Raw genomic sequence first — 144,179 nt, forward strand, 5'->3', positions numbered from 1 at the left:
TGAAAGAAAATGTACCTAATTTGGTGAAGGAAGTAGACATGTAAGTCCAGGAAGCACAGAGTTTCAAACTATATGGATACAAAAAGGCCCACTCCAAGACACATCATAATTAAAATGCCAAAGGTTAAAGATAAAGAGGCAATCTTAAAAGAAGCAAGAGAAAAGCACTTAGCTACCTACAGAAGAGTTCCCTTAACTCTTTCAGCTGATTTCTCAAGGAAACTTTGCAGGCTAGAAGGAATTGGCAAGAAATATCCAAAGTCATGAAAAGCAGGAACCTACAACCAAGATTGCTCTACCCAGCAAAGTTATCATTTAAAATCAAAGGGCAGTTAAAGAGCTTCCCAGACAAGAAAAAGCTAAAGGAGTTCATCATCACCAAACCATTGTTAAATGAAATGTTAAAGGGACTTATTTAAGAAAAAGAAGATTAAAACTATGAACAATAAAATGGCAATAAATACATATTTATCAATAACTGAATCTAAAAAACAAAGTAAGTAAACAAGCAGAACAAAGACAGAATCATGGATAAGGACAGCATCTTGATGGTTGCCAGATGGGAGGGGAGTGTGGGGAATGGGTGAATAGGTAAGGGGATTAAGAAGTACAAATAGATAGTTAACAGAGTAGCCATGGGGATATAAACTACTGTACAGGAAATAGAGTAGCCAAAGAACTTATATGCATAACCCATAGAAATGAACTAAGGTGTGGGGATTGCCTGAGGGAGTGAGGGGTGCTCCGTGGAGTGGGGCAAAGGGGGAAAAATTGGGACAACTGTTATAGCACAATAAACAAAATATAATTTTTTAAAAAATACAATTATTGGTCTTGCTTGATAATTGTTGGAAGACTGGCAGTCATCTTGAGCCTGTCTTAGAAAGAAGAGAAGAGTGTCTCTCTGGTGACTCACTGGCTTCCTCAGCTCCTTGATTCCTTTCCCCTTCCTCTTCCTCTCATCACATATGTTTTGAGCATTTCTCTTCTCTTTAGTATTTCCAAAATGGGGATGAGTACATGAAACTGTATGTGAGGAAGTACTAAGTAGTCAGTGCTCCTTAGGATGAGGGGAAAGCCACTTGCAAAAGGAAGCCACTTCCTTTATTATCTAATTTCAGTTTTCCAAATTCCCCTTACATTGTTATATGTTGACCAAAAGCACTAAAAATAACTGGTTACATACACACTCTGCATCATGACAAGAATCTGAATATCCAATGACCAGTGAAAATACAACCCTTCTAGATTAGGGTCCTTGAAAGCCCCTGAAAGGTAAAATAAAATACAAATTTTCTGGTATGAAATACATTAGCTGAATCAACCATAATCAGTTATCTCATGCTGGTCAGAACTTTTGAGTATGTCTTACTGTTGTATATATTATTTAAAATAATGGAAAAACAAATTACCTTAGCAACAACTAAGGACAATGTTTCAAAATAAGGGATCTGTGATGGAAAAAATAAAACCCATTATTGAGAGGGCCAAATTTTGAAAGACATGTATCTTCTTTATTTATCCAGCAGTAAGAATTTTATTAAACTACCCTGACTGTGGTTTGGGCATCATCCTGCAAACCCAAGGGTCATTCCCGATCAGAGCACATGCCTATCAGAGGCCTCCAACCAAATGATGTTTTCTCTCTCATATACATTGATGTTTCTCTCCCTCTCTTTCTCCCTCCCTTCCCCCATCTCTAAAAAATAAATAAATAAAATATTTTTTTAAAAGAATTTTGTTAAACCATAACCTTTTCTTAGCCAACAGCACAGTATATGAAGGGAGGATCCTGTGGCCGGTAATTTCTGGCTGAGCTCTTATCCATTCTTGGTAACATCAGACAGCATCTATGCCTCTCATCAGCCACCATTGCTGAACAAATTATCAATAACCAGAAATAAAATAATTAATGTATTTTGTAAATTAAATGCATTCTTGGGTTTTCCAGAACTGCATAATTTATAACAAAAAATCAATCAGTAAAACTGATTCATTATAATATATTCACAGAATACCTCAAGAGTAGAAATAGAAAATATTGCCCTAAAGCATTCAAAGACCTGTTAACATCCAAATACTCTATTGTAAACCAAACTAATTATCACAACAAACATGTTTTAATTAACTTTACTTATTTATGTGCCTCTCTTAATTGCATTTCCCTTATAAGACTCACACCTTTCTAACACTGTACGGTGAGATAAAATATAAATCTGTCTGCCAAAATGAATTCTTACTGGACAATGGCTAAGGAATCTCTTCTACCAAGATCAACACTGGAAGCTCTTTCTTGTTGGTAAAATGAATTCTTGACTTGTGCAGCCAATCATTTCATCTCTCTGGGGGAAGGAATGAAGAAAGAGACCCAGAAACACTGAGGATAATTGTGTTTAAGAAGTGAAGCTGGCTGGGAATCACACCCATAAGTCATTTTATTTAAGGGTATGTTATAGCCAGTGATGGGAAGACCAGTACTCTAAAAAAATAGATTTCAAAATGATGAGTTGGGTAGGATTCCTTGGACAGAAATCCTAAAAAGGGAGGTGGCTCAAGAAAGAAGGAAGCCTCACACACATAAAATTCTGACAACACAATGTCAGATAATCCTGCTGAGGAAGAGAAAAGAGAAGACATGGCAACCAAATGTAGGTGAACCACAGGCAAGTGTCATGAATTGAAACAACAGTGTGTCAGGCGGGCTAAAAGCTGAGAACAGGAAAAAGCTTTCAAAAATGCTAACAATCAACAAAAAGGGCTTTTTTTCTTTGGAGCAGATGAAGAAACTTAAAAAGAAAGAGATACAAGGCTTGGGGACACTGAAAGTGAAGAAATGACAGAAAATCCAGGATATCAATTCCTGTTTTGAGTGTATCTTCTGTCAAGGGAAATGCTAGTAAGCCCAAAAAAGCAAGAGAGCATCTCAGAAAGTAGAATTAAAGACCAAGATTGAGCAGAATCATATTCAAAATGCTAGGCAGTTTTATAAGATGAGCTAAGTGCTTCTGACTAGATGAATTTCATCTCAGGATACTGAAGACAATCACCAAATGAAATGGCTGGACTGCTTTGGAATTTGCACAGAGGTAACTTAGAGAAAAGGAATGTTACCAGCAGATAGAAATGAGCTACTATTGACTTAACATACTTAAAAAATGAGGAACGAGAGAGAGTGTGTTTCATTAATTGAACTCTTAATTCTAAACTGAATTCTTAAATTTTGTGTTGATTCTGGGCAAGGCAGGAATTGAGAAAACCAAAAAGGATCAATATGGAGCCAACGTAGATTTGTGATGAACAATTCAAGCCAGGCCTAGCTCATTTTCTGTTTTGATAAAATTACTAAAGCAGGAAACAAGGAAAATTCTGGGGACCTATATGTCTGAATTTCAGCAAGTCATTTGACAGGCTCTCTCATTTTACCCTTGAGGGGAGTATTTTCCAAATGTGTGTCTGCAAAGAACAGACTTCTACACAATATTCTTAGGTATGTAGGCAGCAGGGTTCATATACATGTATATTCAGAACACATGAGTTAAACAAAATATAAATTTTGAAGTGTAATCTATATAATGTGCATTGTGGCTCTCCAGGAAGAAAACGTAGTGTGCAGCATCTCCTAAACATTTTTTAATATGGCACCCAATTTTGATTAGGTACATTTTCTTGGAACAAAATTTGGAAACTGCTTTATTGACACAAAAAAAAATATGTATGAATAAAGTCCATAATTAGAAAGTGTCCTAATTATTTGATCAACAATACCCATAAACAGAGTACTGATCTCTCAAAAAAAAGAGCTTCCCAGTGGGAAAATACAAACATCTGTCCTTAACGTTTCTCTTATTGTCATCATTGACTTGTTTGAAGAATTGGGTAGCACTTTTTCAAAACTGTCAATGCTATAGGATAGGAAGAGATAACCAAAATCTCCTTACATAATCAAAAGAAAAAAAATTCAAGTGAATGCAACTACCAGTTGATTTTAGTAAGATGAAGTTGAATAGTAAAATCTTACAAGTGGTATGTAAAAAAAAAGTACAAATGCAAAATGGGGGTAGACTGAAGAAGGAGAAAAGTTAACAGCTGTATATATTAAAAAAACCAGTTTCCTGCTCTAGTAATTTTATCAAAACAGATTTTTACAAAAAGGTCATTATAAATCAACAATGTGATGTAGCTGACCAGAAAAGAAAAAATCCTAATATGCTCTTAGACATTAATAGAATTATAGAACTCAGCTAAGATATGGAAGTATCCTTAGCGTCCATTGACAGACAAATGGATAAAGAAGATACACACACACACACACACACGAGTATTAGTTGGCCATAAAAAAGAATGAAATTTTGCCATTTGCAACAACATGGATAGACCTAGAGAGTATTATACATAAGTGAAATAAGTCATACAGAGAAAAACAAATACCGTATGATTTCACTTATGTGGAATCTAAAAAACAAAACACAACTGAAACAGATTCATAGATACAGAAAATAAACTGATATTTGGGGATAGAGAATAGGTAAAAAAGGTGAAGATGAATAGGAGGTACAAACCTCCAGTTCTTAAAAAAATAAGAGTAAGTCATGAAGATGTAATGTACAACAGAGGAAAAATAGTTAGTATTATAGTAATGACTCTGTATGGGGACAGTAGTTATTAGACTTACGTGGTGTTTAAATTATAAGGAATATAAATGTTGAATCACCATGTTGTACATGTGAAACTAACATAATAATGTACGTCATCTATACCTTAATGTTTTTAAAAAAAGAATTATAGAACCAAGGCCAATGGAAGCAGTAGGCTACATCTTCTCTGCTCTGGCCCCACGATATCAGCGCATTCCGTTATGCTTTAGGAGGCATGCTTTGAAGACAAATTCCCAAGATGAATGGGGACCAAAGGAGTTACCAGTAGGGTAACTGGGCACAAAATCATTCCACAAAACTTTAAGAAATAAGGCAGAAGCTAGGACTGACTGCTTTGTCTATAGGAGGAGGACTGAGGGGACCGCAATAATTATCTCCAAGTATTTGTAGATCTGTCCAAATATGTGAATGGAACAATAAATGTCTACAGGACAGGGCTGTGTTGAGTGAAGGCTTCAGGAAGTACAGTTGCCTGAACCTATCCTCAGAGTTAGAGCTGTTTAAAGATGAGCTGACTCATTCAAAGACTCGACAAATAGTTAATGGAAATATGGTAGGAGGAATTCATTTGGGAGTGAAATAGACTATATGGTTTTTAGGATTTTTTTTTTAATCTTACATTTCATACTTTGGGCTAGGGACACAGTATCATAGTCCTCACCTGATGACCTAGAGTTGTAGATAATAAAGAAGTCAGAAATATTAGGACAAAACTAAAGGAGACCTTAAGTTCTAAGGTCTTAATCTTTTGGTCTTCATCTTGGCCTTGAGGATAGCTAGGACACTTTTGAATGAACATGAAGCCTCAGCCTTTATGACAATGTCACCAGATCTTAAACCTTATCAAAAAGTTTGAGTCAGCTGGCCTTGAGAAATCTATTCCCACCACCAGAACTAGCCCAGCAACTGAAACAAAACTGAGCCTCTTGGGTGGTATGCGGGGGGAGGCTGGAATAACAGATCCTTCCAACCATGAGAAGGAAGAGCAGCAGGTGCTGGATAATAAGTCAATTACTTTATAACTAGTAGACCTATTTGTAAAGAATATTATCTCTAATGTTACAATATTAGATTAAACAATGGTAGACATTTTTTATTTCAACTTTAGACTTAAGATTTAAAAAAATGATTTCCTATTTAGGTACAAAAATGAATTTGCATATGAATTATTTGAAAAAATTCATGGAATATCTAACTACAAAAAAGAATAAATGGATTGATGATATGGCTACATCATGGAGGACACATTAAAATTCAAAATAACCAAGAAAAGCCATGTTATCTAACACATAAAAATAAGAAAAAATAGAAAAAGTAATAAATAATAATGATAGCAAACAGTGTGTCAAGCACTTTTCTATGAAGTATATATGTGAAAAACTAAAGTATATACATGTGAAAGTATATATTCTTACAACCATGATGTAGTTACAATTATAATGTCATTTTTACAGAGCTAAACTGAAGCATAGAGAGATAAAGTAATCAATATAAATACAACAGAAGGGTAATATATTTAAGCAGAAAACAAAAAGAGCACAAACTCAAATCAGGGCACAGAAAAAGAAAATGAAGAAAATGCTGAAACCCCGTGATGCTCAGGGTACAAGAAAGCAGACATCTCATATTCTAATGGAGGAAGCATAAATTGAGATAGCATTTCTGGAAGGGAATTTGGCAATGGATATAAGAAGCCTTCAAAATATACATTTTCTTGTTCAGTCCAGTAATTCCACTTCTGGAACTTTTCCTAAAGAAAAATAAATATGTGAACAAAAGTTTCTCCACAAGATTATTCATCATGTCATTGTTTATAATAGGAAACAAATTGTTTCAGTAAATATGATAGCTCAAAATACTAAAATGTAATGATATCTCTAAAAATGATATAGTAACTATATTTATACTCATGTAAAGGTACTCCTAATATTTTCTGAGTGAAACAAATGGCAACTTTGTCCAAGAATCTGTAAATGTATGCATCAAAATAAAAATGATAGTTTAACTGAATAATGGGATAGTCAGTCAATATTATTTTCTTTCTTTGTAGCTTTCTGTACTTTTAAACATTGTGACCAGAAACCCATTACATGAGAAGTAGTTAAGAGCGTAGTTAAAAGTGGTCTCTGGAGCCAAAATACCAGCCTTCGAATCCCAGCTCTACTGTTACTCACTGTGTGACCTTGGGTATGTTATTTAATTTCTTCATTTGTAAAATGGGAATAAAAATGACACCTATCTCATAAGGTTAATATTAAATTAAATTAGTTAAATTCATTTTGAGAATTTAATTTAATGAGAATTAAATGAACTAATATATGTAATACACTTAGAATAGTGCCTGCACTCTGGTAAACATCAAAAGAATTAGTAACTATTATTATTATTTCTTATAATATTAAATTAGTTTTCAACAACAAAAATAATATCACCAACCAAACAGTAAGATCAGAATAGAAAGTCCTCAACTTTCAACCAATACATTTACAAATTTTCATAGATAAGAACAAAGCAACACTCCACTTTAAACAAGAAAATAACAGTTGACTTTGTATCAAGAGATGGCATAGGTGGCACACAATCATTTTAGTCTCAACAAACACTTGTTCAATTGTGTCTGGGTCTGGGTTTTAGGGTATTTTATAGTTTTAAAACTATTATTAACCACACCATGGCCAGTTAAAAGGCAGTAAGTTTAAAGTACAGCATAGTAACAAGAGGCATACAATTATTATAGAAACAAAAAGAGAAAAAAATTAACTGAAAGTAGTGGGAAGATGATGCAATGTTATACATACAGGTGAGATAAATCACTGGACCATAAGAAAAATTCATTAGCAGAAAAAAGTACATGTGACATTTGAAAAATGCCAGGCCTATTTGATCTGCGGTAATCAGCAGCAGATGAGGAAAAGTAAATAGGACAATAAACATTTTTGAAGATATGGCCAGATGATGAGCATAAAAACTGAACATCTGGCAACCTAAAAGTAATTCATTATAACTGATTATTTGTTTGAGAACATAAATGCCAAGCATGGTCTATATGCTACAAATGAAACCTTTGTTACAAACCATAGAGGGGTCCCTTGGTCAAGGCCTTGTTTGAATCTGCCAATATCCTTACTAGGTCAGGAGGTGGTAAGAAATCCACCTGAAGCACTAAGGAGTCTCCCCAGCTAGGTATGAAGAGAATCAGGCAGGCAGCTCTCAAAGGCCTCAGTAGATATGCAGTATAGACAAAAACCAACATTGTAGGAAAAGATGTCTGATAGGCTACATACTAACTGGGAGAAAAGCATAACTAATTTCAACTTTTCAAACTTACATTTTGTGGGAATGCTCTTGAAAAATACAAGCTTAAGCTCTTCTTAGGAATATTGCTGTGGCCTTATTATTCATTTCATACCTAATCCTAAAGCTTATATTATTATTCTCATGGTTAAAGTCATGTAGTGTTATTTTGACTTATGTGCAAATGGACTTAGAAACAATTTTTTTAAAAAGTGGAGGGACTTCTATACTTAGCCTCACTGAGGTATCCAGAAAACTTGGAAATTAAAAAATACATAATAAGACCAGCTGATGCAGAGATATGCAAAGTCACCTGAAGGAATCAGAACGGCTCTCAGGCAAACACTCAGTTATAACTATAACAATTATTTTAACATATTAAAAAAAGAACAAATTAGGCAAAAAGCAGGTTAAGCCTAGAAATAAAAGAATAGCTGATGCCAAGTCTATCAGAGTCCACTCTGGCATTGTCCAGGAAAGAGGAGATGAGACTGATGGGTTTTGAGTATTCTAGTGTTGTTGATAACACCAATGCTGATAGAGAGATGGCAAGTTGGCAAGTAACCGATAACAATATTTATATTAGGTTGATTCCATTAAACATGAGATTTATCTAACTCTTCTACTATGTTTACTTGATCAACAAGCAACCATCAAATTATGACCCGTCTTCCTATGTAGAAATCCCTACAGAGACATAATAGTGTGTTGATGAAGCTCAGGATAAACACAGTCCTTCTGACTATAACTCATATTATATATTTTAAATTGGCTAATTACTATTTTGCTTTCTGTCTAGCTAGACAACAGAGAAAATCCATATTAATCCTGTGTCCATATATATGAAGTCACTTCTCACTGAATTTTTTTGAACTGAAATTCTTATTTTATAAATCAATCTTCCTAAACTTGGTTAATGTGAGTCCGTCCTGAAGAACTGGATCCACTCTTATCATGTACAATGCAAGATTAAGGAGTCTGACTTTGGGCATAGGTAAATGAGGCTATCTTGTACAATCACTGTTAATATTCCCTGGTAGCAATACTACCCTGATATTACTGTTAGCTGCAAGCAAACACCACCCTACATTTCTACAAGGTAAAAATCAAGAATTCTCTCTGTCCAAAGAGGACATACAGATGGACAATAGACATGAAAACATGCTCAATGTAACTAATCATTGGAGAAATGCAATTAAAACCACAGTAGAATATCACCTCACATGAGGCAGAATGTCTATCATCAATAAATCAATAAACAAGTGGAGAAGGTGAAACACTCGTGTACTGTTGATGGGACTGTAGATTGGTGCAGCCGCTGTGGAAAGCAGTATGCAGTTACCTCAAAAAATTAAAAATGGAACTGCCTTATGGCCCAGCGATTCCACTTCTGAGACTTTATCTGAAGAAACCCAAACATTAATTAGAAAGAATATATGTGCCACTATGTTCATTGCAGCATTATTTACAATAGCCAAGATTTGGATGCACCCAAAGTGTCCATCAGTAGATGAGTGGATAAAACAACTATGGGACATTTACACTATGGAATACTATTTGGCCATTAAAAAAGAAGAAAATTTTAACCTTTGTGACAACATGGATGGACCTGGAAAACATTATGCTAACTGAAATAAACCAGTCAGAGAAAGACAAGTACCTTATGATTTCATTTCTATGTGTAATCTAACGAACAAACTAAGCTAACAAGCAAAACAGAGACAGACTTATAAAGAGCAGGCTGACAGCTCTGGGGTTGTTTGGAGAGGTGGAGGGATCAAAAAAAGAAAAAAAGAGAACTCACGGGCACATGGACATGGACAATAGTGCGGTGATTGTGGCGTGGGGGGGAGAAGGAGGACAGGTGGAGTAGAAGAGGATATGGGGAGATAAAAGGTAATGGAAAAAATACAATACAATAAAATTAAATAAATAAGAATTTTCTCTGTGTTCAATGGTGTTCGTATCAGGCTGCAATGAGACTCATAAATTGGAAAGGAACCAGGATAAAGCAACATTCATGGTGTTTTGATTAACTATGAGTTTTAATCCTGGAAAATACAAAGCTTAGGGAAAGAGAAGTGGTCAGAGTTGTATAACTTCACAAAAGAATTGACCCTCTCCATAGCTAAGCAGACTCAGAATCCAACTACTATAAAAAGGACTACCACTTTTTAAACGTGGTGCACCCCTTGGCACTGGTTTAGGAACACTGAAAATCTGACTAAATTTATTTTGATTCCCTGCCTAATATATATTGATAATGACACTGCTGTTATCAATATATGTTACTGATCACAGGAAAACAACTGAGCCAAGTTGTAAAATGCTATCTATCGTTCACTTTGAATTCGAAGCAGTGCCTGTCCCACAGTAATTTGAATGACAATCTACCCACAGAGATCTTTTATCCTTTCCTCTGCCTCCTTGAGATGCTATTTCTGATATGTTAACTACCAAGAACAACTGACCCTCTCATTAAGTCAGTTGTTTTTTTTTTCACTACAAGAATGCAAGTAACCAACAAGAGCTCCTCAAGAGGTTCACAGAAAGGAAGTAGTTAAATGATAAAAATGTGAAATGTTATGCAGCAAGCTGTGTACAATTAACTAGAATTCAAATATACACCTTGTTCCAATCCAAGCCATTTATCAGATAAAAATAGTCTGCTACAAGAATGTCATGATTAATGAGGTGAGACTCCAGCTAATTACTGTTTCCTCCAGAAGTAATTAGGTTGGCATTGCTAATCAAGATGAATGAATACTCTGACCCGCTTTTTTAAATGTAAAACTATGAGCCGCGACTGCAATAACATCATTTAGTTCAGGCAATGTAGTCTTTATTAGGCTTGTAGTTTGATTAAATTCTTTTGTTACACCAGGCATTCCACACATGAACCGATGAATGCTGTGATGTTCAAAGAGTTTTTCACCCTTAATTAAAGACTGAAAAGGCTTGTTCAATTCACAGGGCAATACACAGGACAGCTCTAAATTGATAGCTTTTAAGTAAGAATAAGGGAAAGAGTCTTAGTGCTTGTCCAGCTGTGAGAGGTTTCCTCCTCCCACTGTAATTCCACTTATTACAGCTGAGAAATGAATGTGAAATACTTTTATTACATTTTATTAAACAGCTTTTTTCATTTCATCCTAGCGTCTTTTAAGGAACACAATGCACATATCTGTACTTAGTTTTTTAATGTAATTTATATAAGAGGAAAGGAGTATAGCTGTCAATACCATTAACTGAACAAACCGTAGCGCGGAACACAGGTCTGTGAAAGCAGGCAGGGTCTGTACTGCTTATTTCTGTGGGTTACATTAGAGTGACTAACACTTCATACTAATGGTGATGGTGACGTGAAACACTATTTTCTCAAGATGTGAGCATATTTCATTTTCTTTCAAGCACAGGGGTGAGCTCCTTGATTAGCAGCTAAATTTATATCACGTAAACTCTGAATATGAATGATCTCTTATTCATCTTCTACCAAAAACGTCAGTACCTTTGCCCCCAAATTAGTTTGCTGAAGGTTCATCTCAGATCTTGGGAACTTTGCCCTTCCACACACTTAATAGTGTTTCTTCATCTGCCTCCCTGATCTTTACTTCACAAATTTTCATTTTCTGATTCCTAATGTTTCTCTATAGTTACTCCAAAAGGGTGGGAATATCCTCTGCACTCTTCCTCTGCCAGTTGGTTTGTATTTCCACTTGCCAGGTTGGGAAATCCTATTTTTATATCTTCTACTTAATTATATTCCCAGTCTAGAATGTGCTGTCTCCTCTTTGATTGACATGTTTGGACCTCCTGCTGCTTTGTTTTTCTCTGTAATTTTGTATACAGGAGGATAAAATAATCTTAAATTTTGACACCTTGTCTAGGCCTAGGAGTCAGTTTCCTTTTTGGGATTTTTTTTTTCCTTGTAGAGTTTCATAAACGGCTTTCAGTATTAGTAATTTCCATTTTTAAAAAAGTCTGTCTTCATTTAGAAAGATACGAATGCAGCTGACCTGCAGGTCCTGCAGTGTCTGTTCTCCTAAACGCCTTTTGACAAGTAACAGAAGCCAGCCATTCTAAGCCTCATGCCTGACAGAGACAGAGACGGGAAATGGGCCACAGGGGTGCACAAAGGCTCATTGTGCAGACAGAAAGCCTAGACACCAGTGCCTGCAGCACCAGGATAGGTAAATGTGTCAGGACATGCCCCGCTGCTTGAGGGTAATTGTCAGGGTGTCATTATACACGACACTTCATTCTCTTTCCTAATTTTCCAGTTGGGTTTTGAATTTGTCATAGTTCCGTGTCATTTACTTTACTCCATCATTATTCTACACCAGGCTGCCTCTCTCAAATGTGGCTCCCCTCACATCTACGGGTAGCGTTAGATTTCATCCTAAGATGTTGTATTAAATAGCTCCCAAGCTTTTTTAGACTTGTCTCTCGGGTTCTCTCTTTTCCTTGGTGCCTGTCTGTTTAGCACAAGGATAGCTCCTGTTCTGCCTGATAAACCCAAGCTGGTATCTTGTGCTTTCTGCCATGTGTTATTTAATTAAAACATGTAGTTCTTTCTTGGTCTTCTAAATAGTTCTGGCACCATAGTAGTTGCTGAGACTCGGGGCAGAAGTAAGACTTAACATAGGGCTCTTGACTTTGATCTCGCCTTTTAGTTTCATAAATTTTTTTGTTTGTTTTATTATACAGTCTCCATTCCCTGGTAAGAATTAAGGATAAAACTCTTTGAATACAGGTCATGCCAGGGACTTCTAACATATTCCTCGGGTTACAATATATACAACAAATTCTTACTGGTCTTAATTATACATTAAAAAAATGCCTCAGAAGAAGTTTTATATGAAAATATAATGTCTGCTGGGGTCTATCACTGATCTATTGGTTAAATTTATATTGCAAAAATGAAGTTAAATATTAAACACATAGCAGAATATCCATCAATAAAGTAATTTACAACACTGAATTATTCAGATTTTTCCCAACTCTGTACTTCACCAGTTTGTTTTGAAGATATTGCATTGAAAATAAAAGTTAATCTAATCTTTTTCAGGCTCCCTGTTCATTTTTTTCCAGTTAGAGTTCCTGCATTTCTAACCTAAGACTGTAAGTTTTGTGATTTAATTTCTTAATTATAAGACAGGGTTTTTTTAACTGACTTTTATTGAATTCATAAGAAGTGTATAAATGTTCAGTAAATAATGGTAGTTAAATGCGAGAACCACAACCTCTAGGAGTTAGCAAGAAAGAAAATTCAATTAAGGCAGCCGTGATAAGTTTATAAAGTCTGAATCTCTTTTCTCATACTATTATTTTAGGGATGGACTAAGAATAGACAAACAGTGGTTTCTTGAGTAAAACAAGAGAGTGAAAAAGCCAGGAGTTTGTATTGTACAATACCAACTTACGAAGGCCAAGACGTGAACCTAGCCAACAGCAGGGGTTCCAGCAGTCAAGCAAGGCAAACATCCAGGAAGAGTGGCAAATTCTATCTTATTTTAGCCAACTGTCAGCTGTAGGGTTGCAACAGATGGTACAAGGTCCTAGTACAGTAAATGGAATCCAGGGGACCAATTTGAAAGTTTTAAGATCAATCATTTCTAATCTCAGACCATCTATCCATTTAATTACAGCCTCTGGGAAACAGGGAAGAGGACCAAGAACAGTAGGCACAGCAAGGGCCTTATCTCCTTGCTGAGGCTCAAGAGCAGAGCCCCAGAACCTCGGGAAGAAACTATAAGACAAAATGAAAGACACTGCAGCATTAGCCCAGCGCTGGGCACTGGAGCACCCAGAAGAAAAGGTGTGACTTGTAGAACAACCCAGAGGCCCACAGGCCTGCAGAGGCATCACATTCAACAATCATTTAAAAAGTGACTGCAATGTGTACTGCAAAAATGAGCCTCCTAACTCTCATGGAGTTCACAAATGAGTGGAGAGATCAATAAAAGTCACTTGCAATAATGAAGTATGAAAACACTATACTGGCATAGCAGGAGTCCCTAACGGGCTCTGAGATAGGGAAAAAAGGGTGTCAGGAAAACCTCCCCAGAGGACCTTGTGGTTGAGCTGGAGCCAGATCCAGAGTCTGATGATCTACTGCAAAGGAGAACCTGCGGGCAATTCGGAGACCCAGTTCAACCACACCCACTAGACCTTTGAAAGAGATTAGGATAGAAGAAGATAAGAAATTACACCTTGTTTATTACCAGCTAGAGATTTGACCCTAAACAATTATATGGAAATCTTGATCTTAGTGAACTCAAATAAACAGAGAATAATACTTTCTTCTCAGATGTTAAGCAGTTTTAGCAATCTATATTTGAATTTACCAAGGTATGTTCCATGGATTACCAGCCCCAAAGAATAATCCATGTCAAAATGATTATATGGTCAAGAACCTTTGGAAAATTTTGAATACCATCTCTTTGATAATCACAGATCACACTATGGCTTAAATATATTTTATCTAATGTATTAAATTACTAATTACATAGTTATATTTATATAGTTATACTTAAATTAATTATTCTAAATATATAAACAAGGACATTAAATATATATTTAAGGCACTAAAAAAATTTATAATTGAAAAATGTGCTAAAATTGTATAACCATGGTAATTCACATATTTATTTAACCATGGAGTTCATTTTTATGTAAAAACTATTACTATTTCCTGGAAGTAGTATCCTATAAATCATACTTCAGGAAACAGTGCTCTAAACTGGGCATCCAAAAGCTCTTTCTATAAAGAGCCAGGCAGTAAATATTTTAGACTTTGAGGGCTGTACAATCTCCATCACAACTAACCAGTTTTATCACTGTAGTGAAAAATTAGTTCTGGAAAATATGTAAATGAATGGGTGTGGCTGTTTTCTAATAAAACTTTAGTTACAAAAACTGGCATCAGGCCAGGTTGGGTTCACAGGTCACAGTTTGCTGCACCCTATTCTTCACAAGGACCTTACTGTAGGCCCCACCCCAGAGTTTTTCCTTAGCCATCCAGTGGCTCGTGTACTGGTGAGGGGAGAGTGATAGCTAAAGTAAGTAGAGACAATCTTCAGTCTCTATTACCCAAAGGGGAAAATCTGAAAAGAAGAAGTCAATGAGTAGGAGAAAGTCCATTAATGTATTTGTTGAACACATGATAGCTCCATCTCTTAGTACCACGGACTAATCACATCCTTGGCCAAATCCCTTACCAGCATTTTTCTGGGTAGTGTGAGTGGGCAAGAAAGCAGAGACTGGGGAGTAAGAGCGAAGTATATTGAAATTCATACAGTCAAGATACAGATCATTTCCACTAGCACAAGAATCCCTCTTGTTGCCCACTTAAAATCACACCCAGTTCTCTCCTAACCACACCTTCTCCTGAAGGCCTGGCAACCATTAACACTGTGTTCTCCATTTTCATCATTTTGTCATTTAAAGAATGTCTTATAAATGGAATCATGCAGTATGTAATCCTTTACATACTGGTTGTTTTCACTCATCATAACTCTGAAGGTTTATCCAAGTTGTTGGTATCAATTATTTGTTCCTTTTCATCACTGAATGATATTCCATGGTGTAAATGCACCACAGTTTGTTTAACCACTCACAGTATGGTTATTTCAGTTCCTGTGTACTACAAATAAAGCTTCTGTGGACATTTATGTAGAGGTTTTGGTGTGAATATAAGTCACATGGTCTAACTTAAAGCTAAGAGAGAAGTCCTCCCAGTCCACCTTGAGCTCTGGCAAAGGGGTAAATCCATTACATTGCTACAGAAGAATGAAGTTTAGGTACCACTAATTCAATCCACCACAGAGGCGGTACTGCCAGATCTCAGCAACAAAAAAGTAATGGAGCAAAAACCTTTCCTCAATGTGTCCCTCTATAATTTTGTGTAGAGTTCCCAAAGGACATGTACCCAAGAGTAGGACACTAGATCATAGGACAGAGGCATGTTTTCCCAAACACTGATAGACTGCTGTCCGCAATGACTGTGCAGGTAACACTCCCATTAGCATTATAAGGAAGCTCCTGTCTCTTCACGTTCTTGTCAACCTTCAATATTTACACAACCTTTTTACTTTTATTTTCTGATATGTGAAAAGTACATTTTATTGTTGTTTTAATTTGAACATCTTATAGATGAGTTCACGAACTTGCTACCATTGAAATTCTATATTCTGTAAATTGTCTACTCATATGTATTGCTCATATTTGTTCTCAGTTTGCTGTTAACTTTTTGTTGATTCTCAGGAATTCTTTCTATATTTGTATATTAAACCTTCATCAGCTTGAGATGCTCTCACCAGGAGTATCCAACCTTTAGGGGTCTCTGGGCCACACTGCAGGCAGAAGAGTTGTCTCAGGCCACACATTAAATACACAAACACTAACGAAAACTGATGAGCAAGAAAAAAAGTTTTAAGTAAATTTACAATTTTATGTTGGGCCACACTCATAGCCATCCTGGGCCACACGTGGGTTGTCAGCGCTGGGTTGGACAACTCTTCTTAAACTTTTTTTCTTCCATTCCATTATATGTCTGTTAATATTGTCTGCAATGTCCTTTACTGAACAGGAATGCCTAATTTTTTTATTCCCTATACTTTACGTCCCCATGACTATTTTGCAACCACCAATTTGTACTTCTTACCCTTCACCTCTTTCAACCAGGCCCCCAAATCCCCTCCTCTTTAACAACCACCAGTTTGCTTTCTGTGTCTATAAACATGTTTCAGTTTTGTTTGTCCATTTATTTTGTTCTTTAGATTCCACACTTAAGGGAAATCATACAGTATTTGTCTTTTTTGACTAACTGATTTCACTGAGCATAGTACCCTCTAGGTCTATCCATGCTGTTGCAAATGGCAAGATTTTATTCTTTTTAATGGTCTAGTAATATTCCCTTGTATATAGGTACCACCACTTTTGTTATCCACTCGTCTACTTTTGGGCACTTAGGTTGCTTCCATACCTTGGCTATTATAAATAATGCTGCAATCAACATAGAGGAGCATAAATTCTTTCAAATTAGCATTTTAGATTTCTTTGGATAGATTCCCAGAAGTGGAATCACTGGGTCATAAGGCAATTACATTTTTAATTTTTTGAGATAACTCCATACTATTTTCCACAGTGGCTGCATCAGTCTGCATTCCCACCAATGGTACATGAAGGTTCCCTTTTCTCTACATCCTCACCAAAATTCATCATTTGTGGATTTATTGATGATAGCGATTATGACAGGTGTAAGGTATATCTCAGTGTGATTTTAATTTGCATTTCTCTGATGGTTAGTGACATTGATCATCTTTTTATATGTCTTCTGGCCATCTGTATGTCCTCTTTGGGGAAGTGTCTCTTCAGGTCCTTTGCCCATTTTTTATTTGGATTGTTTGTTTGTTTGTTTGTTGGTTGGTGTTTAGTGAAATGAGTCTTTATAAATTTTGGATATTAACCCCTCACTAGATATACTATTGGCAAACCTGTTCTCCAATTCAGTAGGCTGTCCTTTTTTTGCTGTTAATGGTTTCCTTTGAGGTGTAAAAATGTTCTAGTTTGAAGTAGTCACATTTATTTTCAGAAATCCATAATTCTGTGTAGTCAAGTTTATTAAATTTTACTTAAATTCATCCAGAACACTCTTTTATAAGTGGTGTAAGAGATGAATTTAGCAATATATTTTTTCCATTTATACTCCGTTGGTCAATCTGCTTATTCATGAGTCAGACTAAACTATTTTATCTTCAAAAGCTACGTTGTATGATTTAATACCTTGTAGGACAAGAATCCCCATTTTGTTCTTTTTCAAGTTTGATGTAGCTATTTATTAATTTTACTATATATTTTAGAATGTGCTTGGCAAGTTCCTCAATATTCTATTGGAATTCAGCATTGTTTGCAGATTAATTGGGGAATTAACATCTTTACTTAGATAAATCCTCTCATCTATCCACAAGGAATATTGTTTCATTTATTGTAATCTTTTATGTCCTTTAATAGGATTACAAATTACCTTACTAAGTTTTTATGCATTACTTGATAGTTTGATTCAGAGATATGGTAAGGTATTTATTGTGATGTATATGTTATTTCATACTTTATTAAAATTTTAGTTGATTATTGTTGATTTAAGGAACACTGATTTTTGTTAAATCTTTAATCAAGAAAATTTGTCAACTCTTATTAACATTAATTCCAATAGTTTTGTTGTTGTTGTTGATCCTGTTGTTTTCTAAATCATTATATCATTTGCAAATAATAATTTTCTTTTAAACCTTGTTCACATGTATATATATTATTTTGACTTATAGAATGGAACATGACTTTCAAAGTCATATTAAACAGTTATATTGACAGTGGTTACCTTATCTTGTTCTTAACCATAATGGATGTGTAGCTGAATTACTCCAGAATGTATAATATTTTCTAAACATTTTCAATATATATAGCTCAGGAAGGTTGGCCCCAAGCAAAACAACAGGTAGGGGCTGACCTTGGCCTTCACTACCCAGGAAACCCCAGAACCTATCCACCCATGGACAGCTACAAATTACATGGAAGGGCCACCACCTTGCTCCTGCACAGCTGATCCTCCGTGGAAGGTGGAGGCTGGTGGTCAGTGATCACAGCCAGTCCTTGCAGCTGGCTAGCTTAAGTAAATCCCTCCCATTGACCTGCCAACAGAAATCAAGGCTCAACTATAAGAGGAGGGTGTTCTCAGGCCACCTGGAGGGTGCATCTCGAGTACCCAGCTTGGGTGATAGCAGAGGCCATACCATTGGACCTTACAGGATACCTACTACATTAGGCCACACTACCAAGACAGGAAGTCCTAGCAGCTCTACCTAATACATAGAAACAAATATAGGTAGGCTGCCAAAATGAGGAGACAAAGAAACATGCCCAAAGTGAAAGAGCAGATCAAAACTCCAGAAAAAGAACTAAACAAAACATATATAAGCAATCCATCAAGATGCACAGTTGAAAACACTGGTTATAAGGATGCTCAAGGAACTTAGTGAGGACCTCAACAGCATAAAGAAGATCCAGTCAGCAACAAAGGATACACTGATTGAAATAAAGAACAATCTGCAGGGAAACAGCAGTAGAGAGGATGAAGCTGAGATTAAGTCAATGATTTGGAATATAGGGAAGCAAAAAAACCCCAATCAGAACAAGAAGAAAAAAGAGTCCAAAAAGAGAGAGGATAGTGTAAGCAGCCTCTGGGAAAACTATAAGCTTTCCAACATTTGCATCACAGAGGTGCCAGAAGGAGAAGATAAAGAGCAAGAAATTGGAAATCCTTTTTAAAAAATAATGAAAGAAAACTTCCTTAATTTGGTGAAGGAAATAGATGTGTAAGTCCAGGAAGCACAAAGAATCCCAAACAAGATGGACAAAAAGAGGCCCTCCCCAAGATATATCGTAATTAAAATGCCAAAGGTTAAAGATGAAGAGAGAATCTTTTTAAAAAAAAATATTTTATTTACTTACTTTTAAAGAAAGGGGAAAGGAAAGAGAGGGAGAGAAACATCAATGTGTGTCTGCCTCTTGCGCACACCCTGTACTAAGGACCTGATCCACAACCAAGGTTTGTACCCTGATGGGAATTGAACTGGTGACACTTTGGTTCACACAGATTGGTGCTTAATCCACTGAATCATACCTGCCAGGGCTAAAGAGAGAATCTTAAAAGTAGCAAGAGAAAAGCAGCTAGTTACTCTCTGCAGGGGAGGTCCCATAAGACTTTCAGCTGATTTCTCCAAAGAAACTTTGCAGGCTAGAAGGGATTAGCAAGAAATATTTAAAGTCATGAAAAGCAAGGACCCACAGCCAAAGTTGCTGTACCCAGCAAACCTATCATTTAGAATCAAAAGGGCAGATAAAAAGCTTCCCAGATAAGAAAAAACTAAAGGAGCTCATCATCACCAAACCATTATATGAAATGTTAAAGGGACTTACTTAAGAAAAAGATGATCAAAACTATGAATAATAAAATGGCAATAAATACGTATCTATCAACAGTTGAATCTAAAAAACAAAGTAAGCAAACAAGAACAGAGACAGAGTCACAGATACAGAGAGTGTTTTAATGGTTGCCAGATGGGAGAGGCCCATGGGGGAATGGGTAAAGAGGTGAGGAAATTAAGAAGCAAAGATTGGTAGTCACAGAATAGCCATGGGGATGTAAAGTACAGTCTAGGAAATGGAGTAGCCAAAGAACTTATACACATGGCCAAAGGACATGAACAAGGGTGGAGGGATTGCCTGAGGGAGTGGGGGTGCTGGGTGAAGGGGGCAAAGAGGGAAAAATTGGGACAACTCTAACAGCATAATCAATAAAATATAGCTTTTTAAAAAAAAAAAAAGCTGTGGTACATTTACACAATGAAATACTATTCAGCCTTAAAAAGAAGAAAATCTTAACCTTTGAGACACCATGGATGAACCTGGAGAATGGTATGCTAAGTGAAATAAGCCAATCACAGAAAGGAAAATATATGATTTCACTTATTTGTGGAATCTAAGGAACTAAACTAACAAACAAAATAAAAAGACTCATACATATAGAGAACAGACTGACAGCTATCAGAGAGGAGGATGGGGGGCTGGGTAAAAAAGGTGAAGAGATTAAGCAAAAACAAACAATAGTATGATGATTAGCAGAGGGAAGGAGACAACTGACAAGACGATGTATTATAGAATTATACCCCTGAAATCTATATAATTTTATTAACCAATATCATTCAATAAATTCAATGTTAAAAAATAAGTACTGCCACGGGGACAGGGTGATGTGGGTGCCAACTGCCTCTGGGACAGATTGCTTTGTGGGGACCTTGAGGCTCCTGGATCTGAGGGTTACTATCCTGGGCCAGGTGAGGAGGGAATGGGGCTTGAGTCCCACAGAGCCCCTCCCGGGGGTGTCACGGATGGGGAAATAAACACGAGTCTTCGCAAACATGTCTCTGTTTGCCAGGAGAGGGGACACGGCTCTTCCCTCTAGTGGGGAAGGTCCTGAGCATCTTTGTCCAAAGGCTTTTATTGAAAGGGTTACCACTGGGGCTAGGTAATAGGAATGTGCAGGTTATCTCATTACATCAGTAGATTAATGTTTACAGAGATAGATGATGTTTTGAAGAAAACAAATGGCAGGAACATACCAATTTACCTGGGTCCAAGAGGAGACTAGAAAACATGAGAGCGTAAACATGAGAGCACCAAAGGGTATAGGGTTTGGGTCTGTGAATAATGCAAATTTCCTTCCCAGCAGGAGCTGGCTATCACAGCTCTTAAGTGAAAAACAAAGCATGCTTTAAAGAATTTACTTCTAGGTCTGATTTCTCCTGGGAACCGCCAGATCCAGTTTAGGATTGTCTCCAGTATTGTTTCGAGCCTGAGCCAGGCAGGGAGAGGGAGCCGCCAAGAGACAAGGAGACTGCTTTCAGCTAGAATGAAGACTCTGGCCAAAAAGCTAAGCTGAGGGGTGCAGGCCTTTTTGCCCTTTCTCCATGTCCCCAAAGTCCTTGTCTGCTGCCCATGCTGGCTGTGTCTGTCTTAGATCTTCTCTCCTCATGAGAGCTCTTATCCGTCATCAGCTACCAGCCATCACAGGGCCAAGCAGGGGGATGTGAGGGAGGCAGGGGCTGTGCTCCTGACAGGGAGACAGGTTTTTTTCTCCTCAGTGGCCTGTTTTCCCAAGGCCTCCTTCATTATTTCCAGCCTTGGGGCCCTCTCTCCTGTTAGTGGGGCTACAATTCCTGAAACCAGACAGGGTGTTTCCCAACAAAATATTAATTGGTGGTTACAGAATAGTCATGGAAGTGTAAAGCACAGTGTAGGGAATATAGTCAATAGTATTATCGTAACTATGTATGGTACCAGATGGATACTAGATTTATTGGGGGGATCACTTCATAAGTTATATAAATATCTAATCACTGGGTTGTACACCTGAAATTAATATAATCCTGTACATAAACTGTAATTAAAAAATTCAAAAAAATATTTAAAAATGAAAAACACCAAGCTCTGGGAAAGATGTGTGGGAAAGGGTGGAATAGGGTATTCTAACCCTGGTGGAATAGAGAGGGTGAAATGAAGAGTTTGAAAACTGCAGCCTGAGCCCTGGCTGGTGTGGCTCCGTGGATTGGGTGCCAGCCTGTGAACCAAAGGGTTCACAGTCAGGGCACAGGCCTGGGTTGCACTCCAGGTCCCCAGTAGCGGGCACATGAGAGGCAACTACACATTGCTATTTCTCTCCCTCTCTTTCTCCCTCCCTTCCCCTCTCTCTAAAAATAAATAAAATCTTTAAAAAAGAAAAGAGAACCACCATCTAAGCTTGAATCAGCTCAGCCTTGTAACACCAGCATTGAAGAGTTTTGAATAAACCAAAATGGTGCTAAAAAAATTAAAGTTAGAGTACCATATAATTCAGCAATCTCAGTTCTGGGTTTATATCTGAAGGTAATGAAATCACTGTCTCTAGGAGATATCTGCACCTCCATGTTTATTGCATCATTATTTACAATAACCAAGAAGTGGAAACAACCTAAGTGACCATCAACGGATGAATGGATCAAGAAGTTGTAATATATATGCACAATGGCATATTATTCAGCCATAAAAAAGAGGGAACCCTGCCTTTTGTGACAACATGGATGGACCTTGAGGGTATTATACTTAGTGAAATAAGTCAGACAGAAATGTACTATATGATTGGTTATCAGAAGCAGGGGGCCAGAGGAAATGGGTGAAGGGGGTCAAAGGGTGCAAACTCTCAGTTATGAGATGAATAAGTCATGGGAAGCTAATGTACAGCCTGGGGCCGCTGCATTGTGTAATTGTGAGTTGCTAAAAGAATAAATCTTAGAAGTTCTCACCATAAAAGTAAAAAGATGGCCACTAAGTAAGGTGATGGGTGTGTTAAGTAACCTCTAGTGGTAACCATTTTACAATGTATTGAATATGTATATTATTTTTTAAATATTTCATTTATTTTTTTAGAGCGGGGGAGGGAGGGAGAGAGCGAGAGAGAAATATTGATGTGTGAGAGAAATATCGATTGGTTACCTCTCACAGGCCCTGCAACCAGGAACCTGGCCCACAACCCAGGCATGTGCCCTGACTGGGATTGAACCAGAGACCTTTTGATTTGTGGGATGATGCCCAACCCACTAAGCTACATCAGTCAGGGCTCTATATGTAAATAAAATCATCACACTATACACCATAAAGTTATACAATATTATATATCAACTATATCTCAATAGAGCTGGGGTGGGAGGAGAATATTTTCCCAAAAATTGAAAAAGTATTTTACTATATTCTTCTTCAGGTTTCTGTATCCTACCTATCCATCACTGGCCATGTTGATATACCCTAGAATTTAGTTCTGATTTAAAATGAAATACTTTTGTTTCTTTATTAGGAGATTTTTCTTATTTGGATCATAATAAACTTTCCTAGGTTATTTAATAACTCATACTAGCTATATCAGTCAAAGCATCCTCCTGGACTTATTTATTTCCTTCTTATAGCATTTCTTCCAAAAAACTTTAAAATATGGTCTTTACGTGTCAAAATTTCTAAGGCCATGTCATGATTAAAACTATCTTTATTGTGATCTTCCATTTAAAAGATAGGTTAGTGGAATATAAAATCATAGTTTGAACAGACTTTGGAATTAGACAAATCCAGGCTTAAATCTCATTCAGCCACTATCTTTGTTACCACAAACAAACTGCTAAACATCTGTGAGCCTCATTTTCCTCATTTATAATGAAAGAATGCTAATATCTAATGTATAGCATTATCAGAACAATTGATGATACCTGCAAAGTAAATAAAATGTTATATTAACCAGGGACTTAATAAATGGCATTTGCTTATTTAAAAACACCATGGTTTTAGGTATTTATTTTTTTTAACATGTTGACACTATTATTTCATTGTCCTGTAGCCTCCAGTTTTGCTACTGAGAAGTCTTATTTCAGTCTGATATTTTAAATTTTGTGGATTATCTTTATATTTAGAAACTCTTAGAGTTTAACATTTTTCTCTTTGAATTTAATGTTCTTAGATTTTGCACCTCTAGGCAAAGGGTATTCCTTATATATCTTATTTAGTACTCCATAAACTCTTTCATATAGCTATTGTTTATCCTTTCTTAATTCTGGAAAATTGTCATTATTTCTCCATTGTTTCTTCACATCTCTTGTCTTTCTGAGGCTCCACCACCACAGTATATTGGCATTTCTCATTTATCCCCCTTATATATATAACTGTATATATATACATATATACATATATATATAACTTTTCTTTTATATTTTTTATTTTTGCTTGTTTATTCTGGGAGATATACTTAGATGGATTTTCCAGTTTATTGATTTATTCTTTGCCCATAATCTTCATGCTATTTCTCCCTTCTTGAAATTCTTTATTGCAATTGTTATAGGTTTCATATCTAGTATTTCTACTTGGCTCTCCATTATAACTGCTTCTTCATGCTTCATGCAAACAATATTCTTTCAATTTTGAGAACACTTATTTATTTTAAATTATTGATCTGCTTCATTAATTCTGATTTGCCCACAATAGATAGTCCAGTTTGAATCCCTCATTAGTGAGTTAAATAAATCTTCGACATGTTCTTACTTTATATTGGTATGAGAGTCATGTTTTTAAATTTTTTAAAAGTATTCTTTAACAATCTGTGAAGTTTTTCCACTGAGACAGACTCACCTGCTGGAGTCTCTTATACTGTATTGTCTAAGAAGCCCAACTTGTGAGCTTTTTTCTCCCAGAAACATCTCTTCTTGAGTCCTGACGTGTATCCCAAAGACAATATTTTTCCTTCATTGACTCTCTGTTTTTTGTTCTTTTGATTTTGTTTTTATTTTTGTTTCTGATTGTCATTATTTCTGTATTTTGCCCACCTTGTAGTTTTGGTCATGTCTTCTTCCCACCATCTAACCCAGGGAAGAGTAAATAATGGGCCAATAGGCCAATCCCAACTAGGGTAGTCTAGAGGTTATCCTGCATATCCATATGTAGAATCCACATATATTATATCCACTGTATCTCTATATAAATGGCTTCTTTAACACATGTTCACTTTATATTTATGCAGTTCATACTTTTAAATTTTTGAAATATTTAATTTGATAGAATGATATCACTGGAATTCAATTTTTGAAAAGTCAAATGATTACATAAAAATGATGGTGGTAAGCAGAGATCGACACAGAATCTTCTCCAAAGAGTTACTGTGTGTTTATTTTTAGAGGATGACTGATGTAGCCTTAGACAACTTCATGTAGTAGTTGATTTCATGAGGCAAATAAAACCTAGATGTATAGGATTAAATGCTGCTTTATAAGTCATTAAAACCATTCGAAAAATCAATTAAAAATGGACTAGAAGCCACCGCACTTTGCTCCAAATAGAAATAACATGCTGAATAAGCAAAACAAATGCTACTCACTCTCCAAACTGAAGTAACCTGCTGGGTCAGCACCATGACAACTAAAACTCTAGTAGACAAAGGCAGTAAAAGTTGAAACCAGCAAAACCTACTGAATAAAAGCTGAAATATTGGAAATTTTCTCTCTTGCTGGTAAATGTATTAATATGTTTCTAAGTTTCTAGAAAAAGCATAAAACATCATGTGATATAAAATCATATAAAAAAATTGTTTCTAAATATGAACTAGAAAACTACCTCAAAGATAAGAGAAATGCCCTCCTAATATTGATCAAGAGACCTAAACTCAAATTGATTAGAGATTTTGACTTCAAAGGATGGCAGTAGCTCCGGCAACAGAAGCAGCAGCTGTTTTCCTGCAGATGATGGCTTCTCTGCACTGCTCTTCCCAAGTCTCTTCCTGAAGTCACCAAAATTAGTTATTATAAGTTCACATAAACTCACTAAGGTTTTGCTCTCATGATTCCTTGCGGCCTTTACCTGGGTGTTATTGTAGATAATATATTTTGAAGTATTCTTCTGATATCTCCAAAAATTAAACAGGCTTAGCTGGGTCCAATAAATAAGTACAATCATTTCCTGCCCTTCTCCCTCCAAAATAAACAAACAAACAAACTGAAACAAGTAAAATTCTAGAATATGCCATGTCATGATGGGTGAACCATTGGTAATTGAAGATGAGATGCATATAAAAAATATAATCTGAAAACAAGGAACTTTTTTTCCTTTAATGCTTACTTTTTTACTTGGGTCTGAGATCACTACTTCTGGCAGCTTATACTGGCAATGCAGTAAAGGTTATGAAGTGGAAAAGAAATGAAACAACAGTAACATATTAAGTTAAATTTTTTTCCTTACAAAGTCCATGGATTGTGAGAGAAAAGTATAAGAAATAAAGAGAAAAATATAGTATTAATTATAAAAATATAGTATACTATACATTATAGTATAGTATGGTAAAATATATATATAATATAGTATTAATACTATTAATATAGTATAGTATTAATTTGAACACACTTTGAAAAAATTATGTGATTTTTATTTTGGTGTTTTGTTTTGTTTTTATAAGCCTATTATGCTGTGAGTTCTGAGGTGTGGGGACTATTCTTATCCCCAATTCCTAGCACATGTAGTGATGGAAATATAGCAGGCACTGGATAATACTTGTTGAACACATGAAAAAATTAACTAATTAATAAACGATTTAAAAATTCTGTTATGGTACCACTATTTACAAATCATATTTCAGTTAAGGTTGGATATAAAGATATGTTCCAGGACAGAACCTCTCAAACTTTAATGTTCATACAAATCACCTAGATGTCTTATAGAAATGTAGATTCTAACTCAGTAGTCTATGGTGGGGCTGAAAAGTCTATATTTTTAACAAATTTGTAGGCAATGCTAATGCTGTTGATTCACGGACCGCATTGTGAGAACTGGATTCTGGGCAATCTAATGCTTTGTGTCAATAAGGATGTTCCAGAGTGGGCATCAATGAGAAGCGCTGGGGCCCGTGACTAGCAAGGAAAGAGGAAGGCTTAGGCTAAATAGGCCTGGCAATAAAGGCAGGGTAGGTAGCCACCCAAGAAGTATGTCCACTGCTTCTTTCCTTTTGCTCTGTTAAATGAAAACTTTTAAGTCCTGCTTTTTAAAAAAAACAAAACAAAACAAAACAAAACAAAAAACAAAAAAAAAACCTCTTTCAAGAATCAGTGAGCAAGTGGGAGGTAGAAACAGACCTTCTCTTCACGCTTGAAATGATATTACGGCCATTCACATAGCTTTACGAGGCTGGGTAAGAAGGGTTATAAAAGGCCAGTCTCCTCCCCTGTGACACTTTCTCAAGGGTCCTCATTTCCGGGAGGAGAGACCTCAGCTACAACCACAGAAGGCCTATTCCCCAAGAACTTTGCAGTTTGAAGGAGAATGTTCTGGCACGAGCAGCCTCTCAAGCAGATTTTATCAGCTAGCTGCCCCTTCCCATCTCTCTCTCTCTATTCACTCTTTAACTGTAATCCCTCCCCCTCTGCTCCAAGACTTGAAAATACCAACAATGCCAACATGATTCACACCATGCCTGCCCTCTCACCTATACCTGGTCAGCCATCATTCTCCCTTGTGGCCTTCATACTCACGGAGACCACAATGCATTCAAAGAGATTGTCCCTTTTCTGGAAATATTGTTTAAGGGTAAGGGTGACTCTGTTCACTTAAGCTACTGGCCCAAAGGTTCCATGAATCTCTCATTTTAGCCCCTAAAGTTAGCTTTTGAGCTCAAATTTTGTACAAACACACACATACACGTACACAAAACTTAAAGAGAATAGAATTCAAGGTATGGGGGAAACCATGGTTATTTCTTGTTTCTTACTCTTTGCCAGAGGTATGAAGTGTAAAATTTTCCTACCTCCCCAATAATTACAGTACCAGCCCTGGGATTAGTGCCACAGCCTCCCAGGGCCAATCCAGAGGCAGGTAAGACAATAAGAAATAGAAAGCTGGGTACTGCTGTGCTGCCACTCTCATGGCAACCACATGGTACAACCCCAGGGACATAAGGAACATAGCACAGATGTGACTCTGCAGCTCTGGAAGGGACTCTTGAGAGAAGATGACCTATAGGAAAGAACTGGCAGAAAAGGAATACATGAGGGCCAGCCAAGGCAGGTAAATGAATTGCAGAATTTTTTTTCTTTTTCTTGTCTGATTGCTGTAGCTAGGACTTCCAATATTATGCTAAATAGAAGTGATGAAAGTAAATATTCTTGTCTTCTTCCTGATCTTAAAGAAAAATCTTTCAGCTTTTCACCGTTGAATATGTTGTTAGCTAAGGGTTTGCCTTATATGGCCTTTATTATATTAAGGTATGCTTTCTCTATCCCCAGTGTGCTGAGAGTATTTATCCTAGTGGATGTTGGATTTTGTCAAATGTTCTTTTGCATCTATTGATGTAATCATGTGATTTTTATTTTTCATTTCATTTATGTGGTGTATCACATTAATTGATCTGTAAATATTGAACCAGCCTTACATCTGGGAATAAATGCCAGTTGATCATGGTATATGATCTTTTTAATGTACTGTTGAATTTGGTTTGCTAATATTTTGTTGAAGATTTTTGCACCTATGTCCTTAACAGATATTGGTATATAATTTTCTTTGTGTGTATGTGGTGTCTTTGTCTGGTTTTGGTATCATGGTAATGCTGGACTTATAAAATGAGTTGAGATCTTTTCATCCTCTTAAATTTTTTTGGAATAGCTTGAGCAGGGTAAGTAATTCTTCTTTGAATGTTTCGTAAAACTCAACCGTGAAGATATCTGGTCCAGGGTTTGTTGGGAGTTCTTTGATTACTGATTTGACTTTTTAGCAGTTATTGGTCTATTCAGATTTTTTTTTTCTTCCTGAAATGTCTGGGACCTCAGAAGTCCGTTGCCTCCCTCAGCCATAGCCTTTGCTTTTTTCACAGCCAAATATTATAGGAATTTCTCTTTCCAGTGGTGGAGCCCTGAGCTAGGGAGCCCAGGGTGTAGCTGGGATCCCTCACTCCTCAGGGTGGACCTCCATGGCCAAGATATCCTCTCTCCTGTTTCTTATCCACCACACATGGCTATAAAACCTACTCATTCCACATCTCTACTCCTCTGACTAGCCTCAACTCGGCTTCTTTTTTGTATCTTTAGTTACTAGAATTCTGTTCAGCTAATCTTCAGGTAATTCTCAATAATGGTTGTTCTATAATTTTGTTGTCATTTTGATGTGGTTGTGGGAGAAAGTGAAACTAGCGTTTACCTACTCCGCCATCTTGAGCAGGAATAATCATTGATTAATAACAAGTAGTAGTACTATTTGGGAAGAACAACTTCGAGCAAAAATTATTCATGTTCCCAGTAGAAAAGGTTGAGTAGAAATATGAATAAAAGTCTCACAAAGCCAAGGCTAAATGAAAGCCTTAGAGAAAGTCAGAGTTCTCTGGTCTATTTCTAATTTCCTGAAAATGCTTTTGCAAATGGTCAGGCAGCTGAACATCTGAGATCTAATTGTGTCATGTCTAACAAACTGATTCAATGTTCTCCTTTTAGAAGAGCAGATGGAGTAGGCTGAAGACTATGAGAAACCCCTGAAGAAAGATGTGACAGTCTGAGGGACAGACTGAAACTAATGTTTAAAAAATAAATGCCTTCATGAATTAGCAAGGATTTTGCAACTCAGATCTAAATGAGATTTTCATCATTCTTTAAACAATGCCAAAGAAATTTTCTTTTTTTAAAGAAGAAAAAATGACAAAAATTTAAGAAGTTAAATAACAAACAATGGATGAGAAAGAATTCAGTGTGAATGCAACATCAAGAAAGCTGGCTTTAGATAGTTTTTTTCTATTAAAAATTTATTCAAAAATACAGGGAAGTGCAAAGAATAATAAAATAAGCCCATATGTAGCTACTACACAGTTTTAATATATGCTAATATTTTGTCAGAGTTGTCTCTTGTAACTTTTAAAAGAAATAAACTTCTACATACGCAGTTGAAGGCGCCTATACTCTTCATTCCAGTTGCATTCTTCTCCCTTTCTCCCCAGGAGCGAACATTATTATGAATGTTGATGAGTGTTACCATATTTTTCTGTGTACAATGTGTTCCCATATATAATGTGTACCCACATTTTAGGCCCAAAATTTCAGGAAAAAAATCTTTCATTTTAATTTTTTAATTCAACTTTTGATTTATTTATGTTTAGAAACAAAATCCATTATCATATTCCAAGGTATTATTTTGCATACAGATATCATTATTGTTTTCTACAGTTTTAATGCATAAGCATAAATAAAATAATTAAAAACACTTATGTAGATACAAAATTAGTACTACCCATGTAAAATGTTTTTTCCTCAAAAATCTGGGCAAAAACATGCACATTATATGCAGCAAAATATGGTATATCTAGTATATATGTATGTCACATAAAAACAGTACTATATATAGTATGTGTATATATATATATAAAGTATGTGTAATATTAAAATATAAACTGGAAAACACCACACTCATACATCTCATATAACTAGTATATCTCATATATCTTTTAAGATATTTTTTTAAATTGCTTGTAGTCTGAGAAATTTTAGAGAATAAATATCAGAGTTAGTTGACATGGCTAAAAACCAGTGGCTATTTCTTCTTGGAAAATAATAATAATAGAAGCAAAATTTAGAGCAAGGCCTTTGTTATAGCAAATTCTGAAAGCTATTTTATAAACTTTGAGAAGACACCTTCCCGTAAAGGGATGCTGGTGATGTGATCAAAAATGCTACCAAGAAGCTCACGTGTTATAAATTTCAAATTAGAAATGAAACAAGCCCAAAACAGATTTCAAAGGTGAAACCAGGTACTATAAAAAATAATGGTGGTTCACTGAACTCTCTTCTACGCATGCTAAGCTGCTCTCTGGGAGTAACTTATACAGCTTCAGAAATTACATTAACTCTTCAAACCTCCAGGGTACTGTTTAGTAAATTATTATGTGATGTACTAAATTTTCTTAGCACCTAAATTATTCTCCAACATCAGCTCTTCCCTGGAATTGAGTTATGGCCTCCATAAGCCATATAGTTGTCTGATTATTTAAAGAGTTCCTCTGACTCCCAAATGTGCTCCACGTGTTCGCCGAGGTATGTAAGCCACCTAGAAAATTCAACTAAACAAATGAAATTCACTTCGATGTCACTGTGTCCAGATGCTTAAAGACAACAGAGTGGAAAAGGTCAGTCTGATATATGCAAACCTATTAAACATAGAATCTATTGACTGCACAGTCAATCTAAATGGCCATTATGATTGGCAAGCAAAGCCAATTAAATAAAGAATGCTTCAATTATTGGTTTTAGGTAGTCAGAGCTTTAGTGAGTTATAAATGCTCCATAAGCCTGGCTCTCTGTCAGACTTCCTGGGATCATTAGCAGTCCCTTGGTAATTTTATCAGAGAGAGGGGCATCAATTCCAGTATTTCAGCCAAGTTCTAATTTATAGAATTATAGTCTACCCTCCCCCTAAATTTCCTCAGATTAAGTGCTATGTTCTGAGAGGACAACAACCCCCATCTTTTAATGCACATCTTCCAACACCAAGCCTCTCTCTGGAGGCCAAAATAAATTCTCTTTGGCCCAACTTTGTATCACAGAAGTTTTGATGGGGTCACAGAAGCCTCCTCTCCTATCACACACTTAACACAAAAATATTTAATTATTTTAGCAAATTGAGAAATATGTTTCCTCTTTCCTTCAGAACAATAAGGGCAGATAATCTTTGAAAGGATGTAAATGAAATAAAGTGTCTGGGCAAATGAGTATGGTGGTCTACCAGCCTTCAATATAGTTCCGGCTATGTAACCACAGACTAGATGATTTTTTAAATCATCATCAATATTACAATTTTGTCAACAGAAAACTAACTTATAGGTATTTATTTGTTTGATTTCATTTGAAAAAGTAGTTGATTCAGTGAGAAAAAAGAATTACTATTATTTGGTATCGCATAGGCATTAACAGGTTGACAGAGTTTTAGTTTTCATATGGGTGTTCTTATATCATGTGTAGATAGCTCAAGCTACCAATAACCTCTAGGGATAGATTTCCTTGGTAATAAGGCTTAGAGGCATAGTTATCATGGAAAATAATAAAAATGACCATATCTCAGAAAGCACTTATACTATTTCCATGAATTTAAACTAGAGCATAGTTGGCTGTGAAACATAAATACATTAACATATAAGTACATACTGAGGTTCTAAAAAATCATCTTTCCTCTTTTTAAGCAATAGTGACATTCATTAGCATCTTTGAATACAACTTCACGCAAGTTAATTTTTTTATTTATAAAGCTGTTTCCAGGTGTGATCATTATTATTCCTCCATCACAATATATTTTTAAAAATAGAAACTGACAGCACTCATTTTCAAAATTTATGTATGCTGGCAGAATATTCTAATTATACAACAAAGTAATTTTGTTAATATAATTTTTTGGTATTAGGTTATATAGTCTCTAAAGATGTTTACAAAGTTAGAAAAAAATTAACTCCAAAATCCAGGTACTTTACATTAATATTCTTCACTACCTCCTTGTGGATTATAACTATGTAAACCAAAGTGATGTCTGGTCATTTTTTCTCAAGTTGGGACAGAGAGAAATAGCATCTTTGATGTAATTGTGGGCTTATTGTTACCAAAGCAAACTGTGACAGCAGAGCACAAAAGGATTACTTCAGAAGGAAGGACCTAAAACACTCACTCAATATTTACTGAGCACCTACTAGATAGCAGGTAATGTACTAGATGGTGAGGATCCAAGGATGAAAAGGATGGGTCTCTACTCCAGACTAGAGGGAGACAGATACACAAAAGACTTGCCTGTGGTGACTAAGGTTGAGTGTGGGAAGATGGGCTTCTCCTGGGAACAAGGGTTATTCAGGAGAAACATCAATCTGGCCTGCTCTGTAGAAAGACAGTCATGTTAAAGAACAAAAAGCAGAAGGTGCTGGCCACAGGGTTCCTCCTGACTGGGTATTAGAATCTGCCAACAGAGACCCTGTGGTCTCCAGCTTAGAAGGTCCTCCTTGCATTATGAGAGCCCACAGATAATATATCCTACAGGGCACTCCCCGACAGTGGGACATAGTAGGACTTTCTGCCTCCTGCATTGTTTATTTTTCCTTTCTCATAATTAAATCTTCTCCTAATCCTACAAGGTAATAATATTTGCAAATGGAGAACACCTGGCCTTCTAACATGATGAATTTTCTAGACTTCTGGGGAAAGAGTTGTTCAAGCCAAAAGAAATCTAACACACCCCCAGAAAGTAACCTGAGCGCTTCATAATATGAATACATAGGCACAGGGTTAAATGTCTATTAAGCCTAGAGAAATAATGAGTATTTTGCCTCTGCGTGTGTGAGTGTGTGAGTGTGTGTAACCAGAGAATTCTAAGTTTGTAGGGTGTGCTTTACATCTATATCATATGTTATCCATATACCAGTTGTATATTATAAGCTACATATGCAATACCATATGGACACCATAAAATATCACATGTGTTTTCAGGATAATTTTACATTTAGTGCATAATTAAAATGTCTTATATTACATACCTATCTTTTCTGTGTGTACATGGATTTGTCTAACAAATTGCTTTCATTATCAAATTCAGATATAAATCAAAGTTAAAGTCTCTTTACTTAAATTTAATAAAAAGCAATATGGAAACATGAATGCAGTTTGTTTTCTTTCACTAGATCTTTCTGCCATGCAGCATTTAACACTGTGCAGCTGTCAATACCCATTCATCTGCTATCAGGCAGTTTTTTCCTTTCACTCACTATGACATTTTTAAAGTGGCAAAAAAAAAAAGCTTAAAACAGCATATTTGTCACTTTTTTCTTTCTAGTGACCTTTTAAGCAGCAGGGAAAATTATATGTACTAAACCTTTTAATCATTACACATACATTTCACAATAGTGCTTATATAGAGATATCATTTAATTAAACTTAAGAAACTTACAATGTATCTGTTGCTGTTCATTTAATTATTCAAAAATTTAAACATAAAAAACTTCATAGCTCTTAGCTATGGCAACCATGTAATGCATCTTATATTTATATAAAGAATCATTTTTATACGTAGAATTTCAGAAATAACTTGTACACACCCTCAGTTTCCAGCTTTTAAGTTCTAACAAATAGCTACATGAAAAACTTTTCTCCAGTAAATTAAGAAAAGGATATGGGGATGGTAAGGCATGACAGGGAATGTTTTGAGAAGGAAGGTATGAGATTGAGTCTCAACCCTATTTAGGATCAGCTGTGTGGCTTTGAGAGAGTCACTGTGTATCTCTGATTAGCACCTTGTATCTTATCATGTGCAAAATAGGATACTGGTAGCCACTTCTCTCTATTACCGTTGATTATGAGAAGCAAACTGGCAAATACTTGTGAGTATGCTCTGAAGTCAATAAAAATAAAGAGTAATATGACTTTTATTTCAAAAACAAATATTCTCTGTTTTCTAGAAGTGGTAGAAAAATTTAAAATTCTTAGAACACACCAGAAAGATATCAGATGCTTAAAATAAGCTAAAATATCAACATTAGCAATACATTTTTTTAAAGGCTGGTGTCTCTTCTAAAAATAGAAACAGAAATGCTGCTGCATCTGCTATAAAACGACATTAAAATTATTTTTTTTTAAATTCAGGCCATTTAATGTCACTTTCATTCTTATCATTTTTAACTAAAATTGACATATCTTTAAAAGTAACCAGATCATTTTCCTGCTACCCTTTCTACTGTGGGCCTCCAATAATGACAAGTGAATTGACTTCACATCCTAGGACAGAAATCTACTTCACCATCTAAGAATTAGTCACTAAGAGTAACTTAGCTTCTCAAAGTATCAGCTTCCTTCTCTCTACAAAAGAGAACACAATACCCATCACATAAGATTGTTTGGTGAGTCATAACTTGTATATGTTCAGGGCCTGGTACATAAGCTGTCTATAAATGGTATTAATCAATGTTGTTCTGGCAATAAATCTCTTACCACACTTTAACAACAATGGGAAGGACTTACTGATTCTGCAGTTCAGCAAGAATCCAACCAGGAATGAAGAAGCAGGTCTCCCCATCCTCCAAGGAGCCCTCTTGGATTCTCCCCATTTGGCTCTGGCATCCTGTTGAGACAGGAGCTGGGGAGACAGTCCTCCCCTCAACTCCAAGGATCATTGTTGGTTTGCAATATCAGGAGTTTGATTTGTAACCTGGGTAAAATTTGAAATGGGCATCCATGCTCAGAGAGCAAAAAAAGAGTGCAAAGAAAGGAACAGTCCACTCCAGGCTGACAGGCATCAAGTTTACTAAGCAAGGTTACTTGCAGAGAAGGCTTAACTTAGAGCTGCAAGAAAAAAATAGATGTCCACACCTGATCACCAAAATCTTCAAAGTTTACATAGTAGCCCTAACTTGGTTGAGTCCCGTAGTCCCGATGGTCTCAACAACAAATACCATACTCTCTCAAGACTGTGTCCTTGAAATACAGTAAATAATACACTGCATAATGAAATTTCAACCAACAACAGACTACATATTCTAAAGCGGTCCCATAAGATAATAATGGAGTTGAAAATTCCAATCACCTATTTATACCGTGACGTCTAGCCATCATGACGTTACATGATGACATCATGACATCCAGCCATCTTGACATCTAGCAGTCCTGATATGGAGCAGTTCTGATGCCCAGCTGTCCTGAAGTCATAGCAAAATGTTTTATTCATGTGTTTGTGGTGATGCTGATGTAGACAAACCTACTGTGCTTCCAGTCATAGAAAAGTATAGCACATACAATTATGTATGTAATACTTGATAATGCTAATAAATGACTATGTTGCCCTGGTTGGGTGGCTCAGTTTGTTGGAGCATCATCCTGTAAACCAAAAGGTTGTCGGTTCAGTCTCTGGTCAGGGCACATACCTAGGTTGTGGATTTGATACCCGATTGGGACATGTTCTGGAGGCAACTAATGGATATCTCTCTCTCTCTCCCTCTCCCTTCCCCATCCACTTCTTTCCTCTCTAAAATTAATAAACATATCTTCAGGTGAAAATTTTAAAGAATTACTATGGCCCTGGCTGATATGGCTCAGTGGATTGAGTGCTGACTTGTGAACCGTAAGGTCACTGGTTTGATTCCCAGTCAGGACACGTGCCTGGGTTGCAGGTCAGGTTCCCAGTTAGTAGCATCCAGGAGGCAACTGATTCATGTTTCTCTCACACATCAGTGTTTCTCTCCCTTTTTCTCCCTCCCTCCCCCACATAAATAAATAAATAAAATCTTTATTTAAAAAAGACTATGTTATACTTTTTATCACTTCAAAATGTATTCCTTCTACTTATTAAAAAAGTTTGCAGCTGATGTGGCTCAGTGGAGTGAGTGCTGGCCTGCAAGCCAAAAAAGTTTGCTGTAAGACACTATGCCACGTTATGCTGTTTCATTCATCTTGTGTTTCCTGCATCTCTTTATTGCACCATTGTCTCTTGTGCTTGATTTAATCTTGTGTTGTTTTGTACAGTGACATACTGTACAGACTTGAAGACTAGGAGCAGTAGGCTGTACCATATAGCCAAGGTGTGTGGTAGGCGATACCCTCTAGGTTGGTGTAAGTGCACTCTGTGATGTTCACACGATGATGAAATTACCTAAGGGTGCATTTCTCAGAACATAACCCTATCCTTAAGCTCCACATGACTGTAGCTCTTAGTGAGGGAACGGTAAGCAGAACGTACATTCGAAGGAGAGGGGTGAGGGCGAGGAGTTTCCCATTGCCTACATCTATATTGCAAGTCAACCAGCAGTCACGTCCTCTCGATGACTTCCTCCAGCAATCATGGTGTCTTTCGCCCCTCCCCACGAGTCTTCCACTAAAAATGGGGATATGCTTGGTGATAATGCTAATGTTGTTACTCATACCTCAATGCTTTTCTCTGAAGGATCTATTCACGGGGTCTCACAGGTGTGCAGCCTCTGTGCTGGACACTGATAGTCAGAGAAAATGTCTCGCCCTAAGCAGACACTCCTGAGAAATCCTGGCACTTCTATGTCAAGGCATGCATTCCAGTCCTCCTCTAATTCTCTTACAACAGCTAAGTTTTGCTCAATGCACTGTGAGTATAAAAACAGACTCCTTCATTCTTCACTGAGTCTGCTGCGCCTCCAAGGCCAAGCTTGAAGAAGAGTCACAACAGCCTCAAAAGCACTTAAAGCTGACAAATCCCTGAGCTTCAGTTTCTGGGCCAAAAAGAGTTGAGTTTTGTCGGCTTCAGAGTCACTAGAGGCTTCAGAAGTCAGTCAAATCTGCCGACTCAACACATTTTGCTCTAAAAAGAAAAGATGCCAACTGAAGTTGAATGGCAAAAGAGATTTCCAGAGAGTGGTAAAACTAAGAAGAAAGCAGGAGAAGGGAATATATAGTAATAGTAATGATTCCTACTTCAAACACCCTGACAGCACTTCACTAGCTAGCTATTCTGTCTTTTCTCACTAAGCCCTCTGAGTTAAGTATTACTTTGGACATTTTACAAGTGGCAAAATAAGAATGCCTAGATAAACAAGCCAGTTCCAGTATATTTGGAAAAAATTGACATTAATCCTGGTCTTCTGGTATCTTCCTCTCAACTATTCTGACTCTAGCTACTGTTGTCCATTTGGTAACATGAAGAAAACTAAAATAGCCTTGGAACCACATCTATGCTTAAGCTTTTATGCACATGTACCTCTTTTAAAATAGTTGAAAAGAGTCAAACACCCACTCAATTCAATGAAATTCTAACTTTTTTTAAAAAATTAATATAAGCTACAAATAACTCTATATGCTGTTTGCTCCTTATATCTTTTCTCTTTCCTTTTTAAAAACAGTTTTACAGTATCACAAAGTATACAATGTGATAAGTCTTGATATATGCATAAACCCATGAGACAATTACCACATTCAAGGTAGTCAATGTTCCATCACCCCCAAAACCTCCACATGCCTTTTGTAATCTACCCATTCTACTCCCAGGCAACACAAGATTTGTTTTATCAATATCGATAAATTTTCATTTTCAAAGTTTTATAAAATGGACTCATAATATATACTCTATACCTGACCTCTTTCACTTAGCATAATAATTTTGAGATATATCCATGGTGTTGTATATATCAATATCTTTTCACTTTATTACTTAGTGGTATCCCATATGCCACAATTTGTTCATTCATTCACTTATTACAAATAAAGGTGCTACAAACGAACATTCATAAAAAAGTCTTTGTAATAGACATTACTTATTTTCTCTTATGTTAATACCTTAAAGTGAATAGCTGGGTCATATATAAGTGTATGCTTAACCTTGTAAGTAATTTTCAAATTTTCCAAAGTGACTGTATCATTTTATATTTCCAACAGCACAGTTTAAGAATTTCAGTTCCTCCAAATACTGGTCAATATTTGGTTAATCTCTTTAATTTTACTCATTCTAGTAGGTGAGTAGAGGTATCTCATTATGGTTTTAATTTGCATTTCCCTAATAAATAATAACATTAAGCATATGCTCATGTGTTTATCTGCCATCCATATAGCTTCTTTGGTGAAGGTGTTGCCCATTTTTAATTGGGTTGTTTTCATATTATTGAGTTTTGAGAGTTGTATTTATATTGAGGGTACAATCTTTTAGCAGATATATGTGCTTTGCAAATATTTTCTCCCAGTCTGTGGCTTGTCTTTTCATATCTTTAATAGCATCCTTTGGAGAAGAAAAGTTTTAAATTTTGATAAGGTCCAATTTACCAATATTTTATTTTATAGATCATGTTTTTGGTATCATATCTAAAAAATCTTTATCTTAACCCAAGTTTACAAAGATGTGTATTTATGTTTCCTTCTAGACATTTTATAGTCTGAGGTTTCACATTTAGATCTATGATATATTTTGAGATTTTGAATTAATTTTTGTATATGATGGTAGATATAAAGTTTTTCTTGTTTTATTTTGTTTTGCTTTTTTTTATGTAAAGATATTCATTTATTCCAACATTGTTTATTAAAAGACTATTTTTTCTCCACTAAATTGTCTCTATGCCTTTGTCAAAAATAGGTTGTCCATATATGTGTAGGCATTTTTCTATATTGTTTCATTGATCTATTAGTCTATTCTTATGCCATAGCTTATATTGATTACCATATCTTCATAATAAGTCTTGAAATCAGGTAGTATCAGCCTTCTAATTTTGTTCTTAATTTTCAAAATCATTGAGCTATTTTAAGTCATTGGCATTTTTGTGTGAATTTTAGAATCAGATTATCAATATCACACATATACACTCTCTCACACACACACCTGATAGGATTTTAATCAGATATGTATCGAATCTATAAATTAATTTGGGGAGAACTGATAATTATATTTCTATACACACACAACAAGCAAAAACTAAAAATAATGCCACTTACAGGAGTATCAAAATATGATATAATTAAAAATAAGTCTGATAAAAGATGTGAAAGACCCATTCACTAAAAACTATAAAACATTGCTGAGAGAATAAAGAGGACCTAAATAACAGAGGCAATATACCCTGTTCATATGTCAGAAGAACCAATATTGGAATGATTTCCTCTTCCTTTTAATAATAGAAGCCACTGTAGTTTAGCTTTTCTTGGTAGTATGTGTGGTTGCTTACCTATGCCCTGTCTAAAAAAACCTAAGCAGAGGAAATTTGTGTAACCTCTGGATTATATCTTTTTTACTTTCTGTTTTTCCCTTCCCCTGGGCTGGTGAGGATGATGAGGTTAGGGGGTGGAGGGATTGAGCAAGAAGGACAAAGCACTCACAGACACGGACAGCGGTGTGGGGATCGCTGAGGGGAGGGGAGGTAAGAGGACTAAATGGCAATGGAGAAAAATCATAAAGATGGAATAAAAATATAGAGAGAAAGAAAAAGAATGAAATAGATTACCTTTTAGTTTAGAAATACATATAGCTGATGAGTTTAGAAAAATAGGTGTCCATGTAAGAATTATAAAATATATTTTTATTTTTAAAATTGCTAAACTAACATTCCAGAGAGGAAAGAAATTCTGAGAACACTAGAAGATAAAATACTTTGCAGAAGTGGTCTGGGGCTCTTTAGCTAAGTATGCTGCCGAAGGTGGCACAGTACCTGAAGGTCACACGGGGGATCACTTGGCGGATACAGCGGTGGCCAAGATTGCAAACAGGATCACCAGGAGCCAAAGCTGGCCCACAGACATTTTGTCTCTAGTTGCACAGTTTTAAACATGCTGAGTCAACATTTTAATACGGAGAGATTTCTAGCTTCTCCTGAAAATTTGAAGGACAGCACCACGTGGACGCACACCACACACTGAGCCTCGCGACAGCCCTGATGATGCCAAGCAGCGGCTGTCCCCGCTCAGATAGGGCTTTAAAAAAAAAAAAAAAAAAAAAAAAAGGCTGGCAAAAATCGGCAAGAGGCAAATTAGGAAGAAACTTGTACAGCATGGTAAGGAGTTTAGACTTTATTTCCCCAGGCAAAGGGGAATCAGGAAAGAATGTTAAGCAAAAGAGTAACAGATAGCTTTCTGATTTGAACAATTACTCTAATGCATAGAGAATGAATCAGAGAAAGGAAAAAGCATAAGAAGGAATAGAGAGGAGACCTGTAAACGGTTTATAAGTTCCTTCTCCTTTCTTCTCCTAACCTCTCTCTGTTTCTTCTTCCTGAAACAGGAAATATGTCTAAACCAAGGTAGTAGAAGTAAGGATACAAGTGAATCAACAAATCTGAGATAAGGAGATAAGATCATCATCAGTCCTTAATGACCAATTTGATATGGGGATTGAGGAAGGGGACTCTAATTATACCCCCTGACGCATGACGATATTCTTCCCTAGGGTAGCTCTTCCATCATTTGAGAATAATTATCACATTGTTTCCCTCACCATTCAAAGAAACTAATCTTCCTCACTTCAATTTACAAGTAATAAAATGCCATTCCCCAACCCGACTGTCCTTCACTGTTCAATTAGGTAAAAAGGGTGCCTTATCTAAAATTTTTCATCTCAACAATATACTGAAATCTCAGGAAGTAGATAAATGCATTTCTCTTCAGTCTATAGGTATTTAGATCAGCTGAAACACCTCCCTCACTGTGAAGTTGTCAAGAAAATATATTAATGCTTCTAAATCAAGAACAAAAATAAAATCACTCAGAAATAAACTTTAACATTTCATGTTTCTGGCACTTAAAATAGTCTTCTATTTGTGCAATCCTAACATGAACATATGACTTGCAAAGTGAAGTAGCCATAAATCAGGCTACTATAACACCCCTCCTCGCAGACATTTGTCAGGAAAAATAATTAGTATACTGGCTAAGAGAACACTAATAAAGCAATGCATTGCATTTCATTTGGTTCTTATTCAACATCGGCAACGAATTCCAAAGCAAAAGACAAAGAAAATTAAAATGATCATTATTCTATACCCAGCCACACTGATGAAGCATATTCCTTGATGCTGGCAAAACTCCTGGATCTAATCTTTGTTTTTTAACCTATTGATACTTTTCCATCAGTGACAGACTTGTTCTGCCACAAGAGATGAGTTTCCAAATTGGCCTGAGGGAGGCATGTGGGTTAGAAACAATATTGTCATTGGCCTAGTTTTGGCAGCACTGGTGGAAAATCAGACAACTGTTATGTTTTGGAGTTGTGGGCTAATAGTGCCCTCTGTTTTCCACTTTTGCTCCCATCAACAGAATTACCAGATGGCCAAGAAGCCACTAGAATAGAAGTAATGTTCCTGTATAGTGGAAAAAGACCAATCCAGCAAACATTCTAACTTCTATCTGGTGGCTTAAAATAGCAACCTAAATGTTTAAAGATAAAGAAAACAAAAAGAATACATAGCAGAAACTCTCAGAGCCTCACTCTGGCCACCAGCACACCTGATCTTTTTAGAGCAATAAATTCATTGTAGATTCCAGCACCCTCAAAATCTCTCACCCATCTTCACAAATGCCAGGCCGCACAGCCTGATGGACTACACATTTGTAAGGCTCTTCCTAAACCTCCCAGAGATTCTGAGTCAGTCGGTCCACAGTGAAGCAAAAAAAAAAAAGTCCAGATGATTCTGATAGTTACTCACAAAACCATCTAGAGAAGTCTGAGGTCTTCCCGTGGGAGGAATTTTTAAATAAGGGTGCTAGACAGGGGAGTCATCGATCAGGTAGCTTTTCAGTTTATATTCATCCTTTGACCCCACCCCCAAGTGTCTTCCGCGCCTTCTAGTGGATAAAGGGTGTAAAACCCAGTATATAGCAAGTATGATCCCCAGTTTGAGAACCAACACTCTAGAATGAAAAACCAAGGAACTGCTTCAAGAAAATAAAAAACTTCCTCTCTGAAAGTGTGAACATGTAGAACTAATAGGGTGCATTATAAAACCCGTGTCCTTCTTCACCAATGTTGGTTCATTCTTCAGGGCTAGTCCTTCCTCTGCTACCAAAAAAAATTCTGGGAAGATAGAAATGGTTTTTCCAGGCTTTATCTGATAATAAACCATTTTTTTCTGAAAGTGTCTCATTTTATAATTGTAAGTAAAGTCAAAACTACAAAGTTTAAAATTAAAATTCCTCTCCTCCCTCATTTGGACCTGCACTCCCAGTTTGAGTCCACACATTCAAACTTTTTCCAATTTCCTCTCTTGTCTGTCCCTGTACTCCACCTCACTCAGCCAGTTTCCTCTCCTTCATGCAAGATCAAAGGTGGGACTGGGGTCAGGAGAGGTCAAGAGAAGAGGTAAAGCAGAGAAAAAGGTCCAGCTGGAGCAAAAATTGATGCAAACTGACACTGGTTTCCACCGGCTAGCTGGTGTATAAAGCTGATTCACATTCATGAGGTGCATTAAGAGTTCTTTGAAGATCTCCTGTCCTCATTGAAACTTCTCACCTGCAGAACTAGGAGGATCCATTTGCTTTGGCTAATGGCTCACAATTCCTGTCAGCTGCTGATTTCTACCATACGCATGCAGCCTTTCTCTAATGAGCTCTCCTTGCCCTTCCTACCCCAGGTACTCACGTAGAATTTAAGGCAGTTCGAGGCTAGCTTTCTTTCTCACGTGTGGCTCACATTTGATCCATGAAAAAGACTCATGCCATTCCCTGTCTCCCTGTCAAGGCAGGAAGCTCTAGGCAGAGCATCGTGCTTCCAGGTGCATAAAGCCTGTCTCAGACACCAGTCAGCTGTGTCCTCCAAAATGCAGAGAACTGCATGGGAGTTTCCATTTCATCCCATCGAAGCCCATTTTGTTTGATTTGAGGTCAAGAAGAAGACTCTCCTCTATTCCATCCCCATGAGGAAAAGGAATGAGCAGCATACTAAAAACTCTATCTTAAAAAATCCTCTCATATCTCCAATCCACTCTTCTAGATCTCTCCAACTTCTTTCATAGATTGGAGGTGGGTCATCTGCAAAATCAGTTTATACCTACCATTTTCTCAAAATGTATTTTAAATGATCTTGCATCTTCTTTGTCATGCTTCTATTGACTTTAGGCCTTAGATGAAACAGGAATAGAAAGAGTCCCATTTTGCAACTGGGTGGCTAAAATCCTAGTCCCTGAAACCGCCAAACTGAGAAGGGCAATGGATTTCCATTAGAGGATCTGAATATGCCCTGCATTCAGTTGGCTCTTTGACATTTGAAATCTGGGCAGATTGGCAGGTCCCATTTGCCAAAGAGCAATTACTTCTGTAGTAATTAGGTCTGAAATCATGTTGCCTCTTTGCATCAAAAGCAGTTCTCTGCGCAAGACAGCATTCAGCCACTGCAGGCCCGGGAGAGTAAATAAACAACCAACGTTTCTTCAACCAGGCACAAAACTGAATTTCATAACCAATAAACATCCTGAGATTATTAAACATTACAAGACTATAATCATAAGGATACCAAAGAAATTTATTACATAAAGCCAAAACCTGGAAAAATAAACTGAAGTTATTATTTATATTATAATAAAAAAGGAACAGAGAGACAAAGAGGGGAAAAAGAACAATCTTAAATGGTCAGCTGGAAAGTAAGATCATAAAAATTTAGGTATACCAAGCAAGGATTCTAAAGATCAATCAGTTTAATGTTTTAATAACAATTTTATTAATAATAAAAATAGCAATAGGAATAGGAAACCCTATTGACCATTTACTCTGTTTTAAGCACTATATATATATAAAATTTCATTTAATCATCACATAGGAAAGCCCTCTCTCTGTTGTATAACTTTACAGTGCACCCTATTGGGCAGAGCATGTTCGTCCACTGCACTGATATTGGATTTGGCCATATGACTTGCTTTGACTAATGAGTTTTTAGCACACATAACCCAAGTAGAAGAACTTGCGTCACTTGTGTTTGTGTCATTTGACTTGTCGTCTCTTATTTTTGAGAATGCTGCACGTCCAAAGGAAATGAAGAAAGAAAATCATAAAGAGCCCTGAACTCAACCTGAAGCCTAGAGCCAAGGTCAACCAAGGAACGTCTTGAAGTAAATGTGTCCCAAGAGACTTGCAGACCAAGGGCTGGGAAAATCAATGGTGTGGTAAAACCACTGAGTGTAGGGCAGATTGGAACGTGGCATTATTTTGGCAACAGATGACTAATTTGGAGAGGCTTATAAACTGACATTAATCAATGGGTGTTTATTAAGTGCTCATGCAGCATTACACTGAGAGCAAATATGGGCAGTTGGGTGTAGGTGCTTGGGGAGTGGCTAAAAATAAACACATGAGAAAGAGAGGTCTTCCCTTGAGAAATTTTATCATAATTAAAAAGAAACTCTTAGAGGTTAAAATCCATGCTTCAAACCCTAAAACATTCAGAACTACATGGAAAGTCATAATTTGCTTTAAAAGTAAATTTCAAATTTGCTAACAAACTAAAACATTTACTCACCCCCACCACCACATAAAGCTTACAGCAAACATCAACACAAAATGGTGAAAAATTTAAACTAATAACTTTAAAATTAGCAATAAGATAAAAATGGCTGATATCACAACTTCTATTCATATTATACAGGATATCTGAAATAAAAAAATAAAAAGAAATTGAAGTATGAAATTGGAAAGGAAAAATTAACAACCATAATTATTTATGGAATATATGATTGTATATATAGAAAATTCAAAAGAATATATAGGTAAAGCATTAGAACTATCAAAAGATTTTAACAAGGTACCTGGATATAAGATTATTAGTTTCAAAATCAATGTTAAAAAGTCAAGTGAGCTTTTATATACCATTAAGAGACATTTAGAATATATAACTTTTAAAAATACCACATAAAAATCAACAATAAAAATGTGTGAATAGATGTAACAAAAGTTTTGCAAGAACCCTAAGGAAAAAAGACATGTATATATATTTATGTACATATATGTATATAGACACATAAAATATATGTGCATGTATGTGTATATATATATATAATACTTCACTGGAAGGCATGAAAGCTGACAAATAAATGACTGATATAACATTTTTATGAGTTATGAACATGTATGTATTATAATCATGTCAGTTATCAGTAATGTGTTGTATATATTCAATTTAGTTCCAATAGCAATCCAGTAAGGTTTATGGGACATTAAAAGTTAATTTTTAAAAATCATATGTATATTAATGGGTGATGGTTAAAAAGATGGATAATTATGTGACAAAGCCATAAAATACAATGTTAATTGTGGAAACTGGGAAGTGGGTTCAAGGTGTTTGCTATGAAATTCTTTCAACTTCTTTTCATTTTGAAACTTTTCATAATAAAATTTTGAGAGGAAATCATATGGAAAGGTCAAGAGCCAAGAATAGCCCAGACACTTCTAAAAATGAAGGACCAGGTGCTTTACTACACAGGAAAAATTTGAATAAAAGTAATAAGAATTATGAGAGTATGGTGGTAGTGGGAGACCAGAAAAATGAGTCGGTGGAATATAATGGAAAGCAAGTATTTGTAAAAACCTAATTTATATCATTACTGACATTATAGATCCTACGTGAAGGATGGGCAATTAAATAAATGGTGCTAGGAAAATTGGTTGTGCATATGGAAAATAAAAATATTGAAGGCAAAACTTTAAAAGTCTTAGAAAAAAGTGAAAAAATATGTTCTCAATATTTTTACCAAGAGGAAGGTTTTTAATGATAACAAGGAATAACCAATAAAGGGAAAGGCTAATAATTTCATTACATTGCACTTAAAAACTGCTGGTCAACAAAAGAAGGCATAAAAAGAATAAAAGACCATTCTATAATCTAAAAACAGTTATTTTTAACTCATTAAAGAGATTAATATCCATATTTTATGAAAAACTTTTATAAATCTTTGAAAAAAAGACAAACTTAATGGACAAAAAGACACAAAAATCTCATAGAAGATGAAACAAAAATAGACCACACATATATTAAAACATGTTCAAATCATTAGTTACAGGGGAAATATAAGTTAAACCAAAATGAATTTTTTGTAACTGGGTGATTGTATATAAATGTTCATTTTATTAATATTTTAACTAGATACATATACACTATTTTATATATTATGTAATTTATTTTACAAGGTCTGTCCAGAAACAGTCCAGCCATTGTTAACATAACAAGAACTGTTTACACGATATCGATGTAACCTAACAGCCAAGGAGAGTGGCCTGGAATGTGCATGCATGAACAATAACAATTTCACTGTACTAATGAGTGGGGGCAGTGGACACCATTGAGTGGGCACATGCACCATGTGGCTGTGGCATTCAGAATGGCTGAGCAAGTAGAGCAACGAATCTTCATCAAATTTTGTGTTAAGCTTGCACATTGCTCCTCAGAAACTATCTGGGTGATTCAGAAGGCCACAGCTATGGGCAACTAATGATTGGTAGGTTCATCACAACAATGTGTCCACTTACGCATCACATCTTGTGGAGTTTTTTGGCAAAACATCAAAGCACCCAGGTGACTCAGCCCCCTACAGCCCAAATTTGGAGCCCTGTGACTTCTGGCTTTTCCCAAAACTAAAATCACTTTGGAAAGGGAAGAGATTTTAGACCATCTATGAGATTCAGGATAACACGACGGGACAGTTGATGGTGACTGGGAGAACTGTGTGAGGCCCCAAGGTGCCTACTTTGAAGGGGACTGAGATGTCATTGGCCTATGTATAATGTTTCTTGTTTCTTGTATCTTCTTCAATAAATGTTTCTATTTTTTATATTGCATGGCTGGATACCTTCTGGACAGCCCTCATATGTCTTCTAAAAATGTATATTAAATACAAACATAAAAATTTAAGTCCAGTTCAGAAGTATGCTGAAAAACCTAATTAGGAAGTAAAATTCTAAAAGCTCTCCAAGGTGGAAAGAGATAAGCAAACCTCCTTATATATGTTAATATTTTAGTGTCCCTCAACTTTAAAAGTAATAAGCCACACCCTGGCTGGTGTGACTCAGTTGGTTGGAACACCATTCCATGAACTAAAAGTTCACATGTTAATTTCCGGTCAGGGCACATGCCTAGGTTGTCAGATCAGTCACCAGTTGGGGTGTGTAAGAGAGGCCCCTCTCTAAATAAAAAAATAAATAAATGTGGAGATAAATGAGCATGTCGTTGGGTGAGGGTAAAAGTGAAATGAAATGAAATGAAAGCAATAAGCCAAAATAGAGGTGGCAATAGCTTATAGTGTACTTTAGTAAACTTGCTAAGCCTTCCATAATTTAATTTAGAAGATAAAAACAAGACTTCATGAAGACTCACTATTCTCCTCAAAATTTATGAATTGTGGCTAAGTCTATCTTTCTGTCCTAGGAAAGAGAGCAAGGGAGTGGAAATTATGAACAAATATTCTTTTTTTCCTTCCTTCGTTTCTTCATTCCTTTATTTGTTCCTTCCTTCCTTCCTCCCTTCTTTCCTTTACTTCCTCCTTCTTTTTTCTTCCCTCCCCTCATCCTCCCATCCTTTCTCCTTCTGTACCTCAGCTCCTACAGGCTGCTCTCAGGTCCTAGCTACGTGTCGCTCCTACAACGTTCAGTGAACTTCTTCAAAGCCACCAGGAGAATCTCTCATGCTTCAAATCTCTCTAACCTCTTTTAAGCGTTCACCTGTTAAGTCAGGTTCTCCTAAAATAATCCCTCTTTCAATTAACACAAATTCAACTGACTAGAGACCTTAATTGCAGCTGGAACCCATAAATTATTTAAGATGTTGGAAACATAGAGTGACAGGTGGCGCTGAGTGGGAAAAAGCTAAAGAAATAAAGGCTAAGTCACATAGGACTTTGCAAGCCATATGTGGAATGTAACCATTGTCCTAACAGAAAACACGGGCGGAGTGAAAGTTTGTAAGAAAAACCCTAGAATGAAATGATCAGATTTTCCTTTTAAAAAGATGGCTCTAGGCGGGGCAGTGAGAAAGATAAAGAGGGCAATTCATTTGAGAAAAATATTTGTAAGATGAAAGTGGCAAAAATTCTAGATACTACCCCCAAAATGCTATGGCCTACTCTTGAAATTCTTTAATTAGAAAAACAATTACTGAGCATCTATTCTCTGCCCAGGAACAAAGCTTATAACCAGAAAAAGGGTCCGATTCCCTCCTCCTCCAGTCTACCACGAATACACACACATGGCCTTTCATAAAATAGTTGGATTAAGTACTTGCTAAATTCATTTATCAAAATTAAAACTAGGTTTTCAGAACACTGCCCTTCAAATCCCAAGAAACCATGGAAGATTAACCTTTTGCAGAGCCTTCCAGGCTGAACGCCAGTGGGTGACATCAATGCAAGTGATTAATAGGCACTATCTGAGGCCTGCGGGAGGCGCTGACAGACATTTCCCCCATGTGCTAGCGCCAGTCATCCAATCAACCTGAGAAAACACACACCCTGGTACTCTCTCCATGTTAATGGCACACTCCCAATTCATATTTAGAAGATGCGTGTGAATTCTCTTTTTGCGCTAGTACCAGAGCTTTTTACAAGTGTATCAGACCTCCTCAATGTTATAAAACAGAATTCAGTAATTCAGGCTTTTTAAATAATTCTAGGAGCATCAGTAGCAGCAGCACAAAGGAACGTCAAATCCAGAATGATTAGTCATAGCTTTTCTGTGATGCTCTTTTGAAAAAAGGACATGAGCTAATTTCTTTTTTTAAGTCTCCACCCAAGGATATGTTCATTGATGAGAGAGAGAGAGAAAGAGAGAGAAATTGATGTGCAAGAGAAACATGGATTGGTTGCCTCCCATATGCACCCCGACCAGGGACTGAACCCACAACCTAGGTATGTGCACTGACCAGGGATCAAACCCACAACTTTTTCTGAGCAACCCAGCAAGGGCTGAGTTAACATTTTTATGTCACTGAGCCCTGCATCTTTCAAGTGGTATGCAGCCTATATCCTCACCATTGAGAAGCACATTCCTCTTCTCTTCTTTCTCCCTTGTCTATTTTAGCCTTGTCTATTTTGTCTATTTTTAGCAAAATAGCCTGTGGTGCTATTTTGGGGCCTTAGAGGCATTTCATCCAAATACCCCCATCGCACAAAGTGTTCCAGCACCTTCCCAGTACAATCTTTGACATTTTCTCCTCCCTCCCTGAGAGGCCTGTGCTGTGAACCTGCTCCTTCTCGCCTCCTTGTGAAATGGCAGCTTGGTTCCTTAATGGTTCCTTCAGATCCCCTACCTCCTTTATTCCTCACAACAAACTCTTTGCCTCAGTTGATAACAGGTCTGATGACATCCTAAATAAAATGCCACTAAGACTATGCTTCCCACTAACAGGTACAGGGTAGCCCAGATCGAGGTATAAAATGGCATGCACTCCATCAAAGTATTCTAAGTATTCTCAAATTCCCTTAATTACGCTTTATTGAATTGTTCCCCTTTGAATATTCTGAAGCAATGATGAGTGATCTTTTTCCCACAGGGGCCATTAGCTTACAATATAATCATTTAACTAGGGATCAGACAGGTTATGCTAATTCCACTTGTTTTATAAGCTCTGGTAAAGCTAGCATTACTCAGCATGTTTGGCCACCATGCACTGTGTAAAGCAATTTATATGCATTATTTCCACTAATCTTTACAACAATTCTGTGAGATATGTTAAATTACCAATATCCCTTAAGACATGAGGAGACTGAGGCACAGAGAGTACACGTGACTTGTCCAGAGTCACTCCGCTGACAGTCAGCAGACCCTTGGTCTGCCTGGCCCCAGAGCCTGGCGCCTGCTCTCTAATGGCTGGCTGCCTTCTCCTTCACCCTGGGTGCAGCTCTACGGGAGGTCCTAAGGTCCTGTGGATGGATGAGTCACATGGATGCAGAAGACAAAATTCCGCCCCTCCTCCACCTAGAGCTTAAAGTCCAAGAAAACCACATTAAAGCTATTACAGAGCTCAGAACAGTGTGGGTGGCACAGAACGGTGAATGAAGAAGCTCACAGCCTAGAGAACTGAAGAAAGCTTCCCGAGAGGAGCGACATTAAAGCCGTAAACATGATGAAGAACATTCTAGAGAGAAGAACAGGCAATGTACCAGGAAACGTAAGAAGGTGGACATGATGACAATACATATGGTGAGCGTGGAGAGAGGTGGGAGACTAGCAAGGTTAAGTTGGGCCTTCATTGCGATGCTAAAACGTCTGAAATTGTTTTTCAGGTAACGGAGGCATTTGCTCTTAAGCAAAAGGGTTGCAGCATTAAGGCTGACATTTGGTTTCTGTGTGTTCGTTGGTTCACTTGCTTGCTTATTTATGGAATACGAGCCACGTGGAAATACGGATCATGGGGCGCAGTACAGAGGACCAGGAGGAGCCCAGGGCCACAGTAACAGCAAGATGTGGAGAAGGCCTGAGCCAGGCCCGTGGCAACTCAAGTGGAAAGGAAAGGCCAGAACAAGATACCTTTTAAAATCTCTCCACAGGACTTAGCACCATCTTTTATACCACCTAATGATTTGTTCATCGTCCCTCTCCCACTAGATTGTACATTCCAGGAGAGCAGGGCTTTCTGCTGAGTCCCTCATGCCTTGTACACTGTCCACAGAACTCCGTATGAATATTTAGGATAAATGAAGTTAAAATCAAAGGAATTTAGGGATTGGTTAGATTGAACAGATGAGAGTATTAGATAATTAAAATTTCCAGCTTGGAAAATAGAATGGACGGTGACAGAGATCAAGAATTCACATGACAGAACAGCGTTAAGTGTCTACAGAATTCCAGACTGATAGATGTTGGAGACTGTGTCCAGTTTGGGAATGGAATGCAAGAGAAGAGTTGAGACTGGTTTTAGAGATTTGGAAACAATGAGGAGTTGGAAATGGTGCGGAAGCCATGGAAATACCAGAAGATAAAAGCAGGCAGAGCCAAGGAGGACGAGAGGGGACAAGAGCAGGGGATCCATACGCAACCACAAAATCTAAGAGGTCGGAGAAGCCAAAAACAACAACAACAACTACAACAACAACAACCAAGAAGACACTTTGAGAAACTAAGAGGAGAATGAGGAAAGAAGGGTGTTCCTGAAAAGGCCAGAAGGGAGAGTCTTGTAGAGCAGAGCCTGGCACAGCTGGGGGTGATCAGTTGTGCTATCAGCTATACCCAGGTAAAAGAGAAGATAGAAGCTAGGACATTTGTAACAGGAAACTAGACAATTAGTAGCATCTTTAGAGAGAACACCTTGGGGCATGGAGGTGAAGGCTGACTGCAAACTACTGAAACTGATGGAGGAGGAAGGAATAGGCACCCCCTAGCTCACAGCCTAGAAGGCTAAAGCTAACGGTCTATTCTGCAAATCATAGAAAGGCAATTTCTTGGGCAGAGGCGACCTTACACCAGAGCACATGGCTGGCAAGCAGAGCATCTCCTCCCCTTGAGCTGAGTATCTTTGTGCAGGGCCAAACCTTCCCAACACCATGAGGTAGCCTTTGCTAGGAATTATTTTAGGAATATGAGATCAGAGTACAAAGACCAATGCAGAAGTTAGTCTAAGATAAAGGAAAAACGGAACAAATAAATACAGTTCAGGAGATGGAAGGAATACACTTTAGGGTTTTAAAAGCAGGGTAAACATTTGGAACAGAGGAAAATAAAGCTTATTAGAGGCGAGAAAAGTGATAATCTAACCCCTACTGATAGATCACCTGAGCTTGGATGTGTAATTTTTTTCCGGTAGTGTTCAGAAGCTCAGCAACAAAAACAAAGGAAGTAGTTACCTTATTCTTAAAAAATTTGTTTTTGAAAATTACAAAATGTTTCACTATCCATTTTAAAAATTGACAGCAGTCACAAAAATCTAGACCATAGGAAACCACAGGGATAATAAGTTCCCTCGACACATAAATTGCAAGTTGAAAAAGAGTAAAAAATGTGAAGAGAAAATTCAAGTAATCACAATGTGTGGGTTTTATTTTAATTCTGATTATAAAACAATTTAAATTGTTATTAAGGGGCAATTGGAAATTTGAACATTAAGCAGATTATCTAATATTAAGGAATTGTTAACATTTTAAAAGTAATACTAGATCATGGTTACCTGTAAGAGTCCTCACATATGAGATACACAGAGACATATTTACACACGAACTTGTTGCAAAACTGGAACTTGCTTCAAAATAAAATGGGAAGCAAGGAAGTAGGTGGAGAGAGAGTCAAAATAAAATTGACTGTGAATTGATAACTGCAGTGGATGATGTGAGGGAGGACCCAAAGAAAAACGGAACTATTTTCTGGAGCACAGGCCCCTTGTCATAAAGACTTCCCTCACTAGATGTGTGTCCTAGAAACCCATCTGTATCAGTGTACCAGCTGGTGCTGTTGCAAGAGGCTACATTCAGCTTCACCGAATTTTTTCTGAAGACTCAGCACATTTGCCCATTTCATCGTGAGTGATTTATGAGCCAACCTGCTCATACCGAGCTGAGTGTTTAGCAGTTTTTGACCAAAAATGGCATGATCCCCATGCCCCACCCTCCCTATTTACCTGATCTAGATGAGCGACTTTTTTTGTTTCCCTAGATGAAAAAAAGTCCTAAAGGAAATCGTTTTGCAATGTGAAGTAAGTGAAACAAAAAAAAAGTCACAAGCACTGCAAGACATCAAAATAGACGAGTTCAGAGATCGTTCTGAGCAGTGGAAAAAACATTTGATAAGGTGTATGGTATCAAACAGAGTACTTTGAAGATGACTGACGTTTACCTGTAAGAATAAACAAACAATTTTTTATAAATAAATTCCCAGTTTTTTGGGTCCCCTCTTGTAGGTACATAGGGATTCATTATACTATTTTTTGTATTTTCATATAGAGTTCAATTTTTCTTTCATAAATTTTGTTTAGCAACAGAATTACATGCAGTGAATAATGGAAAAAATTGCATTCGTTCTAATGATCGCCAGTTAAGGAGGTAAGAAATGAAAGAGAGGAAAAAACCTGAAGGGAAGACACATAAGACAGAAAAGAAAGAAAAACTAAAAGGACTGAAATGCAGAGAAATAAACCATAAATACAAACAGAAAAAGAGGAAGCAACCAGAGTGAAAGACAGACTTGTGAAATGACATTACCACCTTGTGGCCTTTTAGGATATTGCCCCTGAATACTCAAACCGTGATGTTTTTTAACACCTATAGGCATTTGTGGGAATCACGTGCCTACACTTGCACCAGGTGTATCTGAGTTAAAGGCCACACCTAAACTTCAGTCTGGAAGTTTCTTATTTGTGACTTAAACTTTGACTCTCCTAATATTGTCAGTGTACCTCCACTCGTTGTCACAAGGTACACTTTCTAAGCTTTATTGTCCCAAATTTCCCATTTTATATATTCATGATTAGCTTCTTAATTTGGTATTTCAGGACTTGTTCACTTTATCCAAACCCTTAATGGTTTATTTTGTAAAACAGCTTTATTGAGGTATAACTGATATACTAAACTCTGAACATATCTAATGTATATACTTTGCTAATTATGGAAATATGCATATGCCCATGAAACCATTGCCACAATCAAGGGAATAAACATATCCATTACCTCCATTTATTGTATCCCTTTTTTCACCATTTAACACCAGCCTGCCGAAGCACAGTCTCTAACTCTTCCACCTCCTTGAGCAGTCTACTCACATTCCTCTCATCTTCTCCAACTCCATGGAAGTTATTTCTCTTGCCATAGGTGACAAAGCAGCCATAATGTATTCATAAAGCATGAGAGACAAAGGATAGGCTTGAGAATGCAGATCCAAAGATTCTATAGCTAAAATGGCCCCGCTATTCAGCCAGATGACCCAAGCCAGAACATTCCATCTCTCTCATAGTGGACAAGCCAAATAGCCTAAATGCCATCTATTACTGTCACTGGCACTATCATGGAAAGTCATGCCCTCTCCATCCGCAGTCCTCCTGTGGGAGCTCTTGCTGTCTGAGCTCGCTGGTAGACTAACGCCCTAGACTCCTGGCCAGCCCTCCAACTGACCCTCCCCGCACAGCGTCTAGTTGCTCTGCTCAAAACCTTCCAGTACTCTCACCACCCACAAGAGAAGGATCCTAAATGCTGACAGCCAATCTCTTCATGACACAATTCTGCAGCTTTCTGCTCCCATTCACTGCAGAAATTTCCCCCGCCTTATATAACATTATACTCTTTGCCCTAACCATACAAGGCTTCTTACCGCTTCAACAAGGCCACGGCACAGTTCAGACTTTTTGCCTTGGCAGATGGTTATCCATGCCTGAAAACTCATGTTTATGCCTGGTTAACTCCTAATCCTGCTTGGTTTAACTCAGTTAACACTCAGACATAACCATCATGTCTGCTGGCTTCACTTCCCCATATTCCCTTAGCACTTTCTCACCCTGAATGCACTCGATTGTAATAAAGTGTTTACTGGTTTCTCTAAACTCCTTCCTCCAGTCCCCTTAAAAACAAAGGTAAGGTAACTGGAACTGTGCTGTATTTATTTAAGTGTCCCTAGAACTTGGCACAATGCCCAGCGTGGCATGGATGGGCAACAAAGGTTGGCTGCCTTCTATTCTGTAGCTGTTTGTGAGCATCTGATCTCCAGAAGGTAAGTGGATGGCCAGAGCTTTAGTAAAAAAAATCAGATTTGGTATCTTTTCATGGTAACTTCGTAGTGGTAGCAAGTATTCTCCAAACTTCGGGTAGGAGAATTTTGTTCACGTCTTCTGGAAGTAAATACAACAATATATATCAAAAATATGCGTATTATTAGACCCAGGATTTCACCTGTAGGAACTAAAATTGATAATATGCACAAAGATTTCACAGGTGCCACCTCGTTTATCAGACTGTCTCAGGATCGCACTTATGTTCATTTTGCTTAATAATGGCCCCAGAGCACAAGCGCAGTGACGCTGGCAATTCGGATACTCCAAAGAGAAGCTGTAGAGTGCTTCCTTTAGGCGAAAAGGCCACAGTTCATGACTTAATAAGAAAAGAAAAAAATCATATGCTGAGGTTGCTAAATTGACAGTAAGAATGAATCTCTGTCCCTGAAATTGTGAAGGAAAAAGAAATTTGTGCTAGTTTGTTGACAGACCAAATTCACATAACTTTTATTACAGTATATTGTTATACAATTTTTCTATTTTGTTATTATTGTTAATCTCTTACTCTGCCTAGTTTGTAAATTAAACTTTATCATAGATATGTAGTTAGGGATAGGAAAAATCATGCTTTACATAGGGTTTGATATTAATTCACAGCTTCTGGCATCCACTGGGATCATGGAATGTGGACCCTGTGGTAACTAACTGTTTAATGGAATTCTAGGCAGCTGTTAAAAATGACATAATATGAAATTGAAAATTATCCTTTTAAAAAGCAAAGAAACAAATGCTGGTCACAAAACAACTGTGGTCAATTTTATTGTATGTGTATGTTCATTTCTACCATGAACTAATGCAATAGACTATGTACATACACTCACTTACACACAAACATAAGATACTCATAATAATGAAAACTTCGAAAACATATATACCAAAATGAAAACAGATTTATAAATTAACTAAATATTGGTATCTCTATATTTTCTGATTTTTCTCCAATGAACAGATATCTGTATAATGACAGGGAAAAAATAAAGGTTATTTTTTAAGAGAAAAAGAAGAAAAGGAGGCTGAGTCGCTGGGGCCATTAAAAGAAAAATAGCTGGCCTGAACTAAAACGATCATCTGATTATTAATAACTGGAAGACCTATAGAATTTTACAGAAAGTTAAGCCGATTTGGTCATATGTGCCTTCGTGTCGAGTACTTTGGTTGCCCCCCGTCCCCTCGCCCCTTCACTACACCTCCGTCCTTACTGCAGGAACTTGAGGAACACTAGACACTTCCTCCATTCATGGAGAACAAGAAGGATGTCTGTGGATGTTGTACACAAAGAATATCTAGGTCATATGCCTTCCCGGTCTATCCGTATCTGCTTCATTAAATTTGGACTTCCCTCCACTAACCAGAGCTCTGTGGACAGATATTCCGGAGCTATCTGTTCTTGGAAATTTATTTAAGTTTAGGTCTCATCAAAAATTACCCTGATTGATTTACAAAGAAAACCAATCTTTAAAAAATCTATGCTCTCACTAGAACAGATACCACATTTTTGTTTTGAAAACTCTTTTGTTACAACAGAAGACACTGAAACCATAGCAGATGAAAGAAATTATTGAAGGTTGTGCTGGTTAACCGTCTCTACCGAGGCCATTCCTTCGGTATGTGGGGCTCTGAGCAAATGTCTTGGGGCATCTGGTTGACTCACACAGGGTAAAGGCCTAAAGGGCTCTTAAAGGGGAGAAACGGGAATGGGAGCCCAGGCGGTCCTGGTCTAGTCGTGGGGTCTTGGAGTATCCTGGCTGCATGGCAGTCGCAGTCGGGCTAGTACCACAAGGGCGCTCTACAAGCTTGGAGCCCACAGTAAGGCCTCTGCTCGCTCGGCCCCAATGGTGATAAGGCTCTCCATCATTCTGAACTGGCCAGGTTCCCTCGGCTGCTACCCCCTGCTTTTTCGTTACTTTAATAATTATGACCTCCTGGTTTCTGGCAGTTACGCACTACCATTTGGCCTCTACACCTCCAAGTGCTAGATCATCCTTGCAATCACTGTGACAAGTGCCGTGATAGCTTCTTCTACTGTCACCCATGGCTTCCGGAGGAAAGCCAGCACTGAACTTCTTGGTGACGCTGCTTCACTTGCTCATTCCCGATGGTCATGGTAAATGATGTGTCTCCTGAGCCTACCTTTGAAACAGGATCTTCTGATCAATCTCCTGGCCTCAAATATCCAATTTTGTATACGTCCCTGATCCTTTAGTACCTTTTTCCCAATGCTTGTCATGGCAATATAGGCATAGCAGCCTCAACCATGGGGGCCACCACTTTTGCCAGCTTCTGGGAAGCATCCTAGTAGCAAGTTTGCATCACCTGGAGCCCTGACTAGGATGTTAGGCTGCATATCCCAAGAGAGTGCCCCCAAGTCAAAAAACAAGTAAGCTACCAAAGAGACTAGCTCTATTACTCAGTTTTCAGCTGTCTGTTAATTGATCTGTTTTTCATTATTCAACTGCAGGGTGTCAATACAATTTACTAATAAAAATCCAATTGTTCTATTTATCATTCCTCCTGTTATTTTAAACCCCTGAATAATCACACAGACCAATGCATTCCATCCATCAGCACACTATCCCAGGTCACCAGCAGTGAAAGTATTATCAGTTAGTTAGCCGTGTAGTGCCAGGATCTGCCTGTGCACCACCTACTAGAGTGGTGAGGGAACCAGATCCAAATCTAATGTTCCTGTATCACTGCTGCTTTCTTGGACCAATTTCGTCATCAATTGTTGCACATTGGGTTTTCCGGGAAACAGATGCCAAGATAAGAGTTTGAAATGTAAAAGGCTATACAAGAAAAGGTGAAGAAGCAGTATTTTTCAGCGGGAAATCCCAGACCATGAGGCTGACCTGACCAAGTCTCTGCCAGATAAATGAGGAGCTCCAAGGCAAGGACTCCCAACTAGGGGACTCCCAAATAGGGCAGAAATGGCTAGGTCTTTGTGCAGCTGGAAGGGGAGCACCCCTGAAAAGAGTGTGATGTCAGTTTGAATGATGAGGCAGAGCCTGAAGAAGCTAACAGCTGTGCCGCTAATCACACTCTGCACAAAGCAAGTTCTTTCTTGGAGATCTAAGCAGCACATTTCCAAATCTGCCTTAGATATTGAGATATATACAATATCGCTAAGTTCAGTAAGTTAAGATAAATAAATATGAATGGTTTGTAAATTAAGGTCAACCACTAAAATAATAAAAATATATAACTTTTAACTCAGCAATGGTGTATTTTATGTCTACAGTAGAAAATAGCGAGTAAAAGGGAACAGAGAGTACACTACAATGTAATACTGAGATCAAACACATTTTAATATAATTTCACTAAATGTTTTAACTCACCAATTCAAGAATTCTCATATTGAATTTAAAAATAAAGAATGTTGTTTGCTTTTGCTCAGAGCAAAAAGACACAAGGTTGAACATAAACAGTGGGAAAAAGATATACTAGGCAAATATGAACCAAAATAGTTAGAAAACCTACAGTAGCATATTTAATATCTGACAGTATATATGTTTCTTATAAGATAGATGATATAAATATCATAGAAACATTATTCATTGATAAAGGAACATTAGAGCAATCCAGAGAGCAATCTGGCACAACTTAGTCAAAATAAATAAATGACCCAGCAATTTTTCTAGTAACATAATATCAGTTGTGTGAATTGAAAACAAATAGTCACAAAAATATATACATGTTGTAAAATTAGATTTAAATAAAGTATACAGTAAAAATGTTTGCTTATGAGTAGGAGTGGAGGATATAAAAAGGGAATTGACCAATAATCAAACTAACTAGAGGAGCTTTGCTAGGACCAACAATGATAACAGAGTTGAGTATGATTGACTTAACCCTCTGCTGTACGGGTCAACTGCTCTTGAAGGCCCAGGCTACATTGGCAACTTTGGAACTGTGAGAGCATCAACTAGCAAAACTGTGTCACTCAGCAAGGCCAGTCCCTAGGGCATGAGTGAATGAAGCACTTGGTTGGATACATCCAGGCCTAAGGATTAGCTGGACAGTGGAAGGAGAAAAATGGAGGCGGCCAGTAGTTGAGGATACTGGCAGGGGGGTCTAAGGTAACACACTGGAGTCCAGGCTAGATAACAATAGGCCAGAGGAGGGATGTTTGGACAGAAAGAAATTAAAGTTCTGGAGTTTTGTGGGTTGTTTTGTTTTGAATATTTACTCATTTTCCTGGCTGATGTGGCTCAGTGGATTCAGTGCCGACCTGCAGACTCAAGGGTCATGGGTTCAATTCCCAGTCGGGGCACATGCCTGGGTTGTTGGCAAGGTCCCTGGTGGGGGTATGTGAGAGGCAACCACACATTGATGTTTTTTACCCCCTCTTTCTCCCTCCCTTCCCTTCACCCTAAAAATAAGTAAAATCTTTTTAAAAAGTTAAGTAAATGGATATTGATTTTGAGAGAGAGAGAGAAATATCGATGTGAGAGACAAACATCTACCATGTCCTGACCAGGGATCAAATTGCAACCCAGGCATGTGCCCTGACCAGAGATCAAACCCACCACCTTTTGGTACATGGCATGATGCTCCAACCAACTGAGCCACATCGGCCAGGCAAGTTCTGGAGGTTTTAATGAATTAAAAGTTGTGGTGGAAGGAAATTAAAAACAAACAAAAAAAAACTGGATGCAGAAATGTAGCCCAAGATGATATAATAAAGTTTTACATTTCTATGGTTCATTTCAGGTGATGAATTAGGCACAGACCATGATCATGCAGATAAAATGTTGATATGAAATGAACAGTACTAAAAGTTGAAGAGGCCAACGAACTTTCAGCCTGAGTTGCTGGAAGGGACATTCAGTGTACATTCATTCGTACAGTTATCAGTGGTGGTGGAGATGACAGAGAATACTATGACAAATACTAATGCCCTTCATGTATAAGGGGGTGTAACCAAATAGGAAATGACAATACAGACAGTTTAGGTGTGGCATAGCATGTTTCAGGAATTTCACAAAGGGCAAGTGTTTGTTGGAAAGAGCAGTGGGAAACTAAAACTGTATCCATAGTGCTCTGAGCTCTAGACATGTAAATTAATGAAAGAATGAGCAGCCTCCGGTTTGGGAACTGTGACTACATGGTATCCTAATGAGGAAGGCTATTTTTGTCCAAGGCAAGAAAAAATAAACTTGAGTTATCAATTGCCTTCCTTAAACGCCACCCCCAACACACGTCCCTGACATACTTATAAAAGTCCTAACGGCCCACAGTCCTACCAGCTGCATTAGTGGGCTAAGACTGGCATATCAAAATACTATGGACTTGGTTACTTAAATAGAAATTTATTTTCTCACAGTTCCAGAGGCTTAGAAGGCCATGATCAAGGTGTCAGTTAATTTGGTTTTTGATGAGAGCTCTCTTCGTGGATAGTAAGTGCTGTGTGCTCACATGGCCTTTACTCAGTGTTCAAAGAAAGCTCTTTAGCATCTCTTTTTATAAGGACACTAATTCTATGGAAGCAGGGCCCCACCCTTATGTATTCATTTAACCTTAATTACTTCCTTGGAAGTCCCATTTCCAAATATAGCCACAATGGAGGTTAGGTCTACAATACAATGAATTTGGAACGCGGTCTGTACCACCACCCAAAAAACCTAGGTGAAAATGACCCCCACTCAGGGAAAAGCCACATAACATTTCAGAGAAAGACAGAAGTGAAACTCAAAGCCTGAGACATCCAAACACAAGGTAGTTGGCATTCAAATAAGGGATTGTCAGCTCATGTACCTTCTGAGCAAGTTGGAATTTTAAGGAGCACAACAAATAAAAAGTGATCTGCCAAAGTGAGAAAATAATGCGAGTCCCAATTTTCACATGAAATCTTTCCAACAGTATTTTGGTTACTGTAATCTAGCATTTTATAAAACTAGAGGAAACTAGATGTAATCTTACTTATTCTGATCAATTTACATGCGGGGGGGGGGGGGGAAGCCCACAAAACCCATGGCCATCATTGGAACACCTCTAGTTTATAGTGTCTCCAGAAAGATATTCTGAGCTGACAAGAGCAGAAACTCAACTACATTCAACCTTTCAAACACTAGTGCTATTGACGTCCCCCTCCCCATTAGTTTTCCTTTTATTGCAAAAGGTAAATGAGCTCATGTTGTCTATACAGTATCAGGTAACCTTAAGACAAAGAACTTCACTCACTGGCAAATGTGGTCAAATGGTTACATTTCTTTCTTGTTGATTTTTCTTTTTTAGAATTATTTTGAAGTTGGAGCTCAGAAATCATTTTTAGCAGGACTGCTTTAGGTTCTCGTTAGGGATGTCACCAAGACAGCCTTTTACAAGGCACCTACACAGCCTTCTGCTTACATGTGAAAAAAGAAAAAAACTGCAAGTACAATACAATTTAAAATTTTTTTCCAAGTGTTATAAAACTGGGGAAAAAAGAACAGTTCAAGAGTCTTAAAATGTTGTGGGATTAAAATGACAATCCTTTATCAGCTAATTACTAAATATACAGTTTTTATGAGACTAAATGTTTCAACTATTTGAAATTTTTATTTATTTTTAGAAGGGAAAGGTGAGACGGAGAGCAGAATCGATGCACAAGCGGTGCATTGATCAGTTGCCTCTCGTAAGCCCCCAGCTGGCGACCTATGCCACAACCCAGGCCGTGCACCCTGACTGGGAACTGAAGTGGTGACCTTTCAGTCCACAAGCTGGCACTCCACTGAACCACACCAGCCAGGGAAGTTTCCACCATTAAGATTTGCAATATAGTTGAGAAAACCACCTAGAGAAATTGCAATGCAGTAGAAATTAGTATGTTTGACTCATGACCTTGTATTGAATTAAAATAGTGAAAAACATGATGTATCCAGGAGTTTTAGACTGATTTTTTTCCTTTGTGATATTCTGGTTGGGTTAAGGGAGCAGAGCAGCTAATCCAATGGAACTTACAAATTTTTAGATAAAAGTTGTTTCCTGAATAGTATAAATGATGGTCACTTCTAAATACTAATTTCTGGTGTAAGTCAATGATGCTTAGCTTGGGTTTTATTGATATTTATGCAACACTATGAGAAAAACAATTAGATTTTGACTGAAACTCATCTAGAGATGAAAAACTTACTGCTGGTTCAATGTTATGGACATACTTTTTAAAAAATATTTTAGAGAAAGAGACAGAGAAACATCCGTGTGGTTGCCTCTCGAGCACCCCCAGTTGGGGTCCTGGCCCACAATCCAAGCATGTGCCCTGACTGGGAATCAAACTGGCGACCCTTTGGTTCACAGGCCAGCACTCAATCCACTGAGACACACCAGCAAGGGCTGGACATACATTTTAAAAATATATTTTTTAAATGGTTGGAGCCTGAAAAGCTGCTGAGAAGATTCTAAGAATACTAATCCCTGGTCACCCCTAGGAAATCAGTGGCAGTTACCAAAGTATCTACATACCTCTCTAAATTGAGACTCAACTAAATAAAAATCAAATTATACAGAAATATGTGGTAAAAAATAAAATGAATTTCTAACTTCCAAAACCTTTAAACACTGTATTGTAAAACCAGAGAATTAGAAATTAAACAATCATTTCAAATATACAAAGTTATACACTAAATTTAAAAAGTCTTGTTTTTCCACAAAAGAGAAACTACAAAAATTAGTTGAAGTGACAAGATTTATGGATACACTGCAACCAGAACTCAACTTTAATGTTACAACCAATTTTTTATTTACAGAATATAAATCTCTTCAAAAGATACATTCCTTCATTTAATCAATGGTGAAAGGCCTTATTAAACAGAAATAAAGCCTAAAGATCACTTATATTTAAACAAAAATACAAACAGCTTCATTAAAAGTTTATGAACATAGAGCAAAAACATTTTTACTTAATCAGTTACATGAATGAGGCTGTTTTTCATTTTCTTCACTGGCAACCCCATTTTATCCACAGAACAAATTTTACTTAAATTAGCAGTAGTAAAAATGTAAAAATCAAATTTTAAATATGAAAATATGCAACAGAAAACAGGAAGTATCTTCATTTCCAAACAGATGAACAAGTTCTCAGACGCTCAGACACTTTCTGAGGCATGTCAAAACACCTACATCAAAAGTTGCATTCATTTGAGAGGTATCAATACATTTTCAGTGCTGAGACTATTTGTAGCACTTACAGTATATACAAAGCAGCATTATACTACTATGGTTCACATCTGATAAACACAAATTTAAGCTTTATGCCAATTTCCCAATTTGACATACAACTAATGCAATGACAATTATTTTTTCCTTCTGAAACTGAAAAATTATAATTTAAGGACATAGAATAATGCCATGTCTTCTTCCTTATAATAGTATATTTTAAAATTCAAATATTTCATTATAATGGAAACTTCAAGCTGTACAAAGGCTCTAAATACAATACAGTTAAAAGGTTTCCTCTTTGCAAATTCCGCCAATTTATAGTTAGTTTAGTACAAATAGCAGGAAACTTCTTCAGATTATTGGACAATAAAAATTTCAATGTGTCACTACCAAAAATTTGAAGTAGCAGCACACCACAACAATGGCAGGTAAATACTTTGGTCTCCTCCACTGCCTTCTGGGGCTCTTTGCCAGGTCACAAGAGCAAGTTGACATGGGTATCATCAGATCTTCACTTAGCTTTGAAAGTTCCTTTGTTAAGAGTTTTAAAATTTACCTAATGTAACAATTTAAATCAGTCACTTTTTCTTATTCATCACTAACTAGTTTAAATACAGTATGTAATCTTTTTAATTTTTGTAATTATCTTGTTTTGTTAAAATGATTAATGGGTATTTCTACCATTAATGGGTAAGATATAAACAAAAATGTCTACATTAAATTTTACACGTTTTTTTCCCACAACAAAAAAACACTATAGGACTCATAATGAACACATTTTATTTTAACCTGTTGTTTAATAACATCAGTAGCATAGTAAATGCACAGGAAAAAAAGAAAAAAGCAGATTTCAGGAAAGAAACCTAAGAGAAACTTTAATTTTGCATGCCCAACAGAAATGGGTATTCTAAGTTATTTTTTTCCATTGATATACTTGAAATCTTCTGTCCATTTCAAATTATGATCCAGAAATAAAATTTTAGTGTAAAAATCTATTTCATTATGTAATATATCTTACTAATTTCAGTTTTCAAAATTTCAAGTTTTCAAAATTTCAAGTAATACAAACCCAAGCATTTCCTTTTACAGTAACATTTTATTGACTAAACTTCAAAGATGGGGGAAAAATTCATTTAAAGTAATTGATACGCTTTTCTGTCCAAAGACATCAACCCCCAAATATAACACTATAATCACCTAGGTGGTACACTGGGAAAAAGGATGGGGGGCAGAAAACAAAACAGATTGCGTTATATAACTAAGTTTCCAGTCAAAGGACATTCTAAAATCTAACTAAAGAAAAATCATTGCAAGTCAATTTTGAAATAAAGATAAAGCTGCTTTACCATTTTCCTCTGTGCATAATAATTACTAACATTTGCCTTTTTTGTAAAGTAGTGCAAGTTGCTGCCAATAACAAAATTCTCCTAGCATAAAGCATTGCAACTTTATCTATCAACTGACTGACTGTATCACTTTGGAATGCAGTATAAAATGCTTACTGAAGGCAATTTACAGGAGAAAATCAAACTGGTAGTATTCTCATTTATATTACAAAGGAATTAAAAAGTGGTATAGAAGGCTATGTGTAATGTAAAAACAAATACCTATATACTTTTTAAAGTGGAGGTTTTACCTTGTAACAGTGTCTGGGGGACTTTTTTCTTTTACTTTGTAAGCTTTAGTAACATTTATGAAGTTAAAATAAATATAGTCCAGCAAAATGAAAATATGAGTCATTAAGATATTATTTTTGCCTTTTGGTTTTTTTTAATTCCATAAGAAACAACTTTATATTTAGAAAGGCCAATGGAGATATACTTAGGTTGAACCTAGAGCCACTATCGTCTCTCTTGTATACATAGGATTTAGATTCACATTGAGAGATCAAAAATTTCATCGGTGTTTTTTGTAGAAAAAGGTTAACAACCTTGAAAACAGGAAAGGGTAACACTTCTGTGTACAATTTTTAAGTTATATTTTTAATTTGCTTTAGCTTAGAATTATGGAATGGAGCTCTAACAGTGTATAATTGACCACTTGCAGGAATCTAACCTCACAAAAACTAATGAACTAAAGAATGAAGAGAAGTATTATTAGGCACTGAGAGGCTAAATAAATAAGTACTAACATTAACAAAACTGATAAACCCTATTTCAAGTTCCTATTGTTATCCCACTGTGTAGCCAGAACTGCTGGCTATTTCCAGTCTAAAACCAAAGAACTGGATCAGTTCCTTACAGAAAAATTTCTACAAAAGGGAAAAGAATGCAAAACAATACACAATCTCATATGCAAGATACAATTCACACTAATTTACAAATTTTTATTTACACTGTTTTATGTACATTCCAGGCAGACCTAGTTCTTGAGTTTTGTGCTCATATTGATCTCAAATGACCACGTGAACAGTATGATTTACTACCACATCTCTTTGATTTCCAGAAAATGGTGGTAGTATGGGGTCAGAAGACGACAAAAAAAAAAAAAAAAGTTACTGGTCAGTAAGATCTAACAAGTATGTAAGGAACAAAGAAGAAAAAATTGTGGAATTTTGCTTGTTAAAGCATCCAGGCCACTATGGTCTATTGACTAACATGAATGCCACTTTTCTAACAACCATTTCATATTTACAAAATGAGCTTACAAGTTGAGTTATTAGGTAAGGCATTCAAGTTCCTTAGCTAAACATAAAAAGGCAACAGATATCTCAAGAAGCCACGGGATAAATTTTAAAGGGATGTTTTCCCTTTAGAATCTCTTAAATGGTCAAAAAAAAAAAGGGGGGAAGCAATTTTAAACCCTCTTTAATAGCCTGCAGCATGATCCCCCAAACACCTGTACCAAAGTGGGAGCATCACAACATCCAAAACCTAACCAAAGAGTGGGGGGAGTATCTTAAATATCTGATTATGTTCCCAAGATCCAGTGGATACTCTCCTAGCAATAAAGGTAGAGCTTTTATTCCCCTTTACATTAACTTCTATATGAATCTTTCTGAAATGCTTATAATAGTGTCACAGCTAGCAGCTATGCAGTCTACCAGCAACGGCTCAGTGAATCTCTATTCAAAATAGTTTGAAGAATATCGAGTAAGACAGAAAAATGATCTTCTCTCCTCCCATAGTAGATATATACTGTTGCACTTTTAAGAAGTTGGAAAGCAAAAAAAAAACCAAAAAAACAAAAAAAAATCAAGAGTATTACATAGGTTTCATAGTTCTAAGAAAATATTCCAACCACAGATAAAAATTCCACCAGAAACAATTTTTCAAGTATATTCTAACATTATATAAACAGTTATTAATTGTTTAATTGATTCCATTTCATTTAGTCAATTAGGTAAAATTCTATTGATTCTACAATAATGTGGTTTATAAAAACAGAAGTGAACATTTTTAACATTGGGGAGGTAGAAAACAAACCTTGGTCTAACACTGTTATATATACAAACAGATTTTAAGATTCTATTTATGTAACTAGAATTTACCATTTAAAATGGCGTTTAAGTGTTTCTACTTTATTACCTTTAAACATCTTGAGATAATCCAAGTATTTTAAAGCACTTATTTGAGAATAAGTCATTTGGAATAATACATCAGACTCCCCAGAAGATTTCTCAGAGGATAAATTTGTAGTTGCATATTCTGAATATGCAGATCCATTAAGCCAACTTTGTACATGGGCACTTATGTGACCAAAGTGAAAAGCTTGTCAGACTAATTTTCTAAGTAAAAAACAACCATGACTATTCAACTCCACACAGCAGTATTCAAAACTTGACCCCTACTTATCCCAAAGATCTAACTTCCTTCCACATAATTACCATCCTCTCACTAGAAAGCAAAATAAAAAATACACAAAGAGAAATAAAAACTAACAGAGAAGTATTTCTGCTTAATTCACATTTTGTTATATCAGCTATTAAGTGTACAATATCAATGCCTTAAATGTTCCTTATTCTATTATCCACGTCAACTTATTTCTCCAAACCTACATGTATCAAGCAACCATTTCCTATCATTATAAAGACATGGAGCCAAACTAAAACATGAAACCAAAATGTATGAAATGAATCTACAGTGGTAAAAAATAATTAATCTCAATGACATTTTCTTGTTCCCAAGTATGACAAACATTGTTTCAAAAATTAGCAACTTTTCTCTGCCTATTATTTAATAACAAATACATAGACCATCTCAATAAGTAAAACAAAACTTTTGGTTAGAAACAATTTGATATACACTAAAATCTTAAAAATAAACTGGTAAATGACCACATTGAGTACATGAGAACATTAATGAATCCAGATTTTTGGTAACAAAAGTCATTATATCTATTTCAGGATTACATAGTAAATATTAATATTTATACTGCCAGACTATGTAGGGAGATGAGAATCTAATTCTAAGGTATATTCCCCCAAAAGAAAGTTTCCAATATCCAATTCAAAAAGATGTACCACTACCCTAGTAGTGAATGTATTTCACCCTCCTAAACAGATGTTTTTCAATGAACTGCTCTAAATTATCTATACCAGTGTCTGGCATTTCAAGATTAAATGATCCATTTTACTTACAGTGCATCAAGATCAAAAAGTTACAATGAACACCTAGAACATTTAACTAAAATTAAAAACAAAATTTACTCTGGAACATTTTCACTGCTTACATTTAACAGATGAAATACATGAAAGCAATCACAGAATCATGTTACATTTATAATAAATAATTCACACATAACAGATTACCAAAAAGACTGAACTGACACCTTATACCTTTTTGCAGATTTAATAAATTTCTAATCTACCGCATACTGATAGCAGTAGGTATATTTTTTGATACCAGTCTATTTAAAAAAATAGATTGGTAGACAGAGGCATAATTTGTAAAGCAAAATAACCAAATTAAATTACAGAATTTTAACAAATAATTGGCTTTACAGAATCTCTTAAGAAAAAATTCACAAGCATTGTTCAGCTAGTTGAGTGTAATTACATCTTTACTCAGGCATTTTTAATGCAGTAACCTCCGGCTTCATTTTAAAGTATTGGTTAAATCGAACAATTGCATACCTAGTGAGAAAAGAGAATGACAGAATTAGTCAAAGCTGGAAACTTAATCCTCCCTTTATTTCCACTCACCCATCTAAACTAATTTCTTTCAAGTTTTAAAAAAAATTTCAAAGAATATATCTTTAGTTTATTGCACCACCTACTGGACACTTTTCTAATATTAAGCATATTTAACAGATTATACCAGATTTCCTCTCTGACTAGTTATTAAATGTATGGAACCTTTATAACATTTGATTGAAAATAATAACTACAATGTCTCCTATGAGTTCTAAATGTTACTTCAAAGAAAGCAGAAACAAATACAGAGTCTGGCACAAATAACACCCCTTTTTTATTATAAAACCTTTTATTACAAAAATCATGAGCATGTAACATAACAATATCACAATCAAGCATACCATATGACATTTTAGCTGAAATATTCAAATTAAAACTATAAATTATTCCACCCACATTATTACTCTACCAACTACACTCAAGCAGGCCTTATTTTGGCCAGGCCCTGTATAATGCATACAGTAAAATTAAACTTACCCAAGGAAATCAAACTCAATAGTGGAATATTTGGCTTGAATCAAAGCCCACAGTCCCCAAAAAAAATGAGAAGCCTAAGGAGAAAGGCAGAGAAATCAAGAATTGTAATAATGCATTTCTTTGTAAAACAAATACACTGTTAATTTTTTCCTTTGTCATCAATTCCATAAACAATACTTTCTTGATGCTTTCTTATGTAAAATATCTAAAGGTAATATTTAAATGTACAGTTACCTAAGTGGCTATAAATCACTTTTGTCTACACCAAAAGATGCTATAATAAACTGTTGTCATTTAAAAACTAGAACCCAGTTTCTGTAACCTGCTTGTGTAGGCTGAGTTCAGCATCAACATTGACAGATGTTGGTTAAGTAGTGTTTTTTTTCCAAGTACCTTTTTTCTGTCTTTTTTTGGCCAAATATTTTTAATGTTATTAATTGCTAATAGGCTCTCTTAAAAATACATTATCAAACGAATTGGTTACTTGACATAAAAATATAAACAAATGAAAACATAAATCTCAAAACCAAAATATATGTATACATATTTTTTGAAGCACAGCAAAACTTTATTAGGTGAAACTCTGGCATTCCTTATAGCCCACTTGCACATATATATATTTTTATTACAGCAGTCAAAAGGTATGCTACCAATTATATGCAAAACAAGATTGCAAAGTACATTTTTTACTAGGTGGTAGTAGGAACTCCAAATAGTAATAGGTGGTGTCAAAGAATGCAGCCCAGTGTTTGCATAATTCACAGGCCCTACGGTGTGAACTTCTTCATTGCACCTCCTTTTACCAGACCCCATTATTAGTCTTAAAGAATGGTTTTTACCCTAATTTCTTGCTCACTAAAAACTATCAACTGTACCACATTTCATAGGATGATGACAGATGTTTATAATGTTCATTTATGAGAAACAGACATGAACATTCTCAAGTTACTGATGATCTAAAAAGGATTAAAATTTAAGCTTCAAAGGCCTACTACTGTTCATGCTCTAACTTGTACCTTTAGTCAGTTTCAAATCCCACATTAGGAAAGTTTAGTCTTCTGTGAAATCTTAGAAAGTTTTTATTTTCAAGACTAATATATATTTATCTTTAAATATGTTAATTGGTCATCAAAGGTATACTTTCTGGTATGCCTTCAAAAAGAACATTTAAATATAAAAACTGTTCTAGAGGTCACAAACATCTGAAAACAACTTTTATTGACCCAACAATTCTGCATAACTGACCACAACATACAACTTGAAGTAACACAACTTTATGTCAGAAAAAAATGGGTCTTAGGATTTAATGGAGAAAACAGATGACTGTGTAAATTGGGAACTGTAAAATAAGTGTGTGTGTGCTTTACAATCATTTTAAGTTAAATGACATGGTATTTTAAGATTCTGATAATACTAATAAGGCTTTACTTACAAAGAAATACTCTAACTAGAAATACTACTTTAAAAAACTTTTACCCTAAAAATATCTCTATTTAAAAATGTTGCTGAAAAGTATTTGCCCACTCTCCCGACTCTCGATTCTGTTCCATTGGTCTTTCTTCAATGCCATGTTGTTTTGATTACTGTCACTTTGTAGTATAATTTGAAGTCAGGGAGTGTGATACCTATGGCTTTGTTCATTTTTTTCTAAGGACTGCTTTGGCTATTGAAGGTCTTTTATGGTTCCATACAAATCTGATTCATTTTTTATTCCATTTCTTTTAAAAAACTTAATCGGGCCCTGGCCAAGTGACTTGGCTGGAGCATCGTACCACACAACAAAAGGTTGCAGGTTCAATCGCTGCTCAGGGCATAGGTTGTGGGTTCCATCCTGGGTTAGAGCACATATGGGAGGCAACAAGTTACTGTTTCCTTCTCTCTCTCTTCCTTCCTCTCTCTCTAAAATCAGTAAACATATCTTTGAGATTTTTTTTTTAAATTGCCACTGGGATTTTGATGGGGGGCTTGTGTTAAATCTGTGTATTGCTTTGGGTAATAAGGCCATTTTAACTATGCTGATCCTTCCAATTCATGTACACAAAACATCTTCCCATTTCATTTTGTCTTTTTCAATCTCTTTTAATAATGCTTTGTAGTTTAAGAAGCCAAAAATATAATGGAGGAAAAAATCTCTTCAATAAACGGTGCTGGAAAAAGCCACATGCAAAAGAATGAAACTAGAATAGTTTGTCCCCATATACAGAAATGAACTCAAAACAGATCAAAGACTTAAATATAAGACGTAAAACAAACTACATAGAAAAAAACACAGGTACCAACTTATGGGCCTTGGTCTTGGAGATTTTACGAATTTGACCCCAAGGGCAAGAAGGGTGGGCAAAAATAAATGAATGGGACTAAATCAAACTAAAAAGCTTCTGCACAGTCTATGGCCACACCACTCTGAACACACCCGAACTCGTCTAAAAAGCTTCTGCACAGCACACGAAACACCCAGTGAAACAAAAAAGCAACCTACTGATTGAGACAACATATTTCCAAACAGCTCTGAGAAGGGGTTAGTAACCAAAATATATCAAAAACTCATACAACTCAACACTAACCAAACAACCCAATTAAAAAATGGGCAGAGGACCTGAACAGACACTTCTCCCAAAAAAGACATTAAGTGTATGGGGGGTGGGAGCAGGGGATGGCCCCAAAATACCCGGGATTATCTTCTAGAGTGCAGGTCTCTTGTAGTACAGGCTTCCCCCATTAGGGGAGTGTTCTGAAAAACCATCTGTATGTGTACCAGCTGGCATTGTTGTGAGAAACTGAGTTCGACTTCAGTGAATTTTTTTTGAGGACTCTTTCAATGTCTTTGCCCATTTCATGACGGGTGACTTACGAGCGCACCTGCCCACACCACACTGGGTGTTCAGCAGTTTTTGACCAGAAACATCATGACCCCCATACCCACCCACCCTATTCACCCAATCTGGCCCTGAGCAACTATTTTTTGTTTCCCTGGATGAAAAAAGTCCTCAAAGTGAAATGTTTTGCCAATGTGGAAGAGGTGAAGCAAAAAACAACAGAAGCACTAAAAGGCATCAAAACCGATGAGTTCAAAAACTGTTTTGAGCAGTAAAAAAAAGTCTCAATAGGTGTACTGCATCAAATAGAGAGTGCTTTGAAGGGGATGGCACTTTAAGCATGTAAGAGTAAGTACACAATTTTTTATAAATAAATTGTGGGTTTTTTCGGGTCCCCCCTCACACAATGTCCAACAGATATATGAAAAGATGCTCCATTTCACTAGCTGTTAGGGAAATGCAAACCAAGACTACAATGAGCTACCACCTCACACCTGTCAGAATGGCGATCATCAACCAGACAATTAATACTAAGTGTTGGGGAGGTTGTGGAGAAAAAGGAACCCTCATCACCGATCGTGGGAATATAAACTGGTACAGCCACTATGGAAAACAAGATGGAGCTTCCTCAAAAAATTAAGAATAAAGTTACCATATGACCCCAGCAATCCATCTTAGGGTACTAACCCCAAAAATTTGAAAACATTTATTTGCAAAGATATATGCACCCCTATGTTCACAGCAGCATTTTTCATGGTGGCCAAGACACAGAAACAACCAAAGTGTCCTTCGATAGATGACTGGATAAAAAAGATGTGGTACATATATACAATGGAATGCTACTCAGCCATAAGAAAAGATGAAATACTGCCATTGCAATAGCATGGGTAAACTTTGAGATTATCATGCTAAGTAGTACAAGTCAGAGAGAAGTTAAGAACTATGATTTCGTTCATATGTGGCATATAAAACTGAAACAAATGAACAAACAAAAACTCATAGACACAGACAACAGTATGGTGGTTACCAGAGGGAAGGGACTCAGGGGTAGTAAAGGGTAAAAGGGGTCAAATATATAGTGATAAAAGATCACTTGACTTTGGATGCTGGGCATACAATGCAATATACAGAGCATGTATCGCAGAACTATACACTTGACACCTAGATAATATTATTAACCAATGTCATCCCAATGAATTTAATAAAAAGTATGCTGTTAATAAAAATCTTTATTTAAAGTATACTATTGTACTTCATTATAGTGTATCACAGGATGTAGAACTTCCCATCAAATATGAGTATAAAAAAGATAAACAATGTACTAAAGAGTAAAATAGGTAAAGTCATATGCATGGAAAACATACTGGTTTAAAAGAAAAGAGCTGGGCTCTGGAGTCAAACTGCAAAAGTGACTAGCTGTGTGGCTTTGAACAATTTAACTCCTTTGTACCTTTGTTTCCTCATGTATAAAATGCAACTGTGATATGCTTTATAAGAACTATATAGTCAGTCTTCATCCACTGTTCCTATCTCATAGCTCCCCAAAATCCTTAGAATTTCCTGAACATAAGTGAAATGGGAACATCTTCTGTTATATTTGGTATTTTGTCACAGGTTCCTGAATAATTCTGGAGCCACAGAAGTGAAAGGAATACCCTGTAACTCTTAACCAGCCCTTTACACCATGAGGTGACTTCTGGGAAGCCCGTAAGGGTAAGGGCTGGTTGCCAGGGAAACCTACCAACGTATTAGAGGGTTGAAACTTTCAGCCCCACCACCTTCCAACCTTCAGAAGAGAGAAAAAGGGACTACAGATTGGGTTCAATCATCAATGACCAGTAACTTAATGTCGCCTATGTAATGGAGCCTTTGTAGAAACCCCAAAGGAGGGGATTGGAAGAGCTTCCAGGTTGGTGAACAGACACACTGGGAGGTTGGTGCATCTCAAGCTCCAGGGAAACAGAAGTTCCTGCATTCAGGACCCCTCTGGACTTTGCCCCATGTACCTCATAATCTGGTTATTCTTATATATCCTTTACATCACTCTTCATAATAAACTGGTAAGCATATGTAAATGTTTCTGAGTTCTGTTAAGTACTTCAATAAATTAATCAAACCCAAGGAGGGAGATGTGGAGGTTCCAGACAATAGGTAAGAAGCACAGGTGGTAACAACCTAAACTCGCCACTGGCATCTAAGGGAGGAAGTGGAGCAGGAGCAAACAGTCTCGTGGGACTGAACACTTAACCTGGGGGATCTGACACTATCTCTGGGTAGATATGGTCAGAATTGAGTTAAATTTGTAGGACACCCAGCCAGTCACTGTCTGCTGAGAATCGGAAAACTGCTTGATGGTATGGAAAAACATTTAGAGTCAAAATGTCAATATTATCTACACCTGACATATAACAAACATTCAATAAAATGTTAATTATTGTATGAAATTTGAGCGAAGAAAATGATAAAGATCAAAAACGGCCTTCTTTTTACCTAAAGAAGTATGTTAGATATATAAAGAATAGAATTATGATGAGAGGCTTTATTTTTTTTTTTAATCTAAACAAACCAGTGGTTCTCAAAGTGGTCCATGAATTCACAAAAGGTTCCTGAGGTCCAAACCTATTTTCATAGTAACATTAACGTGTTACACTTGTCTTTTTGACTACGTCAGCATTTGCACTGATGGTTCAAAAACAATGGTAGAAAAAGCTACTGGTACCTTAACGTAAGTCAAGGCAGTGGTACCAAACTAGTATCCTATTCTTCCTCACCACATACTGAAGAGCAAAAGCCAGTCTCACTAAAGAATGTCCTTTATGAAGCCTTTAAAATTATTACTTTTATTAAATCTCTACTCTTGTGTACATGTTATTCTAATACTCTGTGAAATAACATAGAAAGTACATACAAAGCACAACTACGAAAACTCAAAACTTGAAGATTATCTCAAGGAAAAGCACCTAAATGACCTGAGCTGCAGGCTCAACTTGCACATATTTTTACCTAAAAGGACAACTGACGAACTAGAGTTATTAGACTTGGGTATATTTGGCATGGATTTCTCAAATACTAAAAAAGAAAAACTTCCAAATACAAAAAAGAAAACTTGTTATTCAATAAAAATAACCGAGGATATTTATTGCCAATGACAGACTTCAAGTATTCAACCTACATACAATACAAAGTTTGGAAGATTTGTATTTTTCTGTGAGTTTTTAGGCTTATTGATATAGTTTGGAAGACCAATATAATTCAATGAGAATCAATGTTTCCTGAATAACTAATAAACAATGTTAAAATTACAAAATCATGAACTGGTAAAAAAGCCACTTGAAGTGCAAGATAAACCAATTAATTTTAATGTAATAAAGTACAAAAAGTCAACTGACATATTCAGATTGCACATTGCAACTAACCTTTAAGAAACAATCACTTGTTGAGTTTGGGTGAAGTTACAAAAAGAACATCCACAACTATCTGAAAAGGCAGAATACTCTTCTCTTTCGAACATGTGTGTTAAACAGGACTTCCTTTACATACTTTAACCAAAACAAATATTGTAACACATAAAATACATGAGAATATATGAAATTTCAGTGTTTATTTAACCAAACATTAGAGATTTGCAAAAGTGTAAAGTAATGCCATTCTTATCACTAAATTTTTTTGTTTTAGAAAATTTAATTTTTCATTTAAAAAGTGCTGTTTATGTTAACATGTTTATTTTTTTAATATGTATTTAATAAATATTTTGAGAGTGTTTTAATTCCCAATATGGTAAATAATAATTAACCTATATAATCAAAAGCTCACAGAGGTCTTCAAATATTTTTTGAAATATGAACGGGGGCTTTGAACCAAAAAGTTTGAGAAACACTAGTCTAAATCACCTTTGCATATTTTAAGTGATATAAAAATCAATCTCTGGATGGTATCATAATCTCTTCCTAGCAGGTTGCTCCTTAGTGAAAAAGACTGAAATCAACATTCTACACCTGAAAATAACATCAAATAAGCTCTTCCCACCATTTAAAGCAGCACTGGTAATTGCGTTTCTGAATTAACTCTCATTCATATAGTAAATATATACAGTATAAATGTAGGAAATGGCCCATTCATTTGCTTTCCCAAAAATGGCAAAGAGAGAACACTAACATCCAAGTAAAATAATATTCTGTGATTTTCTTATACCATTTCTCTCAGATTTGGAAGTTATGATTATGTAAGTCTATCAAAGGAGGTTTTAATCTGTAGGCTATCTACCTCTGTTGCAAAGAAAAATTCAAAGCTTTGTATATTGAACAAATAATTAAAATGAATTCTCAAACTGTTTTCTGAAAACTCCTATATAACTCTGTTTTACTTAGAAATAATCCAAAGTCTGTCTGTAAACAAAGTACCTAAACGCCTTAAACCTTAAAAAAAAAAAAAAAACCCCTATGCGGTCTCTATTTGGTTTTATAATGCAAATGTTCCTTTTTGTTTGCCATGTCTTTAACACTAATCACAGTAAACAATAAAAAGTGAAGTCATTTTAATTTTTTAGAAGTCTGATCATGTCCTATGAGCAAAAATCGTTTACCAAGCATGTATTTAAAAACATCTGGTAATAATGTATGTATATCCTGTCTTATTTGGGACAAGTGACCAAGGAAGGAAGAGCCCCAGTGGAAGAAAGAATATTTAAGACATGTCTGTAAAATCAAGAGGAAGTGCCGGAAGATTCAGGAAAAGGGTATTTTAGGTAGGAAGGAATAGCCTAAACAAAAGCATACACGCTTGAAATATCATGGAGTATGCAGAGATCATTCTGCTAGAGCAGAAGTGGAATGTGGGGAAATAGGGGGTAAAATGACAAATTTGTAGTTGCTATATGGATTTCATTCTATAGGTAAAGAGCTCCCAACTTCGGGCCACCGATGGTAACGGTCCGGGCCTGTTAGGAACAGGGCCACGCAACCAGAGGTGAGCTTGAATGTAAGGCACTTGAATCATCCCCACACCGTTCCCCCTGCCCTATCCTGCGGAAAAACTGTCTTCTGCAAAGCCAGTCACTGGTGCCAAAAAGGTGAGGGACCACTGCTGTAGGTCACAAGAAACCATAAATTATTGGGTTGGCCAGTAAGTCTGTATGTTTTTTTCTGTAAAATATAAGACACATTTTTCATTTTCACCAATAACTTACTTGATTTGGATACTTTGAGTATGTTGGTTATCTCCTGCATGGCATAACACTGATTGCTCTCAATGTATTGATTTGATCATTATCAATTTCAACTGGTCTACCCGACCACAGAGCATCATCCAGCAAGAAATCTCCAGCACAAAACTTCACAAACCACTTTTGGCACATTCAATCAGTCACAGCATCTTCTCCACACACTGCACAAATCTTTGTGTGTGTTTCACTTGTTTTTACCTTTCTTAAAATAATAAAGCATAATATGCTGAAAATGTTGAGTATTTCCTTCCATCTTCAGTATTAAAATAGCTACACAAAAATTCACCAAGTTTTATGTTTTTAAAAAAATGCACACTGCTATAACAACTGTCACAATACAATCTGAAATCATTTCAAATGAAGTTAAAGACAGTTACACTACTAGAGCCATCTTACAGAAAAAAAGAAACATTCTGGCCAACCCAAGAGGAAAGTGACACATCAGATTAATTAGAATCTAGTTATTACAAGGATCACTTTTTAAATATACAGGATGAATTACAGAGAAAAAAAACCCGGAGGAAAAGATACCAATAAAGACTAACATAAGTGAGGAATTAAGGCCTTAAGCAAAGGCCATAAAATTAAAGAAAAAGGGTTAAAGTTGAGGGAATTTTAAGAACCAAGGATAACAGAACTTAAAACGAGAAAAAATTTGAGAATGCAGAAGAGGAGCACGTGACTTTCTTCCCTGGCTCGGACAGCAACTGAATGGATGGTATTTTAATTAAATCAAGATAATAGATGAATTATGGAACAGAAGACAAAACATGAAATAAAATACAAGTTTAGACATACTATGGTCAAATATTCACGGGGTCTGGGATAGAGAACGGTGGTCCTGATCTGGACAGAGGGGACAAACTCAACTTGAGATCATTAACAAAAAGTTATAAATGCCATGGGACTAGATCACCTAATGAAAGGAGGAGAGAGCACAAAATCAGAAACTCAGGAACACTAACATGTAAGAAGGTTGAGAGAAGAGGAGAATTAAAAAAAGCAAGGGAGGGACAACAGGAAAGCACAAAGGAGAACCAAGAAAGAATGGTGTCATAAAAGTTAATAACGACAAAATTGTAAAATCAATGTAAATACTGTCAAATACTATGAACAGATCGAGTTTAACCTGGACTTATCAGTTATATCATTATTGTGAACACTGACCTGATTTTATTTTTACTAAGAGTAAGGGAGGAGACAGACTGAAGTAGTCTGAGGAGCGCATGAAAGACGATAAAGAAGAAAGATTAGGGTTTACTTTTAATCTGCCCTGCCTTTCCAATTATCCACTCAAAACACTTGAGATTGTGACAGGCATTGACTTAATGACTGATGTGATGAAATTAAGAGTTGGTAAGAGTTAAACTGGCTAGTTTAAAATAAAAAAAAGTCCTTGAAAAAGAAAGGAAGATGCTTCAAAAGAACAGTTCGTAACCTCACTGAAAGAGGTTGGGGAAAGCCAAGCGTGAGTATTTGCTGTATTCTTTCTACTCTGAAGTAACCCACATCAGAAGAAAAAGGTCAAAAAAAAGGGGCAAGAGAAACAGGTGAGAGAGGATCAGTAGAATTTAGATAATATAAGATGAACTAAACCCAAACTGGCTTGATAAATGAATTTCTGAGTTCTTAATGAGAAAGAACTAAGAGCATAACAGACTCATTCTGTAAAACTTATATGAAAACTAAGAATATGTAAATTCTGAGGACATATTAAATGAAAAATAAATATTGTTTAAAAGGTATTAAAGTTTTATGTCTCTAAAAGTGTTCTTTATCCTTTTTCTTAAGATCTTCTGGACATATTACATTTCATGAATGTCTGCTGCACATTTCATAAATATATTCTTTTATTTTTTTTTTAAAGAATCAAGTATTCTTCCAATTCTAATTTGCTAAGAATTTCAAATGGGGATGTGTATTAATTTAAAAAGAGGCATTTTGTTCATTTTATCTGTCCTTCTAAATGATAAGCACTTCGAAGTAATAAACTTTTATTCCTTTTTTAAGCCTCCCATCTATTAGATCTAGAGTAACAATAAGTACTGGAAATCTGGTTAATGAAAATCTATGAACAACTTGGTACTCAAAAAGAAGTCACTGTTTTTCTCATACACACACACACACACACGCGCGTATGCGTATCTCCCCACAGTATGCAAACAAAGATGTTAAATATCATCAAAAGTGTACAAGGGAATACAAGTTAGCACTCTAAAAGTAAACAGTGGGACTGCTGACTAAGATTTTATAAGCTCTGTAAACTTTATGTGAAAATTAATAAACTCAATGCTTTAGGAATAATTTAAATTCTTCAAACAGGCCTATGTAAAAAAAATACAGACTATAGTAATAATATTCCTCATGTTAATACAGAAGTTGGCTAAATAAAAGTACTAGGTTGATTCTGAAGTTCATTAAATGACCTCATGAAAAACACTATATTCTCTACTTTGAGACTATGCTTAAATAGAATAAACAGCAGGCATACTAGGACCAGCTGAAAAGCGTACCATTAATTTAACAAACAGTTCTACTGAAAACAGATTCAGAGCAGCAGGCTAAGTCCCATTTCAGCACACTCGCTTAACAGAGATGTATTCTGAATGGCTCTAGGGAAGTGCTACTCTTAAGACTATCAAAACAATACATGTGTGAGACACCGATAGCATTTATTTGTAGAGAATACACAGAAAAATTCCCCATGTCAACTGTACAGAATTACATTAAAACTAAAAAAACTTTGACCTGGTATTCAATTTAGTTGGGTAACATCATATCTGGATGCTCTTTCTTATGGGTTACATAATTCTAAAGAAAATTTAAATCACATAGTTTAGGAAATGGGTCTTTAAAAGAATAAGGCATTAAATACATCAAAGAAACCAGAAATACTTATTATTAAAAGAGGGTCAAAAACACAAAATACTGGGTAAGCTTTGAAAATATAATTCTACTGCTTCTTCCAGTATATTTTTCTCATGTTAACAGTAAGATATAAATGATTAATGTATTGTAGAAAATCTCACTTCCCATAAATCTGTCCTTGATTATGCTTTTAATAGCATGAAGAGAATACATATAACATTAAAAAACTGCTTCACAATTAATCCTAACTCTAACTGGAATCCATTCATTAAACAAATAATTACTGAGCACTTACCATGTGGCAAGGCACTGGTGTTCTAAGGGTTAAAACTGTAGCTGTCAATGAAACAAAATCTTTGTCTTCAAAAGTATTTTAATGGAAGAATTGTAAACAATCATATTTTGTCATCATTTTGAACAAAAATTCACAGAATTCAAAATGGGAAGCTATTTCATAAGATGAAAATTTAAAAGGTTTTGATATCACATGAAAATTCTTCTGTTGTTTACACTTAAACTTACCAATGCAAACTGATTGACTTGAATGAAGAGTATTTCTACCTCCTTTTCAGTAACTTCAGTCCCAAAGCCCTTATATTCTTTGTAGGCTTCAAGGTAAGAACGCAGCCACCGGCTCTGTAGTTCTCTACCTGGATAGAGACTATAGTCTACGTCACTCACACCTAAAGTGGAAAAAAAAATGCAATGATGACTTTAAAAACATATTCTCTTATGTATACTTTAATAAGTCTTACTATCTACATAATTTTCAGGGAAAAAAATGATCAAACATTTGGTTCAAATACTAGATTTAATAAGTATTTATTAAAATAATAAACCAAACAATCATAATGTTACAACTTAAATCTGAATACACAATACAGTTGATCACCATAATCAATTCTCATTGCTTCAATTTTTCTTCAAAGTGTGAAGCTTGAGCTACCTGCATCAGAGCATCAAATCTTCATTTTAATAAATATCCCAGAAGATTCCTGTGCACAATAATATTTGGAGCATTTCCTAGAACTATGGCTCGAAAATGTTCCTGACCATTACTCACAGGGTAAGAAATACATTTTATAATGAAACCTTACACACATGCCTAATACTAAGTTTCACAAACCATTATTTACCCTAACTATAACTTCCAACTCTGATATGTTCTAGTTCTTTTATGGCCCTTACCATATTTGATTTCATCATCTGCAGTTTGCAAAGCTAACCTAGAAGATAAAGTTCATACTATTTTGCCTAGCATTCAAGATTCTTCTCAAGTTGGTCCAAATTTACTTCTCTGGCCTTATAACCTTCTAGTCTCCTTCATGAATTTAATAAACTACAAAAATAAGTACACACCTTCAAGTTTTCTTCCTTCTTCCTGCAGTATCCTCCTTTTTCTTCTATCTGCACATACAAATGCTACCTAATCTCAAGCGTTAGCTTAACTTTTTTCTACATAAAATCGTATTAATATCAGTGGAGTTTCCTTTTTCATATACACAGCAGTGACTACACTTAATACTAACATGGTGATGTTTCATTATATAAACAGCTGCTTTCCCTTCCTACAGAGATGAGGAAATATGTACAGTATATATGTAGAGATATGACATGTATATGATAAGCTTGGTACAGGGAAATTACTCAATACATGTAAATTGAACCTTTTCTAACTTTTTTTCCCAGCCTGGTAACCTAAAGTGTAAGACAATACATGAATGCATGAATATATACAAATATAAATTCAGCAATGAAAGTTTCCTACTAGGTGTAAACCATCCAGGGGCATTTTCTATTCTTTAGTTCTAGAGCATTTCATGTTTCTAAATATAGTCATAAACTGTATCTTAAAATGATGCCATTTACATTTAAAAACTAAAACTTTTATACTTTTTGATAATAATATATTGATTTTCAGGGGCAAAAATGACCAGCTTTCCAATTATTAATAGTCAAAACAAAAAAAAAAAAAAACTCAAGCTTTTTAGTTAACCAACATTCCAAAAGTCCGAGTACACAATGAAAATAGCAAAGGCTTATAAATGATAAAAAATTGGTTTCAAGTCATAATTCTCTGTATTTTACTGTGCTGTTGGTAAGTTACTTCCCTCATCTGTACACTGTTAATATTACCTAACTTACAAAATTGTTGTGGAGAAAAAATAAGGTGAGAGGAGATTTGTAAAGCACCTTGCACTATGCTAGGTCTTAACAGAAGCCACAACAATTATTTATTTTCCTTAAGAAATTAAGGAAGAAATCTCCTCTGTCCCCTAATAATAAAAAACAGAGCAAAGGTCAGGAAGAAGTTATAAAAATGTTGCTCCTATTTTATCTATTTTAAAAGGAAAGAAAAAGCAATTTTAAAATTCTAAATGTATCTTATCAAAGTTACATGTGCTACGCTGTTAGTTAAGTCCTGAATTGTACCTGCAAATTCATTGAAATGATTTCCAATATCGTATGCCAGGTAGTTGTATCCAGAATATTCATAATCAATGAACTGTACATTACCTATGTGAGACACAAAAAAAAAGACATAAGAAATCATATATGAGATCAGAAAATCCCTAAGCTATTTGTAATTAAATAGCTTCCAATATTTTGTTATTCATAATCAACGAACTCTATATCACCTATGTGAGACACAAAAACAAAGACATAAGAAATCATATATAAGATCAGAAAATCCCTAAGCTGGTTGTAATTAAATAGCTTCCAAATTTTGTCTCATCGTACATGCTTGGTTATATGCACTTGAGACAATACAGGTTAAGGCTGTGAATTTTATGGCAGTGAGCTTTACAAAATTCAAATTACATATCATGGTCAACAGCTTCTTTATGAACACTAATGTCCACTATAATCAAGAAAGGTCAAAATACTGTATAGTCAGTCATTCTCTAAGTTCAAACAAAAGGAAAATGTCTCTCACCACATGGGGGCATCAGTTACTTAAAAATTAGTTTAATTAGAAAAGAACACTATCTTTGGAAATTTTAATAATCTAAGCAATTTTAACAAAAAATTAATCTATGATACTCCAACAGTGAACAAGCTAATCCACATATATGAATCAAATATAAACTTTGAAAGATTTATATTTTGTAGGGGAAAAAAAAGAGAAAGAGACAAGAGAAAGAGTTGAGAATCAAAATGCGTCACTGTCTGTATCAGGAATAAAAACTCAAAGGCTTACAAGGGCAAACAGTTAAAATGGATACATAAACAGAAATGTCTGTAAGAATAGTTTCTAAGCTACAATTGTGAAAATGAATAGCATATGCCTAGTTACACTGCCTTTTAAAGACAGATCATACTAAGGTAACAAAACAAACTCCTGGTCTGATACACGCTGGAAATACCCCCTACCCCCCAAAAAAGGCTTTGAACTATAATGTCTTGTTATAGATATGTATGTTTAATTTGGGGATGTACATTAAACATATTCAAACTCAGAAAAACAATGACCAAAAATGTCATGGCAAATGAAGTATTTTACATAAAAGTAAAATTTTAATGTAACTGCATTTAACATATAATTCCAAACTTGTATAATAGTCAAGTCTAGAGTAAAATAAATGAGAATCATGAAAGTATCAAAGCCCAATTATCAAAATCTATAAGCATATTGACAAAATAAATGTAAGATTTTAAAATACTGGTAACTACAATATTACTACAATTCAACAATCACAAGTATCAGCCTTCAATTCACGCACAAAATATTCCCATGGAAAGTCTTAAAAAGTTAACCAAATCACTTCACTAAATAGCAGAATGGGAAGTCAGAATGCTTTTAATTTTTTTCTAGATACCACTGAGAATGAGAGGGTGAAGACCACCATCATGAGAAAACACTTCGCAGCCATGAAAAAAAATTTCATTTTTGAAGATGACTTAATGACGAAGTTACAAATATTATATGAAAGATACTAAATAGTAAATGTAGAAATTCAAATTATTAAAATATTATTCCTAAAAGGGGAGGGGGACAAATAATACATAAGGGGAAAAAAAGATAACTAGAAATAAACAAAAATAAAAATTTCAATTGGTTTCACTACCAGTGACAGACAAGCATCCCTTTTTCCCTTATATTTTAAATTCTTTACAATCAACATTATTTTTAGGAGGAAAAAAATGATAATTTAAAAAGATTAAGACAAATTCTCTAAGCAAAACTATAAACAGACAAAAGACTAAAAAGAATTATTTGGGAGACACCTATCCCACTTGGTCACCAAGTCAGGATTAAAGACTTACCAAGTTGCACAACTGAGCTAACCAGTTTTATTTAACATAAAAATGTTTTAATTGCAGCTGTTGAGTGTTTTAACTCTTTAAACATAAATTCTTGTAGAGCTCATGTTAACTGTTAACATGCCAATAAAAATACACAGCCCAGTCCTGAAGATTACTTTTGCCAAATTTCAATTTTCAAAATTATATTCAGAATTTGGCAAATATGGTTAAGATGGCAGGTAAAACATGCCTGCTTGTAAATGCAATTCAAATAAATCATAAATCATTCATTTTAACAAAAGTTAAAATCCATTTCAGTATGAATGTTTTAGCAATGACTTCTTGTAGTAGCATTAATTCATTAAAACTAGCCTTCATTTTTATATGCTATGTTGAGTTTATAAATAATGAAATTTTAAAAATAAGAAAATGAAGCTAAGAAGATACAGATGAGGCTGTTACCAGGCTCCGTGCATGTGAACAAGTGATGCGACAAACCTCCAGTCAGTGCGTTTAAGAAGCACGGGGTGCGCCGCCACATGGCAGCAACAATGGCATACCTAATCTGTAGCAGATGAAGAAAATTTGGCAAACTCACATTTTACAAGACACAAAGCTTAAAAGGAAAAACTTTTTTTAAAAATCTGCATTAACTATTCTTTTTCAAACTTTTGCAAACAAAGTGGAACTCAACCTTAAATTTAATCTTCTGCAACCAAGTAAAATTAACGATGCCTACTTCCCTTATTTTGGGTGCCAGAAAAATCAAATTACCACAAAATGCTTTCTCGTAACAGAAAGTATACTAAATTTTTTTCTTCTGCAAAGTTAACTTATGACTTCTAGAATTTCCAGTTATTTAGAGGAACATCCACATCACTATCAATAATTAATAGTTTATACAGCATGATTATCTTGTTAATTCTTTAAGACACGAATTCTTAATTAGGATTTCAAGGGTGGAAAAAACTAGAATACTCCTTAAAATATTATACAAAATTTCATATGTATATGCATTTTCTGAGGGGATTCTCAATTCTCCAAATTCTCAAGAGACCCCTGACCACTAAAAAATAAAGTAGTGCTTTAAAGGCTAAGACTATGTATTATTTAATTAGCTCAGACTAGCACATAACAGGTAAAGCATAAGACTACTGAATAAATGTACTCTAAATTTTCAAAAGCTACACTTTATTACTGTATTTCTTGCATAACTTCACAGTAATAAAATCTACACACTAAATTAACTGTTCAAATCTCAGAACTGAAAATGTCAGCCAATTTTTAAAGTACGTTAAAACTAAAAATTATATTCATAAAGACTATGATTTACATGATATTCAGTTGGATTCCTTTATTTTGCTGTTGTTAAGGAGAAAGGAATAAAGATAAAAAGTAAAATAACCAGTGTTAAAATCCTGAAAGTCTTCCCAACTTACTTTCCCTTGTCGTTTTAGGTAAAGCATAACCATGATCACACTAATGTTAGCAAAACGTTCTCTCTCACACAGGAAAAAGAAATATTCTGCTCTGGGAAACTATCCCTTCATTCCTCACTCTGCTTCACCATAAGCACTCATCATTCTACATGTAAATATATGTTTCATAATCTGACTCCTCCACTACATGGCATATGGCTTCCTGGAAGGGAAGCAGGTCCCTTTCATCTTTCATCATGCAATCCACAGAGCAATACCTAACACACAGGAAGTATTAAAATGCTAGTGAAACAAATGAAGGTTTTTCAGAGAATGCTGAGACATAATGGTAACACATTTAAATGGGGTGTAGGGGGAATAAGCATGAAATGACAAAGAAAATGGCATTTTTGACATTCATATTCAAGTATATGAACATACAGTGGGACTAAACATATGCACAAAAAAAACCCATTAAACTAGTAACTATTTAGGTAACTCTTTTTACAGTCCTTTTATTACCTGATTTAGGGATATTTTATTTTACGCCAACTATGATCTGAAATACAAGTTAAAACAAAGTTTAACTATCCTTCATAAAAATTCCACCCTGGAAAATACAGGTTACCAAATACAAAAATAAATTTGTATTTACTTAAAGTTTAAGATAAAACCAACTAAGAAAAAACAAAACAAAACAAAAACCCTCTTGTAAGTTATTAAAATGTCAGTAAGACAACCACAACAATGCGCTTTTCATGAATAATAACAGAATGGGTAAGATTTAGAGCCAATCAAGTGATGGTGAATGTTAACTCACCTGTTTTCCATTTATATTCTGCAAAACTCTAAAGAAAAACCTGGTTTATGCTATAATTCCCAGGAAAAATCCTTTTCTTCCAGCCATTTGTACTTCCTTAAATAGCTGTAACTTAGTTTCTTGTATTTTGCAGACATAGAAAATAATCAATGGTTGCCATTACTGAAACTTAAAGTTATATATTAATCTGTATATGAGCTTTTATGAGGAAATGGCAAGAGGGAGAAAAATGAAAACTGCCTCCAATAAACAATGGCAGAGCATCAAGACATGAGGCAGCAATCTAAAAAACTTTATCAATTACTTCTAACATGTAAGCAGCTAAAGGATTAGTTGAAATTAAAATATTAGATTTGAGTCCTGGCTGGAGTGGCTCAGGGGACTGAGCACCGGCCTGCAAACCAAAGAGTCACCAGTTCAATTCCCAGTCGGGGCACATGCCTGGGTTGTGGGCCAGGTCCCCAGTCAAGGGGTGCAAACGAGGCAACCACACACTGATGTTTCCTTTCCCTCTTCTTCTCCTTCCCCTCCCCCTCTCTAAAAGTAAGTAAAATTTTTTTTAATCTTTTAAAAAATAATAAGATTTGAAATCAGGCAATAAGCAGCATTATAATTTGTTCTATTTACTATAAATTTTTTAATTATTAATTTAAAAGATGACTGGTAAGTCTTAGTTAAGAAACAAGAACCACTGCTTTTGGTTTTTCTATTATGTAACAAATCCTAATACCATATCATTAAGTATTCTTTTCTTACCTTTTTAAGATGTCATGTCTCTGAAGGCGAAATATGAGCTGCTGTTTAAAAATCACCTAAATTCTGGAACTAACTTTTCAAAAATCTTGACAGCCACCATCAACTTCAGAAAGGAAGCTCACTCTTCTCCCATACTCCTGAGTCCTGTCAACTGACATGGTGAGAAGAGGTGGTGGCAGTGTTTCTTCCTGTGATGGCTACCTTTCCTATGACATTCACAGGTGAAAATGCCTATAAACTTCAGGGTGCTCATAGTCTTCCTGTGTATGTCTATATGAATATGTACATATATACACACATACATATATGTATTTTTAAACTTTAATCACTCAAGGTACAGTTAAGACAGACTATAAGTTGCACTTAAAATCAAACTGAATTGGCATTTCATTCCTATGAGTCATAATTCCCCTAGTTATAGGACATAGTTAACCTTCTGGCTTACAATAACCATTTTCACTCTTTCAGATTCAGATATATTTAGTAAACTGCATCTTAGAAACAAAATACAGGGGTTGGAAAACTCTGTATGCCGAGGCCAAATCAAGCCAGCCCTCTGCCTGTTTTTATAAATAAAGTTTTTTGGAACACAACCACACATATTTATGTATTATATATGGCTATGTTTGGGGTACATCACAAAGTTACACAGTTGCAACAGAGACTATAACATGGAATGCAAGGCCTAAAACATGTACTATGCAGATACTTACAGAAAAAGTTTGCCAACCCCTATGGTATAAATATCTGTAACTGAAATCTGCCAAGTACCTCAGTGCTATATACTCTGTAAGCATGATAAAAGTCTTGTCAGGAACCATCTATCTGAAGTAGATTTTATCTAAGTAGAAAATAAGGCAAATTGAAGTTCTAATACTGCAGGGAACTCTGTTAAACATGCAGATTCTTAAGCCCATCTATAGAAATTCTTGTTCATTTGGTCTTGGATTTTTGTCCGGTTTCCTAGGTGATTCTGCCACAGAATCAAATATAATCACTTAATTTAAAAGAAAAAAAAAAAAAACTTTTCTAATACCACTTACTTCCACATGTGATTGAGCAGAAATTTGAACCCAAGTGTGCTTAGTTCCAAAAATCTATGCTTTCTGACTTCTCTTGGTTTTAACTAAGTTTAAATATATCTGCTTTTAAGAGTTAACATGAAGATTTAAATTTAGTTACAAACAAAATCTTAGTTACTATGGTTGAAAAATAAATGCAGGGATGCCAAAATGATACAGGATAAATTCATGAAGTTTAACTAGAATTTGCACTTCTGAGATATTAGGGATCTAAAACATACTACAGAAACATACTGAGCTTCATGATGTCACGGCTTTCACCTTATTATTTTTATATATCGTTATCTCATAGTGGGTACGAAACGGTGAAGCCCTGAGCTCAAATTACCGGATTGGACAAAAGTTCGTTTGTTTTTTTTTGCCATAAGATGGCTCTAGTGGCACTTAGTTGTCTTTAACTTCATTCGAAACAATTTTGTTAGATTGTATTGTGACAGCTGTCATGTCAGCATGCCTTTAAAATAACTTATTAAAATTGGTGAATTTTGTGTAGCCATTTTAGCATTGAAGATGGAAGAAATTATGCATTTTTGGCATACTATGCTTTATTATTTCAAGAAAGATAAAAACGCAACTGAAACACACAAAAGGGATTTGTGCTGTGTATGAAGGAGCTGTGACTCATCAACCGTGTCAGAAGTGGTTTGGGAAGTTTTGTGCCGGAGACTTCTCACTGGACGATGCTCCATGGTAGGGGAAAGCAGATGAAGTTGACATTGATCAAACTGAGACAGTAATTGAGAACAATCAACATCATACCATGCAGGAGATAGCCAGCATACTCAAAATATCCAAATCAATTACTGGTGAAAATGAAAAAAATGTGTTTTATTTTACAGAAAAAATAAATGGACTTCTGGCCAACCCAATACATTAAAAATTTAAAAAGTGATCAAACTTGTTGTGAATATAATATGCAGCATAATCATTTATTCTATGTAGAAATTATTTTAAAATTTCTGAAAGACTTAACACTTGGCTTTTATGTGCTATACAAAGTAACTAAGAAGGAAAAGAACTTTGAGATACATATTTCTCATTTTAATTATCCTCCTTCAGACTGCAGCTGTAAGTATAACACTAATGCTAAGCTACAGTCTATTTTTTTTGTTGTTGTTTGCTATTACATTTACTAAATTTATAGAATTTACATTTTTTAAAAAGTCTTGAGGCATGGAACTTGCTCCTTATAAAAGACAAATACATCATATAGTTATGTCAAAACCACTAGTTCCTATTTTAAAATAGAGTAAGATAATTAACAGAAAAAGCTACTAGCCACACTTTCATAGTATTACACTTTACCTAAAAAAGATTCCAACCACATTTTCTTAATGATTATCAACTAATCACAGAATTGATTTTTTTTTAAATGGATGCCATGGAGTCCACACTATCCTTCCTAACAAACACTGTAAAACCACTGGTAAGTAAAAATAATAGCACATCTCTATAACAAACGTAACTACAAAGACAATAAACAAATGGTATATAACAGACTTCTATGAAGAAGGGCAAACTTTAAAAAATATACCAGAATAATTTTAGTTGCTAAACTTGGAAATTTATTCATCTGTGTAGGGAAAATAATTAGACACCAAAGTATGATTTAGGTAACTCTTGGCAATATAACAAATGACAACCTTAAATTCCTAAAGCCATACTGAAGCATAAAGATGTTATTTGAAAATATGAGAACTTTTCATATCACTGATCAACAGTTTAGATAGGCAACTGATAAAATAAAAAATAAAAATGTACTTTTAATACCTAAGACAAAGTAATCTGATTTTTTTGGTCCCTTCTATTTTAGTTTTATAAATAATTTTGTTCTATGAAATGAATATGCAAAAGAAACATAAAGTATGAAAAGTTAAAATCAGATTCCAAAGGAAATAGACTCTTTGATTAACTTGCAGTTAAAAATAAAGCTGAGTGTCCACTTCAAATGTAAGATGAAGTCCCTCACCTGAAATTCCATTATATAAAATAATGTGTTCTGTGATCTTGCTAATACATCGCTTTAATGCATAAGTAATATTCTTGTCTCACAAATGGCATTGAGATTTGGTTACTAGTGTATATAATGTAATACATATATAATATGACAATTATATTTAATAAATGAATAATAAAATATTAAAGGACAGTGTCAAGTACCTAGTATTTTAGGGTACTCCTAAAGTTTTAAAAAATTAATTCCACACAAAAACTTCCAGATATTCAAAATAAAGATGTTAGTTCAGTATATTTTTAAATAAGAGAATCTCTAATCCACATTACAGTATCAAATATAAAAGGTACTCAAATCTGTTTTTGAAAATAGGTGCCTAAGGTTACCATCCTTGAGTGTTCTTTATTTAGTTTTCTTCAAGTTAGGAAGTTAACAAAGTTACAAAGTTACAAACTTGCTTCAAGTTAAAGCAATTTACAAAGATTAACCACCTTTGCACTGGCATAGTTTTGACTTACAATCTGTTAAGAATGGTCACAAATAGTAATGTAATATAATTATGGCCATTTAATCAGAATTCTTTGGCTTTAGTACCTTCACAACAACATACTTTCAATTCAAAACGATCTTCCAGCTATACAGATTGTCTCCTAAACTGATTTCCTATAATATTCATTCGCTTCATGGTTTCAAACAGACTTCTGAATACTAATCCTTCAACCAAAACTATATTTTTAAATTTCAATTTAGTACTGAAGGACATCTATTGTTTAGCAACCAAACCTCAAACTAATTTATCCAATAATAACACAACCACGTGTTTCTTAAATATGAAAATTTAGAGAATTTCAATACAGAAAAACATAAACAATCACAGAAAACATTTCACCAGAAAGTTTCACTGTCTACCTCAAAATACATTAAAACTATTTACCAGATCTTCTTGATTATTACTCTAGTAGATATAAATTTTAGCAACTACAAATAACATTCCCTCCATCTGTGGCTCTCTCCTTAGCACTGAACTACCTAAAAAAAAAAAGTGTAATAAACAGGTAAGAGAAAACCTGGAGACATATTTGCTTCTAATACTGTTGTCCTTTCTAACACTGAAAAAGTTTCTATATTTATAAAGCAGTAGAAAATCAAATGGTTTTTCAATAACCCCCATTACAAGCAGGTGTATTTTCAAACCATGAATTATCAAATAGGTTTTACAGTTATACTTATAAACAAAGTCATTTTTATCATTTTTCATTTAAAACTTGCTTAACAAGAACCAATTTGTTTCTATTAAACCAATTCTAAGAAGCATTTATACGAATATATAGAGAATACACATTCCTAGTTTATTAGTTACCATGGCTTAATAATCTAAAAAAGAAATTTAAAGACTTTATGCATGTTTTTAATCCTTGCATTTGATTTAAATTTGATAGAAAGAGCAAAAGACCATTAAGAACATCAAAGAAATCATGTCTACTTACTGCTAAGGCCAAATACCTACCTTGTTTCTCATTGTAGATAATATTCTTACACAGTAGGTCATTATGGCAAAGCACAACAGGTGAGCCCAGGTTGGAAAGAATATCTTTCATCCAAGTCATCTCTTCTTGAAGAATCTGAGAGCTTGGGATATCCCTTAGGAACCTTTTTGTTTAAAAAAAAAAAAAGATTTATATCTTTAGATCAATGACATTTTTTTCCAAGTTTGATTAAGGGTTAGTATCTAAGTTAAGAAGTTCTTTCCACTCAATTGCAAAAAGTTCTTAATTAAAACAAGCCCATTATTCCAAAAGCTAGAATAAAGAAAAACCGTTATAAAGAACATGAATAAAAAGAAACTGAGCAATAGTTAAAATGTAGAGCAGAAAGGTAAAATATGTATTGCTACAAAATTGAAGGAAAAAGTAATATATAGAGCTAATAGCTAACTATAAGCAGTATTCTAAATTTTTTACATTTATCTCCATTTTATAGATGGGGAAACCAAGACAAAAAGAGTCTAATAAAGAAAGGTTTAAGTATATTACTTGAAGTTACATAGACAGTCCATTAAAGAACTAAAACATATATTTCACATTTGGAAGGGTAAATACAATATTAATCAGCTAAATTCACATTTCAAGGTGTTAGATATTACATACTATTGCTATATCGATTCATTACATGTTAATCATATAATCATTTTATTATCATATGACAAGCATATCATAGAATTTTAATATTATCTACCACAGAAATTGCCTCAGAGTAGTCAGACTGGGGAGGGTGAGAGGTAGTGTGGCAAGCTGCTTGGAGATCATAGCTGTTTACCCTATGCTCTTCTGTACTATTTATTATGCTATATTTGTATTAATTTGATAAAAATATATTTAAAACCATTACACATGTTTTAATCCTTGCATTTGATTTAAATTTGATACAAAGATCAAAACACCATTAAGAACATCAAAGAAATCATGTCTACTTACTGTTAAGGTCAAATACATTTCAAAGTCACTTTGAAATTATTAGGCACAAATTTCCTCAATAATGCCATCAGGCTTACAAAACTATTGTTAGTGTAGTCTTTCTCTTCTTTCTTTTATACTTTAAGCCAAGTTCTTTTCATTCCTTCTCTAGTCTTTCAAGTTACTCATTACTTTTCCACTTTACAATATAATAATGATTCTCTACACTGAATTTACTTTAATAAATTTGCCTATTCAGGTGGCCTATATTTTTCTCACTACTGCATTCTCATCTACACGGCAGCTTCCAAAAGTAATCCTTATAGGTTCTTTTTAAAATGAGCTCTGGCTAGTGTGGCTCAGTGGATTGAGTGCTGGGCCTATGAACCAAAGGGTCACCAGTTCAATTCTCAGTCACGGCACATGTCTTGGTTGTGGGCCAGGTCCCCAGTACGGGACACATGAGAGACAATTACGCACCAATGCTTCTCTTCCTCTCTTTCTCCTTCCCCTCTCTCTAAAACTAAATAAATAAAATCTTTAAAAATATTAAAATAAAATGGTGTAATTGTTCAAAAATCTAGTTTACATGTACAGAGTTAAATCGAAGTAGAATTCAAAGGATTATGAACATGATGGAGGGGGGACACACTGAATGTGGGAGAGGGAGAGTAAGCAGGGCAGGGGAGAGTAAAAGGAGAAAAATGTCCAGGAACAACTGTAATTGAACGATAAAAAAACCTTAAAAAATAATGAAAAATAAAATAAAAAAACAGAAATGTTAGCTGGCAGATCTGAGATTTGATCCCCAGGCTATATGGCTCCAGTCTTCTGCTCTGAAACTATACAATGCTATTTACCGCCTCTCAACTCTGCTCTTATTTTAAAAATCAAGGAAATCTTGCATTCACCACTGCTACCTACTTCGTTATTTGTAAGTGGTCTTCCCCAAAAATCTTTCAATAAAATAGCTACTTCCAAAGAGAACTTCCTGTTTTTATGCTGTCACTTCCTCAGCACACTGGACACACTTGAAGACATTTCCCAATTAAAGGGGTATAATATCCTATCAAATTAAAAGTTTAATGAAATACCTGCAGACATAAACAGTTACACAGAGTGACTCAAACTAATCGTTGAAACAATCATACTCAACAAAACAATAAAGTTATTTTTCCCTAATAAATTTTTTTTAAAAAGAAAAAAAAATCTGTAAATCCCACGTTTGTTTGTTTGTTCTTAAAACAAAGGCTTCCTAAATACAAAAGGTGAAGTTTTCATGCACATTTTAGATACAAGGAACAAAATAAAATTCCAATTTTGTATTAATACAGATTCTAAAAACTGACTTACAAATTGTTTGACATAGAAAAATAATATAGAAAATAATGAAATACTAAAGTCAGTTTGAACCTGGGGAATCACTCTAACAAAATCTGAGTAAGACCCTAGTAAACGAATTTTCAACCCCAGTACATGGCACTTCAGTAGTTAGTAAACGAAGACAAAACAAACTTCTTCATACTCTGATATTAGTATCCTACCCCAATGTAGACCTCTATCTAGGTCTATTTAAAACAGCTTTGAACTAAAAGGATTTTTTTAGAGGTCTCAATGGCCAACTCATACTATACAAAAACACCCATTTATAGCGACCTTTCTATTTCATTTACTTGCAAATAAATGTTCTATATTTATTTCTTGGCCCTTCACGTCTACCCACTCCCATACCCCCTGCTTTTGTAGAGGTCGTCTTTGGGGGGTGCTCATCTGGGGGAAGAGAGAGAGAGACTTTATTTCTATAGCAACAGCTGAGAGTCAAATGAATCAATGATTATTTTATTTAAATACAAAGAGATAAACCAAACCAGATTTTATATACAGAAACTTCATTTAATAACCCCGTTTAAATAACCCAATATTTAGAATAAAGCAATGTGAAACATCGTTTCAAACGTAGAAGTCATTTTACCTTTTATTAAGATCTTCATCTGCAAATCCTGTGGGAATGAGAGAGAAATATTTCCCCATCTTGAGCCATAGGTTTGATTTGGGAATCCAGCCATTGTGTGCATGGATAGCATGAATTTTAGCAAGCTGGCGCGCTATTAGCCTGTTTAAAAACAAAACAGCATAAAAAGAAAAGGTTAAACATCATACAATTCATTGTCTAGCCATGGGTAAACTGAAATGACTAGTGTGTATTTTTTATAACACAATTTCATCTTTACTATAAATGTGTAAGTCAAAATAATTTGGCCAGTCACCTCACAAGGAGAAGAAAACGACTGCTTTAAGTGTCAGAAGGAAGATTTGGCAATTAAATATTGTGTCCAAAAAGGGCTGAATGACTGAAATTAGGTGGCCTATTTTGATTACACAATGTTTAGGATCAGCAGAAGAGCACACAGTAATGTATTTCAAGGCACATGTTAGACATTAATCAGAGATATATTTAAATTACACTAAGTCATTTTAATTTTGGGATTTTTAAAAGGTTAAAGGGCAAAAAGGGAATAATGTAAAAAGGTAACCAGGGAGATAAATGGATTCTATGAGTTAATTTCTATAACTGTGTTAAACACAAATGCTCTGAACAGACATTAGGATTTTATGATACAAGAATCAATCTTCTTGATGCACTCTCAAAATAACTTGGAGTTGCATATACTTGTGCTCATACTATGTTTGTCTCTGTAGAACCCAACAGAGCAAATGCTGATAGAGGAATAAGCACACCAAAAGAAACAAGAAATAAATTACCAAATCACCTACAGACCAATAGGTGGAAAAATGACTTAACAGTAATCCACAAAATGAATTAACTTAAAACTGGTAAATTTTCAAGATGCTAACAATCTAATATAATGCTCCTCAAATTAGTTCTAGGACTTACAAACAGCACCATGTATGAAAGGCTGAGGTCGCACCTCAGATCCACTCCATCACAATCTCCGGGGCAGGCCCCAGCATTCCTCTATTTGAAACAAGCTCTCTAGGTGATCCTAATCCACTCTAAAGTTTGAAGGCACTAATATAATGCTCTTCAGCTTGGCTATGTACTGAAACCAAATTCTGGAACTTTGAAGAAAAAATGCAGAGCCCTGGGTACTACCCCCCAGAATCTGTGATTTGATTGGTCTGAGCATCAAGATATTTAAAAGCTTCCCAGATGACTTCAATACATAAAAATATTCGAGAACCACTCCATCTAAGGTACACAGGGAATCTCACAACTTATTATTACATTCTCTAATTTTATCATAGTTTTATACTATAGTGAATATTCCTATCGACGTAGTTTCTAGTAACAAGAGTTCCGATTTTCCTCTGGAGGAACTTCCATCCCCTTCATTTTTAGTTCATGTGATTCATACAGCATTTATTTATCTCAATTTTGACTCCCTGTCCTACCTGCAACAGTAACTTCAGTAGGAATAAAATATGACACACACTTGCCCAGGACACTCCATCCTTCAGGCCATAATAACTGATTCAGGGCACATTATCCAAGATAGGCCAAAAGGACTTGATTCCAGAACTTTCACTGAAGCTCTGACTTTGGTTGAAAGTTTGGCATAAAAAAATCTATTTTTATGCCAAACTTTCATATATGCATAGACCCAAATTAATGTATGATACTTTAAGGAACAGGAAACTTCAGGAAAGAGCAAGGTGATGATAAAGCCAAAACAAAGGAGAGGGCAAATACACATACATACATAAACACATTTGTATATATACATATGTGTACGTGTGTGATACACACATATATATTTTAAGCCAGTAAGAACGGGTTTAAAACGTTATGGAGTTGGGACAAGAGGTGATAAGAAAGGTATGATCCGTGTTACATAAAACACAAAGGCAATCTATGTCAACAGAACATTATATCCTAGGAATGTTTACTCAACAAGGGAAACTGGTGATCTTGTGATTCAGGAGAAGTCACATAGTAAAACAGGTATTTAACATCAATCAATTTTATTTACTGATTTCAAAATAAATACCGCATTTTTTTGCTATGTATCATGTGCTCCCATGTATAATGCATACCCATGTTTTTGGCCCAAACTTCCAGGGAAAAAAATCTGTTGTTTTCGTTTTTTAATTCAATTTTTTATTTATATTCAGATACTTGTTTCTGTATTATAATGGAATTTTAGCACTTACTTTTGAACATATTATGGTACAAGAAATTTTATGTAACAAATAATTACAAAACACAAGAACAGATACAGGGTATTTCAGGTACTACCAATGTCTAATGAGCATCCTTATTTTTCCCTCAAAAATTTGGGCCAGAAAGTGCGCATTAAACAGCAAATTATGGTAAAAATAATGTCAATTTTCATTGTTTTACCCCAGAGTTTATATGAAACCCTGATATACAAAACATAAAATGTAGTCTCAGAAATTGTCTAAGTTATTTAGCTAGGAGTGACTGGGGTGACAATTCTATGGTAAACACTTCAAAATGAATAATATATATGGCCACAATTCCAAGGGCTCTTATATAGATTAATGGAATCTGTTGAATAGAAATAGAGATTAAAAGAGAAAACACATACAACTTTTGAGTGCCTTAACTTTTCTGGCACAAAAGTGGATAACTGGAGCAATTTGAACTCATTACGTGAGGCAAAGCCAAGCCCTTTCCACTACAGAATACCCTATACAGAATGCCACTATAACGCTGTACAGAATTAGTTGGGTTTTCATTCTGACTTTGCCATTGCATTTTTAACCTGAACTAAAGCCAAATTACTTAATTTCTCTAAGTTTCAGTTTTCTTACAAAAAAATTACAGTTTTATTTTGTAATCTTTAAGTTCTCCTTCAAATCTAAAATTATATGCCAATGAGTATTAGGAAAAAAAATTACATAAAATTTAACTGATGACAACATTAACATTCTTATTCCTATACAAAGATCCTGTAAACTAATTTCCCACTTCACACCAATTTCCTACTAGTTATAATAAAATTATTAAGTGAACATAAGCTATGGATTAACAAGCAAATTTTCCAAATGATATTTTTATAAAGTTTATCAAATATAAATTTCCCTTTTAACAAATTTGATATTACAGAGGAAAAGTGAGAATTACTTTTATATGAAATTTTACAAAAAACCTCTATAAAACTTAAGAGCTAATTATAATCTTCTAAAGTAAATTATAGATATATTTGCCCTATGCATAGGTGTACTGTTAAAGTATTTATATAAGGGGCAAAATTAATATTATATGACTATATTATGTTTAATAGGTAAAAATATATTGAGTGTTACTTGTTTTACATTAGCATTTTCCTATAAAATTCAAAATAGAATAACAATAGTAATAATAATAGTTGAGACTGCTTTGTCAATACTATTGATAAAAACTTCCACTAAGTTACTCTACAAAGAACAAAGACCATGCCTTATTTTTCCATCTATTCTAGCACTCAGCACTTAGAAGAGGTACTTAACAGGTATTTGATGAATTAGAGTCATTATCTTAGCAACAAACTCAAAGTACATTTAGAAATTTACTATAAGACCAAGGGATTCACCCACTACTGTATTAGGTTTATTGTCAGGTGGATTAAAATCTATCTTGGATTTTTTAATCTCATAAAGTAACAGTTATAACAAAATTAATGCTATACAAAAAGAAAGTGACCATTTGAAATCCTGCCTGTTTTTTTTTACGAGACAGACACATCCAGTGGAAGCCTCTTCTCAAAGTACAGAATTCAAGCAACTTCTACAGGTCTTAGAACTACCTGGTCTATCTTTTCTGGAGAAAAATTAATGAGGATGTAAATCTATTTATAAGTACAAATATCTTCATGGAAATAACAAATACAATTCAATTGCAATCACAGCACCTACATACTAAAAAACTAGGCTTTGCTGAGAGATTTTAAAAAGTAAGTTCTAATTACAAGTTCCATACTCACCTAAAATCTTGGATAAATTGGGCTTGATCAAAACAATTTGTAAAGAATGGCTTTGTTAAGAAAATTAATAGTATTTATTAATAAATGAAGTCAATAAAGTTGCAGAACACAAAAGCAATTCATAAAAGTCAGCTGCAGTTCTGTATTAACAGCAAACAATCCAAAAAGGAAAGTAAGAGAACAATTCTATTTACAACAGCATCAAAAATAGTAAAATACTTAAGAATGACCTTAACCAAGGGATGAACGACTCTGTACACTGAAAACTACAAAATGTACCTGAAAAAAATTAAATTACATGAATAAATGGAAAGATATCACATGTTCATGGATTGAAGATGTCAATACTACTCAAAGTGATCAACAGATCCAACGCACTTGGCATAAAAACCCCATTAGTGTTTTCTGCACAGATAGGAAAGTCCATCCTAAAATTCAAACAGAATCTTAAGGAACCGTGGATAGCTACAACAACCTTGAAAAACAAGAATAAAGTTGGGGGGGTCTCACACTTCCTGATTTCAAAACTTATTACAAAGCTACAGTTATCAAAGCAGCACAATAAAGGAGGTTTTCAAATAATGTAATTTCATTCAGTGTTGATGAGAAAAAAACAATTTGCAGCCAGGGCCACTGTCTGTGTGGAGCTTGTACGTTCTTCCCATGTCTGCATGGGTTTTCTCGAAGTACTCCAGTTTCCTCCCACCTACGATACGCACATTAGGTGAAATGCCCGGTCTAAATGGCCCCAGTCTGAGTGTTGGGAGGTGTGAAAGTGCACCCTGTGTTGAAATGGTATTCTGTCCAGGGTGGGTTTCCGCCTTTCCAATATAGGCTCAGGACACTTGCAACCCGAAATTGGAATAACTAGGTTGGAAAATAATTTTCTTACTAGTTTTTATCAATCCTTCTTAAATGTATGTATAGTTCACATTTATTTCAGTTCTTAATACTAGAAGTGTTTTTGGGTCATCATTTAGAAGATTGGTAATGTTTCTGTGACCAAAAACATGCCATAAGAACTTAACTCTTGTTTACAGTTGACCCTTCAACAACACAGGGATTCGGGGTGCCACCGACTCCCCTGCGCAACAGAAAATCCACATACAACTTTGACTCCAAAAAACTTAACTGCATTATATAACTGACCCTTGAACATAGGGATTAGTGGTACTAACCTCCCAGAGTTGGAAATCTGCATTTAACTTTTTTTTAAAGATATTATTTATTTACTTTTAGAGAGAGGGGAAGGGAAAGAAACATCAATGTGCAAGAGATACACTGATAGGATGTTTCTTGCACGCCCCCAACTGGGGATCTGGACCACAACCCAGGCATGTGCTAGGAATCAAACCAGTGATCCCTTGGTTTACAGGCTGGCGCCCAATCCACTGAGCCACACCAGCCAGAGCAAAAAGTCTGCATTTAACTCTCTGCATTTTTGACTCTCTGAAAAAAATAACTATTGTGCTAATAAGCCTGTTGATGGAATTGGTAACATAAAGGCAATTACCCACAATGGGATACTACCTCACACTATTAGGATGGCTAATATCAAAAATAAAATAAAATAAAAACCAAAACTATTAGGTGTTGTCAATGATTGGGAGAAATTGGAACCCTTGTGCACTATTGGTGGAAATGTAAAACGCTGCAACAGCTATGGAAAAAAGTATGACAATTCCTCAAAAAATTAAAAATAAAATTACCATATGATACGGTAATTCCACTTCTGGTTATATCCCCAAAAGAACTGAAAGCAGGGTCTCAAAAATATTTGCACACCTGTGTTCATAACAGTATTATTCACAATAGTCAAAACGTGGAAGCAACCCAAATCTCCATCCATGAATGAATAAGAAAAATATGACATATACATAAAATTGGGTATTAGTCAGTCTTAAAAACAAAAGAAATTCTGACATATGCTGCAACAGGAATGAACCCTGAAGGCATTATGCTAAGTGAAATAAGTCAGTCACAAAAAACAAAAGTATGCATCCACTAACATGAGGTACCTAAAGCAGTTAAATTTATCCAACCATAAGAGGTTGGATAAGAGGTTAGATTTGCAAGATGAAATGAACTATGAAGACTGGTTGTACAATGTGTACTTAACATCATATACTACACATTACAGGGTTTGGCAAAAGTAGGTTTATAGCTGTGAGTACATAAAACAATTTATTCTTTATTCTTTATTAATTATTATATTATTTACTTGTATTACAACTTAAACCTACTTTTGCTAACACCTGTATATATATACACTATATACTATATAATACTATATAAACTGTATACTTAAAAAATAACCAAAATAATAAATTGTTACATGTATTTTAACCCAGTTAAAAAATGTTAATAAAATCATAAAAAAGAATATAGGTCTTAAAAAGTTTTCATTAAAACAATCAATTGTTTTCTATTAGTAAATTTTATATACAACAGGAAAAACTATCAAAAAATCTCTTCATTAAGGTAACGGCATTATTTAATAAACCACTGATTTTTGTTTTATATATACAAGAAGGTAATGAAAAATTACTTAAAGATTTCTATCATATATTAGTCTTCTACCTAGTCTAAATAAATAAGATTTTACTGAACTAACATCAAGGCAAATGCTATTTTAAAATTCTATACTCAATAAAGCTAAATGTTTGAAAATCTTAAAGCTTCAGTGAATTCCTCAAACACCTACTAACGGCGTCCCTTCCTGGAAACTCTTATATATTTAAGAGCATTAAAGCAATAACAGGAATTTTTTAAAATTGAAAAATAATCCCTTAATCTAATCCCAATAGAGTTTATTTCATTTTTACTCATACTCCCTTTGAGTTTCCACATGAGCAAATTATTGTCTGACTGTAGCTATAGGTCACTTATCAAGCTGATTTTTTTCTTATTAGCTATGCATGTTTTAGACAATATTCAATATTATCATTTAAATAGTGGCATAATACTTATTAATGCTGGTATACCTTAATTATATCTAAGTATGAGTTGTCATGACAGAAACATAACATTTAACATTTTTAAGTGACTACCTATTGCCTTACTGATTTCCAAAAGAGAACATTACCAATTCTGCTTGCAATCCACAATGAACCAGTTTCACTACAATGCCTTTAGCACTCGAAGTCAGGTTTTTTAGTTACAGTTCTTAAAAATATGCAACTGCCCTGGCCAGGTGGCTCAGTTAGTTGGAGCATGGTCCCATACACCAAAAGGCTGTGATTCAATCCCTGATCAGGAGGATATGGGAGGCAACCAATCAATGTTTTTCTCTAAGATGAATGTTTCTCTCTGAAATCAATAAACATATCCTCAGGTGAAGATTCAAAAAAAGAAAATAAAGAAAAGAAAATGTGCAACAATTCACTTGAAACCACCCTTCTCCCACTATGTCTGCTGCTGGGTGTTTTTTTATTACACTTCAGTCAGGATTCCCAGGAAGAGGCAAGATTTAGAGAGACACCTGATGAGAAAATTCCTAAACCTTTGAAATTTTTAAAAATTTTTTGAAAGTCTCTGCAATACCTGATTGTTACAGAAGAGTTCAAATAAAACAGATCATAACTTTCATAAATTGAATTACTAGGTAAGCATTAAGTTGGTACAACTGGCCTTTAACTATCATCCCATTCCCTCATCTTCCTCTTTGCTCTGCCTCATCCTTTAAAGCACAGTTGAAATGTGATCTCAGTGAAACACCGCCTGATTTCCCCAGTATACTACAATAAATTATCTGTACTTTTTTGAAAAGCTTTTCACCCATGTATACCATTTCACTGCCCCCTCCCTAAGATTACTGTCTATCACAAACTGTAAATTACTAGGAAAGCAAGAACTACCTGAATTCTTTTTCCTCCCCTAAACTAGATCAAACATAAACATGTATTCCAACATCTTTTATATTTAAAGTAGATACTTTGTTATAATTCAAGCAAGTAGATAGTGCCTGAATGAGCCAAGCAGAGAGCACTGTGGATTTTGGTCTAAGGTGTAATCAACACTTACTGAAGCTGTGATTCATCAGTCCAGATTGTTGGCTGCATTTTATCAATAGGCTGACTTAAAAACAATGGCTTAAAATGTGACATCTAATTAAACCCAAACTGGTAATAAATGTTAAATGCTTTAAGTGTTGCTTCAAAAAATTAAGTGGTAGCCTTGTTCTTCTGGAGCAAACTAATCCAAAACCTCTTGTAGTCCTTTCTTTGGCAGAGTCAACAATCAGAATGAAAAGAAAGAAAATGTTTATCAAAGAAAACCCTAACTAAAGAAAGTTTCTAGGTTAAACAAATGGTTGTTCAAAGAAAACACAATTTTAAAATATATTTTCTTAGTGTGCTTAACACTTGTTTTGAAAAAGGAAAAATTGAGAGAAAGAAACATACCTGAAAATGGCAGGGTTGCGGACATGCTTTGGATCCAATGCTTCTCCCTGTATAAATTCATAGCACAGTCCATTATTGAAAGTACAGTAGAGTTGTGGTGCACAGCCATGAGCCTGTAACACTCGGAAACTCTTCACTTCCTCATCTCGATCGACTAACAACTCAGTCTTATTGCCATAAATCCGCACCAGGACAACATCCTCCATTGTATTGCCCACATAACAGCCAATAAGTTTGTTTGTGATTCCATCAGTGAAGAGCTGCCCAAAAAAGAAAAAAATGGGGGGAAAAACAATTACATACCTTCAGAGAACTGAGTAAAAGATAACGTGAAATTAATTAAATACCAATTAAAAGAAATTATTTGTTTTAACATAAAAGAACTTTTGAATACAATTTTGCCTAATGTGTCTTTAATTTTAATTCTAGTTAAACAAATAGCAATTAGGCTGTTTAGTTTTGCCCTTAATTTCTATAACATTGGCTTCCTTGATTCAGAAGTATTAATTATTCGACAACCAGTATTTCTATATAACTTTCTGATAGCTATTATATCTCAGTCTGCCTTGTGCTGCAATCATTGCAAATTAATGTGTGTGTACGTCAAGTCTACAACTCCTGTTAAAGTTTTATCTACTTCTGTATCAGAGTTTCTAGATTATCAGCCTACCCTACAAATTTCAAACCCACTAGCCTCCACGGTTGCAAGAGCCAAGTCCTTGAAATAAATAATATATGAGAAATTCTATTTCTCTGTACAACCCTGACACAAACAGTTTTTAACCTTTTAATTCTATTCATAAGAATTTATTCTTTGGATATACTTTTAAAAATTTCCAAATATATATGTATAAAAGCAGTTCACTGCAAGACTTCTTAATATCCAAAAAACAGAAACAATTCAAGGATGCTTTAAAAATATAGGACAGATTACATACACTAACATGGGAAGATGTCTAAGATACACTCGTATTAAAAAGATACAGAGTAACTTAGTTATGCATATAAAAGAAATATATTTATAGATATTTATAAATATACTTTGATATGTGCCCTGGTAAATTCATAATTTGCTATTATTTTAGAAGTTCAAAGGAAACCATTTGCAAAATGACTTGGAGTTGACAAAGTTAGACTTTTCATTTTTCATTCATATTCTTGTATGTGTTATAAAGTATTTTATTAAGGGCATACATCATTTATATTTTTTAAGCAAAATCAACAGGTTTAGATAGAATATGGCCTAATTTTCTTCTTTTTACTCCACAGTTTTTTTAAAACCTCATTTAAAAATAATTGTCACATAATGTTAACATGACCAAATACTATGCTTGCAGCTATCAAAAAACTATAATCAATATCATACAAACATGGAAAAATGGTTACAAAAGGCTATATAAAAAAAGGAATACAAAACTACCCATGGTGTGATTATAACTATGTAAAATACATATGGGAGAAGTAGAGGGAAATAAAAAAAAAAATCAGGTAATTTTAAAATGAAATATAGATAGGAATTTTTTCTATTCAAAGTTTTAACACTGTAAACATCCTTTTAGTAAAACTAAATTATTTAATGTGAAAAGAAATTTCAATTCCTTTTTAAAGGAAATTCATGTACTTGGTATATTATCAGAATACGGACTTGCAAAAAAAAGACTAATTCAAAATGTTCTATTTTGTTCATTAAAAAAAAACTGTAATTGCTACTGTGATAACCACTAGAGGGAGGGAGAGGTTAGGACCAGGAAGAAAAATGGAGATAATATTCTGGGCTACTTGTACTACTTTATTTCTTTCCCTGGGTCTGGGTTACAAAGGTATTTTGGTTCTACTACAGATTATGTTTCATGCATTTTTCTAAATGTTTGTTGTACCTTACAAATTTTAAGTGACAGAAATTTATCTATTTATAACCCATTTGTTATATCAAAGAGTAAAATAACTCCTTACAAGACAAATCATGAGATATATAACGTGATTCCTTAAGTATAGATCTTCTATTACTGCCCTACCCTTGTCACTCAAAAGAAAAAAAATCTTAAGCTCCTCTCTTTCCTCATCTACAAGCAATTAATAAGTCCTGCACATTTATTTTCTGATATGCCAAACCTGACCCTTGTTTTCCGTCTCCAAGGCCACTGTCCTAACTAGGATCTCAACACCTCTTGCCTAGACGAACAGCCTATCCTAGATTAATTCTTTCTCAAATATTTGTTAACAGAATAAATAGAAAGGTATCTATTTACCACCTAATTCAGTACACAGATATTTTATATAAAGGTAAAAGAACCCTGACCGGATGTTTCAATTCCCAACGCACTAGGGTTGTGGGTTCGATCCCAGATCAGGGCACATACCAGAATCAACCAATGAGTGCATAAATGGGTGGAACAACAGGTAGGTGTTTCTCTCTCTCCCTTCCTAACTCTCTAAAAATCAATAAATAATTTAATTATTAAAATTAAAACAAGCTTCACAAAACAATACTTACCTTATTACTTGCAAAGCTCTATGATCTATCACATTCCATTTTATTTTATTTTATTTTATTTATTTTTAGAAAGAGGGGAAGAAAGGGAGAAAGAGAAGGAAAGAAACATCAATGTGTGAGAGAAACGGACTGGTTGCCTCTCACATGCCCTCAAACTGGGGACCTGGTCCACAACCCAAGCACGTGCCCTGACTGGGAATCAAATCTTTTGGTTTTCAGAGTGAAGCCCAATCCACTGAGCCACACCAATCAGAGCTCACATACAATTTTAATTCATCTATTTAATCCATAATGGTTTCCACCCCCTATATTAACTTAGCATCCGATAGTGTATGATAACCACTAGTTTCAAAAGCAATGTCCTAAGTGATCACTTATCCCCTAATTCAAAGTATTTTCTTCAACCTATCTATGGCTGCTTACTCCGGCCCCTACTCTAAAAAATATACACTATAACTCACCTACTTAAAAACATTCAAGGGCTTCCAATTATGTCCTACATAATACCATCTCCTTAATGAGGCACAAAACCTTCTTATATAACCACTCTTCTTCTCAAAAATCAACTTAACTTCCTTTATGTTCGCCCAAAATACTCAGTCTAACTTTATGAAATACTTTTATTTGTACTTTCTGATAACTTTCCTTCAAAGCTCAGCTCAGGTGCCCTCCTATATGAAGCCTTCCCTCCTACATTTTCCCATGCCTACCTTCTGCTACAATTAGGTGCACAAACCACTGTTGTTAACAATTAGTATTATACCTAGTACAAAAAAATTACATGTCAGGTTTACTAAATTTTAGTAGCTTACAAATCTTTCAGATCAAATTTTCCAACTATAAATGCGGGGAGGGGCTGGGAGGAGTTAGAGGTGAGAGATGGATCCATGTAACACTAAAACATGCTATATATAATTTTATACACTTAATTCTCAGGATATTCTATTAGTAGTAACGTAGTATTAGTAATAAAATTAGCATTAGTAGTATAGTAGTGAAGTAGTGATGTAGTAGCAAAATTCTGTAATTCTGTTTTCCAAGGTACATAGTAATGTCATTATTTTATAGTTTTTAAATATGCCAAAGGTTTCAAATGACTGGGATGAGGATTCAAAGACCATCCTCTTCCACCACATTACGCTGAGGCCCCCGAAAGGTGAAATGGTTTTAGTCCAAGTCACACAGCTTAATACTCAAAAATGAACTATCACATTATGCTTCTCTTTTTAGTTACAGCTTAATAAAATGCATGAGCGTGATCACTTCGGCAGCACATACATATACTAAAATTGGAATGATACAGAGAAGATTAACATGACCTCTGCACAAGGATAACAATGCAAATTTGTGAAGTGTTCCATATTTTAAGAAAAATACATGGGAGCTCTTGGGAACTGTCCTGCCTGGTTTCAGAGACTGCAGCCTTGCCAACATGCCAGAAGGCCCAAAGGCTGGAGCTGAGCAAGGCGGCCTTGGGAAAACAGGCCAGAGGAGACAAAACCTGTCCCCCTGGTAGAGGTGCAGCCACTACCTCCCTCACATCACCCTGCTTGGCCCCGCAGGATGGCTGGTTAGTCAACAACGGGTAAGACCTCTCGATGGCAGGGGCAACCTAAGACAGGCCCAGTTGCATAGAGGCCATCAGGGAAGGAGTGGGGGGACATGGAGATGGGGCAAAAGACTGTTACCCCTCAGCTTTGTCAGGTATGGAGTCTTCATTCTATCTGAAAAAAATCTCCTTATATCTTGGCTGCTTTGTTCCACCTGCCTGACCAGGTCACTGAAACAATACTAGAGGCAGGTACAGCCCTAAACCGGATCAGGTGGTTACAGGGGGCAATTAGGCCTGGAAAAGGAATGCATTAAATCCTATGAAATCTTCTTTGCTAAGAATGCCTTTGAGTTGAACAGCACTGGTGTTTGGATTCTCAGTATAGGATGAGTTTATTTTCCTAGATTTCAGGGCCCAATGGGCTTCACTCTGCTTACCTGACCTGACTCAGAAAGACTCCTGTAATCCCTTTACTGTTATCATTGAACCATATCTCCTTCCTTTAAACATTTCTGTTTATCACTGATTGATGAGCTTAATGCACACACTTTGTATCTCTATACGAAGGAAACGCAATAAAATCCACTTCAAGAGAACGTCTTGGGCATTCTCCACTGGAGGGAAGAGCTACCCCCTCACCTGACAGGAAAATCATGTCTGGTTCAGTTTATTTATTCATCCCCGGTGACCTAGGAGCCTCTGGGGGACCAGGTATGCCCCTCAGGGAGCCTATCAAACAATACACACCTCTTAGCCACAGACAATAGTCTTAGGTCCTGCCATCCACTCAAATACCTTGTTCTTATGAGACGCTGAGAACAAAGAGAAGAAATAGAGAACAAAAACCTGGACTTAACCATTGATATCAAAAATTAGGGTAAATAGTCCTGGCTGGCGTGGCTCAGTGGATTGAGCGCTGGCCTGCAAACCAAAGGGTCAACAGTTCATTTCCCTAAATTGCAGGCCAGGTCTCCAGTAGGGAGTGCATGAGAGGCAACCACACACTGATGTTTCTCTCCCTCTCTCCTTCCTTTTCCCTCCCTAAAAATAAATAAATAAAATCTTTAAAAAAGAAAAAAAGTTATATTAAACAAAAACTATGACCCCTCCCCCATATGTATCTATAGGACTCAAGTTTCCTATAAACATTATATCCTTCTGGGAACCCTTAATATATTACTTAAATTTATCTAACACTGTTCATAAACTTTTATCATGTAAAGGAACAAACTCATCTTTATAAAAATGGGAAGAGATATTAATTATATTAGAACACCAAAAGAGACACAATTTAAAAGAGCAACTAGATAATCAGATTTTGATTCCTCATTAAAATAAAAAAATCAAATAGTAATATTCAAATAAAAGGAGTTAAGAGATTTTTAATAGAATTTTTCAATAACTATCTCAAACATAGTTAAAGAGGAAGAAGGGAACAAAAAGGCTATGTAGCTACATAACCTAACACAAGTACTGGTTTTGAAGACAGTGCACATATACTTAAAAATAAATAAATAAAGAGATTTCAGGACTGCGTTCAAAAACTTGTACTATAGCCCTGATCAGGGAGCTCAGTTGGTCAGTATCGTCCCCATAGCCATGGCTGCGGGTTAGTAAATCCAGTCAGGGCACATACAAGAAACTAAGGAATGTACCAATAACTGGAACAAACACTGATGTTTCTCTCTACCCCTCTTTCTAAAAATCAATAAAAATTTTTTACAAAACTTGTACTACAGCAGAACAGTATGCGTTTTAAGGAGTTTTGTGTAAACTTTATACATGCACACTTTTCTGTAATTATTTAATTTGTACATCATGCTGGGAATTTCTAAGAACAGATGCGCTGTTTGCTTTTTTGATTTGGGCATCTAATATATAGCAGGTGCTCAGTAGTGTTCAATAATTATCACAAGAAACAGCATTTATTTCATTCGCACAAAAACCTTCTGAGGTAAAAACAACAGGATCCATTTTACAGCTAAGGATACTGAAGCTTACAGAAGTTAAGTAACTTGACCAACATAACACATCTAGTCAAGTAAAAAGCACGTACTCAAAACCAGCACTACGTTCAAACCCCATGTTCTGGAGTGGTATAATATAGTGTTTATTGAAAAACTAAGTTAATAACAAGGTACTATATAGCAACTGATCTCATTAGACCCTATAAACAAGAATAAATGTGTTAGCTTTATAGTGTCACATAATAATTGGGGTCTTTCTATCCTAGCAGGCCTTTCCCATCATCTACCATAGGTCCCAAGTTATTTAAAAAAAAAAAAAAAAAAAAACAGTTCACAAGTTAATGGAAAAAACTGTCCAATATTGCAGAGGAAGATCCAGAGACAAAATACAAGAATTTTCCAAACACTGATTGGTCCACCATATTAGAAGAAAAACAATTTTAAGGACCTCCAGAGAATTATTCCATTGGGCCTAAAAGATCTCTCTTGATTCTTTATTCTTTTTTCTAGAACTATCCAAAGAAATGAAGATAAACCAAAACTCTACAGCTTCATATAAGACAGGGAGTTGCTACATAACGAAAGGAAAGCTGTAGTAAATCCCTTCTCTAAAACAATGTTACACGTGTAAAAAGTAATGCAAATTTACATTCAGGAGAACTACAACAAAATCTTTTTTATGTACTAAAGCTTTTATTTTTAAGGAATTATGCAGTGGCTCATTGGGTGAAGCAGGAGCCTGGAAACCAAAAGGTTACCGGTTCGATTCCCTGTTGCAGCACATGCCTGGGTTGCAGCCAAATCCCCAACCAGGAGTGAGCATGAGGCAGCCAATCAATGTTTCTCTCACACATCGTTCTCTCAACCCTCTCTCCCTTCTCCTCTCTGAAAATAAATAAAATCTTTAAAAAAAAAAGAAATTAATTTTACACAGAAATGGCTTCCCTACTTTAATCATAATATACGAACATAAACTCTTCTGGATCAAAGAGTAATAATTAATAAGATGGGTTCCCATCCCAGATCTGCTATTTACAAACTGCAAGTTCAATTTCATTAACTATAAAATACATATTAAAAGTCTAGATCTACCTCACAGGATTGTTTTGGAAGAATGTATGTGGAGTGCTTTATAAAAAGTAAAATATTAAATAGAAAGCACTGCAACTAGTATTGTTTATACCTACTATGCCTATTATAAGATATTACATTCCAAAGAACTCATCACCTCTTTTATACTTTATTATTTAATCTTGTACAAATAGGGAAACCAAGTAATTAAATGTGTTAAAACCCTATCTAAAATGATATATATTATTCCATGTGTCCTTAAGTTTTGAGCAAAGACCAGGCCCTCTATCATTTTAACTGCATTGAAGTCTTTTTTTGACTGCTTCTGGATTTTCCCATATGTTCTGAATAGTTCAGCTGGTAGGAATAATTGCCAGGTTTAAAAAAAAAAAAGTATTGCTAGGTACATTTAAAGCATATTTTAAATCATGTAAAAATTTTAGAAAAAAAGATTTGACAAGAAATCTTTTTATAGATATATATTGATATATATCTATGTATCTATACAGCTGATCTGTCTTAATCTGGTGAGTATATGATACATAACTTCCCCTTCTGAATTTTGAGGTATGATTTTTATTTTTTATTTCAATAAAAAATTTTTAACAAATTTCCAAATGAATTTACTAGGCAAATCCCAAAGTGTCATAAAAGCAGTTTATAATGACCTAAAATGTGGAAGTCAAATTTAAAATGAGATGAATAACCATCGATTCAGCTTAGTTGTCCCAGCTTCTGAATCAAAAGCTTTGCTTGCACATAGAAAAATTGTATTTCTAATAATCATTCTGAGGGCAAAACAAGTAGTGGTATTTACCTTTATTTACAAATAAGTTTATTAAAAAGTTTGAATTATGAGGCCAAAGGTCTTAAAGTCAAAAGTTGCTACATAGATAGAAGACAAGATGCAATCCCAAGGACTCACCAACAACCAAAAAGTTTTATATTTCCACATTTTTGTCCCTTTTTAAACTATAATCTGGCTTTACTTCTCTGAGCTTCAAGGAAGGAAGGAAGGGAAGAAGGCAGGGAGGGAGGGAGGGAGGGAGGGAAGGAGAGAGGGAAGGAGGGAGGGAAGGAGGGAGGGGAGAAGAGGGGAGAGGAGAGGGGGGAGGGGGGAGAGAGAGAGAGAACCTATGTAAATGGTTGTTTGGGGGATTAAATGATAAAAAATACTGATCACATAATTCAAACTTGGCATACAGGACCTCAGGATGCCTACTATTACTGTTCTACAAACGAACTCCAGTCTTCAAAGACTCAAACTTTAAAATCTCTTCTTAAAAAGTAACTGGTTTGTCAGAGCTAGAGTTTACTAGGAAGTAGTATGGCTTTAATCAATCTGTTTAATTTATAACTGACAGACTACAAGTCATTTTAATAATACAAAAATCTATAATTAACTACACATAAGTTAATGAACAATGAACTAAAGAAGTCTGGGGTTTCAGTTAATTTAATTTTCCTTAACTAAAGAAAAATCAATCATTTGGATTCACACTGTCGTAAATAGTTGGCTAATAAACACTTCATTTAGGTTTCAAAATTTCTAACAATTTTTTTCCAAAACACATGGGTCCTTTAAATCTGCTCAAAACTCTTCTAAGCAATAAAAACTGAAACTAACACTCAAGGAAGCCTGAGTGTCAGGAACTGTTCTGGGCCCTAGGGCAATGTTCATGTTTTATTCATCTTTGTATATAGGTGGCTACTTTAGCAAAGAATCTGAGATATGTTAAGTCAATTACATTGCTGAATCAATTAGTCAACAAAATAAGGCCGATTATTTGGCTACTTCAGTGATAGTCTTAACATTACTTCTCAGATTTGAAAACTCCAAATACCCTAGTCTTTAAAATTACTTTGTGGAAAAGGTGGTTCATTTTGTTATATAGTTCCTGAAATTCCAAAAGTTAAAAACAAATTAGTATTCAAAATAAATTTCATGTATACGAAATCATAATTTATTAGAAGTACTAGAAAATGCTTAGATTAAGAACTTGTTCTCCTAGCTTTTGTCTATCTCTGAATACAGTGGCTCAAGAAAAATATTCACAAGCCACTGAGGATTCTAACATCAGATAGTGTTAATTTCACTAAGATAAGCAAAAAAATTAATATCGATCCATATAAAACAAGGTGTGTAGTGCTGCCTAAGAACCCAATCTAGTAATGCATGACCGTGGTTATTTCTTTGGGATCGAGTAGTCCCCAATTCAAGGATCTGAGAAGGTATAACGCAGGGTGAGGCATCGATGGAGGTAAGTCGCTGGGGGAGGGGAGGAAAAGGAAAAGATCAGAGAGGATTAATTACTGCATTATTTACGAAAGGATAAGAGAAGGTTGCTTGGGCCGAAAGGCGAGGACCCTTAACAAGGGAATTGGAAAGGGCTCGTTTTGCATTTAGAATGGACAAGGCAGTGGCAGGAGGGGGTCAACTATCCACAGGAATCCCCCGGGTGTAGAGTGGGTTCGTCACTTACGTGGCCGGTTTTAGACAGAGGAAATATGCCCCCATGACTACTTCAACAAGCGATTGTGAAGAAGGGGGAGTGACCTTCCTCGGCACGAGGAGGAAATACAGGGTCACTTCTCAAAGGGCTAAAGGAGAAGATGTTCCCGTGGGTCCTCCTCGGTGATCTAGGAATACAAGGGATTGTGAAAACCTCAGGGCCGTGTCCGGGTTGTGAACGAGGGAAGGCTGAGGTGTGGGCGTTACCTGCAGGGTCACCTCCTGAGGATCCCAGTGCGGCCGCAGGTGTTGCAGGAGGCTCAGGGCCCCTTCCCGGCAACGTTGCTCCTCCTGATCCTGAACCGTGACGTCCAGCTTGGGGACCTCCGGGGAGCCCGACGGGACGTGGATGTAATTGGCCATGGCCCAGGCGACGGTGGAGACTATCACAACGACGACCGCTACGGCGACCACGAGAACGGCGGGCGCCGACAGGCTGGTGGATCCTTCCGTCCCGGGGCGCCCTCGCGGGAGGGCTGGGGGCGCTCAGACTGACGGGCAGGCAGTAAAAGAATGGTTGGAGGAGGGACCCCGCCGACCCGAGTCTGGACAGCAACTGAACCGAGCCGAGGCTGTTCTCGCATAAATTCCTTTCGTCTGCGTTCGACCGCCGGCAGCCGCGCAGCATGCCGGGACTGGCCTGACGCTGGCGTCACGCGCGCGGGGTGGGGCCTCTGCCTGCGTCAGGCACTGACGCCGATTTTATAGCCGCAGGCACAATGGTTCAGTTGACCAGAGCTCCGTTGTTCTACCGTTGTCAGGCTGTTTCTCGTGCTTCTAAACCGAAAAACGCGGGCTCCTCCTCCGGCATGAGCTTGAGCCCATGCCAAGACCCCAAAGGCATTAAAGCTTTAGCTCACCTGATCAGGAGGGTCTTGGAGTCTGGGTTTGAGGTAGGGGATGAGTTTTTCTGGGAAGTAGGGACAGGTCCTGGAGCAGCCTCTGAATTTGGCCTGAGTCTGGGCAAACTGGATTAACTTGGTCGCATTGATCCCTTCAATATTTATTTTTTACGTCAGATGTGGATCGTACTGAGAATTATTCAAGGGCGGGAAAAAAACAGCTTATAGTATGGAATGAAGATAAAAGGGAAGGAAAGGAAAATAGTCTCGGGGCTCACTGTTAGATTGACTGGATATACCTGTTGCAGGGTATCCTTGAGTGGACCTTAAAATGACTACCTTAAAACTTTTAGTCTCCAAGTTTTGTAGCAGCTATTTCTCCTGTTAGGGAAATACTGGAAACTGGACAATTCACAAGTAATTTATTGGGACCTCTTTATTTTCTTCATAATTGATGAAAGTGAACTGAGATCTGACTTCTTAATCTATGTCTTCCCTATAACACTTAGGACATGGTGAACAGATTTGTTAGTGGTAAATTAAATCACTAACCGGATTCAGTTTAATTAACATTCAAAATGTTTAATTACCTCATTAACATGAGTTTGCATCCTGATTTTCAGAAAAACTTACCTTCGTAAGTCACAAAATAAATAGCTCACTATCCATATTGGTTAACAGCATAAACTGAAAAAGAGGGAAAAGAAAATATAGTTTCATAATACAGCAAGTAAGTAGATTCAACATTTTCCAGACTTAGGCATTTATTTTTTTTTTAAATCATGCACTACAAGAAATACTTGATTATGTGTTCCATCCAATTTGGGGAGAAATAATATACTAATACTTTCATATTTCAGAAGGCATCTCTTATATTTTTGTATAATTTGTAAACTTGACATTTTAAAATTTTTAAACTTTTTGAATTGTAAATGGTTTAATAGCAAATCATTAAAAAAACATTTTGGGAACTGCACAAGTTCGTAATTTTAAGAAACATCCATTAACAATTATAAATAAAACAACAGGTATACCTGAGAAAAAATTAAAGATGTGCAAGACCTCTGTAGATGAAAGTCTATTGATGGAATAATAAACCATATTCATAAATAAGACAAGATACTTAAAGAGCATGGTTTCCACTGAACTAATCAATAACTATATGCAATTACAATTAAAATTTCAACAGGATTTTTCACAGAACTTGCTAAAATGTCATTAAAATTCATACCAAATCTTAAGTTTCAAGAAAAGCTGCTATAATTTTTTGTGGATGAAGGAGTCTTGGAGAATAGGTTGGGAGAACCCATCCAATGAGGATTTATTATATAACAATTTAGGAAGGCATAAAGAGACCAGTAGAACATAAAAAGTGCAGAAAAAGATGAACACGCGTATAAGAACTCTGAATATGACAAAAGTGGCATAAAAATGTAGATGATAAAGGGGTGCTATAATAAATCATAAATTCCTAACTGGATGGATCACAGTGGATAGTCATGCCCATGCCTGTAGCTTCTTAGGGAGAGGCTTTTAAGCCAGCCCTGTCCATTGTTTTCGAGCATCTATGTTAACAAACCTTTGGAATACGAGAAGTAATACCCCTTGAAAGTATAACCACCTTCAAGAGAACACATAATCTTATTAACTATACTATAACCCAGACCCCACTTTCTTTTTCCCACCTTTATGTAATCTTTACATTCCCTCCTTAATTTCAAAAAGCATAAAGAAACTGCAAAACTCATTATGTAGAGCATTTGAGACCTGGCTTCCTTGCAATTGTTGTCAATTTTGGCTCAAATAGACTCATAAAAATTACCTGCAAGGTTGTATGTTTCTTACATTGACAAAAATGAGGAAAGGATAGGCTAGTCAATAAATGGTACTGGAACAATAGTTCTTCATATGGGAAAAAATTTTGATCCATCATTCTGAGTAAAAATTCTAGAAAGTTAAAAACCTAAATGTTATACACAAAACTTTAAAAATATGTAAGATGTCTTTTTTTAATTTTATTTTTCAATGACAATTTTCATTCAATATTATTTTGTATTATTTTCAGGTATACAATATAGTGGTTAGAAATGTCAGTTTTCATCAACTCGATGTATAAATTCAATGCAAATCCCAGCAAGTTACTATATACATATCAACAAACTTATTCTAAAGTTTACGTGGACAGGCAAAAGACCCAGAATAACCAATACAATATTGAAGAACACTGATCAAGGCAGTGCAATATTGGCAAAGAATAGAAACATAAATTAATGGAACAAAATAGAGCCCAGAAATAGATTCACTCAAATATAGTTAACTGATCTTGGAAAAAGAAGCAAAGGCAATTTTATAGAGAAAGGATAATCTTTTCAATAAATGCTGCTAAAACAATTGGACATGCACATAAAAAAAAAAAACTAGACACCTTAATTTAAAAATTAAATTTGTAAAAGTTAATTTCACAAAATTAACTCAAAATGAATCACAGACCTAAATTTAAAACAAAACTATAAAATTCTTGAGAAAACCTAGGAGAAAGTCTAGGTGACCTTGGGTTTGGCAATGAGTTTTTAGATACAACACCAAAAGCACAATTTATGAAATAAAAATCAGTGAGTTGGACTTCATTAAAATTAAAAATTTCTACCATGTCAAGAGAAGGAAAAGGAAAGCCATAGACTGGGAGAAAATATTTGCAAAACATATATATGATAAAAATAAAATTAAAAACTTGTATCCAAAATACACAAAGAATCCTCAAAAGTTCACACTGGGAAAACCACACAATTTAAAAATGGGCAGAGGATCAGAATCTCATGAATAAGATATGCAGATAGCAAACAAGTATGTGAAAACATGTTCAATATCATACGTCATTAGGGAATTGCTACTTAAAACAATGAAGATACCACTACACACTTATTTGAATGGCTAAAATTCAAAATACTGATGTCACCAAAATGCTGATGAAGAAGCAAATGAATAGGAACTCTCATTCATCATTGGTGGGATGCAAAATAGTATAGTCACTTTGGAAAAAAGTCTGGCATATCCTTACAAAGTTAAACATAGTCGTACCATACAATTCAGTAATCATCCTTGATTGCCCAAATAAGTTGAAAACTTACATCTACATAAATACCTACACACAAGTGTTCAAAGAATCTTTATTCATACTTGCTAAAATTCAGAAGCAACCAAGATAGCCTTCAACAGTAACTAGATTTTTTTTTTTTTAAATCTGGTACATCAATATAATGTAATATTATTCAGCAATAAAAAGAAAACAGGGATCATTCATGAAAAACATGGAAGAAACAAATGCATGTTGTAAAGTGAAATCAGTCAGTCTGAAAAGGCTACCCAATGTATGATTTCAACCATATGGCATTCTGGAAAGGCACAACAATAGAGACAGATCAGCGGTTCAGGCAGAGGGAAGGGGGGATAAATAGATGGGCCACAGGGAATTTCTAAAATTTTTATTTTTCAATTACAGTTGACATTCAATACTGTTTTAGTTTCAGGTGTACAGCATAGTGGTTAGACATTTATATAACTTACAAAGTGATCCCCCAATAAGTCTTACACCCATCTAACACCATATATAATTATTACACTATTATTGATTATATCCTCTAAGCTGTACTTTACATCCCCATAATTATTTTGTAACTATCAATTTGTACTACTTAATTCCTTCACTTCTTTTCACTTAGCCCCCCTAACCCACATCCCATCTGGCAACCATCAGTTTGTTCTCTGCATCTATGATTTTTTTTCTCATCAACATTGTAACAAAACAGTGTTGAATGAGTTGATTCTATTCAAAACCTATTGTACTCTGATATGCTGAACTCTCCTGCCTGACCACTTTATAGGCCACAGGCCAGATCTTTAATTATCTTTAGCCTTGAAACAAACCCTTAGCTACATGACATCATTAAAATTGCTTAGGACCTTGCAACATGTCTAGAGGATATACGGTAGTTATGAAGATATAACATCAAAATAAAGTGTTCTATACATATTAGCCCCCTTCCTGTATTTAACATGATGTTGGGGTCCTTCAGTTCCTGGATTGACCTGTCTCCTATCTCTGCTTCTTGAAATCCCACTCTTCCTTTTCAGTTTGTATTTATGTCTGCCTTTATTCCAGTCTCATACTGTTTTGGTTACTGTAGCTTTGTAATATGCTTGAACTCAGGAAATGCTTTATTCTTCTTTCCTAAATTGAATTTTGAGATTATTTTTCCTATTTCTGCAAAAAATTGCCATTTGTTTTTTTGTTTGCTTGTTTACTAAGTAACTTGACTTTTTCAAGTCTACAAGGAAGGACTATTTATATCTCCCTAAATCACACAAACAAAATATAATTAAAGCCCATGCTGTTTTTTGTAACATTTTTTTACTTCAGTGAACATGTTGCAAGGATTTTTTTAATTATTTTTTTCTAAAGTATATGTGATGAATAAACTTATATTTGAAGTGTACAACATGATGATTATATATAGCCACTGATATCCTGATACATACTACATTAAATATGTAGGTCGCTTTGGGTAGTATGGATATTTTAGCAATACTCATTCTTCCAATTCATGAACATAGTTCTCTTTTGATTCATTTGTGTCTAATTTCTTTCAGCAATTGCCATGATTTATTGGATTGTTCCATTTTCAGTAGGTTTTTAGGTTGTCCCAATTTTCACTATTACAATTAACATTTTTAGTAACATCTTTGTGCATGTATCTTTCATTTCTGATTGCTTCCTTTTGATAGTTTCCAAAAATAGAATTGCTCTGACAAAGGCTATAACTATGTAAGATTTAATTCATAATTCCATATTGCTTTCCCAAAAGTCTGACTCAAACTATACTATAAGCTAATGTGTGTCCTCAGCAGCACTGAACTTTCATCAGAGTTAGTGAGAAGATACCTTTGATGTGTAAGCCATGGAGATTTGGAGGACTGTATTTTAGCTCCAGTAAAATCTAGTCTATTCTGAATGATAGTTACGACTTCAATTGTTTCAGATTATAGCACCAAAGTCATTAAGGTTTAGGAAGCTTTGTTGTGGCTTTTAAAACTTGATGACATACAATAAATTCTAAATTTAAATCAAAAGCTTTATATTGGGGAGGTAGCAGAAATTTTATAATGATTTAAAATGTCTTTTGGAAATTCTGAAATGGGAATTCAATTAAGAGACCTTTTGTGAAGTAGAGAAAATGAAATAGGTAAATGTCAAATAATATCACTGAGTGTTAAATTCTGCCAAGTAACTGATAAGGGTAATTTACATGGGAAATGTTCCTTTGAATCGTATTTAAAATTTTAGAGCATAAGTAAAGGTGATTCTGACCACTATGGGATAGGTAGTATAGCTTAGTTGTTAATTATAGGTCCTTAACCCAAATTCTCAAGTCCTAAGTCTCTAAAAACAAAAACGTTTTGACATTTGCCACAAACTAACTGGGTAACAAATTCAGACCTGAACTGAAATCAAACTACTTATATTACTTATTTGTCCCACTTTGTGTGATTTTATATTTAAATCAGACACATTCACTTCTTTGCTTCTGGAGAGGTTTCCAGACTCTGATGAAAATGAAATATAAAATTTGATATATGTTCTTATTTACCTCTTTTAAATCTGAAAAATTTTGAATTCCAAAACATGTAAAACTTTATCAGTTTCTGATGAGGGGTTATAGAGTTGTAATAGTTAAGATTTTCCATGATGGGTACTCTGTGCCAGACTATTCTAAGTGCTTTATTTATTATAACTTAATTCATCTCACAAAACTTATGAGGAAGATAAAGTGGTTATTTCCATTTTACAGATGAGGAAACTGACACAAAGAAAGGAGAAATAACTTGCAAAGCCAATAAGGGGTGGTGCCTCGAATATATATGGCTCCAATCAGACAGCTGGACTTGCTAAACCCACTTTGAATTAGAGCTCAAGGCTTACTTACTTAGCAGGTAGGTAAAATCCGGCTAGCTTAATGACCACTCACACTCAGTTTTCTCATTGTAAAATGCGAAAAATACTACAAACTAGCTCATCAGATTATTACCTAAACTAAATAAAACAGGTAAATCACAACACAGTGGCATAGAGTACCTACTCAATGTACATTTTCTATTGCTAATAGTGTTTCTCAGTTTAAGTCAACCTAAGCTATCAGTCATAATGGAGACCTTGAAATACTTAGAAGTAACTTAGATTTTGCATCAGTAAAAAAATTACATATTTGGACTACCTAGGACCAGGTTTATACCTTTGCAAAACATATCCAAATGAAATCTATATTTTTCTTGTTCTATGGTTTGACCTATGTAACACAGTATCTGACACAGAGTTGATAATCAGTAAGTATTTCTTGAATAAACAGTGTTGTAAAATTATAGTCAACCACATGCTTCCAATTGTGAAATGTTGATTCTGAGTCCATGCAAACCTCATGATCACTGAAAACCTTAGTTGACAATGGCAGATAATAAAAATGATAATGGGTTCATTGACTTCCTGTAAACAAACAGTAGAGTCCATAGTCTATATTTCATTACAGTGGTACTGAGAAAGATCTCAACATACTTATCTGGAACGATGTCCAACAAAGAGTGAAAGAGCATACCTTTCTTTCCCATCTCCAGTCCTGACACTGGCTAGCCCACGTGGGGAAGAGGGGCACCTGAGTGAGCCAAAATGAGTCAAACTAGGCTGAATTTTAAACACTGAATATTACTGGAAAGCTTTGGGGTCTGACTGGAGTGTCATTAAGAGATGAGTCAGGAGGGTTTGATAGAAGAGTTGAAGTAATTTAGAAAAATATATGCTTTATGTTTATAGTGTATTGTAGGGAGACTGTTTATTAAACTATTATGTATATTTTTCTGGCAAAAGAGCTTTGAAAAACTTTTAAATCCCTTAAAGATTTTAAGAACCCATGAGATGCCTCCAAAGAAAATAATTTGACTCACCCAATATTAACATTAGTAACAAAGAGAAGATCAAAATTGATATCAGGTTGGCCAAAAGTCCACTTAGTTTTTCCCTTAAAATAAAAGACATATTTTTCATTTTTGCCAATAACTTTATTGATTTGGATATTTTGAGTATGTTGGCTGTCTCCTGCATGGTATAATGTTGATTGTTCTCAGTGTCTCAACTGGATCTCTATAAACTGCAACTAGTCTACCCAACCACAGAGCATTGTCCAGTGAGAAATCTCCAGCACAAAACTTTGCAAACTACTTTTGACATGTTTGATCAGTCACAGCTCCTTCTCCATACACTATACAAATCTTTTTTTGTTGTTGGCATTTCAGTTGCATTTTTACCTTTCTAGAAATAATAATGCATAATATGCCAAAAATGTTGAGTATTTTCTTCCATCTTCAATATTAAAGTGGCTGCATAAAAATTCACCAATTTCGATTAGTTTTTTTTAAATACACACTGATATGACAGCTGTCACAATACAATCTAACACAATTGTTTCAAATGAAGTTAAAGACAGTAAGGGTTACTAGAGCTATCTTATGGGAAAAAACCAAATGAACTTTTTGGCCAACCCAATACATTATTTATTTCATTTAATTTTATCATGCTGGAAATATGACTTGTAAATTGTGATTAAAAGCATAATCAAAACAGTAGAACACCTGAAGTATGTCCCTCCTTCAGTTTCTTCCTGAACTACTACTCATATTGCCAGACCAGTACAGATCAACAAAATTAAAGGCTAGTTACAGAATGGAATATTTGCAAATCATATATCTGATAAGGAATTGCTATCCAAAATATGTAAGGAACTTACACAATTCAACAGCAAAAAAATGAACAACAAAAGTCAAATAGTTTGGGTTAAAAAATGAACAAAGAGCCCTGGCCAGGTGCTCAGGTGGTTAGAGCATCATCCCTCCAAGGTTTCAGGTTCAATCGCCAGTCAGGGTACACACAAGAAACAACCAATGAATGCATAAATAAGTGGAACAACAAATTGGTATCTCTCTCTCCCTCTCTCTCCACGTGCCCCTGTCTGCCTTCCTCCTTCCCTCTAAAAATATTTTTTTTAAACTATTTTATTTGATTTTGTGTCTTCTGCATAGCACAATGTCCGATACATTATAGTCATTTTTTAAAAGATTAATTAATGAATTAACTAAGTCACATATTTTTCTCATCATTGAAAACTTGATGTTTTTGATAAGTAGCACTTTTTGGAGAAGTCATTATGTTTCTGAGCATGAAGTATTGGATGAGTGAGGTTATTGAGACCTTTTTTCATAAGGTTACAGGAGATTTACCTAACAGAGCCGATAATTGAATTTATTGCTCACAAAATTGCTGACACTAACATAGCTGTTAAAATTATGAAAAGCATCTCAATTGTGTTGGCTTTTTAAAGATCACTGTTTAATTTACTTCGGGCTGTGATAAATGTATTACTGTGAAGCCAATGAACAATTCTAAGAGATCTTAATTTCACAGTAACATGATAGTGAGCTACATGGTGGAATATGACCTAAGGCTTGCAATTCTACACGAGTGTTTAACTTCTTCAAGTAACTCATTAACTACCTGTATGGCAAATATAAACTGCATGATAACTCTTAAATAACTAAATTAATTGATAATAGCTCTTTGGAAATGGGAAATCCTTCACATTTTTATGCTGCTAGGGTACTCTACTGCTTGTGAGTTGTCTTTTGTTCACTGAGATATTCTCTCAAGTTTTTCCTTTGTATGTAACTATTCCAGCTTCAAATGTAGTGCAGTTAGGTTTGTAAAACCTTGAACTTTTTGTGATTTATTTGTCATAACAATGGAACTTCCAACTTGATACATACTCAAATATGTGCATGGAAGTATTCTTCAAAGAAATAAAAATAGTGATGCAGTGATGAATTTAAAAAATTCTATTAAAAAAGCATAATTCATATTGTTTTTTTCAGGTTCTTATATAAGAAAATATATCTTTTAGATTCCAACTAAAGACATTGGTATTAATATGGTTACTTCTCATTTTTAAAAGCCTGGTTACAGGTCTTGTGATCTGTTGACTTGGGTAAAATGTATAATGTAAACATAAAATTTCCTCAAATAAAGATGAAACATTTTCAGAAGTAGCATTAAGTGAAACTCTGGCTTAGCAGCAATATAGATATTTATGTCCGACTTGTTTGTCTTTTGTTTCCTGGCTAAAAAAACAAAAACAAAAAAAACTTGGACTAAATATTTTACAATTTAAGAATATTTATTTTTTTAAGTATATTTTATTGATTATGCTATTATAGTTGCCCAATATTTTCCCCCTTTGCCCCGCTCTGGCCAGTACCCTCTTCCCTACAGCAATCCCACCTCTTACTTAGTTCATGTCCATGGGTTGTGCATGTAGGTTCTTTGGCTTCTCCATTTCCTGTACTAGCCTTAACATCCTCCTGTCTATTTTGTACCTACCAATTATACTTCTTAATCCCTGTACTGTTTCCCCATTCTTCCTCTTCCCCCTCCCAGATGATAACCCTCCAAATGATCACCGTATCTATGATTCTGTTCCTGTTCTGGTTGTTGACATAGTTTTTTGAGGTGGTGTTTTTTTTTTAAGATTGAGTTGATTGTTGTGAATTTGTTGCCATTTTAATGTTCATGGTTTTGACCTCCTTTTTCTTAAATAAGTCCCTTTGACATTTCCTGTAATCATGGTTTGGTGGTGATGTGCTCCTTTACCTTCACCCTATCTGGGAAGCACTTTATCTGCCCTTCCATTCTAAATGATAGCTTTGCTGGATAGAGTAATCTAGGTCATAGGTCCTTGCATTTCATCACTTGAATACTTTTTGCCAGTCCCTTCTTGCCTGCAAAGTTTCTTTTGAGAAATCAGTTGATAGCCTTATGGGAAATCCTTTGTAGGTAACTCTGCTTTTCTCTTGTACCTTTTTAAGATTCTCTCTTTATCTTTAACCTTTGGCATTGTAATTATCATGGGTTTTGGTGTCGTTCTCTTTGTGTCTAACTTGTTTGGGGCTCTCTATGCTTCCTGGACTTGTATGTCTATTTCCTTTGCCAGATTGGGGAAGTTTTCTTTCATTATTTTTTCAATTAAGTCTCCAATTTCTAGCTCTTCCTCTTCTCCTTCTGGCATCCCTGTGATTTAGATGTTAGCACGTTTGGAGATGTTCCAGAAGTTCCTCAGCCTATCCTTGTTTTTTGAATTCTTGTTTCTTCTTTTTGTTCTGGTTAAATGTTTATCTCTTCCTTATGTTCCAAATCATTGGTTTGAATTCAAGCTTTCTTCCCTTCTCTGTTGGTCTCCTGTGGATTATTCTTTATTTCACTTAGTGTGATCTTCATTTCTTCCTTTATTTTTTTGCCGTACTTAAGTTCTCTGAACATCCTGATAAGCAGTGTTTGGAACCTTGCATCTGATAGGTTGGCTATCTCCGTTTTGCTTAGTTCTTTTTCAGGGTTTTGTTCTGTTCTTTCATTGGGGCCATTTTTCTTTGTCTCCTCAATTTAGCAGCCTCCCTGTGTTTGTTTCTGTGTATTAGGTAGAGCTGCTTTTACTCCCTGTCTTAGTAGCGTGGCCTATGTAAAAAAGACTACTGTAAATTGTATGGGGCAGAGCCTTAGGTAATTGCCAGGAGGGGTTGCAACCTGCTTCACCACTTTGTGGTTGTATGGAGAGAACTCTGAGAGGGGCAGTGCTGCCACCTGGCTTCTAGCAGTTCACCTAGCACTTGCCCCATTTCCAGTCACTTAATCCCCTTCCCCTGTGCAACTGGTGCCCTTGCAGCTCCTGCCCCAGTGGTGAATCCCGGAGTGGGTGGGTTTGCATATATTCTAAGGTTGTGCTGGCCATTTAAGTGGTGAAAACCTGGCAGTTTCTTCCTCCACCCTAAACCCCACTGATTTTTACAGCCAGAGGTAATGGGGAATCTATCTTCCCGGGGCTGAAACCCTGAGCTGCGCAGTCTGGCCTGGGGCAGGGATTGCTTGCTCCCAAGATATCCCTTCTGTCCATTCCACTGCCACTGCCATCTTTTCATGCCATGTTGCCTCTCTGCCCCTCTTACCTGTCTGGATGCGTGTGTCTTCCTTAAATCCTTGGTTGTTGGACTTCCATACAACTCAATTTTCTGATGGTTTTAGGTGTTACTCGTTTTTAGATCTGGTTTTAATTCTTTCTCTGGTTGCACAAGAAGGTGAAGTCTGTCTACCTGCACCTCCATCTTGACCGGAAGTCCTCTACAATTTAAGAGTGTTTAAATTGAACTGCAAGTAATGGATTTTCTTTGTTTTTGATACATAACTAAATTTTCTACACACAGTTGAATAGTATCTTAATCAAGGAAAGTAGATAGTTCCACTAATCTGAGTTCAAGTAAGATCTTTATAGGGTTGCTATTAATTTGTAATATCACTAAAATGAAAACAGAAGAATACTCTTTCAATGACTATATAGATAAATTTAACCAGAAAATCTAAGATGATTTCATCTGTGCCTCTTGGAAGCTAAAGTAATAAATATGCTAGTTACTAATTGCAACTGACCCTTACTGAACATTACTCTATGCCAGCCAGTGTCCTTTGCACTTTGCATTATCATTAATTTTTACCCACACTCTATGAAAGAAAATCACAATGAGGTATTGTACATAGCTCTGTTTAGGAGAGAAAACTTTTTTATAATTTTAGGCAATTGACTCCATTTCTAAAGGATATTTCCAACATCATGGACAATTATTCAGTTGTAGTTTTACAAATGATGTATAATGCCAAGACTGAAATTCTGCTTTCAGTTCTTGGAAGGAGTAAAGAACATGTCCAGAAAATGCTGAGGCATTTCCAAACATTATTGTTTGTATAAAAATTAAAGCCACTGTGGCTCTTTAGCAAGGAAAGAGAATACTTAGATATCTATCTTCAGGTATTGGAAGAGCTTTTTGTATACAACTGATTAGATCTTTTTTTTTTTTATTGCTTCAAGGCACAAATAAGAGAAATGAAATGTGACAGGAAGAATTTATGAGTGAATTGGTTCCCTTCCAATTGCTATAAGTGCTCAAGATTAACGTTATCAGGGTAGAGAGTTTGTTTTTGTTCTTTTAAAATATGTTCCAAAATAAATACAAAACAGCTTTATCAAAAAATGATAGGGAAGAAAGGAAGGAAGGGGAAGGAGGGAAAGAATGGAAAAATCATAAAGGGTAATTATCAAAGATTACAGAGATTAATGCAAAGTACTTTAAGATGACAGTTACTATTTTCTTATGAGAATAAGAAAGTTTGTCCAATCTGTGATCTGGCAAGCTTATTAAAAAAATCAGAAAAACAATCACATTAAAAAAATATACTAAGAAATAAAAATTCAGTGTTGGTGGAGGTATATATGATGGGTATTATGTAATTCTGATGGGAGTATGTATAAGTTGATACATTCAAACAGAAACCAATCTGACAGTAGAAAGCATTTATGTTTTCATCTTATACTTTTACTTCTGTGCACTATCCCAGTGAAATATTCTTGAATAATAAGTTGTGAGTACAAATATATTCATCAGAGTGGTCTTTAAATAGTAGAAAAGAGATATATTAGGAATCCAATTATAGAAGAATGATATATTAGTTACAATACATTCACCCAATAGAACGTTTTATCAAAAAGATGTTTTTAAATGTGTACCAATTTAGACAAATATTTGTTGATATATGGAGACCCTCAAAGAAGTACAATTCAAATAACCAAAATATATTTTTTAATTACAATAATTTCCTTGGTTCTTCTCTGAAATTGTTAATAAATTCCCATTCATGTGCCCTGCAATACTTCCCACATCTCTTTTTCTCTCCTTTTCAATTTTCTATAAGGCCACACTATTTGGGAGTCTCTTATTTACACACCACACTCCAATTCCTCTTCCCCCTGTCTTCACTGCTTTATCTTTCTATCCACCACCTTTTTTGTCAGTTATTTTTAAAATTCCTCATAGATCAATTAGCTTTTCTTTTCTTCCCACCCAATCTTGAATCTTGCTTTCTCAAAATTCCATCAATCCAGTCTGGCGGAGTGACCTTTTCTCTGGAGGAAAAAGGTGGGAGGCTAGAATAGGAAAAAGTCAGCATTCCCTCTTTGACAGAGGGAGAGTCAGTTGACATTAAGAATTTTTTGTCCTGTTCAATTATGAACAGGCTAACAGAATTAAATGTACCAAACACTGAAGTCTGGTATTCAAGTTTTTTCAAACTAGTTTTTTTTGTATAAGTATCAACTTATAACTACTTCCACCAGAAATCCATCCTATATACCATCATCACCATTGAGTATTTTGTTTCTTTGTCTCTTTTTTCATGTGAAAACTAAGAAAAGTTATTTTTAAATACTGATAAATACACAGTTATAATAACTGTAACATAAATGGAAGTGTTATAAAGGAAGAGAAAAGTCAAACAGAAGGGCCAGGTTTTTTCTGCCAAGGGAGACCACAGTTTGCTGCCACAAAGTAAACTTTATGGGAAATTAATTACTTTAAAATAGTTGTTTTTAAGAAACAAAAGACTCAGAAATAACCTTTGCTCATCACACTTTACCTGCCTAAAGCAATAGAAAAACTGGCCTAAAGTAAGGAAGCTATTCACTTTAGCTCTTCAACTTGGCATATGTTAGTTAAGTGGCAGAAGGAAGGATCCAAACAGGCCTGTTTGTTGGCCTCCCTTCTGTGTCCCACTGTCAATGTGGGACCCAGCAAAAACTTGTTTACCACGCGTTTGCTTTTTGTCATCTACTTGTGTTTTGTCTATTTTCCCTTTAAAATTGAAACTGGGAAAGTAGGTGGTTGTGCTGCCTGTCACTACAAGAACCAGTAAGTAGTGGCAAGGATAGAATCTTTAAGGGTACTTTTATTCAGATGCTGGCCATCTGAGAAAAGGGAGGTCATGTACCCTCAAAAATCATCTTAATGTCTCATCTCAAGTCAACCTTTTTAAAAGGATAAGAAAGGGTAGGTAAGGGGTTTGAAAAAAATGTTAAATAACAGTTGCAGTCTGGGGCAATTTTCCTAGTGCTTCTTCATCTGCTGATCAACAATTCTTTATCTGCATCGTGGACATTCCCTCCCTAGAGCACAGTGACTCAGGTACCATCCCCATCACTTGCAGGCCCCCTGGGGCACGAAAGCTGAATTGCCTGTGGACATCCTGGAGTCACAAGGTCATGCATTTCAGTTCCTGGAATAACAGCTTCCACATGCATTAATCACTTAAGCCTATCAACGAAGGCTAAAATCTTTAATTCTTGAGTTTCTCTATCAAAATCTTAAACCCTGACTCCTTCCTCGTAGTGCAGAATAAGGTATAAGCCTTAAATGCCCACTGCATCCTCAGGGCTCACATTCTTATAAACCCCTACACGTACATATGCAATAAATTTAGTCATTTTCTCCTGCTAATCTCTCTCATGTTAATTTGATTATTACTCCAGCTAGAAGAAAAAAAAAATATTTTTTTCTGCCCCCATACTTCAAAAATAAAAACTTCTATTGGAACTGTGGGTGGAAACAGAGTTTACCACCCCAAAATACGTCTTTTGGGTATTGATTATTTTAAGCTGGTTGTTTTCAAGAAATGAAAGACTCAGAAAAAATCTTTGACGTTTTCTCTAACTGCCTAAAAGAATTTAGACAGAGAAACTGCTCCAGAAAGGAAGCTACCATCATAGCTAACAGTAGTTTAATATGAACTCATAAATGATAGACAGGGAAGAACCTAGCAAGGCCAGTTTGATAAATGTCCTCTCTGTGTCCTATGGTTAAAAATGGTCCAGTAAACATTTGTCTACCAAACATTCGCTCTGCCATACCTATGTGAATTGCACTCCTGCCTTTTGAAGTTCCAAACTACAAACCTCCCTTCTCCTTAGCTCAAGATGAATATTAGCCTCAACTGCCCAAATTTTCCTTAGGTCTCATATTTTTAAGGAACTGCCATCAAAAGTTAATACATATGCATGAAGAATTTACATATATGCATAATAAATTTGGTCATTTTCTCCTCATAATCTGTCTTACATCAGTTTGACCATTGAAGCAGCCAGAAAAACTTAGAAGGATAGAAGGAAAATTATTTTTCTTCCTAGAACTATGTCCTAGGATCCTGCCAATCCCTTGCTGAGTTACACAAGTATGGTTTATATATATCCTAGCTTTTTTGAGGGGCCAGAGTGCTGAAGTAGCTAGTTAATAGGAAATATGTCTAGAGGAAGGAAAACAGAAGGGCCTTAAAATACTTTAAATTGCTTGTTTTTGATGTTTTAAAAAATTTCCATTTCTAAACATAATTGATATGACTAGAGCCCTGCTGCTCTCTTTGATTAAATGAGCAAAGATTAATTGCTTCACTTTGCACCTCACTAGATACTTCCTGTAATATCCTGTTTTCTGTTAACTACTTAATAACTCAATTAAAAGTCAGTAGAATTATAACTAGGTGGATGAAGTCCCTTGAGGTCTTAGATTTACTTTAACATACTTTAGCAATAAAAAGAAAGAGGAGGGTAGAAAAAGCCAGCATGGCAAAATACAGATTAATTATCTAATCTAGGTGTTGTATGGATGAGAGTTCATTGTACCAGCCTCTCCACTTTGTAAATGTTTGAAAGTTTTCATAATAAGATTAAAATCAGTAGTTACAATGAAGGCAACTTCATGCTCTTAGCTTTACCTTTAAAATGAAGTAAAGTTTTATTAGACAAAAAAATTTAACTTTCATGGCTGAAAGTCTTTTTTAAAAGAAAGGGTTTATTAGGCCATTGCTGGTAAAGGGACCAAAATTCTGCTGTTCTGAAGGTATTTTCGACTGATTTTAAGCTGTTTACTAAGAAACAAGACTCCGAAAAAACCTTTGACCTCCCGCAGCCCGTTTCTGCCTAAGATGTTCAGACAGAGAAAACCAATTCAGGGAGGATTTGTTAGGATGCTGCCTTATCTTAATTTGAATTAAGTATGGTAAACAAGAAGGCTTCAGGCAAGAGCATGTTAGCTAGATACTGCCTGGGTCCCGTTGTTTCTGAGTTACCTAGCAAGGATCTTCCAGTGGTTCTTCCTCAACTACCTGTAAATCGCCCATTCTCACTTCTGAAATCTAATACCCCAGCCCCCCCCCCCCCCACCACCGCTTGCCCCTTTGTCCAAAAATGTCTTATATATCCATCACTGCCTCACGGTCTTTGGCATTTCATGGAATTATCATGTCTACGTAAATTCCCCATGCACTTGTATTAAACTTTGATTCCCCCCCACCCTTGTTCATCTGTCTCTGTTAATTTGGTTATTAGCCCAGCCAGAAGAACTTGCAAAGTAGGAGGAGAGCATGAATACTTTTTGAGCTCCCCCAGGTTGGGGAGCCAGCAAGAACTACTAGGGGGGCCACTGCTGGCCCCAAGTAGCTGAGATCCTGGGCATCTGGACCATAGCTGGAGAGATGGTAAGCATTTGACCCTGTCAGCCTCCCTGACCTCTTCTTGTCTGTGGGGTTTGGTGGAAATTGGAAGTGCTGAGTTTTTTTTCTCTCTTCTAAACTTAAATTGGCAGGAAAAAATATTTGTGAAGCTTCTTTGGACTAGCGACTCTTGGTTCTTTGTTTTATTTTATTTTATCTTATTTTATTTGCATTGATCCTTTCCACCCAGAGATGATTATTTTGTTCTTCTAGGTCTATCTTTTATGTGGTTTTGTCATAAGGGGGAAATACCATCGGTAGAGAACATAGGCGTAGACTCCCTAAAAGGCTGTTTTCTGAACCACCCTCAGTGGGCTGGGGAGTTAAGCGATTCCCTCCAGACCAGCATCTGTCCAGACAAATGTTGCTGTGAGTCTTTGTACATAAACCAAATGAGGTTTTTCCTTCTGCCTTTTTTTCTATGTCTTAAGCGCTTGTTTTGCGACCAGTGAAAGTATTTTCTTTGACCTCCACCACCTGGGAGATGTACTTACTAGGGTACACCTGGTGGCCAGTTTAATATACTGGGATTCCAAGTGTCCCTTTGTCCACTGTGCCAGCTCTTAGGGGAGTCTGTCATAAGGGTCCCAAGCCCATAAGAGGCCTTTGTCATCTAAACTTTTGTTACTTGTTAGTACTAGAAAAATCCCATTCCAGCAGTGCCTGCCTGGTACCACAAATTAGCAGGTGGAGGCTGAAGGAGTCTCACATTTTCTGGGAGATGAGAGACACCATATGCACCATACCATTCCTGTTACCGTTTGGGGGCCAAGACACTGTTACCTAAACAGACCACCCCACCCCACCCCACCCAAGGCCTTTCTATTCTAGCTTCATCCTTGCCCGTCGCCAGGTGTTAGGACTTATGTTCTCAATGCCAGAGTTTGGTAAAAAGGAAAGGAACTACTTATTAAAAAGTTATACAGGTTTAGAGCAATGGCAGAATGTCGCCGTTAAATTGCAAAGTCCCTTTAAAACACCCACCAACACACACAGTCCTGCCTTCCTCCCCTTTGTCCAGTCAGGCCAGTCTCAGAACATTCCAATCAGAAGTACCATCCTCCAGAAGAAAAAGAACAGAGGTCTGCTGCAGCACCATCAGCTGTGTCGCCGTGATCTCCAGTTCTTAATTCAAAACCACGTGGCACCTCCTCATAGCCTGCCAGCCATTCCTTTCACCCCTTTTCTTCCCGCAGGGTCTCGTATTGTTCCCCCGTCCCTCACGGGGGCCTGGCTTTGGTTTAAATCCCAGCCTGGAACCTCCTCGGTGAACCCATTTCCAACTCCGCCCCCAATTGGCTACACCTGCTAGCACTCCCGTATTCTCCGCCTTTCTTGACTGCGATAGTTATTCCAGGCAGGCGTGGCCCCATGTCGCGGAGTGAACGCGAAGGTAGAACTAAGCTCTCTTGCAGGCGTGATTACAGGGGGAGCTGCCTCCCAGTTACGACGTGGGTTTAAGTCATGCATACCTTTCCGGCTCCACCCGGCCTGGGAGACTCGTCTGCTGTTACTAATACGCAAATTAACTCCCAATCCTCTTGCTGCTGCCTTTCCTAGCCCCCAAGATGTGGCCTCTCAGCCTACACCCTGTTACATTCTGATCTTCTGTGCAATGAAGGTCTGTGCTTTCTCTGACCGTCTTTCTGAGTAAATTTCAGATTTATGAGGGTGGCTAAAAGATTAACGACTGATCTTTTTATTTTCTATTTGTTAAATTGACTTTTCGAGAGAGAGAAAGAGAGGAACATCTATCCGTTGTTCCACTGATTCATGCATCCATTGGAACCAAGATCAAACCTGCTTGCAACCTTGGTATATCAGGATAATGCTCTACCTGGCTAGGGCTAACAACTTATCTTTTACACTCTTTTGGAAATCTTTTTGCTTCCTTGGTTAAGCTATAAAAGGCTTATTAATTGAGCTGCTACAAATCCCGCTGTCACTGGTCAGATGGTGGATGTTTTGAATTGGAAAAACTTCTAAACTGAAAAATTTTAGAGAACTCATGTTGGTATAACTAGCCATTAAGCTGCCCTTAATAAGATGGATGGACAGAAATTAAAACAAAAATCAAAGTCCACTCAGACCCTTCCTATTTACCTTCAGATATTTGCAGAAATTGCAAAAAATTAGGGCATTGGAAGAAAAATTGCCTAGCACTTAAGAAGAAAAAGGAAAACATAAATACACAGTATATAGCTAGTCTTAAGACATTTGAGTTTGCTATCTAGCTTTCTGGGTTTTCCAGATGCTAACTGGGTTAATTACCACATTTTTTTAAGGCAGCAGGGAAAACTAAGAGATTTTCCAACAAGGTGGAAATTTTTAAAAGATTATTGAGTGCTGGCAGAGTGGCTCAGTTGGTTGGAGCATTGTCCCGTATACCAAAAAAGGTTGCAGGTCAGATCCCCAGTGGGGGCATGTACAGGAAGCAGCCCGCCGTCGTCGTCATTTCTCTCTCGCATCAATGTTTCTCTCTCTCCTTTCCTCTCTCTTGATTTAAAAAAATAAAAATAAAAATCAATGTTTCTCTCTCTCCTTTCCTCTCTCGTGATTTAAAAAAAAAAAGGTTACTGAGATAAAATATTATGAGATATGATATATTTGAACAGGTTGTAAAGGGTTTAATAACCGAACAGAAATTTAGCAAAATTAAAAGCTGATTTTTCAAAGTCTGAAATAAATATTTTGAAAGTTTCCTTGGGTCTTCCTGCTGGGTAATCAAAAATGTAAACAATTGCTGAGGTAAGTGAAGGAAAAATAACTGGCACTTTAAAAAATACAAGTAGTTAAAAGTCTTCCATGCCTGATACCTCCCCTTCCCCTTCTCCAGCTTTATTAAAAACTGTAGAGGTAAAATATGCCTTCTCTACAATTATTTAGTAATTCAGTTTATGTGTTTAATCTGTTTATGAATCTCTGTGTTTATACATGGTGTGTTTTCTGCCTCTAGATGGTATAAGTAGGTTGTAATATTTTGTTGGCTTAAAGGAATTAAATACTTGTATAAATTAAGAAATAGGAACTGTTCCAAATGTTTTTCAGAATCATATGATCTGGGGAGTATTTGATATTAAACCTGTTTTAGGTTTGGTTTGATTAAATACACATCTCTTAGAGTTATTGGTTTGATTAAATAGACATGTCTTTTAGAGTTATTAATATTGAACATGGTATTTTGTTTAACCTGGCTTTAAAAAATAAGTTCATGTTATCTCTGTTACATAATTTATTAAGAAAATGGCTTTAATAATAATTAACATGAAATCTCATAGAGTTACTAAGACCTAATAGTTATGCCTAAAATTGAGGGTTTTCATAAAACTTTTCTGTAATAATCATAAAGTATATGTCATATATATACCTAAAAATAGTTTTCTAAAGTCTGTTGGTAGCCTGAAATTATCCAGTTAAATAGTAAAAATTATTGAATACCTGGATATTTTGAAATAACACCAAATACTGAAACATTGATTGCTAGATAAGTCTTAAGCTTATCTACTTTTGGCTTCTTATTATACAGAAACTTAAACATAAATTGGAATCTATTAATGAAAATGTCTTGTAATTTTATTAAACAGTAGTAAATATATTTGCCAATAAAAGACTGTTTATACAAGTTACGAAATGTTTTCATAAATTTGCCAACCTAAACAATGTTAATTGGTTACTTTTTAGTTGGCACCAAAAATTGAGACTTCTAAGGGTTAAAGATTCTAATTAAGTTGGAAAGAAACTGTATGTTTTTGATAATAGAAGAGATCAGGTATGGAGATATTTACATTTGAAAGAAACTAAAGTAGTTTTGTGTTAAGTTGGTTATTTCTGAGTAAGAAGAGATAAACTCAGAAGGGACCAGGAAAGCTGCAAAATGCTTGTGAAGAAAAATCTTAACAAAAGTTTATATGGTTAAGCTGAATAATATTGGAGTAAATTTAATTAACTAAATAAATTTAAATATTAAAAGTAAGCTAATACAAAATTAAAGTTTGGTTATTTTTCACTTGTTAAAAGGACAAGGTCTTTCCTGTATTTATTATTTTTATTGTTCTATTTGAGAAATTAGGAAAAATTCACTATCTAGAAAGCAAAGATTCTATTTTTTATTAAAATAGTTATATTGTGTTAGGTACTTGATTACTTAAGAAAACGCTCTTTTCACCCTGACCGGTGTGGCTCACATGGTTGGACATCCGTCTGTGAAGAGAAAGGCTGCTGGTTTGAAATTTGGTCAGGCGCATGCCTGGGATGTCGGTTTGGTTCTCAGTGGAGGCACATATGAGAGGCAACTGATAGATGTTTCTCTCTCATATCAGTGTTTCTCTCCCTCTCTTTCTTCCTCATTTCCACTCTCTCTAAAAATAAATAAATATTGTTTTAAAAAAGAAAGACTATCTTCTCAATCCTAACAACTAAAGTTTTGCTAGCCTTCATTTATATTGCTACCTTTTATTATCACTTTGGGTAAATGAATAATGTAATATTGTTTCATAATGATATATGATCTTTTTGTCAAGTATGTTTAATAACCTTCCAAGGGTTTAAATTTTTTAAAAAGACTTTTTCTTAACCTAGAAATAGCTTTGGGTTATTCTAGCAGGCCTCTGAAATACCTCGGTTTATTCCCTCTCCCCTTATAAAAGAGAAATTTAATACGAATTAGGCCTATTTTATATGATTTAATTACATGGGAAGCTTTGTCAAATTAAAAAAAACCTATTCTCTTTGTATACATATATTTTTATTACTAAAGTGGATTTCTAGAGATCATATAAGAAATTCAAGAGTCTACAAAGTTCTGATATGATTTCATTTGTAATATAATTATATTAAAATGTTGATACAGAAGAGCAAATTTGTCCACTGCATTATAATCAGATCTAAAACTATGTCATTTTAAGTTTTGTCATTTATAGACAGTCATTGTTTTACTCTGATGCTTTTACAAATATGTTTTATCTTAAAGATCTATGGAAAGGACTCTGAGTTATTCTAAATTGCAAATTTCTGAGAATAAATTTATAGATCATACCTTTGAAGTAGATGAAAATTTATAGAACTCTAAGAGATAACTGAATTCATGGAAATCCTGGCAAATAATCAGGATAAACAAGAACAGATTGACTAAATGAATTAAGAATAATTATTATTATTATGACTTTGTTAAAAATATTGCTGATTCTTAAAAATTTTGTTTTCCAGGTATAAGGAAACTTAAATGTTCTTATAGCAGTTTGGTAAATTATACCTTTATAAAGCAATATTGAAACGTTTATATTTTTCTCCTTACTTGATCCCTCTAGAATTTGAAAACTCTTAATGAGTATTATTATTTTCATGGCACTGTGTTTGTTTACATAAATTCAGTAAAAATATGTTCGTATAAATGGGCATGATTGAAAACTGGTTTTATTAACCAAGAATTTGTCTGAAATATCATCTTTGAAAGAGACACTCATAGAAGTAGATGTTACCAGAAAGCTTTAAGGAATTATGATTGACTCTGGAGGCCGATAAAAACCCCCTGGAAAAACAGCCGGGTACCTTTGAGGCAGGAAAGTTGGAATAGGGAACACAGGCCTCAAGCTCCAACCCTCCCCTTTTCTGTCACGGTTTTAACATTGTGGAAGCAACTTTTTGTTGACCACTTGTTCCCACACTTTCCCTCCCAATTTCCTGTAGTTAAGGCAAACAGCAACAGATCTCAACCAAATTTGGCAGTCATATAGACCTACAAGTGACCAACAGGGCCATTATAATATCATTATAATGTATTTACACTGCAGTTTTGAAACCACTCCACCATCAAAATCACCATGACAGTTCCAGGAGAACAACAACAACAAAAAAATCATTACACAGATAGAAGGGAAGGAGGTGACTGCTGTGCACCAGCAGTCACCTCACCAGCATCAGAAGCTTAGGACCAGCCTACTCCACCCTTGCCTACATTTAATAAAAACCTTCTACCCAGACCCCATGGCAGGGTGTTCTCAAAGTTTGCCAGCATTCCCTTCTTGAGTGTGTGCTTCTGCTCTAATAAATTCACTGTGCTTCACTGAAGCTTTCTGTCTCTACCTTGAATTCTTTCTTCTGCAATGACAAGAACCTGGACTCCACTATCAAGTTGAGGCCTCTCTTGGCCTCCTTGGATGCCTCTGGCATCATCTTATTTACATAATTCACAGTAGTCTTTCCAGGGAAGGTGTGGGGAACCGCCCTGCCTGGTATCGGGAGCTGTAGCCCCATGTGAATAAGGGCTGACCTGTAAGTCTCAGCTGGAAAACCAGGAATGTTGGCCAGCAGGCACAAACCAATATGGGCACAGGCAGCCTCCTGGGGAAATCAGGCCTGAAGAAAACTAATGCATTATTTCCTTTGAGGCCTATCCTGCTAAAAATAATGTGTTTTAATTAATCAAGTTAACATACACTGGATATTTAGTTCCCAAGCACAGTGTTGTCCTGATCACCTAGCATGATGCCATCTAACAGACCCTGATTTAAGGAGACCCCTATGTTCTTGCAATTGTTACTTATGAACGATATCTATTCACCTTTGGTCAACACTATGTGACATTGATTAATGAGATATATGTGTATGCTGTGTGCTCCCTTTCCTGCTGAACTCAATAAAAGCCTAGGGAAAAAGATCAGGGCCCTTCTCCCCTGAGGAATTGGCCAACCTTTTCTCCTCACGCAGATCATGTGTTGGTAGATTTATTTCATCCACGGCTCCAGGGGACTTCATGGGTTGAGGTCCCCCCACAGTAAGGAATGAAGGTTGCTTTCCTGGGAGATGGCAAAGAAGGAACCTTGAGACATTTTAAGGGACCTCAAACTTGAAGAGTTCACCCAAATCCATGAGTATTGCAGGCAAAGCCTGATGACTTTTAGCCTTGAGAGGCTAATTAAAGTTCAATCTGGGGATTCCTTATGAAGTTCCAGCAAAGCAGATTTAAAAGAGCCTATATGATTAATTACTATTCCTGTTGCAGTTATGCAAATAAGTTAGCCAAATTTATTGAAATTAGACTTATGCAGTAAATAGTCTTTAATCTGATTATTTTTGAGAAAAATGGAGGTGATTTTAGGGAGAGAAATTGTGCTTCCATAGAATCTATGATATACAAGTGACCAACTTGTCACTTGCATATCTGACAAGTGGCAAGATTCTAGTCCAGTTAATTGCCTTTAAAGTTACTTTTCACCTGTAAACTGGACTGGATCCTGAATTTTTCTAGTTTGTTTAAATATTTGGCTATAAGTCTTCGAACTAATGTTTCATTTCTCTCCCATTCGTTGACTTATAATTATTGGAATTATTGAGAACAAAAACTTATTTTTCTGAGTCTTAAAATTGCAGAGTTCAGCTAAAGGATGTGACATAAACTTGAGGAATTGCAACAATAGCTTCAACAATTTTAGTGGCTGAAGCTGTGTAAACCATGAAGAATTTACCAGAGTGCCTGATAACATCACCGGAGACATTTAAACTGCATACCAGGAGAATCTATCAGATAGTCACTGCCTGCCTTCATTTCAGCAAAATAAACTTTTAGTCTTACATCTAGAAATCTTCTCAACTGACAGGCTTAAAGACTCAAAAACTGGTTTCTAATTTTCTCTCCTCATTAACCTCATTTTTTTCTTCTGTTTTCATAGACATATGCCATATTAAATATCTTTATGGTTACTTACACAATACAGGCCTTACTTTGGGAGCTCATCAGCATCACTGTCTTCTGAAATAAAACTCAAACTATTTAAATGAGCTGACTTATTCTCAGGACCGAATGATTGAATCAATGAAACATGAAGCAGTCTACCAATTTAGCTTCAAAGGGTGACTGAATGGATTAAAATTCTGGCACCCTGAAGCTGCTTTTGGAGACTCTGATTTTAAGCTATTTATTAAGAAACAAAAGACTCAGAAAGAACCTTTGACACTCCTCCCATTCCTGCCCAAGAGATTCAGACAAAGAAATCCACTTCAGGAAGATCTTAGGATACTGCCTCACCCTAATTTGAATTAAGTATGGTAAACATGAGGGCTTCAGGCAGAGCTGCCTGTTAGATACCATCTGTGTCTCACTGTTTCTGAGGTGCCCAGCAAGGATTTGCCCTCCATGTGTGTTCTGCTCTTCCTCAACTACCTGTAAATTGCCCATTCTCACTTCTGAAATCCAAGACCTCTTTCCCACCCTTCTCCTTTGTCTAAAAATGTCTTGTATACCCAATGTTTCCTCACTGTCTTTGGAATTTTCATGGAATAATTATACCTATGTGAATTCCCCCAGTTTATGTATTAAGCTTTGATATACTTCTGTTAATCTGTCTCTGCAAATTTGGTTATCAGCCAAGCCAGAACAAGTTGGAAAGTGAGAGGAAAAGTCTTAATATTTTTGTGGCCCCCACACCAGGTTCTGGGGCATAAAGTCTACACCACCAGCTGCAAGTGCCAGGTGGAAAAGGCAATACATCCCTTGTCCTGGCTTTAATGACTGTTTTTAAAGATTTTTTTGTTTATTTATTTTTAGAGAGTGGGAAGGGAGGAAAAAAAGAGAGGAAGAGAAACATTAAAGTGAAAGAGAAACATTGATCAGTTGACTCTCATACATGCCCTGACCAGGGACCAAACCCGCAACCCAGGCACGTGCCCTGACTGAGAATTGAACTGGTGAAATTTCACTTTGCAGTATTATACCTGACCAACTGAGCCACACCTGTCCGGGTTAACAACTGTTGTTTATATATTAAGCCAGGCACAGAAAGATGTAAGTTGTTTTGAAAGAATTTACATTGTGTTCAGATAAAGGAGGTGGGAGAAGGTAAAGCCTAGGCCAGCCAGCTCTGGGATGGGTGCCCAGTCCTCATTGGGCAGCCTAGGGAGTTGGGCAGAGGGATAAAATTACCTAGCAACTAGGAAGCCACGTTAAGACCATGCGGTCAGAAGGAATGCCAGGTAGGCCGACCTCAAGAATATGACCACCCCTCCACTCCATACTTGAAAATACAGACGTAACTGATTTTCTCTTCCTCTTAACTGCTGATGTTGAAACTACTGACACACATGCACAGTTGGTCCAGGTTTGACCTCTCTAGGGTGGTGGTAATGAGCAGTCTGCCAACTTGACCCTACCGCAAAGGTGCAAGATAGCTGTCAAGCCACTTAATGAAGGAAGTAATTTCACCCTAATGTGAAAAATTCCACTCCTGGAACCTTTTATTAAGCACGCCTTCTCAAAAAGCTTGCCTTTCACACTTGTCAGGTAGCTCAGTTGATTAGAGCATCATCCCCATACACCAAGGTAGCAGGTTCAATCCCCAGTCAGGGCACATACAAGAATAAACCAATGAATGCATAAATTAGTGGAAAAACATGTCCCTCCCCCGCCCCCCGCCAAAATCGATTTTAAAAAGCTGGCCTTTCATGCAAGCCCACTTTGTCCCCTGCTTATAAAAGCATTCAAGTAAAGCCAGTCCCCAAGCCAGTTTGGAGGACCTTCTTTTCCTCTGTGCTGCCTCCCTTATGTTCAAGAATAAGCTTAATAAAATCTGTGTGGAAATTTCTTTGGGGTTTCCTATGGATTTCTGTCTTGGGCAACCCAAGAACCCTAACACTGATAACACTCAAGGAAGAAGTATCCCTTCCTGTGAATTGGTTGTGAGCAAGAGATTAGAAAATAAGAAGTGAAAATAAGAAGTGAAAGCTCCTGGGGTCAAATGGGTCCTGGTTATTCTCTTTAAATAGCCTTCATCTGGAAGAAATAGAAACCTGGGAGTCAATCCAAAATGCCAAAGGACACACAGGAATGTGAGCAGTCTTATCAGCTGGCCCTGCATTTGTTACCAAATCAACCTCTTCTTGTCTCTTCCTTCCACCCTCTGGGCTGCTGTTATTTAATTAAGGAAATCTTAGAAGTTTCTCCATGATAATTTCACATTTGAAAGGAAACAAAGTTGATTTTAAGACGTTTATTAAGAAACAAGAGATTCAGAAAGAATCTTCGACTCTCCCTCTTACTGCCTAAGAGATTCAGATGGAAAAACATACTCCAGAAAGTAAATCTTAAGCTATTCACTTTAGCCTAATTTGAATTAAAAATGATTAATATTCCAAAGTGTTGAGTTCAGTTCAGGGCAGCTTCCCTGTTCTGTTAATTAAACTTTGGGACATTAAAACACTGGCTTAGGAGAGATGATTGGATAGAAGGCATTGCTCTATTCATTTACCTCCCAGCCTACAAAAATAAAAAAAATAAAAAATTAAAAAAATTAAAAAAAATAATAAAAAAATAAAAATAAAAAAATAAAAAAAATAAAAAAATAAAAAGAATAAAAAAAATGATTAATAAAAGGGTTTCAGGGACGGACCTGTTAGCTAGATACCACCCCCTACCCCTCGCCCTTGCTTCTGAGTTGCCTAGCAAGAATTTTATTGCCGTTTATGCTGTTGTTCTTCAACTACCTCTGAATTCCCCATTCTCAATTCTGAAATCTAAACCACTTTCCACACTTTTCTCCTTTGACCAGAATGTCATATATACCCAATGTTGCCTCAGAGTCTTTGGAATTTTCATACTTATATGCACTTATGCTCATGTATTGAAAATTTGATTTTTCTCCTGCTAATGTCTCCATTAATTTTAGTATTAGCCCAGCTAGAAGAACTTAGAAGGTAGGAGGAAAAATGTTAACTTTTTTTAGCCCCCATGAATTCTGATGAAGGTTTTTTAGTGTTACATCTTGATTTATCCAAAATTGTATTTAAATTTCTGATATTTGAAAATTTCTCTCCCCCCCCCCCCCCCTTGTTTAAGAAACAACAGGCTAAGAACAGAGTCTCTTGTGCTAGGTCCCAGAAAACCAACTTAATTGCAGTTTTAGCCTTTCCAGATCTAACCTTTTCTGGTCAGTAGTGAGGCATTCCACCTGACAGACCTTTTCCATCGCCCAAAGAGCAATGACGTAATCTGCTCTTTCTTTGTCCCTGCAACCCTCTGCCTATAAAAGCCTTCCATTTTGTACAGCTCCTTGGAGCTCCTCTCTTTGCTAGGTGAGATGTTTCCCAATTCATAAGTCATTCAATAAAGCCAATGTGATCTTTACATTTACTCAGTTGAATTTTGTTTCTAACAAATTCAAGGATCTGAATCTTTGCATATGATAAAACATAAGCATATGATAAATACCAGATACAAAACCTTTTGACATTTGGAATACTTAAAAGTAACACCAACTTATACCTCTTGTTACAAGTGAGAAATCCAACTCTTCCTTGATTTCAACATTCTTCACTGGCTCTTTCCCACCTCCTACCTCACTTCTCTTCTTATTCTTGTACCTCACTCTTGGATTTAGCCTTAAACACACTTTCCCTTAATTCTATTGCTCTCTTATTGATTTACTTGAATGGAAAATAAGCTAAGTAAGATTCAAGAGAAAAAAGAAAACCTCTTGGATCAACAACTGGGACAAATAACAGGAGTGGTGGTACCTAAAGAGAGAAGACAAAGAAATGAACATGTTTCGAGACCTCTATTGTAGCAAAGTCAGTACTATGGCAGTATTTTCACATATGGCAGAGTAAGACATTTTTTGATATCATTTGCAAGAACCTTATTTATTTCTTTAAGAGTCACTAGAGTGACTCTATTCTACAGGCAAAGATCTTTCAGGAAGGTGTAATGTTCTGTAATTAGAGTGTCACAAGTATCTTTCATCATTCCATCCAGTCTATTACTCATTGTAATTTCCTAGAATATAAAGCTGGTGACTAGGGCAGAGGTAGATCAATGTGCATAAGGAGCCCAGGGCTTTCTGGGAGAGACTAAATCCTAAATATCCTCTCTGGAGAAAACCTCTTCCCTCTCTCAAAACCAAGGAGCCTTATGACGTTGGTTAAATTTAATTTTAAACAAATCCTATCCCTGTCTCTATATCTACCCCTCAGAGACCTAGTCTTTTCCCAGAATAACCAGCAATGCCCCAGGCAGCAGAAGACTGCAGCTCAGACCTGACTAATGGCCCCAAGGTCTGGACTGCACAGAGGCTAAAGATAACCTCTGGACCTAAGTTATGTTTCAACTACCGAACACTGACATAGAACAAACACCCTGGTTACTTCCTCATGAGCCCAGACAGAGGGACGAAAGAAAAGACCTCAGGACTTTTCTCAAGACCGGTAGATATGATTCATTACCCTTACCTCATCTCTAATCCAACAGCCCCCAGCACCACCACAAACCCCTCCTAAACCCATGATGTCTTGTGATTTTTGCCCTAAAGAATCTGGAAACTGTATGCCATCAGGGAGTCATACTCCCTGCCTCCATACTGGCCAATTCAATATTTTAAATATACTGTAAACTCCTCTCTGTGTATTTCTTTGGGCCAGTGTGCACAGGTAGGTTAACTCTAGGGAAAATATTGGGGATTCCAGTAACACTCTCTGAGATAAGAAATCAGAAAATGCTGTTGGGATGAAGAAGGCAGGCTTCATTTACCCAAGGGGCAGTGGTAGAAAAGGTAGCATGTCTTTTAAAATAACATTAATATAGAGAAAGAGGGTATCTTGACCGGTAGCTCCAATTCATGATGAACATATAATGCAGGAGAAGAGTAATAAATATATTTATACTTTTCAACAAAGTATTAACTACTACTTATAACTGTCCCCTGAACAGACAAGACTTTTACTTCACGTTGTATCTTTCCCTCTTTTACCTTCACTACATTGAAGTCATCTGGAAATTTAGCTCCACATTATTTTTTTACACCATACCTCTACTTTCTTAGAAAAATTACCTGATGGCTGTAGGCCTCCTCATCCTAAGCCTTTGCTCCCACCTTGCTTCTTTATCTGAATCGTTCTCACCCTTCAGTTTCCACCTTAGGACTTATTTTCACCTTGAATTCTTACCAAGCAGCTGACTTCACAGACCTGTCTTTCTGCTTCTGAATTCCTATCATATTCACCATTCCTTTGCATATTCTTCTCTTGTTACCTTTTAAGTATACAAACTAAAATGGAACTTATTTGAGAGCTGTAACTACCTTCTAGCTCTCTCTGGACTCCTCAGAGGCTTAATGGGGCTTTTTGTACCTCAGTGAACATTAGACTAAAACTCTCATTTGGTCAGGACACCATGAGTCCTTCCCCCACTCCTCTTTGGTTCCTTTTAGCTTAGTAACCATCAGGGGCAACTGAATGTGAATCTTAGGGCTGTTACTGGTCTACCTAGCAATGAGGAGGGTTCCCAAGGACACATACTCTGAAGACAAACCCTTTTTATATGATAATGAATGAAACTGAAGAGGTAGTCCTAAAACAGTGCATTTCCATATAAACTAAAATCATATGTCAATATTAGAACTACTGTATAATGAACCGTGGCTTTATGTCTCAGAAGGAGCTATTATTCCATTTTCTATAATCCAACATTTTATTTCAGCCACATCCAGCAAATACCCCTAACTTTTAAACAATGAAATAATGAGGACGTATAGAGGTATACTAAGGACACAATTACAACCAACCACGTATATATAAGGCAGATTTAACAAATATTAACATTCAGCCATTTTTCCTAAGAAATAAAACATTAAAGAGGTGGAGGCTAAGAGAATAGAAATAAAATAATATTTAAATGTTATTTTATAGAAGTTATCAACAGAGGATGATAACTGGACTAGGTTTAAAAATGAGGGCTAAACCTAAGATTTCTATACACAGGCCTATGTGACTTCTTGAACAGTACAATCAACAAAAGCAAGTAAGTTGTGGCTCAAAGAAATGTTCAAACTAGTCATTTTTTAATACTTTTTAGATAGCTAGATGATAAATTTTTGAGAAATTGACAGGAAAAAGAAAGTTAGTGTTCATTAGACAGGAATCTAAGTAGGTTAAGTATTCATTAGTAAGGAACCCAAACAAAATTTAGGCTTCAGTAGTAAATTAGTAAAGGCAATACAAGCTTTATTTAAAGACACTTTCATCTCTGGATTTTATAACTCTTGTGATAAAGTTGTCTCTCAGACCTTCAGGGGTAGAGAGGGCACTTATCATTGAGATTTACTTCCTGCTTTTATGGTGTGGGAGGAGAGTTAGAGAGCTGCTCTTCCTGCTCTTGCAACTTCTCAGGTCATTTTAGTTCAAAATAATCAATATGCCAACAGGTGGCTGACAAGATAATAAAACAAACCAAAATCACAGTATTGTTATTATTTTTATGGAAATCTGGGGAATAAGCTGCTTATCACTGATATATTTTAATGTTTTCTTTTTTAA

At 35.7% G+C, this 144,179-nt stretch overlaps 1 protein-coding gene, 1 non-coding gene and 1 pseudogene across 2 annotated transcripts; 2 read left to right on the plus strand and 1 right to left on the minus strand.

Annotated features, from left to right (window-relative positions):
- Window positions 1-64,387: 64,387 nt before the first annotated feature.
- On the minus strand, window positions 64,388-113,150 carry ETNK1 (ethanolamine kinase 1). The gene is made up of 8 exons (XM_054591331.1): window positions 112,743-113,150; window positions 102,940-103,199; window positions 94,561-94,701; window positions 91,643-91,785; window positions 82,291-82,374; window positions 80,380-80,540; window positions 68,953-69,026; window positions 64,388-68,415 (listed from the first exon to the last, which is right to left on the minus strand). Exons 1-8 carry the CDS (start codon window positions 112,896-112,898, stop codon window positions 68,343-68,345), a joined length of 1,092 nt encoding a protein of 363 aa, XP_054447306.1. The 5' UTR covers window positions 112,899-113,150; the 3' UTR covers window positions 64,388-68,342.
- Window positions 106,687-106,800, plus strand: LOC129085155 (uncharacterized; annotated as a pseudogene).
- A 26,853-nt stretch (window positions 113,151-140,003) lies between the features above and the next one.
- LOC129085172 (small nucleolar RNA SNORA36 family) lies at window positions 140,004-140,138 on the plus strand. The gene has a single exon (XR_008530671.1). It is a non-coding gene; the product is annotated as a small nucleolar RNA SNORA36 family (small nucleolar RNA).
- Window positions 140,139-144,179: the final 4,041 nt, after the last annotated feature.

Source organism: Pteronotus mesoamericanus, unplaced genomic scaffold, assembly GCF_021234165.1.
Source record: "Pteronotus mesoamericanus isolate MK-2021 breed Mesoamerican mustached bat unplaced genomic scaffold, CSHL_Meso_final scaffold_21, whole genome shotgun sequence".
NCBI lineage: Eukaryota > Metazoa > Chordata > Mammalia > Chiroptera > Mormoopidae > Pteronotus > Pteronotus mesoamericanus.

Excerpts from the sequence above, each read along its gene's own strand:
- ETNK1 (XM_054591331.1), bottom strand. The coding sequence starts at position 112,898 with ATGGCCAATTACATCCACGTCCCGTCGGGCTCCCCGGAGGTCCCCAAG. Across the intron at positions 69,027-80,379 it reads AAGTCAATCAGTTTGCATTG|GCTTCTCATTTTTTTTGGGG; the intron begins GTAAGTTTAAGT and ends CTTTCTCCTTAG. Across the intron at positions 68,416-68,952 it reads ATTGAGTTTGATTTCCTTGG|GTATGCAATTGTTCGATTTA; the intron begins GTAAGTTTAATT and ends TTTTCTCACTAG.